This window comes from Schistosoma haematobium, chromosome 1 (assembly GCF_000699445.3).
Source record: "Schistosoma haematobium chromosome 1, whole genome shotgun sequence".
NCBI classification, from domain to species: domain Eukaryota; kingdom Metazoa; phylum Platyhelminthes; class Trematoda; order Strigeidida; family Schistosomatidae; genus Schistosoma; species Schistosoma haematobium.
Genome location: NC_067196.1, coordinates 85,183,973 through 85,305,868, shown reverse-complemented (window position 1 = coordinate 85,305,868; position 121,896 = coordinate 85,183,973). Strand labels below are relative to the sequence as shown.

The window sequence follows — 121,896 nt, the reverse complement described above, 5'->3', positions numbered from 1 at the left end:
AGTCTACACCTACCAACATGACTCAGACCACTTGTCAGTGACTTCATGGACTTGTGCCATGTTTTGGTTTGGCCGCCCCTAGCTTTCTTCCAACCTACTCCTATACCACTGAACATCGCACGTCGCCTTTTTAATTAAGTTGTTCATTAAAAATAATAAAAAAAGAAAAAGGAAACAAAATACAAAACTAAGAGGGAAAGATATGCATTCAAGGTCACTTGTATAAAACATGATTTATGGAAATTCTAATTATTTATTATTGCTAAAATTATTTGACTTCTAAAATACAATCGGTTATTTTGTGGTGTGTTCTAATTAAATCGACATAAGTAGTATATGATATTAGTCAGGAACAGAATGTCTGGCAGCAAAGAGACAAGAGGATCGAACATTAAAGAATGGGACATAGAATGTAATTTGTATGAAAATGCAAGGACAATGAAGTTTGAGCCATTTGAAGACAATTGATGGACATTTTGCGAATTAAGCATTTACTATATGATTCTCAGATTTTATCGAGATGTTCTATAATTCTGTGCTCTGTACCCACTGGTGTTCTGTTTACTACAATTTGATTATGATTTACTTTTTTTTCTTTCCTACGTCTAACAGATCATTATAAGAAATTATTTTTCTATAAACTATGCTACGTAATTCACTGTCATCTTTTTCATATTTCGCTAATCATTCATGTACACTGTTTTCTATGCTGAAGTAAATTCAAAATGAATATATACGATGACTACTGAAAAGAAGTTTTGAACCTATGTTTTATACTAGTCGGTAGTTATTACGATGATGTATCTGTAGCATAAAGAGACTGTTTTCCACAGAATTAGCAGCCATGTCATATACGTATATATATTCACATAATAATCTAGATAAGCGTACAAACCTTGTTCAAGAGGGCTAGGACACACTGCAACACAATTACAGCAAGAAAAAATGATGAAAAATACTTGAAGACCATCCTTTGAAAGAACGGCTACCCAATCAACTTCATCAAAAAATAACCAGCCGCACGCATTATCAGAATCGAAGTCAAGCACAGAAATCAGCAAAAGGATCGCCCTACCATACATAAAAGACATATCAGAAACGACAGCAAAACTGCTGAAAACCTTCGAAATGAGTGTTGCGCACAAACTATCAGTAGCCCTACAATCAATCCTATGCAAACCAAAGGATGAAATGAAAAAAGAAGACAAACCAAACATCAACTAGAAAATAAATTATGCGAACTGCGAAAAACACTACATCGAACAAAGTGGACGCCCTCTTCATCTTCGCCTTCATGAAGATCAATTAGCAGTCAAATACCATGACATGTCCCCACTTATATCATTGCATATGGACAACTGAGGACACACATTGACTAGAAAAATGTGGAAATCTTGGATAGACAAAATTCCAAAAACACCAAAGAATTTTTAGAAGCTTGACACTCACGTCAATCAGCAATAAACAAGCACATTGAAACCGATCCAACAATCAGGAAAATTGTGCACAAATATAAGAACAAAAATCAAACCAATGGGAGATACAACGAAAACAAAGAAGTTAACAATGATAGGTTTAAGGTCAACAAGAACCAACCAACATCGGGGCGTAAAGGACAAGCTGTGAACCACATGTGGAGCAATTCGAACACTTCACTTCTACCAGAAGTTTGTGCTGATGATGTCATTCAGAAGAACGATGAAAGCTCCATCACTAAACTATCCATCTCAGAGAACGAAACTCCATCAAAATCATCCACCTGAGCTACAAATCTTCTCCACCATCTCAAGATAAGCTGATCGTATTTGAATTATGGTAATACATTTAGTATGAAAATGTATAAGCTATATACTTATTTAGCATTTGATACTAATACGTTTTCAAAATATAATCCACCTAATTCATTCTTCGATTGCAACAATCTCATAGTTTTAAAATTTGTTATCACGGAGATATTAAGTTTTGAATGATTTATTTACGAGTTAAAATTACATTACCATACATAAATACTCTTTGTTTATGAGTTTTGTTTAAGTGTTTACATGATAAACAGATTGAATTATTAATATTCTATGTTGATTAAGCCGATTTAATGCTTGAATACGTTTATACTATTGAGTATATAGAATTATTTGGAATTAATGGTTGTAAAGTTATATATATACCATTTTGTAAAACGAAAAACGTATATTGATAATAAAGAGAATTCAGCGAAGAGAATTTTCCTTTCAACGGAATCATTTACTTAAGCTATACATTTGTATTTTTAGTTGTATGATAAATATGTAGTAAACGAGAACACAAGTGGAAATAATCGTATGTAACTGAACATAAAATTATAGAATCTCTTAGTAAGATATGATAACTATACAGTAAATACTTCATTTGCGAGATTCCCATCAATTGTCTCAAACTTCATTATTCTTTCGTTTTCACACCAATCTCTCTCTGTGTTCTCGTTCTCTTTTCTTCAATATTCTTAATCTTCTGCCTCCTTGCATTACACTTTCAATCGATGATAAATACTACTTATATCTGTCAACATCACAATATATGTCTATAAAATAATAGAAAAGATTGAATCCTAAAATGATCCGAGACTTTAAATATCAAGTGAGGTTAGGTAATAATCAAGGAGTAAGTGGAGAATAGAAGGATGAAAATAATTTACGTATCAGAATCATGAAAGATAATTGTTCGCTTGACAGATATGAAGAAAAATCAAAAACATAAAAGTCATGATAATAAAAACTTGTTTAAGGGCAATAATAACTGATCACGGTTTAAAATTACAAAACACTAGTTTAAAAAAAGCCAAGACCAAGGGAATTAGCGCCAAAGAAAAGTGAGAGGATCGACGTATCGTTTTTGTACGCAGAGTCCGGGTCTGCATTGGTGGATTATCAATAGCCCAGAAGTGCATGAATGATTGCTATTCTCAGCGTCTGAATTCATAAATGTAAATGGGATGTAAATGTAAGACATATGCGTCTGGCGAGAATATAATTTGTGGATGACCTTTGAGCGACGCTAAAATGACCTTGAGAATGTCTACCTACTTACTAGAGTTAAATGAAGATTATAAACCTGTGTAAAGAATAGAGATTATGATTTACAGTTGATGAATAAGGTTAGGAAGTAGATTGAAGGTTTTCATCACCAACTGACATCAGCTGAACTGCCAAAACTATATTAAGCCAAATGGATGAAGGAATTTCGCGTCAAAATGTAAGACCTATTATCATAAACCTAATTGGTTCGTCTATAAAGTAAAATCTCGCCGTACATCTTTCAAAAATATTCCAGTATATGAATTTAGGATTGATTGTATGATAAAATTAAACTGTTATTGTTGATCTTTCATCTTCTGTTATCTAATAATTTCTCTAATTATTAATTTCTTAGTTTCAATTGATGCATGAATATAATACAGATAAATCTAGATTCTGATTGAGATCATGAATCGATCGTTGTCAGACTATTATTGAAAACCTGGAAGCACTGTGTGGCAGTCTCGCTCTAGTATGGGACTCCTCAGCGGTGCACATCCATGATCTCGCACTCGAGATCCGGACCCGAAATCTTCGGTCTCGCTCGTGAATGTCGAACTTCAATCAATTCACGCCGGTTCTTCAGTGCTTCTAAGATTTTAATGGTGGTCTAACATTGATCGATTCAATCAAAACTCAACAATCTCCACAACCCTATACTGATAAATCGAAATCCATGTAATATAATTGTAAACGATAATTTTTCTTTTACATTTAAATCATTCAATTGCATTGATAGTTGTTGAATGTGATGAGAATTTATTGAAAAGAATATTCTTCTTATAGTCTATGTACAGTTGTTTAAAATAAGCCATCTTTCTTTTAATTAATTTGTTTTGTAATAACAAATAATTTTGGCAAGTCTATTAATTGAGGTGATTTGCATAGATGTTATGTTGTTCTTCTAAATTCCTCAACAGCATAGATAACCGCCTCCCTGAGGAACAAAAATATGAAGGGAAATATCTTTGAAAAAGCCTGGACCAAATTGCCAGGCGAAACGTTAGATTTACTTCAAGTTCTTTCGCTGAGATTTCACACATACATAGTTCCTGTTTAATGTCTCACATCAACTCGGCGCCCAAATACTATGAAGCTATTCGATCAAAAGTATGAAAGTTTGGTGGAAAAGTTCCAAATTTTTCGGTAAAATCTTGCGACTGAGTTTTAAAAATGCAGAAATCATTAATGACGTTAAATGATTTATATCAGAAAGGGTATATGTGGATATTATATTAATTTTAATAGTTGAGATCATGAGTCAAAGGAAGCTAGACCACTATGGAAAACCTCGAAGCAATGAACAACCGCTTCACCCTATTGTAGGACTCCTCAACAGTGTTCATCCACAGTCCCGCCTCGCGAGATTCGAACCCAGGAACTATTGGTGTCGCAAGCGATTGCTTAACCTCTAGATCACTGAGCTGGCTGGCATCCAACGTTTTTTTACATTATTTATTGCATTAAATGAGGTAGGAAAGGTGAATCATTGAACTTTGATTAAATCATATAAGTGTGATATATTGATTTTGATTTGATATCTAGTAGTGAATGTTTACTGTTGATGAATTCAAACCATAAATCAAATATAAAGCACTTATGTCATAAATATGAAATTATTTATGACTTCATAGATCATGAATATTTCACAGTTAAATGTGTAACAGAAGACAATAAACTAAGCAGATAAAGATGTTTTATACACTATACAAATTGTTATTAATAGTTGCTATGGTTTGAATAGACATAAGATCATATTTATTTTAGTACACAGAATTTAGACTGATATCAAAGAATTGTTAAAGGCTTTTGTTGTTTAGACGCTTTGACTTTGTACTCTCTTTGAATTAATTCTTTTGAATTTCTTGGTACTTTGGAAACAAATAATTCAGGTAGAGTAATATATTCTGAATTGATGAGATATTTTCCAGAATTGGGTTATTGATTGATTTGTATATAACTCATTATTTCAGATTATGCTAATTCATATTCATCAGGTGAACAATTATATCAATGATTTACTTATTAATTCATCTACCAACTATCTTTAACCTACATCCATTTTTTTTAGATTTATTACGTAATGTCTTTTTCAATACGCAGTATTTACAAAGTGTTTATCATCCAATTTGTTTTATTTTAAAGGAGACTACCAAGTAGTGATTTTGTCGGTTTGTGTACCACACCTATCCCGAAGGTTTTTAGAAGTTTCGATACGATTGCATAAAATCGATCAGTGTTGTCCATGAAAAAAACACATGATTGTTTCGCTTAATTATCATTGTTCTATCACATATTGAAGATACTAAATAATATACCATGAATAAATTTCCTCGGGGTATCGACTCTCATGAGAATTATTGATGTTTGGAACTGTTCACATCTTTAAATCAATCGTATTGGACATGTGTTCAAAGACAAGATCACTTCATTTAAGTTCATATTATTTTCTTTATTACAGAATTTATTTTAAAATACACATGATTGACAATAGATTAACTACTGCGTAGTGATCAATGATATATATTTCAAGTCATTCTTAGTGCTGATTGAATATTATCGATCAATTTACAATATAACCTTTAGTCTAAGTAACTGTGTGCACTTAATGTTGAAATGTTGCCACCTGGTTCGATTTAGTCGACAGTGATAAGGTTTTTGACTGTAAATCTGAATGAGACGGGATTAAATCCATCAGAGACTTCAATTCTATATAGCACAAAACTCAGGTCCAGCATTTCCTATAAACTACTTCCAAACACTATCTTAAGAATATACATGGGTATAAAAACTAAAGAGTCCAATAAAATACCATATACATCTATTTAAATGTATATAGTGCCTTTGGTTAAGCGCTCGCGCGCAAGACCGTTAGGTCCCGGGTTCGAATATCAGGAGGTGGGATCGTGGATGCGCACTACTGAGGAGTCCCACAATAGGGTGAAGCGGCCGTCCATTGCTTCGAGCTTTCCTATAGTGGTCTAGCTTCAATTGATGCATGGTCCCAAGTACTGAAATATCAATTTGTTTTAGGGAATAAAACCAAGGCAAATCAAGTAAATATTTTAAAAAATTAAAGAAAGAACTAGTTAATTCTAAACTGTCTCAATAAATTTTTCATTATTTATTCATTATAATACCAATGATAATAATTTCTATATACCTTGAAATACTCAAATATAACTAGTCGACTGAAAATCATACTTGTCATTTATCATTTCCTGAATAAATATATATTTTATGATTTATGGATCTAACTTATTTTAAACTAAAGAAAATCCTTTAGCTCCTTTTAACATAATTAACTCTTTTGTTTGACAAAAATATCTGCCATTTATATTTCAGTGTGTTTAGTAGCTCATTCACCTGTGCTATTGTAACACCACCAAGAAGCTTGTTCAATTCTTTATCGTTGTGGACAATTAACTGTAAATATTCTGGAACGATGTAAGTCTTGTTATCACTAATGGCATTACCAGTTAATTCCAATACTTCTGAAGCCAAATATTTGAGAATTGCAGCTAGATAGACTGGAACACCTGCACCAACTCTCTCAGCCTAATTGTCCTTATTTTGAATATAATGTACATGACCATTTACTGAACAAATATTGAAAAAAAAACAGTAAATTAACTTCTTAAAGAATGATAAGTTTAAAATTAATCCCATTAAGATTTGATTTATTTTACTAATCATCGTATTTGGATTCAATCAATAAACATAGTGTGAAGCATTGTAATTTACTTCTTGGTTTGATGCGAGGTGTTGGACAACTGTCCCATCATAGTGTGAGACTACTAGTCATAGCCTTACTCTGACTTGGTACCCAGACAAAGAAGATTACTACCATCATCCACCAGTGTAACCGGAATACTCGTAGGGTTATATATATTAACTAGTAGGTAACAAAATACCACTAATCGGCAATCGTAGTTATACAAAATAAGGTCACAGGTGTTAGAGAAAATAACAACAGGTGAACAACTAATCTTTAAAGATTTCGACATAATTAATCACCGGTCCTTACGGACAAATCCTTATTTTATGAAGTCAGAAACTCCATGATTACGTGGTTAATTCTGTTCCCGTTAACAGAAACTTACTTACTTACTTAGTCCTGCTACTCCTCGTGGAGAAGAATAGGACACCCATCAGCATTCTCCATCCAACCCTGTCCTAAGCAATCCTTTCCAGTTCTTTCCGCTTGTTATTCATCCTTTTCATATCTGATTCTATTTCCCGACAAAACGTGTTGTTTAACATTCCTCTTTTCTGCTTCCCTTCACCATTCCATAATTTATGTTCTGAAAATAATAATTACAGAATTCACGCCAATTTACAGGCATGATCAATTTGATATAAATAATAACATTAGACGTGCAGAACAAACATGTGATAGAAGAAAGTTTTAAGTATACTAGTTCAGTAGTTGTTTAAGTAGTACATATATTACAGCGATCCAATGCATCAGCCGGGAATTTTTAATATTTCTTAAATGGACAGCCTGTTGATTTGTGAACGGTGTAATTAAGGTCAATTCGTGTGCCAGATCAAATTGATGATAATTATCCACAACTAGAGAAAGTAAAACAAAAATAGAGAGCACAGAACAACAAAGCAGTAATTACCAAAATATATCAATCAGGTCTATTATAACACGCGTATCATGTGACACGGTGATATACTGTTGATGTTAGATATTATTCAAATTAGTTAAGATTGCTAGGGAGAGTGTTAACGTAAAGTGACATCAGGCAGGTGGTTTTACTTAGGGGATTCACTAATAAAGATGGCTAAACATTTAAAGTTCCTAAAATATCACTTGTGGAATGAAATACACTTCCAGGTGCTAGAACATTCAATGCATTTTCGGAGGAGCAGTATGCATCGATGCAGCGAACAAATAAAGGGAGTGATTTTATCGTGCGGATAGATTGTAGTAAATTGTTCCACAGTCTAGAAAATTCACAGGTGAAGTAATTCATATAAAGAGATGATTTAGAATGAGTTTTTTTCACTAGTGATAAGGAATTACGGATGTCATGATAAGAAGTTTCTGCATATTGAATCACGTGATTGGATGTAAAGGATAGTTTATTAAGTAGTTTGAAGAAAAAGATGAGATTCAGTTTGAGTCTCCTCCTCCATAAAGGGTCCAGCCCAAGTTTATTACATCTAGAATTATAAGTTAAGATACAATCAGCTCCAAGAATACGAAGTGTAAATCGTCTCTGTACTGATTCCAGCCTTAATTTATCCTTTATGCGCGCACTGCTAAGAATAAACGTGCAATATTCTAGAAGAGTTCGAGCACAAACTTTGTACATTAGAATACGTGACTCAGTGCTGTAAAGCTTTCGAGTTATGTACCCTATTAGACGTTAACACTTGGAGGTCTATTTCAATATCTGTTTTGTAAACAAGTCGTAGGAGTACCTAAGTCCCAAGTCTACTACTGTATGTAACCTAGATAACACTTCTCCATTTATGGTAATGTCTAGGTTGAGTGTTGTATCGCCGAAGCATATGCATCCACATTTAGCCGTATCAAGCAGCAGTTGCCATTTTAAGCACCACTGTGCTACCTTGTTAAGCTCCATGCTGATGCAATTTTGCATGTCGTGTCAATTGTATTCGTCTTTTACTAGTTTCATCTTCATCTCGAAGCTGATTTGTTCTCTACCACAGAAGGCTGTTAATGATGGTATCGACCAATGGATGTTGAGCATGTTGCGTAGACAACCATTTATAAATACTTGTACATTCTCGATGGTGGTTGTAGTAGTTCTCCAAGTTTCAGCTCCGTACAGTAGAACTGACTACCTTGACGTCCGTATTGAAGATTGTGACTTTGATATTGGTTGAAAGTTGTTTTGAGTTGCATATGTTCGTCAAATGTAGGAATGCGACCGTTACTTTGCCAATCCTCTCATTCACATCTTCTGCATCCGATCCTTGTTGTTCATCGATGATGCTTCCCAGTCACGTGAAGTATTCCACATCTTCCAGAGTTTCTCCATCAAATGTGATTGAGATAGTTGGTGTTTTCTGTGTTGTATTTGAAGATCTTGCTTTTTCGTTTGTGTATATTGAGGCCTACTGGTGCAGAGGTTGTTTCTGCTACACTGGCTATCGTTATCTGCATTTTTTCGTATGCATACGATAGGTAGGCTAGGTCAACTGCGACGTCCAAATCATCTAATTGGTTTTGAGCTGTCCATTTTATATCGTTTTTTCCCTCAGATGTCGAAGTCTTCATGATCCAGTTGACCACCAGAACGTTAACAGATATCAAGTAATGAAAAGAAACAACCCTCCCTATTGTAATCGCATCCGGTCACAAATTGTATAGTACAAGATAGTTTCTCATGACCTGTGAACTTCATAGTCTATATAAATTATAACTGCAATTGATTCAGCATGTGTAAGTCTTTCCATATGATGATGAGCTTCAGGTAGAATATTCACCTTCTCCCAAAGAGATTAACTACAGGAAAAATCACATCACTACAGAGCTTAGAGAGCTTATTTTACAGTGCTCTCGATGAAGCTTGAAAGGAAACGGTGACAAATGTTTGTGGATTTGCTTTCACGATACTCATCTCAATTTGAACTCCACTTCAGATGGTAAGAAGCAACCAACAGTTTCTTCACAGGTTAATCAAAGACTAAGATGGTTAAGCAAAATGCACTTCGCAGAGAGGCTATCAATTTATGCATTTAGGTTACATCAGCAATACTTTGTATATTACTTAACCTCAACAACAAAACACAAGTATTCTTTTGTACATAGAATTTCTGACAAATTCTAGAATACTGTAGTCATATTCTCAGCAGTGTTCACATGAAACACGAACGTATAATACAATCTAACAATCGTTGAATTTCACTTCGTATGCTCTACAGTAATTGCAATTTAGACTCAAAATTCAGACGTATTAGTCTAGCAATTGATTATTTATGGGAGCAGTGACATATACTAAATATAATATTTCCTTCAAGAAACAGACAACTCATTTTTGATACTCAATATTGCAACCGAGTGTGAAGGATCACAAAGAAATGTACTCAACATAATATCGAAAATCAAGATATTTCATTCCAACTCCACTCTCAATTCCGATTATCGACAAAACATATTTTCGAATAGTTATTCCGAAACAGTCTCCCACAATGAATCTGTGAAACGTGATCATCATGACTGCTTGTGTGATACGTCGATTACCTGTTCTCTTCTAATACTGCTGCGAAAATGTCAACACCAACGGTTCCATATCATTCCACTAATGAAGTGATAGAGATTTTGAATGTGGGAATATTATTATCGCTGAGAGTGATTATCCAACTTGTCTTCATGTTGACACTGTATGCGTTTATTTGTTCACAAACAGACATTATGATTTCGTGACACTATACATGATTAAATCCAGAACACATTGTTATTCATTATTTGTAGATTCCATGAAACAGTTGATCAGTTTGTATAGAATTGTCTTTAGTCATGTCAGTACATGAGGAGTGTGTGAAGCAGAAGTGAGATGGGAGATTTGTCAGATTATGTTGTTGTCGTTGTTGCTTTATGTGTTTGTTTTTTCCTTGTAGTTGCAGATGATTTGAAGAGCCGACTATGTGGAATAGATTTGACCAACAATAAATCATTTATTCTTAATGATAACATCTGAATTCATTTTAGTGGAAATATATTGGTTCGTTACTGGTGCATTTTTGTTGACATCTGATATTCCATAAAGTTAATGATGTGATATTTGTCAATCTATCAGTGTAGGTGAGCCTCTTTCCACATTGCTTACTAATTATAACTCCATACGTATATGAGTATTGACTGTTACGTTGTATACGTTGACATCGATTCTGTACATCATAATTTTCTAACTTAATTCTTTACATTTAGCTTGTATCAGCAAGTTGAAACCAAATAATCTTAGGCAAACTAAAAAATTAGAATTTGAGAAAATAAGTGCCAAACATCATCTGTCCCAACCTCACGAAACATTTGAATAGGAAATGTTGGTGATATTTATATCTTCTTCTGTTTGAACATCAACTAGTTGTCGAGCTCCATGATGTAGCTTCACTCACATCAATCCACGTGGACTATTGTGAACACATGTATAACAGGGAAAACGTGTAAATCCTTGATAGATGTAATACCACGAACAGCAGATTATTCATAAAGGCTTATCACTTAAATCAATCAGCAATCAACAAAGACATATTGAAATCTATCCAATTTACAAACTAAAAAAAGATACCCCAACCATAAACGTGATCAAGAACCAAGTCATTACTGTGCTCTGAAATCATATGACCCCCAATTATCCATAAAACTTGAGTCATACACTTCATATTACTGTGATCTATGTGACTATTGTTCTTCTTAAAGAAAAAAAACAACTTAAGAATAACTCCTTCCAAATAATGTATCTTTATATTCTTTTTCTAGTATTGACTCCAACCTTTATCAAACCAATCATGACTATACACCAGCGTATATTCTATAATTATCTCCATAATAATTATGTAATACAACTCTATGTTGAAATGCATCATTATCACTCAATATGCAAATGATCATATGACTTTTGAAAGAAGAAAAAAAAGGTAACGTATAAAATAGTAGGAATGAAAAAATAAAAGAGAAAGTCATTTATCTTTCTTCCGACTATCAGATCCAAGTTCTTTCAATAAGTCGAATGCTTTATCTACAATAACTTCTATGCATTATGACGTATATTAATTGACGTATAATTTCAATAAAATGAATAGCCATTAAATTGTAAGAGTAATAGATACAATGGTATATTATAAGTTATAAAACTATGTAGTTTTTATGAATTAAAGTATTACATAATATTGAAGAAGAAGAGGAGGACGAATAGAAAGAAGCAGAAACTAGTTTATCATTATGCATTTATGTTGATAATTTTGATCGAATGTATAAATAATATAAGTATTCAGTATAAAATGAATTTAATGTGAGGTTTATGTGAATATTATGGTAATTATAATGGTTGGATTTATAAGTCAGTTGAAGCAAGATCACTATAGAAAACCTGAATGTACGGAGATAGCCGTTTAGTCCTAGGAAACACCAATGATCCAATCCATACACATGAACAAATGTAGATGAAGAGAACTAGTGTAGCAGCAACAGCCCCTGAATCAGTAGGCCTCAATATACACAAACGAAAAAGCAAGATCTTCAAATACAACACAGAAAACACCAACTATCTCAATCACATTTGATGGAGAAACTCTGGAAGATGTGGAATACTTCACGTGACTGGGAAGCATCATCGATGAACAACAAGGATCGGATGCAGAAGATGTGAATGAGAGGATTGGCAAAGTAACGGTCGCATTCCTACATTTGACGAACATATGCAACTCAAAACAACTTTCAACCAATATCAAAGTCACAATCTTCAATACGGACGTCAAGGTAGTCAGTTCTACTGTACGGAGCTGAAACTTGGAGAACTACTACAACCACCATCGAGAATGTACAAGTATTTATAAATGGTTGTCTACGCAATATACTCAACATGAATTGACCGGATACCATCATCAACAGCCTTCTGTGGTAGAGAACAAATCAGCTTCGAGATGAAGATGAAATTAGTAAAAGACGATGGCAATTGACAGCACATACATTGCACAAATCATCAAACTGCATCTTGAGGCAGGTACTAACTTGGAATCGTGAAAGGAAGCGGAAACGTGGAATGTCAAACCATACATTTCATCGGGGAAATAGAATTAGATATGAAAAGGATGAATAACAAATGGTAAAACCTGGAAAGGTTTGCTTATGACAGTGTCGGATGGAGAATGCTGATGGTTCTCCTATTCTCCTTCACGAGGAGTAACATGAGTAAGTAAGTAATTAATGACAACGATATTGATTATGTTATATATATATATATATATACTGATATATTTGACAGTTAATTACAAATATAGTAATATTCATTCAGAATATTTTGAAAATAAATGAATAAACAACAACAGTAAAACAAAAGTCGAACTATTTGAATTTTCATACACATAGTTCCGTTTATCATTTTGAAAAGAGCAAGAACAAAGATTTTAGCAGAATAGCATGAATTCATTTTTATTTCGTTGGTTCTCGTCAGCTGCTCACATAATTACATAATGGGTTTTAATTGCTTACATGAAAGAGTTTGATTGGAAGTTATATTAAAGACATATTCATATAGTATAGCAAGGGTGTAAATTAATTTAATAGACTGAATATTGTGAATATATACCTTATGTGATGAAAGACCATTGTGACAACAGTTCAAACGGCTAGAAACAAGTAGACATTGATAAGAATGTAATGAGTAGAGTTCAGTCGATAGAATAAGATTATTAATTTGGAAGATAGTTGGAATAAAACTCAATGATGTGATAAGTGCAAGGAAGAGTTTAAAGAAAAAGAAAAAAACATATTAAGATATAGCGAAGGAATATTATTCACCAAGGTAAGGAAAGATTAATAACCATCTCCTTTATGAACACATAAATCAGGATTTCGGCGTCTGATAGCAACTGCTTCAGCAAACTTCAGAAGACTGGAGTTTGGCTGCTTACTAATCACCCTGAATGATTGTAAGGTATCGACATGATGTCCTGTATCAAGGAGATGTTTAGTGATTGTACTATTTAGATTCTTTCTTTCTCTTGTTGTGAGGCTTTTTGGAACATGTTCAAAAAATCTGAGATATGCCCTCATTTCTGTTCGGCCAATGTAGCAGGCACACGTAAATTTATGAATACAATTGGCGGTAACATGAAAAGGATGCTTATCAACCTTTGATTGAGTTATTGAACATGTTATTTTATACAGAATTAGAAGTTTGGTCACCGGATAAGTTCTGGCTAGCACAGTATTCAGAATTTCAAATATTATGTAATAATATCAGTTGGATTATTTTCTGAAATAGGAATCTAATTGATTTTTATTTTATTCTAGATTTAAAATGTTTTATGATTTAATTTGTAATCAACATTTATTCAACTTTTACCAGTAACGTCCCCCATACAGTAGGTTTTCCTAATTTGTTTACTTTGAATAATTATATGTTTCAAATATTAAGAGTACCTTTACGGTTACGAGGATAAGTGAATTAGTTACATGTTTCATTAGCTTTGAGTAATTTAAGTTCGAAGTAATACAGATTAAAATTATGGTACGGAATCTCTTATTTCAGCACATTTCAACATCATCTTATCCTTAAAGAGAATAAGAACGATTTTGATGAAGTTTTGTTCTCTGAGCTTGACAATTATGGACACTTATTTGACTGGAAAAATGTGGAAATCTTGGATAGAGGGATTTCCAAAAACATCAGAGAATTTTTAGAAGCTTGGCACACACATCAGTCAGCAATAAACAAGCACATTGAAATCGATCCAATTTATCAACCTAACATAGGAACAAAAATCAAACCAATGGGAGATACAACGAAAACGAAGAAGTTAACAATGATAGGTTTAAGGTCAACAAGAACCAATCAACATCGGGGCGTACAGGACAAGCTGTGAACCACATGTGGAGCAATTCGAACACTTCACTTCTACCAGAAGTTTGTGCTGATGATGTCATTCAGAAGAACGATGAAAGCTCCATCACTAAACCATCCATCTCAGAGAACGAAACTCCATCAAAATCATCCACTTGAGCTACAAATCTTCTCCACCATTTCAAAAATAGCAAGAACAAAGATTGATGCCGAATAATATGAATTCATTTTATTCCCTTAGATTCTCATTAACGGCTTACAACCTAGAATATTTGAAAATCAACGTTATCACAGATATTGACATACTTATACATACGAGGGCGATGAAAGATGAATATATGTATTATGATTTAGCGAAGATTTCAAGAGTTAATAAAGTCATAAAAATTTCGTTTCGTGTAAATGAAGTTTGGGAGGGAAAGTTCCAAAATATTGAAATAGAAGTTAGAACTAATTGAGTTAACAAACATTAAATGATTGTGTGATTAAGCAACCGGAAATAGATTAATGGTAATAAAGAAAGATATGAATTGGGATCAGTCAGTTATGAATTAAAAATGACAATGATGTAATTTAAACTTCAGAAAGAGTTGAAATAGTGAATGACATAATAAATGCAAATAAAAAATAAAAAAGGGGGTGTAATGTTACCAGAGCAAAGAAAGATTTATTACTGTCTCTTTTTGCACACAGAGATCTGGTTTTAGACGTTTAATTGCTATTGCTTCGGCAAATTTCAAAAGGTTGGAATTTGATTGTTTGTTAATCATCTTGAAGGACTGTAGTGTATCGATTTCATATCGTGTGTCAAGGAGATGTCTTGCAATGTCACTGCTAAATGCTTCTAATCCATTTGATCTTAAACTTTTCGGAATATGTTCTTTGAATCGGACGTAAACTCTTCTTTCTGTTCTACCACTGTAGCTGCTTTGGCAGATAAAGGGAACTATGTGTATGAAAAATTATCTTATTCATTGAAGTAATGCTAAATGTAAGATTTAAAGAACTTTGTAATCTCATATCGAATCTATTTTGTGTTAAATTTAAGATGATTTTTTTGAGTCGGTTTTTCCAAATGCTACAGAATTTGCAGTTTACATCATTTATTCAGTGTTAACTTTAAGTTCAAATAGGCTCTAAAAAGGGAGTATGTATGATAACTTTGACGAGGTAAAAGAAAATCTACAATTACACAACACTTGAATCTAGATTAACAAGTGACTTTGAATTATCAAGTGATTTTTCATACACATAGTTCCGTTTATCATTTTGAAGAGAGTAAGAACAGAGATTTTAGCAGAATACCATGAATACATATTATTTCGTTTGGTTCTCATTAGATTTCTTCAACCTGTGATATTTAAAAACGTAATTACAAAATGGGTTTAAATTACTTATATCAAGGAGTTCAGTCAGATGGTATTTTAAAAACACATCAATATAGATCTCAATCAAAAACCTAATAATCTCCACAACCCTTATACTAGTAATCAACATGTGCTCACTAGTGATTAGCTTCGTGAGGGAATTCTCGGGGTTCTAGTGAGAAGCCGTGATCAGTGGAGCTAATCCATGTCGGGTAGAGACAGGTATCTACCTCAGTACAATGGAAGTTGGTCGCGGAATTTCGTGGATTGGTTGATGTTAGACACTATCACCATTGGATGCCGGCTCAGAGGTCCAGTTGGTTAAGCGTTCACGCGCGAGACCGAAGGCCCTGGGTTCGAATCCCGCGAGCGGGATCGTGGATGCGCACTGCTGAGCAGCCCCACAATAGGACAAAACGGCCGTCCAGTGTTTCCAGGTTTCCAAAGGTGGTGGTCTAACATCAATCGTTTCATGATCTCAATCAAAAACTTAATAATCTCCACAACCCCTGTACTAGTAAGGGTGTAAATACATTTAATAGACTGAATATTATAAATATATGCCTTATGTAAAGAACTTTCTACAACATATGATCATATATCAGTAAGTATTTCCTTTATATTAATTAAATCCCTTAATATATTAAATTTTAAATTCACTTGATGTTGTTTTACTTATATCTTCCCATTGTTATTGGCATATGTGCGTCTTGTGCGTTCTGCCTCGATATTGCTTCAGGTTATAAGCTTTATAAGCAAAGATAGAATTCAAAATGAATTCAAGACTCTTGTTTCATCTTATTTAGAACCCATCGGTTATGATTACCAAGGACTGAGTAATTCAAGTTCTTCTCGCTAATGATATAACGAATTATTTTTCTCTAAACCAGTTGTCTAGAAGAAGAAGATTACAATTTCAGCAAACCGTTTTTGAACTCACATTATATTTTCCTCCTAGATGATTTCTATTTCCTACTAATTCTTAATTTTAATATGTCACACACACACACATAAGCGAATAATATTGGCTTCAGTTAGATCATTATCAAGCTTTAATATAATGTTTAAGCACATCTACAAAGGTATATGAAAATATCAAACCAATTTATTATACTTGAATATCGTAGGGGGGGGGTGAAAATAATCGTCACTCAACAGGACAAGTTACAAACTCATACAGTCTTTTTAACTTCATCCGTACAGTTGGTATTATGAATTATGGGTATGAAATGGGCATCCCTTGTAAATGATCGATGCATCAATAATATATGATCCCGCCTGATATATGGTAATTCAGGCAATCACTATTGTTATCACTATTTGTACTGTTTATAACTATTTAATAATGATTTATTTCATAACGTTCTACAAATGTTTACGGAAATCTGGATACAAATGTTCTTTCTTATGTTAATGTGACGTTTTTCCCTGGTTAACTAGCTGAACGAGAATTAAGGATAAGGAATAAGTTTCTGGTTGAATTTTGTGACATATTGACATAAATTATAGTTCCATTTAAATTTATAAAGTCCTAGAGATCTGTTTAATCTAAGTATCGACTCGTTCATAATTCTACACATAAAGCTCATCAACCACTGATTCTTAGATCAAGTGTTCAAATGTAAAACCATTTATGTTAAAATCCACATGACGTTTAGCAATTCGTTAATTCACAGTTGACTTGAATAAAAGTTGTATTCGTAGGACGTGATAGCTTTCCAGTTGTAGTGAGCGAGAACACAAGTGAGGACAAACGAATGTCCCTGAACACGAGATTACAGAATCGCTTAGTAAAATCTGAGAACTATACAGTAAATACTTTATTTGCCAAATGTCAATCAATTGTCTCAAACTTGATTGTTCCTTCGTTTCCATACCAATCTCTCTCTGTTCTTGTTCTCTTTTCTTCAATGTTCTTAACCTTCTACCACCAAGCATTTGACTTAATTGATGATACATACTACTTATATCAACATTAGTAGTACACATCACACAGTGATTCCTGGTTTTTAAATCATACTTCAACTTAGATTAATCTGTAAAGACTGTCCTTTCCAAATTAAGGAATCTTCTGAATCTACTGGAAATTATTTAAAAGATCTTTCAGCATTTAATCTTTCAGTTTTGTCTTAGTTCATAGTGTTTTTTTCCAAATAACCCAACTGAATTCAAACTTACATCTTGATTACCATTTTCTTGTATTCAATTCTTTAAATTAATCTAAGTTATAACATTTTATTCAACTTATTTTTTACGCCTTACTTAATTCATAACTACATTATGTTGAAGCGTATTCATATTAATGATTTTATTATTACATTAGTAAATATTATCTTTTTAATACTTTTGACTGTTGGCAACTATTGACAGTGTACTGAAAGTACTATATTATCCTGCCAATCAAATCAATGAGCTTGTCTTTTTTTTTCTTTCAAATTTATAAAGAAATAACATACGTTCATTATGATTTTAAGTATTCTGCATTGAACTGTTACTAATAAAAACTTCATTTATACTACTTACTCGACATTAGACAGTAATATGCTATGACAAATAAATGAATGAATCGTTTTTTTTCAGTAAAAAAAAACAATACTCTTTACCACGCACATATATAAGAGACATATATTATCTGAATTGTACACAATGAATTATAATTATCATTAATCCTACAATAGTATTTATCTACTCAGACATTAATCAAAGAATATTGTATACATTGGATTAAATATTCTTATTTCGAATAGGTGAACAAATCGAATGAATACATTTAATCAACAACAAAAACAAATAGTAGAAAAACTAAATGAAAGTTTCTTCCTAGAACATTTTGTTCTCTTCTTTTTTTTTACAATTTCTCACTTATTTTTAACCAATGAAAAATGATGATTTCATGAAAGTAAGAAGAATAAAAAATTTAATAAATATTAATTGAGTCAAAAGAACATTGGAAGAAATGAGAATTATTCAATAACAAATCAGAAAACAAAGAAGAGAACAACACAACGACAACGACGACAACAACAACAACAACGGTAGAATAGTTCTTTTACTGTTATCATTTTTGTTGTTGTTCATATATTTATATATGAAATAAGATAGTGTTTTGTATCATAGTCACTACGTTAACTCATTGGTACCCATAATATTAATAATAATAATAAGTATTACTATTCTTTTTGAAATATTCAAATATACTTGGAGTATTAGTGTATTGAATTTAGTTGTGAATAACAAACACTTGGAAATAAAAATTACAAATATATATATATATATATATATATGAACATATTGCGTGGGTGTGTATTTGTTATTTTTCTATATTAACTATAACGAGATAATAATATAAATAATACAATTTAATTGTTGTGTAATTGAATTCATTGAATTTTAATTATTTCTATATACACGGTAAGATTTTCAATTTAATTATTCTTTTAATTATGATGATATAATTATTTTATTGTTTACAAAAGAATTTGGTTTACTATGTAAATGAATTATTTTCAATTAAATTATATTATGTTAAGTATCATTATTAAGGTTTAACTTGATAATTCTGAATAAATTGTGCATTGAGTAGATTGTTTTAAATTAATTAATATATTCGTAATACCCTGGTATGGTCGAAAGTGGGGAGAGTCAGCTTGCCCTCTTGAAATGTTCTTATATCGCTACGTATATAACAGCCACTGAAAGGGAAGTCTTAATCACCGCCTTCTTCCGCGGCGTAGGTGTTGTTTATGAAACCAAGAGGACGAAAAGCGAGTATCCGACACTTTAACCTGGTTGGTGGACACGGAGAGTCAACCAAAGGGGATTCGAGAACCCTTATTCCAAATCCTGAAAGAAAAAATGGTGTAAAGACCAATTGTTGGTCACCGGCTACCATGATTCTGCATTTTCTAACGTTGCTTCACTGCCTTGTGGATCAAACCTTCAAGTGGAAGGCTCCAGGTGTGACCCCCTAATTAAACTGTCTGCTTCGGTTTGGGCACATGAGCAGTATCCCATCCATCACACAAACTGAATGATTTGTGTGGCACATATCTATTTGGTGCCTCCCTGTATCAATGTTTATGTATTTAAATAAATAGATAAATAAATAAATATCCTAGTGAGTGGTTATTTACTTATTCTCTCAAGAAGTGGCTTAGATTGAGTCACTAAACACTAAAAAATTTAATTTTTCTACTCATTAAGTTATTACAAATAGAATAATTTATTTTGTATTATGTTAGTTAATTAAGTTTCAGTTGTTTTGTTTTACTGTAGTGTTTTATATAATTAATTTTTTATATTATCATTGATAATCTAGAAATACGATATATGTCTGTGAATTTGTAGCGCATCAATTTTTTGTTTTATTATCCAATATCTGTGAGAAAACAAGGTTTTTCAGATGTTTTTTTAGTTTATTTAATAAATCCACTCTTGTGTATGTAAGCTTAATATTCACTGAAGATTTTATTTCATGCTTTGACTTTCATTTTATTTGTTGTTGTTGTTGTGTTTTTTTTATCCGGCAATTTGAGATACGTTGCATTGGTGTATTCTTAGAAGATATATGTGTTTGATAGCTTTGAATGATTAAAAGGGTCTCCTGAGAAAATTATGTTCTTCTATGAAACTTTTTTTTGCTATCACATAAACCCAAAACATTTTTAGGTGAACCGAATTTGTTGAACACCGAAAACATTTTGATTAGTCTTACATAGAATCTGTAAAATAGTTTAACATTTCCTTAGTAGTGTTATAAATAACAAAACAAGAATAATATTATGTATATGTTAGTTTTTTGTATGAAGGGGTATTTATGACATAATAAAGAATAATTAAAGAGAAAAAAAGACGAAGGTAAAGTGATTATAATGTTATTTCCATGTGATATTCCTCCTATAAGAAGTTATTCCCCCTTTGTAAAAAATTTGACTTATATAACAAAAGTATAGACAATCATTACATGAAAAACTAGAAAAAAAATAATGTAAATATAACCAAGAAAAGAAGATGAAGAGAAGATAACAAAGTCTTTGTCAAAAAGATCAATTAAATTTCCTTGAATGTACTCAGCTGAGAAGTAACACTTCATTGTTCCTGATAAATTTACTTGAAACGGTAATTATCAATCATTTTATATTAAATCTGAATGGATATTTTCTTTAATGGGATTATTAAGAGTATTATATATAAATTGAACTATTTTATAAATGAACATAAGCCTGTTGGTATATGAAAACATAATATATGAACTAATAAATACTAATTATCTGCTAGCGTTCAGTTTTAGCGTGATTTATATTGACCTAACTATATATTAAGGAGAATATTTTTCTCAATCTAAACAATATCTTAATGAATGTATCATTATCAAGGTTTGACTTGATAATTTCGGATAAATTGAGTAATGGGTAGATTATTCCAAATAAATTAATCTATATGTAATATTCCTATAAGTAGAAAAATTAGATTTTCTGACATTTCGTGACTATGTTTAAGCCACTTCTTCAGAGAATAAATAACCATATCAAAATTAATCTATGTACTTGGATTAATACTTAATACTTGTATTAATTTTGATTTGTTTATTTATTCCCTGAATAAGTATCTTAGATTGAGTCATGAAACGTCAGAAAATCTCATTTTTCTACTCATTTGGGATGTTTTACATATACTAATTCAGTTAATATCTTGATGAGTTCTAATATACAATCCAATAATTTACGGCTTGAATTATATTAGTGCATTTTCTTCTTATTTCTGTTAGTGCTAATGATAGAGTTTTAAAAAAATATATGAAAATTGTCAAAATTCACTTCAGTAAACTAATTTTCATTTCATAAGCAAAGATGGATAGTGGATGGCAGTGGAATCCAGGACGCGCGTTTCATTCTACTTGGGACTCGTCAGCTGGATGTACCTGTGTTTCAGGGTTGATATTCACTCGGGGACTCCAACCCGGTACCGTGCACTTCAAGCGCCATCTCATTATCCACTTAGCTACTGAGTCCTGATAGCCATTTATTTGTGCAATGAGGCGAAGTTTAAATTCACTTGGTGTCGTTTACTTGAATCTTCCCATTAATTTTTAGGACTGCGATTGATCAGTCTCTTATTGACATATGTGCATTCTGTGTGTTCTGCCTCGATATTGCCTTAGATCATAAGCTTTATAAATGGAAAACACCAAATGATATTAAAATATTCATTTCTTTTAAAAGATTGACAATAATAATAAATTTGCATGAAAATTATGAAAGTCGCATAATTGTCTTTAATTGTTCTATTATGATATTCAATCAGCTAAAGTACTTATAAATGTACTTATACGATAACCTGAAATAAACGTTTATCTTTTTTAAACAAATACGAAAACGGATCTTAATTTTGTTTGTGTAACTCATTTATCAACTGATCAGTATGTAGGTCTTTGCAATCTAAATCTCGTCTAAGTTGACACTTGTTATTAGCTACATGTACTTACAATGTGATATCAAAACTCATATTATGCAGCATCATAGTCTGAGATGAAAACATTGAGCTATTTATGCCTTTATTGACTTTCTGTAGAAATGAGTTTTAGGTAGGTGACTTTTAGCGAATATTAAAATAAAAAGCTTATAATTTAAACATAAAAATTATTAATTTTTATTTAATAGTTGAGATCATAAGTCAATTGGAGCCGAACCATCATGGAAAACGCAAATGCACTGGAAGGCCATTTCATCCTATTGTAAGACTATTTAGCAGTAAGCATCCACGATCCCACTCTGTGGGTTTCAAACCCAGGACCCATCGGTCTTGCGCACGAATACCTAACCTCTACATCACTGAGCCAGCATCCAACGGTGTTAATGTCTAACTTCAATTTTTCCATGGTGATCTAGCTTCAATTGACTTATGATCTCAGTTATTAAATCACTATAATATCCACAAAAACCCCTTTCTGATATCAATTGTTAGTTAAATCCTTTCAACATTACTCTACTATTCATCTTCTACTGTAAACCTTTCTATTTAATGTTTATTATATTTTCCTAAATCATATTTATTTTTAAAAAATGTTAACAAATATCAGTTACTGAGAATATGATGTTAAACTAACGAATAAATCATACTGTTATCAGAAAGTGACTTAATTACCTATTATATCCCTCTTCCCCGATTTAAATGTTGCCATGATTTAAAATAGAATAATTATGTTAACATGACTAAAATGTTATTAACAATATGAAGCATTACGAAAAAACAGTTGGTCATCCTATTACTATTATAAATAATATTTCGAAACAAATATGCATTTTCTATGTACAATACACTGAGTTGTTTTAGTACAGGCCTTATGTATATATACATATATGTAATTGATTTGAAAAGTACGATACCATAATGTGAAAAACAAACTCTAACCAGTATAATGCTAAACATTGTATTTTTGTATTTTTGTTACTACCATGATGCATTAAAAAAAGGTTATTTTATGGAGTTTTGTTGTCTAAGCTGGATGGTTTGGTCGTGGAGCTATCATCGTTCTTCTGAACGACATCATCAGCACAAACTTCAGAAGTGTTCGAATTTCTGTACACCATGACGTTGATTGGTTCTTGTTGACCTTAAATTTGTCATTGTTTCCTTTTTTGTTTTGGTTGTGTCTCCCATTGGTTTGATTTTCGTTCCTATATTTGTGAATAATTTTCCTGATTAGCTGATAAATTGGATCGATTTCAATGTGCCTGTTTATTGCTGATTGACCTGAGTGTCAAGTTTCTAAAAATTCTCTGGTGTTTTTAGAAATCCCTCTGTCCAAGATTTCCATATTTTTCCAACTGAATGAGTTTGTGCTGATGTCGTTCAGAAGAACGATGATAAGCTCCATTGCTAAACCATCCAGCTCAGAGAACAAAACCCCACCAAAATCATCCACCTGAGCTACAAATTTTCTCCACCATCTCAAAAAGTTATTTGATTTACAGAATGAAATAAAGATCTACATTGAATAAGTGAATATCCCATATACAAGAAATAATATGAATTAATATCTGGTGAAATTGTTGTCTTTTACATTTGAAACTTTATGAGTATCTATGATAATTTGTTGAGTTTATGAAGAATAATCCTCAACTTTAAGTTTTCTTGTCCAAGTCACCTATTTATAGAAATGTTTGCATGTCATAGTAAAAAGTAATAAAAAAAAATCGGATTGAACTGTTGGTGAATAAATTTACTGAGTAAGAATTGAATGATCGCTGATTAGTCATCAATGTCATGTATATAGTCCTTTAGTACTGATCAAATACTGTTGATCAATTCGAAATATCCTCGGTAGTCTAAGTGATTGAAAATTGGATGTACTATACTGAGATGTACTTCAAAGTAGTCAATTCGGTTTTAACATATCAGATCGTGAAGCTTAGTGACACAGGTTGAAATTCCATAATATATATCGGGTTAATCTCTTCCGTGAGTAGATCTTGCCAGCAATAAATGACTAGTATGAAGTCTACGTTATACAGTATCTTTTGCAACGACTTCTAACTACTTAAGAAGTTAGGGATTGTTATTAAGGTATTTGTTAAAGATGACCATACATGACGCAACTTATTTCCGAATTAATCCTGGTGCACTTTGTTAGTCTATTGAATGTTTAGAGTAATTAACACAAAGCGGTTGGCCTAGGCATCGTGTCAATCGATGCTTGAAAATATCAGTGATAACACTGCTAACTGTGACAGTGACACAAGTTAGAATCATATGAAGAAACTTAGTTCCGTTAAAGTTAGAGATGTGTTTCATTAATAAGTGATAATCATTTTAAAACATAATCACAGAGAATCTAGCAGATTGTTGATAATCCGATTATATCTCACAATAAAGTACGTTAAATAATGAAACGTTGCATTTAATCTCCTACGTATTTTACTGAATAAGGTGGTTATCAAACAATAGCATGATAGGTAAACGATCAAAATTGATGAAAGCTTACGATGCTCTACTTCAGTGAATATATATACGTACATACACACATCCATATAACCTACTCTGAAGTCTAAACAAATAAAATGCGTTCAAACAAAAAAGCACTGCAATAACTGCGAAAATACTCGACATACGAGTAAGAATATATTTGACACCAAACATTCTATTGTTACATCGACTGTAAATATGCAAATATTTTATCATGAATCTGATACCTTTCATAGAAATAAGTCAAGCGTTGTTTTAAAAAAAAAGCTACAAATAAAGCAAAACCATATAAACAGTTTAACTAGTATCTTAGAAGCGTAAATCTATTAAATATATACATTCCTTGGTGTGTCAAATCATATCATCGTGTGGGAGATGGATCATGATGGTTATTTTATGTTAGCTAACATAATTTAATGACTACTTGATAATAATGGAGAACTAATGCTACTTATTTAAGACTTCGCACCATTACATGTTTACATCCAGGGAAGTAATTCATTTAAATATTTAATAAGTAAATCGGAAACGTGAACTCCCCCCCCCTATATCAATTGTGTATTCATATCAGTCGCACATTAAAATGAACACAATTTTATATCAAGGAAAGATAGAGCAAACAATGGTACTTGAAATCATTTATAATAAATGTTTGACGTAATTCATACTTTTAATATCAAAAAAATTAATTTAATTGTCTATGATTAGGATTAGTTAAAGTCAGTCTTCGTCTGATGTTAATTATATCAGATGAATTCGTCTACATGTACAAAGGTTCAAGGTTCAGGTCCACTTCTTATGCTTTGTATTCTAGGATGATAATATATATATATTACGAAAACATTAATATATTTGTAATGAAATTATTAGCTAAGCATTTATAACCTAGGAAGTCATTATGCTTGAAAGGATTTGATTATGCACTGATAATATAGAATAATATTCCTAATTTATATTCAATTAACTGATTTCGGAACTATAATTCATTAGATTATAAGTCATTGGTTAAATGATGTTACACTAATCGTTAAACTTTTACATGGTTTCAAGTGTTCTAAACGAAAGAATCTCAAGCTAAATCATAACAGTTTTTTTTATTTATTCCATAACGCAAAGTATTTTCAAACTTTAAAAAAAAATTGAATTCGTGAGTCCATCTAAAACCTGAAAGCATTGGACGGTCGTTCAGTCATAGTATGGGACTGCTTAGCAGTACACAACCACGATCCCATATACGAAACTCAAACTTAGGACCTCCAATTTTGCGCGCTAGCTTTTCGCCTCTAAACCATTAAGTCAGCATCAAACAGTGTTAATGTCTAACTTTAATCGATCCATGATCTTGCATAACACTTCATTCATTGCCTGTGGTAATTAACTGTCTCATACCCGACGCAGCTTCTCATTAGGACTCGAAAAATATCCATCTTAAATCTAGTCACTAGTAAACAATTAAGTTTTATTATTATACATTATTAAAGTAAATTTATGGTTGAATTAATGTCATTATAAAGCATTTATAAGACTTAACCAACTTTTTTTATACTACATATCGCTATTATTGAATAAATCATAGATTACTAAACATCTAATGATATTTGTACAAAATAACAGTTTGTCAAAATGTTTTGTTATTCCTAAAAAAGAAAAAAGTAGGGAAAAAAACTTTTTTATCTATCGATGAACAAAAGTGATTTGTTAATAATAATGGTGATAGTAACAATAGTAATAATAATAATAATAGTAGTAATAGTAAGAGTAATGGTCGTAATAGTAATAATAATAGTGGTGATAGTAACAATAGTAATAATAATAATAATAATACTAGTAATAGTAAGAGTAATGGTCGTAATAGTAATAATAATAGTGGTGATAGTAACAATAGTAATAATAATAATAATAATAGTAATAGTAAGAGTAATGGTCGTAATAGTAATAATAATAGTGGTGCTAGTAACAATAGTAATAATAATAATAATAGTAGTAATAATAAGAGTAATAATCATAATAGTAATAATAATAGTGATGATTAAAAACTGGACACTTGATATCTAATTTCTTTTCGTAATTTATCAGTACAATATGATCTATTAATTGAATTCTAGTCTGTTTTATTTGTTGTTTTGTTTTGTTTGTTTGTTTTTTCAAAAAAGACAATGAACGAAAACTTCAGTAATTTTTATTATTGATAATACAAAACAAACAAACAAACAAACAAAGATCTAATAAACAGTTATTAAACATAACCACTACCTAAATATGATAATATCTAGTCTCTGAGCTCAGAGAATAAAACTTCATCAAAATCATCCACCTAAGCTACAAATCTTCTCCACCATCTCAAATATCTAGTCTACTATGAAATATGTAAAAATGTCATTTTGTCAACAAGAGTTGTTAGTGTATAAAGTATTTTGTATATATATATATATATATATATATATATATATATATATATATATATATATATATATATATATATAGTATATACGTAAATGGTTAGTTAAAGGAGTTATTACCTTAGTTGTTTAAATATAGTAATAATTGCCCTATAGTTAAATATTTTTTTCAATAAATTGGTACTTTTTTTTACTTGAAAGTAAGAGTATGAAAGAAGAAAATATCAATGATATTGTAAACAAGTGAAAATCAATAGTTATAGACATGATATTCCAAATATAAGATGACACTTACTTTGTATATAGTTTCACGATATTATTAAGGATAAGTATATAAAAACCTTTGACATATCTTGTGAGAACAAGAAAAACACAGAGTGGCTTGTTATATGAAAGACGGTGTTCAACATACATACATACATTACATAGGCTCGAAGTAGAAGAAATAAACAAATATTCTTGTAATGTATAACGATACCTGTAAGCGAACAATATTGTTTTCAATTAAATCTTTACCAAACTTTTCATGATAGCGAATATTTTGATATTAATATGTGTCAGCTGACATAAGAGTTAACAAACAAATGGTAAAACACTAGTCGATCAATCAACTGAATGTTGTTCCCACTTACATCAGATGATCGTTTAACATTATTTAGGGTTAACTAAAGAACTATTGAAAACTAGAAACTTTAGATATATGATAAGTCTTAATTTGAAACTTCTCAGTAAGGTGATCTTACGATCACATGTGAACTTGAATTCGAAACATTTGGAACATGATAGCTTTAGATTACTGTGAGGTGCATACTTTTTATCCACTTTAATTAAAATTGTATTCTAATGAAATAGGATGGTTTTATTTATCTGATTAAATTTCTTTAATTGCAGTGTATGTTGTATTGTATTTCAATTATGGTTAGTAGTACAATCGAGAGCTTAAATTTCTCCCAATTCATGACTCATTGGCTATGTATACCTGCGATGATAGAGAATATTTTTAGTTTACAGTGAGGATTTTATAAGTAGTGTGTTCCTTGAATTATGTAGTTCAATCTCATCTAGAGAAAACAACAGCTTCCAAAAAAGACATACCTATATCCCTCTATCAATGCCTAAATCAAGTATATTTGCTTAAAACTCCAACAATTCACAAAAATGTTTGTTAGTTTGTCAGTTATAAATTGCTAGGACCATCCATCACCGGGCATAATTTACTTCAATTAATTTATGGCATAAATTATTGACAAGAACACATATAAGCGAACAATATTGTTTGCAGTTAGATCATCAGCAGGATTTACTCTAATATTCATAAATATTTGCATGAAAATACTAAACCATTCAAGACAATTTATGATTCAATGTGCACAACGAAATAGATTACATAACTACGTATAACATGCAAAAAATACAAATTAATAGTCAGAAGATTGATATACAAATAGTGATAAGAATAGTAAAATAATAGATATTCTAGTTTATAGTTCTAAATAGGAAGTCGATCAAACTTGAATATACACATTTGAATGTTCATGTATATTAGAATAAAACCTGATGAAGATCTAACTAAAAACATTACTATTAGCTTATATGTACTTACCTACTTGCTTACGCCTGTTACCCCTCGTTGAAGGGCATAGACTGACCACCAACATTCTCTATCCAACTATATCCTGAACAGAGCAAGAACAAAGGTTGGTGTAGAATAATATGAATTCATTTTATTTCGTTAGGTTCTCATCAGCTGCTTACAACCTAAAATATCTGAAATTCAACGTTATTATAGATATTGACATACTTATACATCAGAGGGTGATGAAAGATGAATATATGTAACATGATGTAGCAAAGATTTCGTTAGAGTTAATGAGGTCAAGAAATTTTTGTTTCGAATATATAGAGTTTGGGAGGGAAATTTCCAGAACATTGAAGTAGTGATTAGAAATCATGGAATTAAAACAAATCATATTATTATGCAATGAAATAGCTGAAAATAGATTAATGATAATAAAGAGAGATATGAATTGAAATTGGTCAGTTATGAATGATGTAATTATAAAATTCAGAAAGAGTTGGAATGACGTAATAAATAAAAGGGGGGGGTAATGTTACCAGGGCAAAGAAAGATTTATTACTATTTCTTTTTGTATACAAAGATCTGGTTTTAAACGTTTGATTGCTATCGCTTTGGCAAATTTCAAAAGGTTTGAATTTGATTGTTTGTTGATCACCTTGAAGGACTTCAATATATCGATTTCGTGTTCTGTGTCAGGGTGATGCCTTGCGATAGCGCTGCTGAATGCTTTTAGTCCGTTTGATCTCAAACCTTTCGGAATATATTCTTTGAATCGAACAGTCATTCGATAAAATGTTATATAGTTTAACGTTAAATTATTCAGATTCAAATTGAAACAGATAAATGTCTGAAATATATTCTTACATAATTGGATCTTAAAGGAAATCCATTCATAGTTGAAAATTATTTATTTTACTGAACTATCAGAATAAAAATCCATTTGATATGTTGGACATTCGATACTTTGCGATGAAAATTGTTCATTCAATGATTTTAACATAACATAAAATGTACACAAGAGTTATCAATCATTTAAACTATGAAATTATGAAATTATATTTTATCCAAATAAAATATTTTCTTTTATAAAATACCAACTTCATTCAATGACCTGGAAATCATGAATGATTTACATAGCATTGATGCTTCTTAATAATTTGATGTAAATCCATACATACAACCAGTGTAATTATAATCTAAACTAATTCACTTTTTACTTTATTCAGTGATAATAGTCGTAGATCAGTATCTCAACACGTTTATATTCATAGATTTGTTAGCGATCATAAAAAATAGATTGAAATGAAATAGTTTACTGTTTATAGTCTGCATTATTTGTTGTTGATTATGACCAACATAATGGACGGCAACGGAATCCAGGAAGCGCGCTTCGCCCTATTTGGGACTCATCATCTGGATGTACCTGCATCTCGAGGTTGATGTTCAATCTGGAACTCGAATCCAGTACTATTGGCTTCAAACGCCATCGCGTTATTCACTTGGCTACTGAGTCCTGATAGTCACTTGTTTGAGCAATGGCTGTCGGGTGTGAGACAGCTATACACTGAAGATAATGGAAGATGGATGCGCAATATCGTGGATTGGTTGAACGTAGACATAAATACTACTGAATGCGGGCTCAGTGGTCTAGTGGTTAAGCATTCACATGACATTCAAGGTCCTAATTTAGTGTCACACGTGTGAGTTCGCGGATTTGCACTGCCGAGGAGTCCTATATCACGACTAAACGACTGTCTACTGCTTGCAGATTTTCAATGGTGGTCTAACATTGATCGGTTCATGATCTCAATTGAAATCCAACTTGGGAAAGCAACTACAATACTTGACACATTCATGTTTTAGTCAAATTTCATCATATTACAACAACTACTGTATATCCTAGACGAGTAAACGTTATATAAATCTCAACTTCTCATTAAATCTTCATCTGGGAGAAAGCGGTCAATAAGCATCAGTTTATTAAGTTAGACTATTTTGATTTCAGTCCTATCTTAGATCATATAATTACATTCCCGAGAAATGAAGAACTACGATGAAATGGTTTTATGAATCTCATAAACTTTAATCGTTCTTCAGCTGACTGATTTGTGATAATATGTAAAACTTTATTTTTTTAAACCGTTACTTTTAAATGGAATAAATCTTTGCATTGTGTGATTAATTCAAATCAGTCAACGTAAGGCAGTAGCAATAACAAAAAAAATCAAAATTGATTTATGTATTCAGAAAGAGAGAGGGTGAGATATCCGCCAAATTAGTCTTTAGTTAATGTACACCAAAATCATCCCTTGATTCATCTTTTTTCATTCGCTTCATTCTCTAAACTTATGTAAACTCTTCAAATCCATGTTTAGTAGTATAAATGAGTGAATTTTACGTTTAAAAGTGAAATAATCGATCAGTTTCCAAATTGGTGATCATACTAAATGATGACCAATTAGGAACATTATTGTTTCATCATATACATTTGTATATAAACATATTTTACTCTATCATATGTAATATTGATTTCAATATTATGAAGCTACCAGATTCTAAAGTACATTATTGGACATAGTTTCCATAACATTAATATTCTGTCATACATTTGACAACAATCCATCATCTCAAAATATTTTTTCCTCACATAATTGATTTTTTATACTATGGAACATTTACATTGTTATTCAGAATAGAATTATTTCTATTGTAGATCTACAATTTCATAGTCCTTTTTTTATTTTTAATAAATTCCTATTCACGTAATCATTTAAGATTAATTTATTCAACATGAATGATCAACCTTTAGTTATGTGTTCAATATGAGGCATAACATATTCCTTATTATGTACACAATTATAAGAACAGATTGTTTTCTGGTCATTAGTTTTCAGAAACTATTTATATGATGATAATAATAATAATGATAATAAGCGACAAGCGAATAAGGAAATCTAATGGTAATATTGACTTATTATCCAGAGTGATTAGGTTTGGAAATGTGTTCATATTATTATTATTACTCTTATCATTATCCTTATCTTCTCTTACCTCGTTTCCAGTCTAGTCAGTCAGTCAGTAACAACGTAGAACTTCGTACGTACGTACATCAGTTCGAGTTGCCATACCACATTAGCACAGAGATGCAGTAGTCGATTCAAATCCCATAGGGGTAGAGGTAGTAAGAGTATAAACAGCAATCGGGAAGATTAGGGTTTGGAGATGTTATTTAGAGAGTATAATCCAGTGAAATAAATTTGGGAAGAGAAAAAAGAGACAAGGAGGAATCAGGAGATTAAAATTTGGGGAAACACAAAGAGTGTATGCACCTACGCCATTGCAAACGATTTTGAGCCATGTCATTCAGGGTCTCTAATCATCGGTTGCTGTCATCTCGCGGTCCCCAACCAGGTAGTCTACACCTACCAACATGACTAGTCTACTTGACCTGTTATTTTTATATATAAATGCTCTTAACAAGTATATGTGTGATCAGATTGTTCGAAATGTATTGCGCTAATATATCGTATAGTTCTGATAATCTTCGTCTTCTTATTACATTATCGTAATGTGTAATTCTTTCTGAAACGAGATGTACAATTATGACGACACTTTTATATTGTGTGTGTGTGCGTAAATAGTCAAATTATTGTTTCAATTCCACCAGTCATTCCGATGAAAGACTATATCATTTATTAAAACTGTATATAATCACTCTAACCTAAAGAAATTACTTTTATTTCTTCTTAATAAACTATTCTTCAGAACTTTAATCACTGATTATCCTAATTATTTAACACGAATAGAAAATTATGTTAAATTGCATGTTTTACATTTAATCTCCTTTTGTTATATTCTCATTTCTATGAATTACATTGATCGTTATCATTTCCTAGATAATGATTGAATTTATAATAATAAATCATTTGATTATCATGACATGATACTTAAGATAGAAAAGTACTGGACAGTGTTTAAATAAATAGCTTACAATAAATTTTGTATTCATTACTTATTAATATTAGAATATGACTGTATTATTTGGTTGGAAAGCTTCAATACTACATTAGTGATTACGAAGTTGATAAACAATCCAGTAAAAGTTTTGTAATCAATTTTACCTGGCTATTATATTGATTCTGTATGTAATATTCAGTGTTTAATGTTATAGTGTTCACGTCTAGCAAGAAATTAGGGAAGTGTTCATAGTAGCGTAGATGAGAAGAGTTGGAAAAGAGAACAATAAAAGAACATTTAATAGATTTAGTTGCCTTTTTTGTCTTGAATAAAACAAGAACAAAGAATTGAGCAGAATGATATGAATTCATTTCATTTTGCAAGGTTCTCATCAACTGCTTACAACTTATTTAATAAAATAGAAAACATTATTGTAAAGTTTGCATACTTATAACAGTAAAAATGGATATGTATATCATCATGGTGAAGTAATTAGTTTAAAGACGTATAAAAATAATGGAGATTTTCAGAGATTGTAGTAATTGTAACAGCTGAATTCATGAGTCGATATAAGCATGACCACCATTGAAAACCTGGAAGCATTAGACTAGTATGGGACTCCTAATATTTAAAGTTTTGTAAATAAATATTATATATGAGACAAAACTCTGGATCATCTGCCATAGTAACAAGAGATGATAGAAATAAATAACTGATTATATGATAAAGCAGTTGGATGTAAATTACTATTAATTGCTATTAATTAATCGGCTATTATTACTTAAATTATAGATGTTAACTGGTGAGATATTACATACTTAGGTTAAACAGTTAGTCAGTACATTCTGTTTCTTATATGTTGTCTATATGTAGTCAGTTCATGCTATGAACTATAAACGCTACCTATTATTCTATTTATACTCATTTTGATAGTTGACAAACCCATCAATAACAAAATTTGTGTTAATTAGTCTATGTAAATCTCATAAAATTGTAAAATGTTGTAATTCCATGAAAAACTTAAATAGTTTTAATTATTCTATTGCCAAATAAACTGTGCTACCTTCACAATATCCAAACATTTTGACATATATAACAAGCTTAATAGAGTATTAATGGAATGGGGGTTTGTGGAGATTGCAGTGATTTTGATAGTTGAATTCATGAGTCTGTGTAAGCTGGACCATCATTGATTGAAGTTAGACATAAACAGTGTTGAATACTGATTCAAAGGTCTAGAGTTTGAGAGTTTGCGCGCGAAACCGAAGTCCTTGGGTTTGCGTCCCGCATGCAGGATTGTGGATGAGCACTACCGAGGAGTCTCATACTAAAGCAAAAAGGCCATCCAGTGCCTCCAGGTTTTCGATTGTGGTTTAGCTTTCATGGACTCATCAATTCAACTATTAATATATCATATTAATCCACGATAAGAGGTATCAAATAACTTCAAGTTATTATTAAACCAAGAATCATCCTCCTGTTAGGAAAAAATAAATTAATTTGTGTATTCTGAGAATTATTGTTATTTTCAATTGATATTAGTTAGAGAAATCTCGAAAGATAGGTTGTAATCAACAACTACTTTACTATGGTATGAAGTTCTCAACGACCATGATCCTATCAGGAATTGAATATAAAGCTTTCTTTGCTTGTCGACAGGTGTTTGATTTGATAATTCTACTATTACAAAGATCTTCAAGTAACCTTTACTCATTTACTTATATTTCTTAATATTACAATTGTTTGATCAATAAGGTTTTCCTGGAAACGTATGCGACAGTTTCTTTAGTATTTATTTACTTTAAAATAATTTTGTTTCAGATTTGCAAAAAAAACAGGATCATTTCATGTTAAAAAAATCTTCGCAAACTTAGATTACACAGATAAACATCGTATGTTTTTTTCAAGTCACGTTTTTATTTGCCCGCTGATTTATCAGTACAGGTCTACTAATGGGAATAAATTGAATATTAACTTGTTAAAAAAGCTCACCAAATCATTCATTACAAAAGGACAGCCTTTATTTAATTATGATATTATTAAGCATTTAACCGACTATCTCAGTTTTATATTTAACAGTTTGACATTAAATAAGACGCCTAGATGAGAAAATATAATTTCAGTTGTTATTTAATTATGTATGCTACTTATATTGACAGATATAAGTAGTATGTGACATCAGTCGAATTTGGATTGCATGATAGCAGAGAGCTGAGAAGATTGAATTGAAGAAAACAGGAATGCAAACAGATAGTAACTGTAATATCATTGAAAGAACGATGAAGCTTATAAGATACAACTGATGGAAGATTTGCAAATGAAGTATTTCATGTGAGGTTTTCACACTTTACCAAAGAATTTTGATTATCCCATCCAAAATTAACAGTTTAAGATATAAATTAAGTTTAGCATTGCGTAATTAGTATAAATATAATCCAACAAGTGACTCTTAAGCAAGTGATAATTTAAAACATGTGTAACATTTAGATTACGACATGTTCCTTTTTCAATAATTAATTTATTGACAATTGGTTGTCCTATCATTGCTTCAAATCGTTTACATTCATGGTAATGTTGCATAACTAGTACACAGTTCATATTAATCGTTAATATAATAGTTTTGAGATTCCATTCATAGAATAAATGATGTAGTTTCATTCTGTTGCTTCATACTGTTAACATTTTAGTCAAAAGACATTATCATCATTTGTAGTTTGATGGTAGTATCGACTAGGGTAAGAACCATTGCAACATGACATATCACACAATCTCAAACGCTCTAAATATCAAAAGTTTTCCGTCTACATCAACCAATAAATATTTTATAGTTAATTGATATATATTATCTTTAAAACATCTGAAGTACTATTGGGGTGAATCCTAGTTGTACGATTGCTTGTAAGTAGTATAAAGTGGTCCGTGACCTCGAAGCTTTCACAATCATCAGGCAGAAAGATTGGTTTCAGTATATCAAAAGCACAGTATAGAAAGAACATTTAAAGATTGGACTAAAAGTCAGTTTAAATTGCAGAACACACAACAAGATGCAAACCAATAATCAAAGGCTATGTACACTCATTATGTAAGCACTGTAATCTCACAATAAACGTATGTTCCATATACTAAATGTACTCTTAGAAGTAGACATATTACACTGAAATTTTTATGAAAAGATAATGAACGAAATTAAATAGTATTTTAATTAAACAACAGGATAAGTGTTTTCGAAACCTTGGTACTCAAAAATTATTTTTAGCAGTTTAAATTTGATTGTTTTTAGTTGGCTTACAAGGAGTCATTAAGGGAGTTTGACTCAGGTATTTATAAATACTTAATTCTGATTAATAAGAATAAATACTTTGAATAGTAAGATTATATCATTTATCATCTGACTATAATTTTTTATGTATCATCTCTTACTCCGCGAATTATACCCTAACTTAACCAAGTCATTAATCATGCAATAATATCAAATAATCCATTAGACATAAGATACTAATGAGTAACATGCTAAAATATTGTTATTTAAACTAACCAAGTTAACTATTACTGACGGCAGTACTAAGTTTTTTGAAGATAAAAGCAGTAGAATTAGAAGAAAGGGTTTTCTTTTTCTTGTGACTTTTTTTCTTCATAATATTAATGACCTATAAATGATTCCAATGTAACTTCGGTCCTATAACATTTTTCATCATGGATCTAATCCAGAACATGAAAACCTCCATTCATACATATGCTTTGTTTCACGAAATGGATAGATTAATGAACTTTAAAACAGTTGTTTGTTTTAATTCATTTTGTATTGTTGTTGTATTGCACAAGTTGGTAGCTATCAGGACTCAGTAGTTAAGTGGATAACGCGGTGGTGTTTGGGGCGAAAGGTACTGGGTTCGAATCCCGAGGCGAACATCAACTCGGGTGCAGGTATATCCAACTGATGAATCCTAAATAGGACGAAACGCGCTTCCTGCATTCTTTTGTTAGACAACATTCATCCTTGCTTATAATTGTTTGTTTTAATTTTAATCTGTAATGTGTATATATTTTAGAACTGACTACTTCTTACGAGAAAAACACTCCAAAGTGGTTATAAAAAATGAGTTGTGAACTGAAAAACGAGTAGAATATAGGGTTAAACTCGTTATTTTATTCTATTAATAATTAATGACAAAATTATTTACTTGCCTATAATAGTATAATAACAAAATTAACATTTCTACATTTAATCAGGCAGGAAGTAATAACAGTGTTGTCTATATATAGTGTTGTTTACTTGTCTTGATTTACGCATGATCACATTCTTCTATGCTGTATGCTTATATATATATTTCACAAGTTTAGAAATTATATAAATTTATATGAAATATCTATCGTGTTTTGTTAGAGACAATTGACATGAAGTCCTGTTTGATCAAGATTTTGTGCTGATTGGTGCCAGCCAGCAAAATGAATTCCCAGGATTAAGAGAATTTATACGCTACTGAAGTTTCAGCCAACGTTATCTTTAAAATTTTCCGACGTTTGTAGAACTAAGATATTTGAACTGAATTATCACTGAGTAGTAACCGCTGTTGTAATTTCTGAGGTCTTACTGTTCATAGAATTCTTTAGGAACTGTAATTCATGGATTTTCGGTGGTTAGCGTCCATCCTTTTCACAACATCATCAACAGTAATATCCGTTACTCACAAATAATTAAAGGAAAAACACTATGAAAAAAAATTAATTACCTCGTCCATTAACAAGATAAGCAGTTTTTGGAATTCTGTTAATGCGTTACTAAATGTAAGGAAAATTATATGCAACCTGTATCCGTGTCTCAATGTATTAGAATTATATACACAGCAGCTCGATAAGTCGCAGACTGTTACAAAATAACCGTCAAATGATCATTGGTTAGTATTTGTTTTTCAGATGAAGTCTGAAAATTACTATCCGTGAAAGCATAGTCTTTTGAGTTATTGACAATGTGATAATATAATCACTAATTGTTGAACTTCATGATTTCTCAGTTGAAGGACAGTATAAATCTAGTCAGTATTAGTAAATTTTCTATCTATTGATACTGAATGAAAATGATAATGCCAGAAATCCTCAGATTTTTCTAACCTATATGAGATTTGAATATACGTAGTCAGATATTGTATTTACTAAGATGTTTTTCAAACTAAAACGATATTTCACAGGTTGAAATCATGAGTCAATTGAAGCTAGATCACCATGGAGAACCTGGAAGCACTGGACGGCCTTTTCGTCCTAGTATGGGACTAGGCAGTGCGCATCCACGATCCCGTACCCCGCGGGATTCAAACCCAGGATCTACTGGTTTTTCGCGCGAGCACGATATATCTATTTCTTAGTCCTCCAGTTTTTAACGGTTTGTTAATTGACAAATTTACATTCAGATAATACGACCTACTGACAAAAAAATAAGAATATCCTTGAATACATCAATAAGCATATGATCTTTACAGAACCAAAATTTATGATTGAATAAAATTCGATCGGTTATTTATTTGTTTGCTTTTTTTGCTTTATAGGTCATTATTGCTAAATCAATTAAAAATTGTTTACATAACAACAACAACAAAAATCATAATCTAGAAAAAAAACTAGGCTATAAAGGCTATAAAAATATAGTAGTTGTCAATGATTATTTCTTTTTCCTGATAAAAAAAGAAAGTTTATTCCACCATTTTGAGATTCCATAATGCTTGTGCCATTAGAGACTCTTCGATAAACACAGTGTCGAAAGTCAATTATATTGGCGTCACCTTTTCCTCTGATCTCTCTTGGTCTTCTCACGTTTTATTGTTATCGAAGAAAGTTTTCCGTCTGACTTACTACATAAAGAAGTTGCATGCTCTTGGGATTACTCGTCATTTGCTCTTACAACTTGCAAATTCTTGCATATTACCTATTATTTTTCACTGTTCTCCATTATTCTTTCCCGGGCTTTTGAGAAAACACTTTGCTGTATTGCGGAGAGTGCTGAAGGCAGTTAGCAAAGTGTGTGGTGAATCTTTCAAGGTCATAACTAATGTGGTTGTTGATAGATGTCTAAAGTCATGCAAACTCCTGGCAGGTGATATTTTATCAGATGCTAACCATCCCCTTCACTCTTATCTTTCTCCTTGTATATCTTCTGGTAGAACGAGACGTAATTACATTAAAATCCATGCACGCAAGCAAAAGTATAGGAGTTTTATAATACCTTACTTACTTTATTTTACTTACGCCCGTTACTCCTCGTAAAGGAGCATAGGCCACTCACCAGCATTCTTGATCCAACCCTGTCCTGGGCAATCATTTCTAGCTCCTTTCAGTTGTTATTCACACTTTTCATATCTGATTCTATTTCCCGACGTAATGTGTTCTTTGGCCTTCCTCTTTTCCGCTTCCTTCAGGGTTCCAAGTTAGGGCTTGCGTCGTGATGCAGTTTGATGATTTGTGTAATGTACGTCCTATCCATTTCCATCGTCTTTTCCTAATTTCTCCAGCGGGAAGTTGGTTTGTTCTCTCCCGGAGAAGGCTGTTGATGATTGTATCGGCCAATGGATGTTGAGTATCTTTTGTGGACAACTATTTATAAATACTTGTACCTTCTTGATGGTGGCTGTAGTAGTTCTTCAAGTCTCAGCTCCGTACAGTAGAACTGGTATTGAAGATCCTCACTTTGATATTGGATAATACCTTACCTAGAAAATATACTCTGTGACGAACAGGTTGTTAGAGTTAACCTAGTCAATAACTTGCATTCTTAACATGTCTCTAATTTGAAAAGTTGTACAGTTCTTCAGATTTTTTTAAAATCTTTTTTGTCTTTGTTTCTGTTTTTTTTGTGTAAGAAACTTGTTGAAATACCCTGTGCTGAGAATTTCTATATTGTGCCAAAATATCATATTGAATAAAGCCATTAATTAATAACTATTATTTTTATTTTTACTCCGTTATAGATTTCTATCAGAACCCAACGATGTTCAGAATAAATAAATCGGTGACTTTCACATGTATTGCACTGCTCATTTGTCTTAGTAAGTTATCCATATATATATATATATATATATATATAATGCTAAAGTGTAGATTTTTCTGTTCTATATTCTTTGTGTATTTCTATATTCTATATTTGTAACATATATTGAGTGGAAGGGGGAAACAATCAACAACAACAACAACAACAAAAAAGAAAACCAGTAAAAAGGAAAATAATCACTATACTCTCATATTTTTATTGTGATTATAATTTACTTTTAAGCTAAACGAATAAATTAGTTTAATTAATTTTTTTTTCTTTTCAAGAAATTAAATGTAAAATTTAGTTTAGTTGTATCATATCAATGTATATCTACCACAAATAAAGGAGTAGTACATTAAGGATTAATATTTATTAGGATTCATTAAAGAGAAAACTAAAATGTCCCTATATATGTATGCATGTACTCTAAGGTTATTATGTTAGTAGTTAGTAAACGGTTTAAACTTAAAGAACTACTTCGTAAATTTTTTTTCTTATTAGAGATATTTCAATAAATTCTATTCACTATCTTACATAGGATTCAATCACAAATATTCACACTCCATATAGAGTATCACAGATACGAGTTATTAGGTTGGAACATCGATTTTTTTGTTATTTCAGACAGTTTGCGGTATGCATATATATATATATATATATATATATATATATATACATATATATATATATATATATATATATATGAAGGTAATACTGATACTTATTCTTCATGATCTAAGTAGAAAATGGTTGGTATTTTGACAAAACTGTAGTACCAATCAATAAACATTATATCAACCTTATTTACGTACTCCTGTTACCCCTTATGGAGTCTGTTTACTGAAATATGACAACGTTTAATAAAAAATAAATTTGCACAGTTTTGCAAGCGCTTAACACCGCGTATTCGAGAGATGAGCAAATCGGTAAATAATTAAACTTGTTTGTTGTTCAATAGTCATTGGTAATAGGCATTAGGATTGGTCCGTAATTAGTCAGTGTGGAACATAGTACATTCACCGTACAGCTATGAAATATATACATAAGTTTATATATGAGGTTCCGTTGAAATTTATTTACTTAGTAAACTACTTAAATCCATTTAAGTAATGTCTTGAAACGTATTTGTTATTTTAATGGATAATCTTAGTAAAAAACTACCTATTCTGTATAGTATTTAATGAAAAGTTAATAAGCACCATGCGCAACTGAAATAGAGGAAACTTCAAGTTGGGTTTTTCCTTGAACTACTACAAAACGAATGCCACATGTTATATTGAATGAATGTGACTGCAGATTAACATAAATGTATAGTATACGGAAGATCAAATTGAAAACGAAACGAAAGATGAATCCGAGATGATGAAGAAGATTTGTAACTCAAGTGCATGATTTTGGTGGAGTTTTGTTCTCTGAGTTGGGTGGTTTGGTCGTGGAGCTTTCATCGTTCTTTTGAACAACATCAACAGCAAAAACTTTAGGTAGACTTCTACCTACTCCACCAAAGATGAATCCACTTAAAATCTAATTTGAGTTATATCTCCTCCTCATTTCCAAAATGAACGTGTTTGCTTCAAATCGACCATTTATTTCCAATCTTTGATTTGAATTAATATCTGAAGCTTTACAATATGTTTATTGAATATAATTTTCACATAAAATAAACGTTTAGCAATAGTAACCAATATCATTTTGTTTAATACTAAGAATTTGCTAAATCCCATCTAGTTAATAGTATAAATAATTCAATATTACGGCGTACTTATTGGAAGTTAAATAACTTGAATAAGTCTGATGATATTCAGTCCCTGTTTGCCCTACAAGCAAGTATTATTAAACATGAAAGCATAGTGTTGTGAGCGCGAATACAAATAGACACAATCAAATGTATATGAGTACAAAATTACATAATCATTTGTAAAAAATATGAATAACATATGTTCATTACTTCATTTACATAATGTTCATCAATTATCTGAGACTTGATTGCTTCTTCGTTTTCATACCAATCACTTTCTGTTTCCATTCTCTTCTATTTGAACTTCTTAACCTTCTACTGCTAGAGATTCCACTTTCGATTAGTGTTACGTACTACTTATCTCTGTCGACATAGGTTGCACACACCACAAAAGACCTTAGAGTTCCATAATACTATTTGCTTCCAATTATCAACCATTCCTTTCTAAAATAATAATAATGTAACTTCAAACCTATTTTCAAGAATTTAAAACATATTTCTTTATTACCATTTTCAGAATGTTTTTTCTCCCTACGGTTACTTGTGAATGTAATTTTTGCAAGAAAAAGAAAATAATAAACAAATTTTTTGTTAAAAAAAATTATTACAAAAGTTCCTGATTTTCTCTTGTTTCCCCCCCCCTCCGCCCTCTGTTCCTACATCACTAAAGAAGTAAATAAATGTACAACACACAAAAAAAAAACACATTCAAGTTTATTTTGATAGAAATGATGTTGAAACCTTTTAAATTATTATTAGTTTCAATGATTGACAAATCATACAATGATTTTTGTCAATGTTATATGTCGGAAATTGAAAAACTGAAACATATATATATATATATATCATGTTTACTAAACACTATTATTTGTAATTGCCATAACCGGTAACCACAGTTATTCTCGTAAGAGAATGGAAATGCCTAATCTACTACAACAACAATATTATTATTATTACTGTTATATTTCCGAATTTTATTATTTTTTTTAAAGACCAGTTAACTGTATTGTATATTTTCATTTTACAAAAGAAACTTATAAAATAGACTCAATTTAAGAGATTACTATTGTGATTTTACATTGAAATGAAATGAAAATTATTTACCATTGTGAAGTAATTATAAAAAGACTAATGTAACAAGACAAATTTAGATTAATTATGAACAATTCATTGTCATTTAGATTTATATTATTTTTTTCACTATAACATCGAACTAGTAGTAGGTAACAGCATTAAACTGAAAGAATTATTAAAACGATAAGATTTAATTAAATAAACTAACTAATATTATGAGTAAAGATGGATGACGGCTAGTAATGGGACCCAGTTTTACGCGCGATTCGTCTTACTTGGAAATTTGTCAGCTGACTTAAGGCAGTATTGCGGCAATACGCACGAGATGTATATATGCCAATAAAAGACTGATCAATTACAGTTGTAAACATCAACAGAAAGATTTTTTCAGAAAGAAAACAATACAAAATGAGAAAAGTGTTAAATCTAACTCACATTTGTGTATAACACTCAAGAAAGCATATTTCACATTTGTACAATAAAACGAACTGAACATGATAAATAGTAAAATGTTTGATGTAATACTAACAACTTAATCACATTAGAGCTTTTTATACTGACAATATTTCTCAAACAAAGAGTAAATATAACGACTTAGAAGAAACAGAAAACAATTTCAATAAAGTAAGAATAACGGTGTTTGAAGAACAAAATGCATTTATTCTTTTTCACTGTTTCTCATCAACTGCATACAAGCAAAAATTATACTTATTATTCTAACTGCTAACAAATCTTTCAATGGCTGAGATCATGAGTCAATTGAAACTGGACCATCATGGAAAACCTGGAAGCACTGAATGGTCGTTTCGTTTCATTGTGGGACTCCTCAGCAGTGAGCATCCACGATCCCACCTGGTCCTGGGCTCGAATCCCGATGGGCGGGATCGCGGATATGACTGTCGAGGAGTCACATACTAGAACAAAACGGCCATCCAGTGCTTCTAGATTTTTAATGGTTGTCTAGTTTAGAGTGACTAATGAATTCAACTGTTTACATTTTTGTTTTTTTTTATCATGTTGAGTGACTACCCAATCACATAATAACTTCACCACCACTTCATAACCTTTTTTATTTTGATTACTATTTTCTAAGCTTAATTCGACTTTAGCAGATAATTCTGCATGGACTGTATTTGCGGATGTATAACATATTACAACCTCAGTTAGTTAGTATATATCCTTGTACAATGAACTTAAGTTGTTTAAGAAATAAATTATGTGTCATCTAAACATTGACGTAATATTTTATATTCGATTTTACAAAGTTAATGTAGATCCCGATGATTTTATGAAATATTTTTCAATGGCCCATTTCTTCCGAATACAATCATATGGACATCACTTATAAGTGCAGATTAACATAAGTGTATAACTAAGACAAAGCATTTAGAAGCAAAATATCATCTCTAAAAGTCAATAGATAGACGACTTAATAATAAAAGAATATGTTGATTCGATGTCTGTTTCTATTCATTATATCAAGCTTAGTAAATGAATATTATAAACCAAATTAATATTTACAAAGTATTAAGTTTTGAGAATATGATTTATAAAACATGAATTACATATCTTTAGTTTCCAACAAAAGTCGATTTGTAACTGTTATTCAAATAATATCACATTTTCATAACCGATCTATTTCTTAATAGTAACAGGCTTACCTTGTAGATGACTGTGAGCGCAGAATCTGTCTTGATTGAGTGATCTGTGTTCACAAGGTGTTTGATTATTGAAGTCTTCCAAAGACAATTAGGTTGCATCTTTTTAGAATTGCCGAAGCGATAGCCGTACATCTAGAAAAACCAGAATTGTGTATCCAAAAGAGATTGGTCTAACCTCTTCTTCTATCACGATCTTAATGTCTCATTATTATTTTTCTTCATACTCTGCTTCCCCTTTCATCTCCTCCATACATTTTCTATCCCCAACTGGTTTATTTAGAATTCTACGATCCTGTTGATTACATTTAATCACAGTTTCAACATTTTATCTGATCATGCTGAGCCACCATCTCCCAATGATAATTTCTCTTTCTATCTGTCTAGTGGTTAAGTGCTCGCGCGCGAAGCCAGTAGGTCCTGGGTTCGAGCCCCGCGTGGTGCGGGATCGTGGATGCGCACTGCTGAGGAGTCCCATACTAGGACGAAACGGCCGTCCAATGGTCCCAGGTTTTCCATGGTGATCTAGCTTCAATCGACTCATGATTTCAACCTGTGAAATATTTAAACCATTAACAATCAATTGATTATTAGTTTCCCAGTTTAAAAAAATTTAATACCTTTGTTTCTTCTACCTCACTGTCATCATGTCTAACAGAAGTTTATTATCATTATTATTGTAATTATTATCATCTTGAAAATATCAGTAAATGTATTTGCGATTGTACAGCTTTGAAAATGGATTCGCCAAAAAGAGAACACTTCGCTGAATCAATCCTTCTTATTTAATGTCTTAAAGGGGGGGGTTGTTTACTGAAATAACTATTGACAAGAACAAATCGTTACGACTTGTTAATGATCATGATATTCGATCTATAATTTAATAAATAAACTTTTTCTGGATTTTATTTTGTATAACATGTAAATACATAATGTGCTCTTTAAATTTAATAGTTTCCATACACAATAAATCAATAACAAGTTATTTTTCTATAATTATTTTCTAGTTTTACTAGTAAACAGTACACTGAGTATGCGCACAAACAATGAAATAATGGAACTACCTGACAGTTATTCACCAGAATATGAACGTTTATGGTCAAGTCGACCAAGATTCTTATATCCCAGTGCATATTTACGACCATACAGAGCACCGTTTTATCAAGATACTATTGAGAAAAAAAATCGTAAAATTGATCAATCATTTTATTCTTATTATGGTTAAAGTAAGTTTATAAAAAAAATTATACTGATAAATGATGTTTCACAGATTAAAGATTTAATTTACCGAGATCATAGAAAATACTTATAGTTTAGGACGATGATTTTGGAGGTGTTGTATTCTCTAAGCTGGATGGTTTAATTGTAAGGCTTTTAATGTCCCTAGATAAATCATCATCAGCACATACTTTAAAGCTTCACAGATAAACCGTCTTGCTACGAAAACACAAAACCCTTGAGATTTAATTTGTTTAATGTGAGAATCCAGATTGTGTTTACCGTTCAAATTGATCTTTCTGATAATATTATTTTTTCAATTTGAAATGACATGTACGACAGGAAACTCTTAAAGTGATCAGTCACTTGTATAAACTTCTAAATTGTAACGAGAAAATCGATTCGATCTGAGAATGTGGTATATTTGTGCCATAAATATTTCGACTAACAAAGTATTTGCATGGAAAATAAAAGAAATGATTTCTCCTTTAATAATATTATAGGTGACTACTTCGAAAAGCAGTAAGCCATTATACTTTTTACAGATATGATTAAACTCATGTTTTGTCGATAGAGAAATCAGTTGATTGTTGCTAATGATTACACTGTCATCGTATTCATTTGTTGTCTAAATGATATATTCTCTGATCTTGTCATTTTTCCGATTATTTGATGGATTGAATCTATTTCAGTATATTTATTGATTTATAAATGATTATAATTTAAGGCTTCTATAGATCATAACTTGTTTCAGAAGCCTCATGCTCAGATCAATCAATTCTTGATTTAGACTAAGTGATTTATAGTTAACTACTTAGAAACTGAATGGTTATGTCGATCAAATTTGCTAATGGTTTATTTCGATAGAACAATGAGAAGATGGAGTTGATCTGAAAAATGTGATGTGTTTGTGCTATACATTTCGAACAATTTGATCACACATATACTTGTCAGAGCATTTTATATGATTCTTCGAAATGTACATCACATTTTTCAGATCAACCTCGTCTTCTCATTGTTCCATCGAAATTGATGAAAGGGACCAATCGCTTTAATGGTTTATTATCGTAATAAGATATTTAGACCAAAGAATATTAAACACACTTTTGGTATTCTTAAATTTCTTGAGTTTTCACTATCATTTTAGATAATATCATCACTACTAACTTCATGTAGGCTTTCGACAACAATAAAATTACTCATTTAAACTACAAAATTAGAACAAACATTTCTTCAATGTCTCTGAATTTATTGTTGCTTAGTTCAATTTCATTATTTCTTGCTTTATTTCTTCTTCTTCTTTACTCCAGGATTTTATATTTGATCAAATGTGTACGATGGGTTATAATCATCAAATTACTTGAAATATTAAAAAAAATAATGGATTGTCGACATTTCAAACTTGTTTATATTTTCCATGGAAATATAAAATTTCATCAATAATCACAATAAAAAAATTTTATTGTCCTAAAAAATAAAAAAAACTGTTCTCTTTTTTTTCCACTAAAATTCTTTACAATAAGTTCTGCTTGTTATAATGTTTTGAAATAGAAACATGACGATTGTAAAAGGTTTCTTTGTTTATGTAAATAGATCAAAATTAATTCAATCATTACCACTTGAATGAGAAGAAACGTACTCAAGAACAAATATATGTGTCTGAAAAGGTATAGAAAGTATATCCTAAAAGAATTCTAATGAGTATTGTATTATCCTGTTTGGAAAATACAAAATTAGAGAACGAATAATAAGAAAATACAATCTTTAGTGTATAACTGACATTTGTTAAAAATTTATTATTTTTTCAAGGATCTTTTACCAGATAGGGTTCATTTAGTTATGCAAAATAGATTTGTATGCTAAGCTCTAAGTAACATTTCATTACAATTAAAAGTTGAGTATTTTTACCATGGAAACACTACTCCATTTAATGAATACAGATCAAAATCATTTAGTGAGCTTGGGGAGCAACGGAATATTAGTAAAACTGCTCAATTAAATAAGCTGATGTAATTGGGGCTGAAACTTAACAAGATTAAAAGGTCAAACAGTTCTTACGATTTTTAATAGTAATTTAAGTTTGTGAATCATGTTGATTTGCATACGACTTTTATTCTATGAAAAACAATGCAAGAACTTGTGTTTATGTTATAAAGCAATGAGTCCATAATGTACATGTTGGTTAAATCATTTGAATCTTAAATAAAGAAAAAGTGAATATCTTAACAGAGTCACATGAACTCATTCTTCTCAACTGTTTGAAATCCAAAAAAATATAATTATATTCGGAAAGGGGTTTTGTGGAGATTATAGTAATTTAGTAGTTGAATTCATGAGTCGATTAAAGTTATAATAATACGGAAGAATTAACATTGTTAAAACGTTTGCTTATTTAGAGATTAAATATATGAATATTCTAGAAAAGTATGGATACAAGATTTTTAAAACAGAAGACAGTTTATGTAAGATAGTCTAGAGGTTGAGTGTTAAGCAGTTAAGCGTTCGTACACGAGACTGAAAGTTCTGAGTTCGAGTCCCGCATGTGGAATCGTGGATGCACACTGATAAGGAGACTTGCACTAAGATGAAACGGCCGTCTAATACTTCCAATTTTTCAATGGTGGTTTAATATTGATCGGTTTATGATTTCGATCACAACCGAACGATTCCTGGGACCCTATACTGATAATACAGACCATTTGAATAATGCCCAGAAGCAAGAAATATGTTATTCGAAATTTTAATCAAAGTTTATGGAAAAATATCTTGCCGAATGATTTCACAAAAATGAAGTCACTAGGGTAAAACAAGATTTAGAACTGTTTCTTGTTGGATGCATGAATCAGATTAAAAATTGTATTACAACCGCTTCCTCAAAGCGTAGTAATTTCGAATTCCCTTTGGTTATTGATTATTTGAAATACGTCCAACCTCAACATCATGACCACTGTCAAGCAAATGATAAGCAATTGCACTGTTGAAAATCTTATGTTCGTCAAGCCTCAACATTCGTGAAATAGTTTCGGAGATGTGGACACAAACCCAACTTTCTGTTCTTTCGACGTATGTACTATGGCATGTACATGTAAACTTGTATACAAATTGAGAAGAATTCACGAAATGAATAAATTCATGTTATTCTGTTAACACATTCGTTTTTTTCTTTATTCAATATTCAAGTGGTTTAACCAACATGCTTTACATCATGAAATCGTAATTTTATAAATACCGATTTCTGCACTGTTTTTCACAAAACTAAACTCTAATTCGTATGTCTCAACAAACACAAAGGGAAAAACAAGATTCTCCTATACAACACAACACAACACGCACCAATTAAATCACACTTGACGGAAAAGATTTGGAAGATGTAAACATTTTTACATATCTGCGCAACATCATTGATGAACACGGTGGATATGATGCAGATGTGAAGACGCGGACCGGCAAAGTAAGAACAGCATATCTAAAACTGAAGAACATTCGGAACTCAAAAAAACTCTAAACCAACATCAAGGTCAGAATGTTTAATGCAACTGTCAATACAGTTCTACTGTATGGAAACTTGGACAACTATGAAAGCCATCATCATCCAGAAGATACAAGTGTTTATTAACAGTTGTTGACGCAAAATACTTCGGATCCGTTGGCCAGACACTAATAGCAACAACGTACTGTGGGAAAAAACAAATCAGATCCCAGTGGAAGAATGAATGAGGAAGAAGATCTGGAAGTGGATAGTACACACATTGAGGAAAGCACTCAACTGCGTCACAATGCAAGCCCTCATATGGAATCCTCGAGGCCAAAGGAGGAGAAGAGGAAAACCAAAGAACACATTACGCCGAATAATAGAGACAGACATGATAAGAATGAACAAGAATTGAATGGAACTAGAAAGGAAGGCCCAGAACAGAGTAGGTCAGCATCCTGTGCTCCATTAGGAGTAACAGGCGTAATAAAATTCGAATTCATAATCAAATCAAATTATTAATTTAAAGTACATAATAATAAGTAACCTAAGAATATTATTTATCTTCATAAATATTTATGAACAATTATATCCTATCATTGGAATCCAGGACGCGTGTTTCGTCCTATCTGGGACTCGTCAGCTGGATGTACCTGCATCTCAGAGAGTTGATGTTCACTCTGGGACTCGAGCCCAGTACCATTCGCTTGAAGCGCCATCGTGTTATCCACTCAGCTTACAAATAGCATGTGAATTAACGTAATATCGAGGCATACGCACAGTATACACATATGCCAATAACAGACTGATCAATTGCAGTCTTAAATCTCAATGGAAAGATACAAGCCAAACAATACCAAGTGAATTATATCCTATTACATTATTATGGTTAAATTCAAAGCGATTAAAGGTATAAATGAAAGTGTATCATTAAACAATCAAATTTTTAAAGTCTAAATGAATTATTTCTAACAATAAATTATTAATTTCATAATTTAATAATTAAAAACTAGATTCATTCATTAATCGGTTAACATGTACAATCCTTTCTCTTTTAAATGATACGATATTAACTTGCAGATATAATTGACTGATAATATCTTGTAATGACTGTTTATCGTTGTAAAACTAAACCCTTTATTTTACCCGAACCGATCCTTTTTTTTAAAAAGAAGTAATAATGCTAATTAATTTGAATGCATATTATTTTTTTAAAAAAAAAGGCTTAATCTATCATCTATACTAATCTACATTATTAATTTTGTAAAGAATCAAACTAGATACCGCTTTATATCCATCTGAGCAACAAATCTTCTCCACCATCTTAATATCGCTTTAGAAATTTTAGGAAAATCCAAATTCATACTGATCCTCAGTAACAAAACAACTTAAAAATCTGGAAAAAAAAGACAACCCCCCCAGAAAATTAGTTTTAGGTATAGTTAGAGTTGTACATTAGGCATGTATTTAGCTGATTGGCGAATTGAACATTCAATGTGTTTTGTATATTTTGTGATTCTGTAGTTTACCTTGCATAAAACGTTTTCATTTGATTTAGTTATGTTTTAAACAATCGATGAATTGATGAATAAGCATTAGGGGAAAATTGTCTTTTTCTATCGAGTAACCGTGATTAACTAACTGAAGCTATAGACTGACTAAGTAAAAAATACTTTTATGGTCTAAACTCTTTTTGTGTGAACCATCATTAGATTTATTACCAGTAAACTGTATCTATAGTTTATTTGAAGTCACAAATACAACCAATAGAATAGGTAGACTGAAAGCTTGTGAAATAATGGAAAATCGTCATCTCTAATCAAGATTGATCCAAATAATGTTATCCATTACAACAATCACGACTTTCGAATAAAATCATCCTGCTAGAAGAATGGAACATCACCAGAAGCAATAAGTTAAACTACTAATTTCTCCTACCATAATCAGAGTATTTTATTCAGTTAATAAACAATTATATTTGTAAGGATCTAAATAATTGAAATATGCTTATTTCAATATTTCACCTCGTTAAGTTCCTCGAAAGTTTCTTGTTTCAATCTTGTTACATTTTTTCAAGTAACTAATTTATGTTCTAATCCATGCAGAATAGACATTTTATGTTCACTTATCTGTTTAACTGTTTTGTCAACACTGACCTAATATCTCATTGCATTACTATTTCTAGCATTTACCTAAATTAATGATTGCTCTGGGCATCAGCCTCGTGACTTCTAAGGAACTTGGCTTTCATGATGAGATGTCATAACTTTTCTAAATGAAGACTTTGAAACTCATAGGGAAGAGTTTAAACGGTTTGAATTATTTTTTCTGATTAGCGTTTTTTAGCGAGTTAGTTATCTACGGGATAAGGTCGCTAGCCCGATGCTCAACCCACCTGCTTTATCCGGGCTTGGAACCGCCAGTAATCCCAAAGTGGCTCCTGACCCACTTACCATGTTGTGGTTAGATAAATGTTACCTGTATAAGAGCGAACTTTAAGGCAGGTATATACGCAAGCAATACTGCTCATGTAGGTATGTATTTGAGCTTATAAGCAGGAATTCTATCATAATCCTTGCTAACTGAATAACTATAATTTTATCTAATTCATTTTTATATTGGTTGTTTGAATCCTTTTATTGATGTTTAGGACTGAAATTGATCAGTCCTTTTTGGCATACATGCATCTTATGAGGATTGCCCCTGTATTCCCATGAGGTACATTCAACTGATGAGTCCCGAATAAAATGAAACGCGCGTTCTGGATCCTACTACTAACCACCGTCTATCTCAGTTTATAATTCTGTTTGCCTAATCTGAAAGATTAACATAAATATAAAATAGTTGTGCTGCATAGATAGATAAATAAAGACTTAAAACTCACTGATGCTTATTAAAACGATCAAGTCAGTTTAAAAGAGAAACACTGAAGTGAAAAGGTTTATTCCTGGTAATAAAACTAGATATTAAATTATTGTCTAATCCATTCGAACGTATTTAAGACGTATGTAAAATAATTTGTATTTTACGCTGCTACTAATAATACGACTACTACCACTGCTATCTGTAATGGTATAAGCCAGTTTTTTTCGAATAAACATAATAAATCCGTGACTCCCTTTCGCTATCAGTAACGTAATGGAGACAAATCCTAGCACATGTAATCTTTACGCTCATGTTAATACCTAATCACGAACAATATCGATATTTAAATAATATAGAATTAGATCTACACGGACTCGATATGCAGCAGAACTGATACATTATACTTACACAATAATCCTTATTTTGATTGATGAAGAAAGTCAAGTACTCAGAAAAAAAATTAACATTCAATAAGTGTAAATTTATACTAGAACAACTCTGCATTTATAGACATAGCGAAAAACATAAGCATGGAGCACAACAAAACTAGCAAAGTAAAGGTGAAGCTACTAGTGAAGGGGATAAGTGAATTAGGAATCAATCATTTCGATTATCTCTAAACTGATGAACTAACATTTATGAATAGTTAATGTAAATTTATTGCAATAAAATAAGCAAATATCAGCAGTAAGTCGTCACATTAGTTTCTGATAAAGGTTATTACTTATTATATACATAGAATAGTTAGTAAATGACAAGGAGATCTCTTCTTTTCGATGTTAAGTCTAGTTGGTTAAAGAACAATTTCAAGGTTAGACCTTGAACTTCAAGCCAATCAAATCCTACGCAATAATCAAATAACTTGTCATTTTGGTACTTCAATATGTAAAACCGATGAATCAGATTACGTAGATGAAAACACAAAGACGAAAGACGAAGATTTACTTGACATTCAAAACAAACCAAAATGGTATCTGAATATGATTTATTTACACTGATTGACAACCAGGTATTATAATAACTGAACTAAGTGGTACTTAGAAGTAATTAATTAATAACTTGTTGTGTAGATACATATTTATTACTCGTATTCCAACTTATAAAATGCTTTCCTATTATTACTTACTTATTAACGCTTGTTACTTCTCACGGAGAATAGTGGACCTCCCACCAGCATTCTCCATCCAACTTTGTCCTGAACATTCCTTTCCAGTTCTTGCCAGTTGTTATTCATCCTTTTCATGTCTGCTTCCGTTTCCCGATGTAGTGTGTTCTTCATGTGTTTAGAAGTAAAAATTCAGAGTAGAACATGTTCGATCGTATTTGCACCGTTTTTAATATTTTTCTTTTTCTGATATTTACCTCTTACATAATCTTATTGATGTTCACATATTTTCAGAGCTGAAACCACTGACTGATCTAACCTAGACCATCATTGAATACCTGGAAGCACTAGACGGACGTTCAGTCATAGGATGTGACTCCTCAACAGTGCGTATTTACGATCCCGTGCGTACATTTGTTTGTTTTTCTCATGCTGAACAATTACATTGTAACGAATTTTAAAAATATTATTCACTAAATTTCTACAAGGCCTTAAGTTTGACCCCTGTTAAAGTCATGAGTGCATAACTCTCTGTTCTCCCCTGATTTCCAATGGCTCTCAAGTGATTGTAGTTCAGAATGAAAAGTTTAAACCATTTTAACTAACTAATCCATCTACTTTCTTTTAACTGGAATGATAGCTCTACATTCAGGACATTATACAATTACATTACACTTAACTAAATTCTTGGCATAGTAAACTAAGTGTAAACCCAAAAAACTCATTGAAATCCAATTTATTCACTAAATTCGATTACATTTGGGTACTTCATTTATTAATAAGTAAATTTTAGCACTTAACAAGTTAGGTGATAAAAATTTAAAGCAATTAATCCATTTTATAAATTTCGATAGAGCAATGAGAAGACGGAGTTGATCTAAAAACATTTTTTTCAGATCAACAATGTCTTCTCATTGCTCTATCGAAAGATGAAAATCTAATTTAATTAAATACTACAAGTAGTGAACTGAACAAAGAAGTAAAATGTAATGAGATAACTCATTTTGAATTATTCGTAAATGACTTAAGTCCTCTTGGAATAATTCGACTATCCACTCAAAACATTTACTACAAAATCCTAAGAACAGATTCATTTCTGTATCCTTTGATGATGTATAAGTTAATAATCTATTACATAAACATTATGAATATATGTTTTTGTATATAAAAGATTCATTACACTCAGCAATTTAGATTTTTATCGTGTTCATGAAAGTCGAGCGATAAACCTAGTTATTTAATAGGTTAATTTACCAATGAATAGAACGAAGTAAAATAGAAGTCACTAATTATTAGTATAGGGTTGTGGTGATTGTCGAATTTCACAAAATTCTTGAACCGATCAACGTGAAATTACCATTGGAAACCGGGATAACCGTTTCAACACTGCATGGGACTCCTCAACAGTGCGCATTCACAACCCTGCACGCGGATATCGGACACAGGACCATTAGTCTTGCTCGTCAACGCCTAATTTCTGGACCACTGGCGCAGTATCTGATGGTCTAATGTTTAATTTCAATCAACCCGCGATATTTTGCGACCGTCTTTCATTTTCTTCGGAGGGTAACTAACTCGTGTTCAACACGTTCGAAATTCGAGAAGACTTTACTGTGACCAAACGGCCATCCAATGCTTCCAGGTCTTCAGTGGTGATCTAACATTAATTGGTTCATGATTTCAGTAAAATGTCAACAATGCTATGTGGTTAAATATGGCCTGAAAAGAAACCGGTTTAACCTGATCTCGTTCTAGCTGACACTCATCACCAATACGTACCAGGGATATTTAAACCACAACAACTTAGTCTCAATGTCTAAGACATTGCCAGTGGTCCGTTCAGCTCACGATTAATCACAAGCAGGAGCGGCATATTTCCATTGACTAGTCACTACTTGGTGATCAGTCACTATAAATACAACGAAAGAGACCTATTTTGTCATCGGAGAAGAAAGAAGGCAATTCAGCAAAGAAAATTTTATTTTCGACGATTTCATGTACGTACTTGGAAGCAGACATAAAAAAACAGATGAATAGCGACTGGAAAGAACTGGAAAGAATTGTTCAGGAATGAATTGGATGGAGAATGCTGGTAAGCGGCCTATGCTACTCAACGAGGGGTAACAGGCGTAAGTGGGTATAAATACGATTGTACAACTTAAGTCAATGAAATCGTCGAAGATGACATCTTCTTTGTTGAATTATCTTTTTACTTGTTATACATATCACCAATGATATGAAATGATAGTTGCTATGTGTAAAAAATCAACTAGAGTTGGATATATGGGAGATTATATACTTACTTAATAGTTTTAAAATATGTCACTAACCACAAGACTATGAGGTTTTGATATAGATCTCTAACAGAATGATAAATTTATACTCATGAAGAGTTATAGAATATGAAGAAATACAAGAAGAAACAGAAATGTCAATTTCTGAATTCGGCACATGTCGCAAATTAGGTAAATATATACCAACACACTGTTATTATGTTTAAAACGGTGTGAAAGAAGAGTTCTAACATTCCATGTAGATCAATAATTTGACTTGTCTCTAAACACTAACAAATCTTTAAATTCACTTGATATCGTTTTACTTGGATCTTCCCATCGATGTTTAGGACTGCGATTGGTCCGTCTCTTATTAGCTTATGTGCATACTGTGCATATTGCCTCGATATTGTCTTGATTCACAAGCATTCTAAGTAATGATGGATAGTGGTTAGCAATGGAATCTAGAACATGCGTTTCATCCTATTTGGGACTCGTCAGCTAGATGTATCTGTATCTCAGAGTTGATGTTCACTCTGCGTTTGAAATGGGATGAAACGCGTATCCCGGAATCCACTACTAGCTACTATCCATCTATGTTTGCCAAAAAATCACATTTCAATGTTTCGTTGGGAAGTAATACAACAAGATACCTTAAAACATTGAATATCCTATAATGAACATTCAATTTTATTGAATATTCTTATTAAAACATTATTTGAAGGGGTTTTGCGGATATTATACTAATTTTAATAGTTGAGATTATGAGTCACTTGAAGCTAGACCACCAGGGAGAAAACCTGGAAGCATTGGACAGTTGTTTCCTCTTACTGTGGGACGCCTCAACAGTGCTCATCCACGATCCCATCTCATGATATTCGAACCCAGAATTTATCAGTCTCTCACGCGAATGCTTTAACTCTAGACCACTGAACCAGCATCCAATAGTGTTAATGTCTACCTTCAACTAATCCACGAAATTGATCGACATATCCATCATTGTTTTCAGTGAGTTACTATCTCACAACAAATCCAGATTTATCAGTTTAGGGGTTGTGGAGATTGTTAAGTTTTCGACTGAAATCATGAGTCAATTGAAGCTAGTTCACCATGGAAAACCTGGAAGCATTGGACAGCCATTTCATCCTAGTATGGGACTCCTCAGCAGTGCGTATCCACGATCCCACACCATGCGTGATTCAAATCCAAGACCTATCAGTCCAGATTTTCCAATGATAGTCTAACATCATCAATCGGTTCATGATCCCAATCAAAAACATTTAATCTATTCTAAAAATTAGCATTTTATATCATAACTTAACTATAGAATTCATATTTCATTTAATCAATTCGTTTATTGAAATGATATTTCAAATATGGAGTTCATTTTAAAACAAAAAACAAAAAAAAAAGAATCAATCAATTTTTTATCGAATATGAATTACATTTCAAATCTAATATTTAATGTTATCATATTCTTTTTGTAGTTTTATTTTAAATCATTTAAATTTTAAATTGCCGCTATGATCTATAAATAATTATCTAAATGAATCAATTTACCTAATGATTAGTCATTAAATTACTGATTTGTACTCATGTATATTGATGTATATAGATATATGTACATTGTATGTATGTATGTGTGCATGTATGTACGTGTGCATGTGTGTGTGTAGACATAAGTGTGTATGTATGTATGTATGTATGTATGTAGGTAGGTAGGTAGGTAGGTAGGTATGTGTTAATATAAACTCAGTTTAAAAAAAGATTTTAACCGTTATCATCAATATCAATTTGATCTCAGTTCAATTAAATATTGTACATTTAATTTTGAACCAATAAACTTTTAAGATAATAGTAAATATCTTCTTTAAATAAAGAAAGAGAAACTAACTAGAACATTCATTACATCATTATAATAGATTGACAATGGAAATTTAATAATAGATTCGTAAATTATCGATAATATTCAAATCTAACATGAAACTAATATTTTTCATATCTCATATATTAATCAGTTCTATATGGATCTATTCAGGTATGAAAGTATTCAATAGAATTTAGTTGTTGTTGTTGTTCTGGTTGATGTATAAATGCTTCATATCAGTTCAATGTTTTAATAATTGTGTAAATAAATAGATTTGTGATTTTCATGTGAAATTTGATTTAACATTTTGTTTGAATTACTCAACTTCTGAATAAAATTGACAAGATGAATTGAAATTTAACTATTTCTTTTTCAAATGTGACTTTATTATTGTATTGTTGATAAAAAAAATTGCTCTCAACAAGAGGAGCTATCAAATTGATCACTGGTTTTGAAGTCTTTTTTTATAGAAAAAAACATATTGAAATCATGAGTCAGTTGAAGCTAGACCACCATGGAAAACCTGGAAACACTGGACGGCCGTTTTGTCCTAGTATGGGACTACTCAGCAGTGCGCATCAATGATCCCGCACCCCGCCGGCTCAGTGGTCTAGTTGGTTAGGCGCTTGGGGCGAGACTGATAGGTTTTGAGTTTGAATCTCGCGGGCTGCGGGATCGTGGATGCGCACTGCTGAGGAGCCCCATACTAGGATGAAACGGCCGTCTAGTGCTTCCAAGTTTTCCATGGTGATCTAGCTTCAATTGACTCATGATTTAAATCAGTGAAATTTCTAAAATCTCAACAAACCCCTTCTGATGAAAAAAAACATATGTTTACGATCTTTTAAAACGTTTGATACATGTACAACACTGAAATTCAGGATATGAATTTCATCCTCTGTGGAACTAATCAATTGGATACTTAATTATCCTAATATTGATGACTAAATTGAGAATGGAACATTGTAGTTATCATTCTGAACCTGAATTCCAACCTTTACTCATAACTTTGTGAATTGAGAACAGGTTGATAACTGTGTGGACTAAACATATTATTGGATATTGTGTGGATGTCTGATGTGATAATGAAAAGATTACAGTTTTAACCGGAAATTTAACATTGGTTAGGAAGAACACCCAGACGCCAGGTTCGGGCTACGATGGAATGTGCGCGCTGGACTCCAATAGCAACGAAAACACAAGTATAATGAAATTTGTAACCGAAAGATTGTGTCAAGATAGTTCATTCAAGATCCATCACATATCGGCAGAGACCTATTAACTGCAATTCTGAATACCGGCAACAAAAATTACAAAATCTTACAGATCTGTCTACTATTTTCTAGATACTTGAAGCTGTAAATAGTTACATACAAGTATCAAAATAATGTCATTACTCTCAGTCTCTTTCTTTGTTCATTACTTGTCCAAAATATATGAAGAAAAGTAAACTACCTGACCAGTGATATCATTTAAATCCAATGTCAGCAGAGTTGTTCCATTGGATTTAGCAATTAATTGATGGCTTAACCTCACCTCTGCAGTACCTCTAAAGATATTAATCGTTTGAACGGAACATTTTATTCCCATTATAATCCAGTACAGGCATTAAACAGTACAACATGCCGTCGAACTATGAGTTTGTAGCTTGGAGTTCTCTAACCGATGTGCCAACCAATGAGCCAACATAACTGCTAGAGTATTAAGAACTATGTATAGTATTTTCTGGTTTTCGTTTGATTTCTCAGCTGATATCAGATCAAAAAGAAAACTACGTCTCTAAGGTGACAAAAACTAAACAGACATTCTTGTTAATATTTCATGTGATCCCAACATAAACTATAAAACTTAAATACTTAAATAAAAGTTGCTATACATTCATAAAATTGTTGAAATTACAGCTGTGCAAAAGATGAATTTAATTAATTTCAGAATTATAAACATTAATACATACCTAATAATTAGATTGAATTCAGACATGTACATTACTAAATACCGACTCAGTGTTCTAGAGGTTAGGGGTTCGTGGATGGAACCTAGGGTCTTTGGTTCGACCCCCAGTGGTGGAGTAGTGAATGGTCACTTCTGAGGAGTTCCATACTAAGACAAAATAGATGTCCAAAGTTTTCTGGTTATCAATGATAGTCTATATAAGAACAGTTCATGATTTGAACTGTGAAAATTCTACAATTTCATTAAAACATTAACTGGTAATTTTTTCCTTAAGAGTTTAAATAATTGTTCTATTTGTTCTGTTCGATAATTAAGTGTAATCCTTAAAGTAATTCGTAACTATAGCGAACACTTTTCAAATAATTTTAAAAATACTACTTAATTTAAGTATGTACATTTTTTTAAATGCTTGATTATGACAGTTGAATGTTGAGATATTATGATGGTTCAAAGTAATAAGTACGACTCTTGTCTAATTAACGTTCATTACTGTCATCCAGTGCCATAATCAGAGACCTAGAATTCATTCTGTACAGAGTTCCAATCTTCTAAAGAACTAACCACTTGGTGATATTATTACACTGGATAATCCATGTAGAAACCTTTAAATAAGAATCTGTTCTATAAAGATTCCCTACACTCCTTATTGGTCAATGTGTACCAGCATATGATGCTGATCTGGGGCTTCTATCTGATTACTATCAAATAGAGTGCAATATACGCCATACTGACCACAATGAAACCTTGATTTTTAGATTCTAATCAACACTAAACTCTAGATAATATGATTTTTGCCTTTTACTTACCAGCCAATTAATGGATTTTACAAATGATAAATAACTATATTCAAGTTAGTATTTTTCAACATGAATTTGACTGTAATTTCAAAATCATTTCAAATAAAGAAGCATTGACTATAAACTACTGATTTGATTGCATTTACAGTTTCTACGGCTTTAGCTAACCATTACTCACAAACGATTTCAAATGAACGACAACGTAGAGTAAGCAGTACCGTGACAATTTTTACTTAAAATGAATAAAAATATTTCAAATAATAGAAAGAGTACCATGAATAACAGAGTTGACCAAAGCAAGAGTAAAACCGAATGTTCATATATAATACTGTATTCTACTTTCCCTAGTCTATGGATTAATGATAAATATTTGAGAACTTAGATGCATTTCATCTCACTTGTTAAATGGTTACGCATTTATCTATTATCTAGTGTTTATAATAAACCTGTGCCAAACGCATGGTTAATAATGCTAAATCTAATTATGTTAAAATATTTGTCCCTGAAATCTAATGGTTTCTGGTGTTGTCATCAATTTATAAAAGTCAATTTCAATGAAATAAACATATGAACTAGATACCTAGTGATTTGTAAACACTTGGTAAATACCTCAAAAGCATTCAAAATAATCGACAAACAACAAACATGAATTTTGTTTCATTTTGCAAAAATCATAGCTAACAGGTATTGTTCAATGCACAATCACAGAGGGATTTAGTAAAATATGAAAAGTATACATCAAACACATCATTTACACATTTTTTTTAAAAATTATCTTTGACAAACTTCATTGTTCCTTCATTTCTGTTGTTACCTTAATTGCTTTCAATTTCCTTCTCTCTTCGCTTCATTTCAATCTTCTCAACCTTCTATTAGCAGACATTTCACTTCCGACTAGTGTTACATTCTACTTATATCTGCAAACATAAGTAGTATAAATCACAATAATATACATGGCTTATGTTCGTTATCTATATGAGTTCACCTTCAACTAGTATATTTAATATTGTATTTTATGTCTACTACCTATTCTTACAATTTTCTATCCCTATTTCCAAAATCAATCTCGATTTTATTAATTCAAGTATGTTAATATTATGTTAACATTATCATACTATTCACTACACTACCCACCAGAAATCCAACACAAGATATTCAGACCTTATTTAGAACATTAAACTTTCTGGCACAAATTACTTTGCATATATAACCTCCGTCGACTCATTACGTTGCGCAATCACTAGCCATTATAATGGGCGATATCTATCTCATTCTAGGTATAGTTGAACTCCACTTGTCACGGCTCCTTACTAGAACTTCTGGAATTACCTTACGAAGAAACAAGAATTCATATTGCAGAGTGGTCATATACGTATTCAGAGTTACACTTAAACCTAAATGACTCAGCATAATAATAAACTCGAAAAAATAAATTCTTAAGTTATCTTAATCCGTCATCACTAGTTACTTGTTACTAAACAGCGATATCCAACCTAAGGCCTCTTCGTGGTGCTACTGGATAGTAAGGGTAACCTTGCTAGCCAACTTAAGCGGTCGATAGAGATTGTACTAATCACCCACTTAGTTGCTTCCTTGATTAACTCGGGTTCCAACTCGGGGCTCACTTAACCTCATCGTGCCACTCGTTGGGTATGTTTCTGTATAAGAGTTAGAGAAGTCCTCAGGCCCATATAATTCATATATGTAGGCATATGCAAAAGGTGTGTGTGTGGTGTCGTACAATAGAGACGTTAGTTGAAATAGTGTCTGCCCTATGTCTAATAAAATCATCGGCCTAATTTATCAGGTCGATTTATTTATCTCAAATAGATATATGCCACATAAATCAATCGATTTGTGTGAGGAATGAGATACTGCTCATGTGCCCAAACCGAAGTACGTGGTTTCATTAAAGAGCCGTATCTCGAGCCTTTGACCTAAAGGTCTGATCCACAGGGCTGTGGAGCAACTTTAGGAGATGCAGTCCCATGGCAGCCGGTGACCAACAATAGGTTCATACGCTATTTGTTTCTTTAGAATCCTGGAGCCCATGTATAGCGTTGGTTTAGAATCATGGTTTTCCAACTGCCCTTGGTGGACTCTCCGTGTTCACCAACTCGGTTAAAGCACTGGACATTCGCTTTTAGTCCTCCTGGTTTCGTAAACAACACCCCTGGCTCGAGAAGGCATTGAGTAGGACTTCCCTATCAATGATCGTATGCATGTGGTCATGTGAAAGCACTTCAAGAGGGAGAGCTGACTCTCCCCACTCTCGGCCGTACCAGGGCATAATATTAAGATATGATAGCAAGTACGAGGGAGAGGCGACAAACAACCCTCCTGAGAGAATACTTGTGGTTATATGTGTGTCAGAAAGTACTGAGGCGGTATCTATGGGCTGAATGTTAAGCATATAATGTGTAAGAGAAAGTCTGTTGTAGCGAATACATTTCTGAGGAAGCGGTGAACTTCTACCCTCCCATATGAGTGAATATACCTATGTTTATGCTATAGAATGCATGGGATAAAACCTGTGTGTTACCGGTGTGCATGTAACGTATATTTGCTCACATGGCAGGTATATCTGTATTTATGCTAAGGAATACTCGGATCAAAACCCGTGTGTTACCTAGTATGCATGTAGGCTATATCTATCCAGGGTAAGTAAAATCTTCAAAAACCCTTCTACCTGCTCTTCTTACGATACCAAGATGCACACAAAAACCTGCGGGGCAGCGGTTCCCACGAAACGACAGCCACGCGGTAGGTTTGTGAGCCTTTAAAATACAGAATCCATTCCAGAAGTTCCTATGTAGGCCTTCCCAGAAAAAGCCTTTACCAACCAATTTGTCTGAAACACTGTACCACCACTTGTTACTAGACACATGTTTTTACAATTCTGAAACATATTCAGTTAAATAACCAGTTCATAAGTGATATAATTTTTTTTATCTAATAAACAATTCATTATCATATTCATAATACTAATACAAAATATATATACGAAAATATATCAGCTACAATTATAAAACTTTCTATTCACAATGATCTAACTGATTTATATTTTTAAAACAATGGAGATAACAATAACTGAAAACATTGAACAATAATGGTAATAATAATGATAATAATGTTAAGTAATAGAGACCAATCTATAGTCTATTATGATATTTCACTTGGTTGATAATAACATAAATGAGAAATAAACATAATAATCATTGTATGTATACATAACTATTGATTACAGTTTATTAATAGATAGATTATAGATTGCATAATCTACAAATTAGGTAAGCGAATTAAATTACTAATTTAGTTGGTGAAACTTCAAAAAAACGTCTCAGGTAATTTCTATGTAAATTAAATACTTCTATGATGGTCATAAATACTAAAAATGAACTGTAAGTTCAAAGTTATTGGTAATCTCTTAAGTTGATAGTGAACATGTTGAATATATGAAGTTTCATGGAGATTCCGATTACTAATCCAGACAATGTTCGGAAAGTCTTTGCCATATACAATTCTGGTCAAACGTTCATGGTCAATGGAACTGTATAAAAAAGGCCGACTGCTGAAAACTTCTAGCAACATTTCGAACAATTGGAGTGGATGGTTCGTATGTTAATTGCTCCAAGTGGAAATTAGTTAAGAAGATAAAAGTCTGACATCAACTGAACGTTCGTAAAACGACGTTGATATGGGCTCAGTTTGCATATTCATAGGACAGACTAGGTGTTATAACGATGGATTTTGTTAATTCAAATTTTTAGTTTAAAGCTAAACTAATGGATATAGCTCACAAGTTTCATTCTGCTGAACCAAAGCAGAATAACATATTAACTTCTTAGCATTTCAACTCATTAAAAGAATTACGATATAATGCTGATATTATTATAGTTAAACTTGATAAAGGATCTGGTTTCGTTACTATGAATAACTCTGATTACAAAAGTAAAATGGAATCCATTCTCAGTGGCAAAAGCAAATTTATGTCTGATGTTGACTCTGATAGATTACGTAAATTAGAAAAGAAAGTAAACTCAAATCTAATGAAATTGTTAAACATGAATGCTATTAACAAAGATGAGTTTAAATTATTAAAACTTATGAGTTCGGTGTATCTTAATTTATATGAACTACAGAAAATTCATAAGCCCAGTACCCCCTAACATCCAATTCTTTCAATGTGTCGGTCACTTATTTAATAAACATTAATATAAAAACAAAAACAATGTGATCCTTTGATGTGAACACTTTATTTACAAATGTACCTCTAAGGAAAACTAATAATATTTTATGTGACTTTATCTCATTGAATGACCTTCCGTTGCTATTTCTTGTTAAAACTCTTAAAGATTTATTATAATTATGTACTGACAATGTAAAATTCACTTTTAAGGGTGAGCACGTTCGACAAAGTCTCGGCGTAGCTGTGGGTAGCCATTTAGGACCGTTGCTGGCTGATGTGTTTATGGGATACGTTGAAAATCTAGCTGAAGACTCAATTCAAAAGATATATCTGTAAAAACGGTATGTTGACGACATCATAATCATAGCGTATAAACGTGAAGATATGAACCACTAGTTAAAAGAACTCAACACAAGTCAAAAGCATATTTCACTTACTAAATTCTTATTCTAGACATACTGATTAGTAGGAGAGATGATGGTTCCATCAAACGTTCTGTATAAAGAAAGGCAATTTCTTAATCTCCATAGTCATTACCCAATTCATCATAAGCGAGGATTAATAAAGGGATTATTCAATGGAATCAATCATATTTGCACTGGTGATACTATTGAAATAAAGAGGAAGCTCTCAACTGGAACATTGATGAATAACAGTTATTCATTAAAGTTTATAAACCGATGTAAGGGTTGCAATACGATTAGATCTATGACGCTTCTGTCACCTAAAAAGCATGTTTGCACCACGTTACCATTAAGAGGCGACCAAAATAATCCCATGTTGAAATGGAGATCTATATTAGCAATCAACAGGACATTTTATGCAGCCCAACTTGGCAGTATTGAAAAGAGAAGGTCTATGCTTCATCAAAAACCCAAACAACACGTAGGCGATTGTCACAACCCATTGTATCTATCAATTTATATGTATGTGCGGTCACATGTACATAGAGAGGGGCAATCGTGATCTGCAAATAAAGGTGGAGGAATGAATACCCGAATGGCTGCAGAAACAAATGACTTCCAATGGTCAAATAAGATCACAGGATAGACAGACATCATCCTCCATTGCGAAACATTTGGTTGAGATTGGTCGTAAGCTTGATATCAATTCAGCATTTGCAATGTAAAAAAGCTTTCAAGGGCGCATACTAAGGTTTATTGAAGCCTTGACTGTACGGAAACTGAAACCTCTTTTATGTGTTCAAAAACAGTTTGTTCATACCCTTAACCTACCCTGGTAATACTGATTTATTATCCAGAGTGGTTATCATATTGTTTTTGTGTACTTTAAGTTTTCTTTGTTGCGACTTACCTTTAATCTGTCTAGTTGACTATTTAGTTCTCATGTAAAAATGTCTTAACAAGTATATTGTTAAGTTTGTCTTACATTGTTCCTACTCTCTCCCTTTCCACTCCTTTGTATATTGTTTTATACTACTTATTTAGATTGAGTAAGCAAATGTATTCCCAACAATTTTTAAGCTTGTTGTAACGCAAGTTGTACTGTAATATTCTGAAATGTTCACATACACTTATAACGTTTATTGTACTTATAATTTTATTTGTTATTATAATTACTTTATGTTAATCACTGTAGCGGTTATCCACAATTTTGTGCATTTGTTTAAACGCAACAGTTTCCATATTGTTTTGCTCTTGGTTCGGGTTTCGGCTGTTTGTAAACTCTTATCAAATTTAGACACTGCTATCAGCTGTCTTTTGTACTATCGTATGTTATAATTATTCTTTATGTCACTGTTACAGGAAGCCTTTTTATTTTCATACTTAAAGGACGCATTTAAACGCCCCAGACACTTAACAAGTTGAGGTTTGTAACTAAATTTTGTGTATTATTCAATAAAGAACCGCTATTGTAGACAAATCGTTGTTTTGGAAACTTCGGTTTTGCACGTATCTCAATCGGGTGACTTGGACGCTTCGATAGATTTAACATATATGCGTAATCAGATTGTTCGAAATGTATTGAGCAAATATATTACATAATACTGATAACCTTCATCTTCTCATTGCATTATCATAATTGATCAAATGGACTAATGGTTTTCAATACATGATATTATATTATTCATATATAATAAAATCAGTAGTCATTTACAGATATACTATGAATTTATCAAGAACAATTAATCTTACGTAATAGCATTTTTTTAATTACTTTCATAATTTCTTTTTATTTTCTAGTTGAATCCATCAAATGTTATACATGTGATCAGTGTTCACTTCCTTTAGAAATAGAACATTTAGAAGTAGCGGATGGTTGTAAATTTTGTAAAGTAAGTTTAAGAGAAAGACAAAAAAATACACCAAACAAAAGGTAGTAATTTATTGAATCCATTACTTCTTATTATAATAATGAATTTTCAATGGTCTTGTTTTATTATGTTAATAGATAATAAATCAAATGGAAATTTATTATCAGAAAGGATTTGTGGAGATTTTGGTTGAAGTTAGACATTAACACCGTTGGATGCCGGCTCAGTGGTCTAGTGGTTAAGTGCCCACGCGCGGGACCAGTAGGTTCTGGGCTCGAATCCCGCTGGGTGTGGGATCGTGGATGCGCACTGCTGAGGAGTCCCATACTAGGACAAAGCGGTCTTCCATTGCTTTCAGATTTTCCATGGTGGTCTAGTTTCAATTGAATCATGATTTCATTCTGTGAAATCTATTATTTAACTTTATTGAAACGGTAAAAAAACTGAATGTACTTGAATTGTAAGAAATTTAAATGTATTTTTTTGTGTGTATGGATTAAAATCATTTGCTCAAATGAAATGAATACTTATGATAAAAAAAAGAAAGATAACATGCTTCCTATGTCTAAATCCGAAATACACTAATCCGATCACATAAAGTAAAAAAGAAAAGATAACCGTTTAATTGAAATGTTCTTAAATAGTCTATTTGCCTTTGATTCGTATGAGGATGTTTTAGAAATATTTCTTGTATCTGCTGAGATCACCAGATAAGTAATAGTGAGGTTAGACTCAAGTTATTGAGGAATGATGGTAAATCAGTTGACGAGGTTGTGAATATTCATCGACTGAGATGGTTGGTCCACGTGTTACGTATGCCTGAACATCGACTACCACAATGCGCAATGGTGACTAGTGTTGGAGACGGCTGGAAGAGAGTTAGGGGCGACCAGACCAAAATGTGGCATCAGTCCTTAAAGTCACTAACTCCTAGTCTTTGCCATGTTGGTAGATTCAGACTACTTGGTTGGGGTCCGCGTGACTATCGTAACCAATTGTTGGAAACTCTGTGTAACATGGCTCAGAACCGATCACAATGGCGTAGGTGTATACCCTATTTATCTTCTCCTAAACCGTGAGATTAGAATTCCTTCATACCTTCCTTTTTACGAACTAATTCTTTATTCCTGTACTATATCTTTATACGCAATTTTTCTTTTACATTTTACTACCATTGAAGTAACTACTTCTATAAATTTGGTGCTCATCTTGTTGTGCTAATGAAGTATGACAACTTGGACCAATGCATATATGTGCCTGGTCCTACGTTGTAGCTGACTGATTGATTGACTGGTTTAAGGATTTAAAAATGAAATGTAAAAGTGATACAGGACGTCTGCTATTTAAACCATGTAGATGTTTACTGAAATTTTAAATGGATGGACTAGGAAAACCTTTATTAAAAACTAGTGGTTTACATGAATTCACGGATCCTAAGAAAAATAGGTATCTGAATTAAAATTTACGTAGAACAACATCCAGGCTCGGAACAAGTAATTTATACAAAAATCTTTCTTGAATCAAAGCAAACATCCATGATGGTACATATATTTATATCCTGAAATTTTATAATGAAAGTAGACGATTTCATTCACATTAGTTAATATTATACATATTTCATGAATGCAAACTTGATTGATGAGTTTAGACATAGTTTTAATACAGTTTTGTATTACAGCAACTTGAGGAATTAAACATTTATACTCGAAGTCTAATGTAGCCTAACCTAATGATATTGATAGCTAGCTTCCATTAAATTTTACGTTGATATTTGGTGTATATCGAACGAATTGCTGTTAAAGAAATATAAAATACTGATATTAGGGATATAACATGTTGTTTGAGTGTCGAATAGAACAACAGTTCCCGCGGTATACTACCAAAATGATATGGATGTTTGACCCTACATATTAATATCGATAAAGTCATTGAAACTAACACATTCAATATTAAAAATTAGACAAATAATAAACAATTTATATACAACCATTACTTGTCAGTAAACCAAGAATTTTATTAAATTCTAAAACTTTGTTCTGTTTTATTTTCTGTACAAAAAAAAATTACAAAAATCTTTATAGACCATAGAACATTCACGTTATTTCTTAGGAGGTATAGCAACAAGACAATGTGTACAACATTGTAAACCATTATCAAATTGGCTTTATTGGAGTTATAAATCAGTACAATTTACAGTAAATTGTTGTAATCAAGATTTGTGTAATACATCTAATTTTAAATCAATTAATATGTATCTACTATTAATTTGTCCTTTATTATGGCAATATTTTATTGATTTTCTTTGAACTTTAGCGCTTTTATCGCTTATATACCCTGAAATACTTGACCTCATAGTAATCATTTTAAAAAATTTACAGTAATTTTTCTCGTATATGCTATTGATACTGGTCTGTTTTTTTTAGAAAACATTTTTATACTACTGATTAGTAAACAAATTAAATATTCGCAATATTGTTCCGTTCTTCACGTTTGATTGTCGTTGATTCAATTTTTAAAAAAATGTTAGCAGATATATCACTATGACAGTTGAGTTGCTGAAAAGTAAAACAACTTATCAATTACCTTTTATTTATTAGCTCTGGATGTTTACATTAAGATTGAATTTTATTCACAGCCACTTATCAAATAGTTTAAGATGATATCAAATGTCTTGAAGTTCCATGCATTTTATTTTGATATTATGCGGTTGAAGTCAATCAATAGGTATGTATTATTGATCCAAGCCTCGTATTAGTTAGCATTCATCAATCCTAAGAGAATTTCAACCTTCTGTGAGATTTCAACCCACGTTATTGAATATTACAGTGGGAGATATTACAACTAGGCTATTCAGATAACGATTGACCTCCTTTAGGATTGAGATCTTTGCACTGATTTCTTAGGGAATCAATAGAAATTGACCAACAATTAATTTGTCACTGATTTTGTATTTAATAAAAGTTCATTTGAAATATATTAGGAATCAGTGAGAAATATGTTCGATGACATATGATTCATTTGTAAATTTATTGCATTATTCTTTATTTAACATAATAAAATCATTATGTAAGCATGAAAGGAAGCCATACAAAAGAAAATGTTTCATTGATATGCAGAACATAGCTAATATATAAATAGTTAGTGATGAAAGTAACAATAAAATGGGAATAAACTGGTAATTATCTTTACTTACGTATCCTTTTTAGATCTTTTATTTACTCGCTAGATAAACTACGCTGTATCTTAACACAAACAGCAATACAACTAATCATATTTCCGTTGTTTAACTGAACAACTTTGTTCATTAGAGAACGCCATAGAATTTGGTAATATACCACCGGAGAGTTGATGAAATAAATATTATTTTACCCATTTTAGCGGTATCACTGATAAATACGTCTATGAATTTCGATAGAAACTGAGCAAAAATATAATTCAGCTATAAACCACTCAGAACCAATAATGTGATTCCCTCATTTTTGCAAGAAATAGAATGGTCTAAATTGCTTTTTTCCTGGTTAGTATTTTTTATCATGGTTGTTTCCTACGGGATGAGATTGCAGATTGTATGCCCAACCCTGCTCCTTTACTTGGACTTAGGGTAAGCCCTAACCCCAGAAGCGGTGCAGGTGAAGGAAAGGGAAGACCAAGGAACACACTGTAGAGAAGTGGAGGCAGACATGATATGAATAGATATCAACTGGAAAGGATTTCCCAGGATAGAGTTCGGTGGAGAATCTAGGTGGGTTGCCTATGTTCCTCGAAGAGTAAAAGAAACCGAAGCATTGAGACGAGGAGTAAAATTACCTTTGTGTACCGCTCAAAACAGTCAAAATGAGAGCGAAAAATTATATTTTACTGCCGTAGAGTGAAAGTGGTTGTGCTCAGCGTTTCAAATAATTAATTGTATCTGTAGATTGTATATAATATGTAGATTGACTCTATATCTAACACTAAACTTTTAATCCTGAAAAAAGTTCAGACCTGGTTGAACTACCTCACTAGATACCCCATATACTTTTGTGTAAAATCTATTCTTCCGCATGACTGTGCAGCAACTTATATTACAACTGATGCCAGTTTGTGAATAAACACACCAACCCTAAACCTTTACTCTAACTAGGGACAATGTAGGGACTCAAAAAGCTGTTTGGATACTTATAGGAATTCGGAAAGATGAACAAACTATGTCCATTAGGACGATTTTGTCGTTGATCCTTTGACTTAAAGGCACAATAACCAAAACAAAATCAAAAGATCCATTAATTACATAACGTCGGTGACAACATTATTTAAATTTCCACAAGCTTTTCATTCATAATAACTGTCTTTTGATTGGCTAAAAATAGGTGAGAAACTCATTAAAGTCGTCTTTGATGGGGTTTTGTTCTCTGAGCTGGATGGTTTAGTCGTGGAGCTTTCATCGTTCTTCTGAACGACATCATCAGCACAACCTTCAGGAAGAAGTGGTGTTTGAATTTCTCCATATGCGTTTCACAGCTTGTTCTGTACACCTCGACGTTGATTAGTTCTTATTGACCTTAAATTTGTCATTGTTTTGGTTGTCTCCCATTGGTTTGGTTTTTGTTCCCATATGTGTAGAATTTTCCTGATTGATTGATAAATTGGATCGATTTCAATGTGCTTATCGATTGCTAATTGACCTGGGTGTCAGGCTTCTAAAGATTCCCTGCTGTTTTTGGAATTTCCTCTGTCCAAGATTTCCACATTTTTCTAATCGAACGAGTGTCCGCAGCTGTCCACGTGTATTGATATAAGTGAGGAAGTATAATGGCGTTTGACTGCTAATTAATCATGTAGGCGAAGTTGGAGGGGACGTCCGTTTTGTCCGATGTAGTGTTATTCGTAGTTGGCACAATTTATTTTGTAGATGATGTTTGATTTGTCTTCCTTTGTTATTTCATCCTTTGGTTTGCATAGGATTGATTGTAGTGACTTTGTCGTTGTTGTTCCCTAATGTATACTTTTACATAAAACTGATGACTATATTTCAAAACTTGGCTCAGAACCGAGGTAATGAAATTAATTGGCATGGGGAAAATTAGGTACCATTGATTTAGATTATTTTCAAGCTAACATGTACATATGTTTCGTGCACTGTATCAATCGTTTATAAGTCTAATTCAAAGCGTAATGAATTATTACGAAAGTAAGTAGCGAATAATAAGTCATCTATTTTGTTACGTCACGCGTTTTTTCAATATATGATCGAAACAGAATAGTAATATTAGGTTTCATGTGAACATGAGGCGGTTGAAATCGTTATTCGAAAATTTAAAATCTACTTGGTTCGGCTGAAGAATAGGAACTTTGCTGTTTTTTTCAAGGAACATTATACACAACTACGTACACCATGCATTTTATACAATCGAAATCCAAATTAATTTTCAGAAAAACTGCCAGAATCCCTTGGTTGCATTGCTATTTAATGACAAACAATTTAAAAGTTCGTATATCTAGAGAATAATATATGTGGGTAAAAAAACCATTTTTTTCAAACGAAATCACTCTTTGTGCCGCAGTTGTAATAATTGGCTTCATTTCCTTAATGAGATTTATCTTTTTGGAAAATCAAAATTTGTCATTATTTTTCTTTCACAATAAGAAAAATGTCATCTTTTAATATGAACAAATAGACAATATCAGAAGGGGTTTTGTGGAGATTGTAGTAATTTCAACAGTTGAGATCACGAGTCAACTGAAGCTAGACCACCGTGGAAAACCTCAAAGAACTGGACGGCCGTTTCGTCCTATTATGAGACTCCTCGGCAATGCGGATCCACGACCCCGCCTCGCGGGATTTGAGCCCAGGACCTCTCAGTCTCGCGCCAGACATTAACATCGGTAGATGCCGGCTCAATATTCTAGAGGTTCAGCGTTCATGCGCGAGACTGAAGGCCCTGTATTTGAATCCAGAGAGCAGGATCGTGGATCCACACTCCTGAGGAGTCTCACAATAGGATGAAACGGCCATCCAGTGCTTCCAGGTTTACAATGGTGGTCAAACACCAATCGGTTTATGATCTCAATCAGAGAAAAAAAGTAACCATCCTCTGGATTCATATATATGATGAAGATAAAAACTAAAGAACACATATATACGGCTTAATGAATTTATTTTTTAATTATTAGGTGGAAATATAAAACTAACGTACACGAAAGACAACAAATATACATTTTTTTCAGTATACAAATATAATGCTCAACTCATTATGATTTACACATGATTTCAACGATATAGGATAGAATCCCCTTGACAACAGAACAAAACAAAGCACAAACACATACAAATGAGTATAATTCTTCCATCAATATACATGATATTTATATATTAGACTACAATGAGTAGAATTGACGATTATTTTAAGGGGAAAATGATTTACTACTATCCTTCTTGTTGTATTCCTGTATGATGGATAAATCATACACACTAAGAAATGATGTAAATTTGTAACAAACAAAAGAAAAATAATTAAAGCAAAAAATTAAACTAAAAAATAATAAGCAATTAAACAAATGAAAATGTTCAAATAGAAAATATAACTAACTAAACATTATTGATGATTACACTCTCTGATATTAACAAGTACAGTCAAGAAGTTCAGTTTTTTTTTCTTAGGGATGTCTTACATGGAGTGATAGTTACAGTAGGTTAAGGTGTTAAATTTTCAATACCTAGGTCACGGGGTTTAAATCCCATTTCACTTACACTTCGATTTAAACAGTTGAGTAGTAGTATATCACTAGCTCTTACAATTATAGAGCCTTTCGAAATCAAATATACGAAATCGTATACCTGGTAAATGAGTTAATCATTTACTTTCTCTGTCTTTATGTAAGCACTACTACTACTACTACTGTTACAATACTAATACTCAGCTATTAACAATTGAAAAAAAAGGATTATAAACCTATGTAGATCCGTGTAATAAAACTTCTTTTTTTAAAAAAAAAAAAAGAACGAAATGAAGAGTAAAATGCTTTGGCACCAAAGTGAGTTAGAAATTCAACTGTGAATAAACATACAAGACAGTGTGGTGACAAAGTGACAAAACAATAAAATTATATTCATTTAACTCATTATTATATCTGAGAACAAAATAAAATCCAAAATAGAATTAGAAAATAATGAATGGTGTTTTAATGATTACAATTTGTAATTGTTACAAGCTTCAAATTAAAAGTGTTCATTAAACATAGTAATTAATTAATGAACATTGAAACATCTTTGCATAACGATCATGTCATTGAAAGTATATATTATTATGCATCGAAAATGTGATGTAACTTTTTTTTTATGATTCTTCAACCGAAAATCTAACCTCTAGAAATAAATTGAAGTTAACAATCCAATGAATATACTAATAAATATTCAAAATTGACGACTTCCATCATTGGTAATTGGATAATTTTGTCGAAACCAAAATTGATAAACAAACCATGCAGTCGTTTGTACAACTAAATTAGAAACCCATAATGCTGGTCGAAGTGAAATAATTAAACAATAACGTAATAAATGAAATAATTTCCATTCATCTTTCACATTAATATTCACATCAAATGGACGCCAACGACTACCTAATGCACCAATTACAAGAACTGGATAACCTATTGCAAGAATTACACCACCCCAACCAATAAAATGTGGGAATACAATAGATGCACAACCAAGTGGTAGACCGTATCCGAGGAAATACGTCCAATTATCAACAATTCTTCCTAAAAATCCTTCAAAGGTAGTGCCTAATGAAGGTTTAGAACAAGAAATAATGAAGACCGATTAAAAAATTAACATACAAAAGGTATTATTCAATGACAATTTCTTCTTTCAATACATATAATTTTATCTCTGTAATAATGTGTTATACAATGTTACTTACCGCGTAAGTCATCCTCAATGTAGAATAAAGACAGGAGAATGCATCAGTCCACACTAGTACACTTCACATCATTACAACAAGAGGAGAGAGAGTAACAAGATGAGTACTAAAGTAGAGAAACTAATTTTGACTACAATAAGATAGTATTATCCCACTTACCAACTACAGACCTGTGTGGTTGGTCAAAAGTCGTACTTTTCGTGTGAAGGATAGTGATACTATCAGATTGTTCAGACTGGAGTAGCTGGAATAGGGTTCGAACCATGGATATAGGACTAAAAGTTAAAAACCCTAACCACAGAGCCACCGATCTAAATTCACAACTATAACCATAAGTTTAAAAAAAGTAGCTTCAAATTAATTTTGAAGCAAACTACACACTACCAACGCTTTTTACAAACTAAACAGCACAACTTAATCACGTGACCCAACTAAAAATGCATCAAAAAACCTAGTTGACCATGAGATAGTTTAAAAGGAACAAATCAGATCAAACAGTGAAGAGTGTGGAATGACATTACACTTAAAATATGAAGATGGAGAATAAATGAAACTGTACAATTGAGACCAGTTTTGCGTCATGCCATCACATAACCTTTCTGACTGCTGATTAGGCCCAAAATCAGGAAGTCTACACCTACCAACATGACTCAAGCCAACAACCTCTTACTCGATAAACTTTTTATCCAACTTACAATGACGATGTCAGCCAGCGTATCATATAGCAATATAAGCTGGAAAATAGCTGAGGACAGAGGCAGAAACAAGGTCTTGATAGATCAGTCAATTCATAACAGTTCGTATGTACGAAGATAACAACCTCAAGAAAACTAAAACGTTTAAATTACCGGCAACTTGTCGCCAACGATATTCAAATGCATAACATGCATACAAGAAAGCAACAGAGAAAGCGTTGATCACGTGACCAATCCAGTAATTTGCTGACAATGTAGCCAATAAACTCCACTAGAAAACGTAAAAACAAATCAACGACAATCACAAAAACAAATTAATAATACAGTTAGAAATCGATGTTCAAGAGTGGAAAATTTGGAGGCGATATAAGCAGTTGAATATGGGATCAACAACTCTCAAATTCGCTTGCAATGGAGCAGGTGAATCCATTGTTTGTTTTCCCCCAAATTCTAACCTTCATAATCCCTCAAAATTTCTTTTTTATTCCACTAATACTGTTACCACCGATTTCGTCTCTGTGCTAATGGGGTATAGCAACTTGAACCAATATACGCACGCACCCGGTTTTGTGTTGTGACTGACTGGAAAAATGAGATATCTTAATCGTATTCAAAATTATCACATTGAATATGATGAATTTTATCAGCAAGATTGACAAGTTAAATTTTGGTGCAATAATGTTAATAATTGTAGTATTAAAACTATACAATCTTATATCATCGTTGCGCATAAACTCCGTTATGTAGTTAGAAGAACTGGATTTATTAGGACAGAACATCCACAACGCAGATGTTATCTACTGCCTCCCTACCCCGCCCTACTCCACCATCTAACTATTCATTAACCTAGATTCCAATAATTGAGAAAATAAGGAAAGTTTAGCAAACCAACTTCGCAGCTCTAACAGACTAACAGGCTTCTAGTCGAGAACAACTGTATTTTATCCACGAGTGCCTTCGACAGACGATACTGGTATTAACAGAAAAAATCTTGAAGTGTTTTTGTGAGTCAGCCATTAACAATGTGAGTTTGAGTCAAACTATTTCTAAATGATGGAAATGTTGGAAAATATCGCATTTTCCGACCGTTTCACATTTCATAGAAGATAACGAAATACAAGGTACACTTACATAAACGCACTGTAAACACAGAAACCGTAATCTCTATATAAAATTTTGTATTGGCATATTTATTGAGGTGATTGTGTTAGGACCTTAGAAACAATTTTCATCGAGAAGTGACACAAGATAGAGGATAACTGAAAAAAGAAATGAGTACTGAATGTCTTTTTCATTTGGATTCTGGATTTTTCTGCAATATGTATCCATCATTACATGTGATTGAACTGAGGACATTCAAATACCGCAGCATGTAAAATATCAGTTAACTAATACTGAGTTGAAATAAAGGTATGTGGACAAAAAATATGCTCTTCAACAGATTTTCATAAGGTTCTTTAGTCGCAAATCCAAAAACTAGTCATTAGTGATGCGATTTTGCGGAGATTTTAGACGGTTACATGCCCATATTTAATTTGCATAACTATTATTGATCAGTTTTCCAAACTCAACACAAGAATTCTCGCAATAAATCGAGCATTAGTCTAACAATCCTCTTTAAAAACAAAAAAATATTTATTATGACCCACGGTGTCCGAGACTGATACTGATACACAAACTCTATCCCCAACCTTCCAACCGGCTACTGAGTGAGAAGATGGAGAATGAAAGAGGAAATTTATTGGGCTAAATCACATGCAAAAGTAATCATTTATAAATATGTATCTACTCATTAGAAAATAGAACCATTTCTTGGACTTGTTATATTAGGTTTTTGATCGGCACAATGTGGACTTTTCATTTGGTGACTTTTTAATGGTCCAGTGTATTAGTATAGTATTCACTTCAATAATTTTAATCTGAGAAATCAGTCAGATACAGGTTTATGAAACTGGTTCTGAGTTACACTAGTTGTGTGTGAGTATGCATAAGCGATATGAATACCACTCAGCTGCTTTTATTGAAGTAGATTGAGTTGAATTCAAATCTGCCTATTAATGACTAGAAGTCAAGCTATTTAACTAGAATTTGATCGTGAACAGGATAATTTCGAATTCTTTAAGAGGTATGTGGTCAGTTGTTACTTCCTGGTCACCAACACCATGAAATGATGATTCGTTTTCTTTAGGTACTCGAAAGATAAACTGAACTAACAGTGATCTCGACCAAAACGTCCAAAGGACAAATGTTCGAGGCTGGTCACACATAGCATTTTGCAAGTGGTTCTTAGTTTATCATAGCTACATACTTTTCAGGTTCTACAGCCGGTAACAGAAATCCGTAGGATATAATGAAGTGTACTATTTTTAGCCACTCAGCTAAAATACCGTATATAGTAATCATTAGTCAGAAGAGACTAACGCCATCAGTCACATATTAATAACGAGTTAACAGCCAATAAAAACAGTGACATCAAAAAGATACACACAAAGGAACTAATAAAAAAACACTGAAATCTGGAATATCCGACCTACTTGTAATTGAAATATCATAAAAAAGATTAGTGTATATAAACGATCCATGATTGTACCACCGATTGCAGAGTTTAAGAAAACATTTGAACGATCATTAGCAGAAAATTTTGACAAACCAGTAAAAAGTATACAACATCGTGTAGTAGTTCTTTGAATATACCGATATTCTTTAGTCATGGATAACAAGGTTATACGATCGCATATTTTCTGTGTACAATAAAAAGAAATTTTATGTCAAAATTATTTTAAAAAATTTGTATCCCAAGATCAGAATTTCAAAAGATTTGTGGTTTTTGAGCTGGATAGTTGCATCATGAAGCCTTTATTATTATTATCAACAACATCACTAGCACATACATTAAAATGAAGCGCAATTTACCTTTGAACACGGTCATGTTTTCGTTAAATTCCTGTATTCCAAGGGGAAACTGGTTGTAGCAGCTTCTGTGTTATTACACGTGATTTATTTTAACTTCTGGACAGAATTTAACAACTCGGATGGCATATGACTACTGAGCTATTTTTACTTTCTTTTCATAGGAAGTTGTAACCTTCGGTAAACGTACCCCCCCCGCCAAATATCTTTGTCTTTGTGTGTGTTTATGCGTCTGACGCTTATCTAGTTGTCGCACTATGAATTATTTACTTTGAGTTACATTAATGTTTGTAATGAGTAGTATTTTAAGTAGGTATATCTGTTTTCTTTGCTTCTCAGCTATTTTTCTGTTTGCCGAAATGAATTTATGAAACATAAATATCCGAAACACTCGTATTCGACTTTTTATATTTATGTTGTTATTAACGGGATTTGTCGACAGAACATATACGAAGTAGGATCTATATTTACCCCACATCATTAACGATTAGATCATATTCGAGTTAAGCAATAGGCACAAAAAGTGATTCATAGTGGTACCCAATATATTGATAAGGGAAGTTAGGAATGCTTCAACGTACATTCAATCTGTATCCGATTGGTATACTAAACTCAAAAATGTAATTTGGTTAATTTACTATGGTTCCAATTATGACGATACATTTTCGGAATAAGAGAATGATAAAACTTAACTATACTTACTTTCAAGTACAAAAGATTGACTAACTCCATAAATAAAAGCAATGCTATGTGTACACTGCATGAGAATAATCGATGGACGAAGTGACAGAAACGTGAAGACTCGAACCATGATACTGACAGAGAGAGAAGAAAATAGTGAATTCAAGAGTAATTGACAAAGAACAATAAGAAAAGTGGGTTAAAAATGGGTTTATCATGCTCCGATTTATCCACACACCTACAGATATATGAACTTTGACAGAAAAATACTAAATTGAGATTTGTGTTTGATATAAATTTATGGAAACAGCCAACCTCCACAGAGAGATAAAAACAACTTGATACATCGAACAATGACATAAACATTCAAAATACCATAGCTTAAAAAGAGTGAGCATAAACAATAACGGAAATATAGAAGAGAATTAGTAACAATAATAATACGAAAAGGGATCAAAACAGGTTCCAAAAAAGCAAGATATATTTAGTAACTTTATGATTAACACTGCGCGTTGACTTGAGTTGAACAGTCATTGGAACTAGAAAGCACTGAACGGTTGGGATTGTTCATTTGCTCCCATTTACGACCTAATTAAAAATCAAACTCAGAACCCTCATGTTTCGCAGCCAGAGCTTAGTCTTAAGACCAATAAGTCCGTATTCAATATTTGTCTAAATAAAATCAGTTTGTGGTGTAAACTATGAAATCAAATTTCCACAAAACCGGGATAATAATAGATGTAATGATGTTATATCACATAACGTTTGTCACCTACGAAAAATTGGACGTTTGGTGCATCCACTTCATACACACTGATTTCAGTTAGGATGAACTAGTGTCTTCGACTAATGATTATGTGTCTCCTAGAACCAATTAGAAATATAGCACGAAAAAACAAAGCGTGGATACATATGAATAACGTATTGTATATAACAGAAGTTAGCGCTCAAACCCAAATCAAAGTAAATTTATTTTTCATTAACTCATTCACTGGGTATAAGTCACACTCTAATTGTCTGGGCTAACGACACTACACGGCTGTGTAAATCTAAGTTGGTGGAATAAGGTTCGAACCTGTAACTTAGTGGTTAGAAGTCGAGGATTCATATTTGCTCAACTCTAAAAGAGCACAGAAATTTATCGTCAAAAATAAATAAAAGTGCAAAATAATAGTCGCATAAAACATGCATGCCGTAATGTGATTTTCATGATATGTGAAAAAAGAAACAATAAGTGTATATAAAGCATTGTGTTATGTACTAAACAACTATGACGAAGCTCAATGAACATAACTTAAGATTTATGCTGGATCCTAATTATCAACAATTGTGAGAATAAATTTTAACGGAGAAGAGTTTATTTGTTGTCAGTACTGATGGTGATGATTTAATCGAAAACGGTTTGGAATTGATCATTTACATAGTATGAACTTGAGCATCAATCGTTAAGAATAAAATTTTTCGAGTTGAAGGAATTTGAACATATTTCCAGGATAAAAAGTGATAGATAAATAAGCGTTTTTTGACAGATCCCGGTAGCACTTCTAAAACACGAGGCTTTTTTTTTCAACACAACACATTAGGATTTAATTATCTTCGGAGTGTGGTCTAATAATCATCAAACACATATTCTTACGTCACTCGAACCAAGACCAAACCCCAAGTAATTCTCCTACAAAGGTATTCGTATTACCGAAACATCGAATGAAAAAATATAGAACTTGAAACACTATACACTATGTTCAAAATCACATTTATCAGTGAATAATTAGAAGGATCATTTCCATCAAACCGATTAACCTAATTAATCAGAAACACAAAAGTGTAAAGTAAGACAGTCATAATAAGACTGCACATTAAATTTGCATCTATTTGACACAACATAAAGCCAAGGAAAGAGATACAAATAACGTTTACCGTACAGAATAACTTTAATTTCATTACTTGACTTATTTAACAAAACATATTTTGTGAAAATCATCGGTAAGAGGAAGATAAACGCAACGTATTTAGTGGTTGAAACATTCGAAAATTTTCACCATTCCGTATTCAGTTTAAGCTCCGTTCTACTCAGTTCAATGTTTGCCAATCTGACAACCAGTTAGCCATAGGCAACGATAGAACCCAACAAATATATGCATCGGATCAAGTTGCTACATCACATATATTAGTACAGAGAGAATGCCAATCAGACAGCATATACAATCTCACCTCATACATATTGTATAAGACTCAAACTGAAGCCCACAAATCTGTATTCGATTTCTCTACGTTATATTACATAATTCTTTTTTTTATTTTCGAAGTAAACATCATAATTACTTACCAAGTGATGGGGTTAGTGGAATTAGGGAAAATAAATACGAGATTATGGCTAACACCTAAAATTCAGTATAACAAAAGAAAGAAACAATATAAGAAGGAAAGACTAAGAAAATTATTTAATTACATCTTGTTCATCATATGACGAAAAATATCTAAACAATGCAGTGAACATTATATCCTACATAATCGTGATCGTGTGATGTCATGAGTATTAAATCGAAAGAAAATTAAGTGAATGTAGCATCACTCAAAAGTATTGATCATATAAGAAATTCCTATTTCTCAAAACAAAATTTCTTTACCTTATTCGTAATTTCCCTTATTTCATGTATTATTTTTCAATGAGATGTAATCAATCAGCCAATGTAAACCCAAGGAGCGGTCAAACAAAAATGTAACATTAGTACAATGATATTATTGACTACTCGACCGATCAGTGTTGTTAGGTCCAATCTACCTGGTTAGGGTTCGAGAGATAATTGTGACCAATTACTAGAGACATTGGATGATTTTGTTCAGAATAGTGTAGATATATTCACTCGTTATTTTCCCTTGAATTCTACGATAAAAACCATCTCATATTTTTTATTCCTCAAATTATTTCTTTCTCAAACCATATTGTCTATAACTAATCTTTCCTACCATGATTGTAGTATCAAAGCTTCTACTACTCTGACATGTCTTGACAATTTCGTATCACTATGCTGATCTGGTGTGGGGACTCAAATCGATGTATACATGTGTCAGGCTCTATATAGCCTATGACTGACTGATACAGCATATGCTCATATTGAGTAATTATATATAAGTGCAAGATTATGGATTGATTGGATTTATAGATTAACACCATTGGATGGTGGCTTACTAATCTAAAGATTAAGCATTCGTGTGCGAGACAGAAGGTCCTGGGTTCGATGCCCAAGTGCGGGGTTGTGGATAAGCACCTTTGAGGAGTCCCATACTAGGTTGAAACGATCATCCAGCGCTTCCAGATTTCAACTGTGAAAATACGACAATATCCAAAATCCTTTATACTTCTTACTAGTTATTAGGTCTAGAAGTATATTATATATATGCAGCTTACCAATATCAGTCCTACATTTATCAACCACATTCTTGCCAATGGTTCCAATAAACCCTGTGAATCTGATGATGAACGTTTTATTTGAGATGTTGATGTTGTTGACAATGACGACGGTGATGATGATGAAGAAGATGGAGATAAATTCGGAAGTGAAATAGGTGAATCAACATTGGACTTGGCTAACTTCTCAACATTTGAACCAGGCAGTTCAATATGTGATGCAATACTTGTTAATCTATCTGAACTTGGAATTCGAATTTGTAAACGTTTTTGTCGTTCACGTTGATGCTCATGAATTTTGGTATTTTGTGCATTACTAGATGTGAGCTGTGTTAAATGATAATGCATTCTCCATAAACGACTAGGTGTTGTAAGAAATTCTTGAAATCCTAAGATAAAGCATTTAAGTGAACCCATCTACACAATAGGTACAAATGCTATTAACCTGAAAAAAAAGCAAATTGTAAGAGGATTAATTGACACAATATAAATACAAGAAAGATTGATTCACAGTCGATATCTCTGCCAATAATATATCTAAGAACATGATTAAATTCATAGTATTTAATGTTAAATATAGAATACTAATGAATATAACAATATTCCAACCCAGTATTATCGCAAACACTGTACTCACATCCAGACCTAAATTATCTGATTTCGATATAATGTAAGGCTATCGTAGTAATGCACCAGTGAAAAATGAGCGACGGAAACAAGTATACTGTCCAATCCTATTTGATTTTTAATGGTTGCTTTCGGACTGTTATCATTTTATCATGGTACACACACTCGAAAATTATTGCTTCACTATGTTGTTAATTTAATTACAGCCAAGCTGTTGATGCTTTTATATTTCTGGTAGTTATTTTATCCATTAAAAGCTGTTATGAATGACGTAAATACTGACGTTAAAAACTACAATTACAAAAGGAGCGAAATGACAAGATTTTTTGCTTTCCATTTCTTTGGTGTAGACATGGAATGCCAACAAGATTAATTCATCTATCTGACCATTGATCCCAGTTTTATTTTTAAGCTTTAACTAATAAGATTCAATTTGTAACTAATTTAGGACTATGATGTACTGTACTATTGGTATTATTTTTAGTTTAATTCACAGATAATCATTGAATATCAGACACATATGTCAATATTTGAATGTCAACTTTGTTAATATACTGCAAACGTGTATTAGGCCATTGGAATGATCCTTGAACGGGTTGTTCTAGTACTTCTGGAGTGAAACATATGTTTAGTACTCTCTTGTTTCTAATTTATGTCTAGCTATAGTCAATTCGTGATGCAAAATGAAAACAATATTATCCCCTCAACTCCCCTATACTAACATTATTCATTAACCTAGCTTCCGAGTTGTCACATATTTACTAGGCTGTGTATTACCACTAAATTCTAAAATGTCAAACCAAACAAGAAATATGCTTCTTACAGTGATTCTCCTTACATTTTTTCATCTAGAAATCCAATTATTGGTTGAAATCAGTCAATTTTGAGATATACAGTTCTGAATACAATATGCATTTGGAGTTACATAATTTATGAACATTGAAACTACCAAATTAATGGGGTCCGTTGCTTTGTCTTAAATTTTATACCTATTGGGAATAAAATGATATTGTAGACTTGGTAGAACAGTGAAACGCCGAAAACAAGGAATCGATAGACGTCTGTTTCAGCCTATCTCGAAAATCTTCAGTAAGTCATATTCTCGAGTCTATAAGAAAATTAATCCAGAAACGTCATATCTTGCAGAAAGCGGAGTAATATAATCCACAGTCCGAATCTAGTTGTTTAAAAGGTTAAAAAGGATCAAGTCATCCTACCAGTACACGCTGACTTAATGAAGAGGCTTATGAAAATTGAATTCATATGGTCGTAATTTTTACGACGGATTGACATATTTGACTGAAAACTCAATCACTGAAGTATATGTGTGAAAAGATAGAATTACGATTATTTTGAGAATAAATATGAGGTTTGAAAGATAGTTTTGCATCAGAGACCTTTTACTTTCTTGACATGAATTCGGGAATACTTTCACCCGTAACGACACAAATCTGATATAAAAGATAGACCAATCAGAATGCTTAGAATTAGTCCTGTTTCAATAATGCACTGATCAAGGTTCTATCCTGCTAACACTTAAACACTGATATCACACTGAACCTAGTTTTCGAAGTTAATTGAGTAGGACACATTCACCAGATACTGAAAACCATAGTCTAACACACAATATATCAAAACCGAAAGTGTTCGCAATAAACATAGTTTACTTTGTACAATATTCATATGAAACAAAGTTAAATGCATGACCAAGACTACATTGAATATATATCTATCAATCACTTTTCCATACAGACATCGTTATGCCCAAGATTCAATCTGTATGCGATTTTCTGTTTCCATTTGATCTAATAATATTTCAGCACCACTGGAATCCGTGTGATTCGCATTGACAATGGCATACACTAACGCTTCACGTACTTCATCAGGCATTGTTTTTTGATTGCCCACAATAAATACATGGCTTTGTGGAGATTTCAGTATAGACCAAACTATTTCTGGATAATTTTTCAATTGGTCTTGTACATACTGACGTCGTGACGGCGACACGGTAGATGTAGTTTCGCGGGAAAATGCTGGGATGATCCTTACCCAACCCTTTTGTTCTAACATTTTAAAATCTGAAGCAAAATAATAATCTTTTGTGGAGTAACGGCAACCGAAAAAGAGAACGTTTGTTGGAAGCATATCATGATTCAAATGAGACATAAGAGAATTATATTGATGTAACAAAAAGCTGTGGAACGGTGCAATACCAGTGCCGGTAGCAATCAATAGACAAGAAGGAGGTGAAAGTGTCAAAAGTCTATCGAAGTTGAAACCACCAGATATAGCACCAAACCATCCACTAAGACAATCTCCAGGGTTAAGAGAAGCTAAGTAATTTGAAGCTGTTCCAATACGTGGTGTTGATAAACGTGTACGATAATTTACCACAGCAACAAGTAACTCAATTTTCGGTGGAGGAGACGCCACTGAATAGGGTCGCGCAAGAATCGGCCCAGGAAGTATGTCAAGTATATACTGTGATGTTAAGAGACTTGATGTAACCGGGAAATCTGCAAGTACTTCAACTACACGTCGACAAGGACGGAAAACATAATCATATAAATCATCGATATCATCGGAATTTTCAGCTGAAGCTAGATCAGTTAACCGATCAACTTCTAATTTTAAACGATCTTTGTCTATGTGTTGTGCTCTATCCGGGCTTTTTGAAAGTTTCAAACAATTGACAGCAAAAGCACAGTAATTAACAAAGAAACATTGTTGTGGAGTTGCATTCAAATCAAAATAATATGTAGCAAGCCAAGCGATAGACACATCGCAGTAATTTTCTTCCAATGCACTGAGTAGATGAGGTACAGGAAAATTCGGATGGCATTGAGTAATTTTTACACGTTCAGTTGGATTCAAACGAGTTATTTGAAAAAAAGATAAAATATCTTCTTTACGATTTGTAGGCTGGACATAAAGCACAGAACCAAGTCGAAATTCATCCGATTTTAAATCGATATCAGACTATACTAGGTATATTAAAAGAGATAGGAAAAAATAACATAACTTACAATGATTTTAATATCTAAGAAAATCAATAAATGTTATTAACTACCGAACATAGTTGTATAAACCATGAAAATGAAGAATAACGAGATCGACTATTACAGAAAAGTTTTAAATAACTAATAATAACTATTATAACGACTACGGCGTTAGAGGACAGATGAATATGATGAAATAGCCATCCTTAGTCAAATAATGCAGTGAGTCACATTTTTAAAGGACGTACTTGTTCATATGTATATATACGAATAAGAATATGAGATTGAATGGGAAAAACTGCAGACAGTTGCTTGAAGTCTAAGAAGACTAATCACCGTGTCACATATAAAACTCAAATTTCCTCAACCAAACAAGAAGACGGTACACTTGAACACATTTTACTTACTTCCTTACGCCTGAACCCCTCATGCCGCCCACCAGCATTCTTCATTCAACAATGTCCTGGACAATCCTTTGCAATTGCTATTCACCTTTTTGACATCTGTTTCCAGTTCCCGACGTGGTGTTTTCATTGGTCTTTCTATTTTCCTTTTTTCTTCAGGATTCCAAGTTAGGACTTGCCTCGTGATGCAGTTTGATGACTCCCACAATATATGTCCTACCCACCTCTAGCGTCATTTCCTAATTTCATATTTAGCTGGAAGTTGGTTTGTTTTCTGTCACAGTAGGTTCTTACTGGTGGTATTTGACCAACGGATATGGAGTATCTTGCGTAGACAATTGTTCAAAAACATTTGTACATTTTGATGATTATTGTAGTAGTTCTCGAAGTTTCAGTTCCATACAGTAGAACTGTCTTGATATTCGTATTGATATTGGTTGACAGTTGTTTTGAGTTCCATATGTTCTTCAACTGTAGGAATGCTGCTCTTACTTTGTTAATCTTGATCTTCACGTCTGCATCAGATCTTCTCTGTTTATCGACGATGCTGCTCATGTATGTATGTATAGGCTTCCATCTCCAGAATTCCTCCATCAAGTGTGATTGGATTGGTTTTCTCCGTGTTGTATTTGATGACCTTACTTTTCCCCTTGTGAATGTTGAGTCGTACTGCTGCAGAGGCTAGTGCTACACTAACTGTATTCACCTGGATTTGTTGGTGTGTATAAGATCGAAGAGCTAGGTCATGTGCAAAGTCTGGATCGTCCAGTTGCATCTAAACTGTTCACTGTATTCCGTGCTTCCCCTGAGATGTGGAGGTCTTCATAATCCAGTCAACCATCAGAAGAGAGAGGGAAAGATTAATCAGCCTTGTTTAATACTATTCCTCACTTGTAATGCATCTGTCAGCTGTCCTCTATGTACCACTTTGCAGTGTAGTCCATCGTATGAATTCTGGAAGATTTTGACGATTTTCTGAGCTACTCTCACTCCATAGTATCGAAGAAGGTTCCAGAAGGTTATCCTACCCACACTGCCAGACGACTTTTAATAATAGTCAAGGAGATTTAAGTACAGTGACGAGTTCCATTCAACTGATTGTCTAATGATGATCCGTAGTGTCGCGATTTGGTCTGTGTACGACTGAACCTTACGGGATCCAGTCTGTTAATCTCGAAGTTGGGTGTCTACTGAATTTTTATCTGGTTCAGCAGCAATCTGCTGAAAACCTTTCCTGGCGCCGATAGTAGTGTGATGCCTCTGTAGTTCTCCCATTTGCGAAGATCTCCTTTCTGTGGTATCTTGATGAGGTGCCCCCTCTTTCCAGTCTGTCAGTGGTACTTGTTTTTCCCCGCAAATCTTCCTGAATAGGACGTGGAGCATGTTTGCAATTGCTCCTACATCTGACTTCATTGCTCCAGCTGCTATATTGTCAGATCGAACTGCTTTCCCACTCTTGATTTGTCTGATGACCATCCTGATTTCTTCGATCATTGGTGGAGTGACAGCTATAGGAAGATGTGTGTGCCACTTCGATGTCCGGTGGATTCAGTGAAGCTGGTCTGTTCAAGAGTTCCTCTAAGTATTCCACCCATTTGTTCCTCTGTCCTTGAATTTCAGTGATTGGCTCACATTCTTTGTTCCTGACCGACCTCTCTGATTTACTATATTTCTCTATCGGTTTCTTCGTTGTGTCATATAGTTGTTTAATATTTCCTTCTGTTACAGCTTTTCCGGCTGTCGTTGTTAGGTCTTCCACGTATTTCCGTTTGCCAACTCTAATACTCTTCTTCACTCGTTTGTTTGCTTCTATGTATCCAACTTATGCCTTGACTTTCCCTGCTCTTGTTCGGCTGTTGTTAATTGTTGTCTTTGTATTCTTCCTTTCTTGAATCTTGTCCAGGGTTTCCATAGAGACCCATTCCTTATGATGATGCTACTTGTGACCCAGAACCTCGTGATACGTTGAAGTTAGTGCTTCCTTGATCCCTTTCCAATTGTCCCCCATAGTAGATTTTCTTCTTCTTTAAAATCTTGTAATGCTTAGAACCTGATGTTGATAGTTATCTTGAATTGGTTAAGTTTGTCCAGTTGTCCAGTGCTTCTTTAGCTTCAGTTTCTTCTTGGCAATTATCAGGTGGTGATCTGAAGCTATGTCAGCTCCTCTTTTGGTCCTCATGTCTTCTATTGACCTGATTTTTTTACGGATACAAATACGATCTATCTCGTACTCCGTGTAGTCCAGTGAGACCCATGTAGCTTTGTATATGCGTTTGTGGGGAATATTTTGCCGCCTATACCCAATTTTTTAATGCATAGAGATTTGTAAATCTTTCACTATTCTTCTTCCTTCCTCCAGTCAGTGCACGGCGTCTCATGATATCTTCATATCCGGGGTTGTCCACTCCGACTTTGGTGTTTAGGTCTCCCACCTGGATGGTCAGGTCGTTTGCTGAGCACTTCATAATGATCGATTGCAGCCCCTCGTGAAGTTGGTCTTTATCGTCGTTATTGCTATCATTAGTGGGCGCATAACATTGGATAACATCGATTGTGATTCCCTGGTTCTTTGTTTTAAACCATGGTTTGATGATTCTGGAGCGGTGATTCCCATCCACTAAGTGCTCGTTGGGCTTTTTTGGACAGCACCAGAGCAACCTCATGAATGCGTGGAGCATTTCTTCTCTTTGTGACCGGAGTATGTTAGCATCTCTCTCGTATCTAACCTTTGCTGTTTAGCTTGGGTTCAATGGGTTTCGCTGATTCCGAGTACTGCCAATTGGTATCTCCTCATTTCCGTGACCATTTGTCTGGTCCACCCGGTCTCCCACACTGTCCGGACATTGCATGTACTTATAGTAATTGTTGCTCTGGTTGTTAGAAGAGGCATCGGTCTCTTGACTTCCGAAGAATCTCGGCTTTCACCATGAGGTGTCATAATTCTTCTGGATAAAGATAGTTCAACTCGGAGGATAGAGTTTGAATAGTTTAGATTGTTTACTATGGTTAGCAATTTTTAGGAAGGTTGTTTTCTACGGGATGGGTTTATTTACCCCATGCCCAACCCTCCTCATTTACCCGGGCTTGGGACCGGAAGTAACTCTAGAAGAGCTACAAGCGGACTTCAGGAATTGGAAGCAGATATCAAAAGGATGAATGGCAACTGGAAAGGATTGTCCAGAACAGAGTATGATGAAGAACCATGGTGGTCAGCTAACGCTCCTCCACGAGGTGTAACAGGCGTAAGTAAGTACATCGGTATACTTACTTACTTACTTACACCTGTTACTCCTCGTGAAGGAGCATAGGCCGCTCACCAGCATTCTCCATCCAACCCTGTCCTTGGCAATCCTTTCTAGCTCCGTCCAGTTGTAATTCATCCTTTTCATATCTGCTTCTATTATCCGACGCAATGTGTTCTTTGGCCTTCCTCTTTTTCGCTTCCCTTCAGGATTCCAAGTTAGGGCTTGTCTCGTGATGCAGTTTGACGATTTGCGCAATGTATGTCCTATCCATTTCCATCGTCTTTTCCTAATTTCTTCTTCAGCTGTAAGTTGGTTTGTTCTCTCCCACAGAAGGCTATTGCTGATGGTATCCGGCCAATGGATGTTGAGTATCTTGCGTAGACAGCTATTTATAAATACTTGTACTTTCTTGATTGTGGTTGTTGTAGTTCTCCAAGTTTCAGCTCCATACAGTAGAACTGCCTTGACGTTCGTATTGAAGATTCTCACTTTGATATTGGTTGAAAGTTGTTTTGAGTTCCATATGTTCTTCAATTGTAGGAATGCGACCTTTGCTTTTCCAACCCTTGCCTGTACATCTGCATCAGGTCGTCCTTGTTCATCGATGATGCTTCCCAGGTATGTGAAGGACTCTACATCTTCCAGAGTTTCGCCATCAAGTGTGATTGGATTGCTGTTCTCCGCTTTGAATTTGAGGACCTTAGTTTTCCCTTTGTGTATGCTGAGGCCTACTGATGCAGAGACTGCTGCTACACCGGCTGTCTTCATCTGCATCTGTTCGTGTGTACGTGATAGGAGGGCTAGGTCATCTGCGAAGTCCAAATCGTCTAATTGGTTCTGAGCTGTCCATTGTATTCCGTGTTTTCCTTCAGATGTCGAGGTCTTCATAATCCAGTCGACCACCAGAAGAAAGAGGAAGGGAGAGAGTAAACAGCCTTGTCTGACTCCGGTCCTTACTTGGAATGCATCTGTCAGCTGTCCTCCATGCAATACTTTGCACTGTAGTCCGTCGTATGAGTTCCGGATAATATTGACAATCTTCTCAGGAACTCCGTAGTGTCGAAGAAGTTTCCATAATGTCCTCCTATCTACACTGTCGAATGCCTTTTCATAATCAATGAAGTTGATGTATAGTGATGAGTTCCACTCAACTGATTGTTCGACGATGATCCGTAGTGTTGCAATTTGGTCTGTGCACGACCGATCCTTACGGAATCCAGCTTGTTGATCTCGAAGTTGGGCGTCTACTGCATCCTTCATCCGGTTCAGTAACAATCTGTTGAAGACTTTCCCTGGTATTGACAGTAGTGTAATGCCTCTGTAGTTTTCACATTTGCTCAGATCTCCTTTCTTTGGAATCTTGACGAGGTGTCCTAAGTACATCGGTATACCACAAAGATAATAAATACATAACAAATCTTGATAAACCACATACATCGCCGATATAATGAAAACAACATAAGTATAGTGATGTCAGCAACCATACTGGTGTACATAAACTCTGTCACAAGAATACCCTGAATTGTCAGACATTGATTGGCTGAAGAATCTTCAATCCACAAGTCGGATTGATCTTAAGTATTGTTATACCAAGATCCGAATTCTTATCAAAATTTTTACATTACTTGTTAACTTAGAATAACACATAAGCAAACGATGATGTTTTCACTTTGGTCATCATCAGGCTTTGATATGCAATGATATTTATATCAACATATGAAAAATAGTAAACTGATCAAGGCAGTTTATGAGTCAATAACAAAAAATTAAATACATTATATCACTGAACATAATAAGTAAAGGTAAGTATTGATAGCAAGACGATAGGTGCACTAGTAGTGATGAATAAACATAATACAAGTTTTAATCAACGTTCTAATATACACTAAACATTATTTATTATGGAAAAATTGATGAAGGGGTTATCGACTCGTTTAACAGATGCATAGGGAAAGTCCCTCCGTGTATCACTGCAGTTCATTCCCTTCTACTTTACGGATGCTAAACGTGGCCATTAAGAGTAGAAGATATTCGTAAGTTACTAGAATTTGACCACAGATGTCTTAGAAATATTGCTCGCATCTGCTGGGATCACCAGATAAGTAATAGTGAGGTTAGGCTCAAGTTATTGGGGAATGATGGTAAATCAGTTGACGAGGTTGTGAATATTCATCGACTGAGATGGTTGGTCCACGTGTTACGTATGCCTGAACATCGATTACCACAATGCGCAATGGTGACTAGTGTTGGAGACGGCTGGAAGAAAGTTAGGGGCGACCAGACCAAAATGTGGCATCAGTCCTTAAAGTCACTAACTCCTAGTCTTAGCCATGTTGGTAGATTCAGACTGCTTGGTTGGGGTCCGTGTGACTATCGTAACCAGTGGTTGAAGACTCGGGTTGACATGACTCAAAATCGATCACAATGGCGTAGGTGTATACACTCTCTGTCTTCCCTTAAACTAAGAGATTAAAATTGTTTCATATCTTTCTTTCTACCAATTAATTCTTTCTTCCTGTGCTATATCCTTATATGCAATATTTCTTTTGTATATTGCCACCATCGAAGTAACTACTTCTGTGAATTTAGTGGTCATCTTGTTATGCTAATGAGGTGTGGCAACTTGGACCGACGTATATATGTGCTCGGTTCTACGTTGTAGCCGACTGACTGACTCAGACTTCATTAATGTTGAACCAGGAAAATTCAATAGCACTATAATGATTGATATCATGGTTACATTGACCAGGTAAGAAGTAACTGGGTATCCATAAGGAACTCTTTAAGTACATAATGACGGGATATTTTCATTTATATCTGTTTTCTTTTCAAATACACTCTCTTGAGAATCTAGAGTGCTTGTTATAGGTTATCACATGAATCATCGTCATCAATTGCCACTTAAGTTTGCATTTAATAATGTACCTAGCTGCATATAACATTTTCCCATGAAACATTTCCAACAAGTGGATGTTGGTCAATCTGACGCAACAGATATTGCTACAAAACTAAAATAATTAAGTAAAACTCACTTTATAAGACAATTCCAATAGTCGCGTATCCTGGAAATGGTCCGCACTAGTAACACGTTTACAACGTACCACCTGAAACCATTGAGCATTAGTTGGGATTGGATTAGACATGAACGAATGCGCATTGTCAAGTTCGACTTGCTTGACAAGCTGATATAGCAAATTACTTTCACTTGTGGATTGTAAACTGGGATTGTGCACTAAGCTGGAACAAACGACATCGTATTTAGGCCATAAACTAAACACAAAATCAGGATTTTTCAAGTTGTCCCAACTAATAAATTGTGATAATCGTTCTGAAGTCGGAACGCCAAAGAACTTTATAACGCTGTCCCAAAGAGCTGGAATCCAACAGCGCAAAACCTCATTTATACCTAACTCGGACTGTTCATCAGCTAACCCAAGACTTGAATTTTCACTTTCTTCATATTCTTGGTCACGTCTAATTTCTGTGCAAAGTGGAGTGGCGCCAAGTTGAAGCAAACGACGATAAAGCTTCTTAGCGACAAAGTTGAACATAGGATAAGAAGAATCACCAAGTCCAAGGACAGCAAAATGTAAATCTGGTGGGAGCGAACGACCTGGAATCAAAGCTCGATTCATTATTTTTTTCCAAAATAGTGACATATTATCTGGAGGAACACCATGACCTGTAGTGGAACAAACGAATATCACCACACCTTTTTCCTTCGCAAGTCGTGATACAGGTGTGTAGTCATCCATTGATAGTAGATGAATAATAGGGAGACGTTCTAAATTAGATTTGACACATTCCTGATCGAAAATTCGATATGATTGGAGAGCGAGCAACTCAGCTAACGACTGAGCGTTGCCCGTTTGACTACCATAAAGAATTGTGATTGAGTTATTGGTAGTTGTAGGGTATGATATGGAATTATTCGTCTGAGAAAGCATGTGCTGAAATATAAGTAAAACTTCATTGTAGGTAAGAGTACCTACGAAGAAAGTAGTAACATTAAATTACTCACACATTCCTGGTAAATTACATTAAGTCATTTACACTTAAAATGTTTTGTAAGTCTTCAAGGACGGTTTATACCCATAACATATTTATAAATTTAGATTATCCTAGGGTTATCAGAGAATAAATACTATCCTTCTTTACGACCGTGAAAATGGTTTCTTTTTTATTCTAACACCAACATAAGTGATATGACTGTCCTACAAAAAAAGACGATTCCTCATTATACTACAGTATAACTATTATCTTGACAGTACTTTTAAACACATGACGAGTCGCAGACAAGTGAATAACAACCGAAATGGACAAAGTGAGTTGATTTAGGTTTAAAGTAGCTTCATCAGATCCACGGTGATGTTCAGGAGAGATAAACTAGATATAAGTATATAGCTGAAGTAACAATTCAAAAAAGAAAAAACAGACGGAGTTTACTGGTCGTCCACCCATTGAAGTTTGTGAGACTTCCATGATAAGTGAAGCGATCAACCCTACCAAGTAAATCACTACCAATGGATAAAGCAGACAATCGATGGGTATTTTTTCACATACAACAGTTTTATTTGACGTTGATCAAAAGAAATAATAAATCTTATTCATTTGGAATAAGTACTTCTGTTATTATTACTCGTCATTTACTGTTTAATTTCTGTCCAAGTGTTTGGAAAGGACTGGTAATCATGAATACGCCATTATTTGAGCTCATCACCATTTATTCAGTCAGTCAGTTAAAAACATTGCAAAAACTAATCCAAATCTCCATACTGCTACGATTCACAACAGTTAACGGAAATTATCAGTCAAACAGAATAAATGGGACCGAGTAAAAGAAGACACAAACAAACTAGACTTGACTTTTAGATCAATAAAAAAACGTATATGTACCTCTTCAGCCGATTTTAAGTCAAGTCAACTAATAATTACAACTATCTCGAGCCCTAAGCAGAAAGTGTTTAACTTTAAATGCAGTTCAACAAACTAAATAGATTTGAATAAAGCACTACCACGAAACTTAGTTATACTAATGACGATGAATAGTTATCGCCTGTTTTTATAGCTAATGATTAAAGCAAAAGAAACCATAGATTTAGCAACGTATTATGACATATTCGGCTAAACTAGGATAAACCATTTAAGAACCAATATCATGAAAGAACTGTAGACATAGATGTTCAAAACACTATTTGGGGGGGGGGGTTCCGCTTGTGTGTAGCAATGGCACGAAAAACCTAGGACTAAATGAACTCATGGTCATGGAACAAATAACATTATACTAGGGTTACAAGACGCAGAAAATTGCAAACCACACTTTTCGAGAAAGTCAGTACTGGGAAATATTATGTTTAAAAGAATCAACTTAATTTGGCTGTGATGGTCATGTCTTTCGGTTGGTTTAGTACTACTATGACCTATCTTATGAAGACAGATTGAGACGACTTAACTTATTTCCATTATCTTACCGTAGAATAATAGGTGATCTAATATTAGCTTATCGTATGCTGAACGACGACCTTTGTATTAATATGTCTCATCTTTTCCTTCTGTCTAGGACTGATCATTTGAGGGGACAAAGTTCAAAAACCGAGATCAAATCGTCTACGTCTGGAGTTCTGTTTATCGCACAGAGTAGTGAATTACTGGAACTACATACCAGAACACGTAATATTAGCACCTTCTGTCGATATATTCAAAACGAGATCGGGCCTCCACAGTGTTACAAACTGCAAGGATTAATGTAGGTCGATAGACTTCCTATCCTTGTTACTGAAGACTGAAAAGCATTTGAAAGCACCCCAAACTGTGAATCTTAAATGCAATTTTTTATAAAAGTAAATTATGATGCTACAAAGTCGTAAACAACTATGACGAATTATACACAACAAGCACAAAACAAGAAGCAACATGCAAGTGTAACGCATACACCAAAAACCGAGGTCTTCAGTCTTCAGTGTTAAGGATAGTAGGTTGGTGGACCTGTGTTAATCCTAATAGTGTGCCTTCCAGTAAAGGTCCAGCTTCCCCTTAAAAATGTTCAATGATGGGGCTGATGCCACTTGTTCGGGTTAGACGTTTCAGACATTGACCACTCGGTCTCATAAGGACCTAGGGGTGACAGTGAGCAATGATCTTAAGACGACGGCCCATTGCCGGGAGGTCGCAGTTAAGGGGTTTCGAACCCTCTGGGCTTTAAAAAGGACATTCACTAAGCTTGATACTACCATGTTCACCACATTATACACATCCTTAGTGAGAACTAAGTTAGAGAACTGTGTTCAGGCTGCAAGCCCCTGTTTAAAAGGTGACTCAGACATACTAGAAAAGATACAGAGGGCAGCTACGCGTGCAATTCCGGAACTCCGGGGTTTATCATATAAAGAGCGGCTTGAAAAACTGAACCTCTTTACTCTGTCCTATCACTGACTAAGGGGAGATCTAATTTTGATGTACAGAATACTGATAAATGATTTCGGACCTAACTTATTCTCTCTCTTCCCATTAGATCGGGACACCTTAGAGGACATAGCAGGCGAGTAGAAAAGCCAAGAACGAACAAAATACCCGTGGAATACAGGTTTTTACACCGCGTCATCAATACTTGGAACCTGCTGCCTGAAGCAGTGGTGTCCGCACCTTCAATTGACTCTTTCAAGAGAAGACTGGACACTCACAGAAGCATACTAGAAAAGGAATAACATAGGCCGTAGGCCTTCTGTCCTTACTACACAAATCTGAAATCTGATGATAAAAACAGGACCCCACTTTAAGTTTATTAGATCGCGGTTTGTGAACCTTCTTCTTATAACCTCGGAGAAAATTATTTCTGGATGGAGCGAAAAGATAGGACATTTTAACACCCAAGTCGTAATTAAAGATGCGAAATGTCAGTACAAGGTCACCTGGCGTCCTATGATAAAACGAGGGGAAAAGTTTAGGCGTCTTAAGTGCTCATCGTAAGAGAGTTTAGAAAGACCCTTCACTAATTTTGTTCTCACACGCTGAACACGCTGAAGTGAGTTGGTATCCTTTATCAGACATGGGCTAGCTCCTTGGATACAGTACTCTAAGTGTGGTCTTACATAGGTGGAATAAAAAATTTGAAACATCTCGTCAAAGCACTTGGATGCTCGGCGAAGTGACCATACTGCACGACTACCCCTGGCAGTAGTTGCGTTGCAATCCGTAGTTGTTTTCGAGTGGCGACTTATTATTACTCCTAAGTCCTTGTAGTCCTGAATGCGTGGAAGAGATGCATCATCAATAGTATAGTGGTAACTATTACCGTGACCGATGTGCATGAGCAATCTCTTCCTAGCACTAAACCCCGACCTCGAGCTTATCTAACTAATCCGTCTAAGTCAGCTTGAAGATTAAAATAATCAGCCTCACTTTTTTGTTCTCCAGATTTTAAATCGTCCGCAAACAATAATGTCAACGACTTAGGCAATAGCTGTAGTTCATTAGTGTAGAGAAGAAAGAGTAAAGGACCTGGGATGGACCCTTGAGGTACACCACTTTTGATCGGCTTCCATTCGGATGGCATTCAATTGACCCTCACTTTCTGTCTGGGGTCATATAAGAAGTTTCCTATACATTCCTGTACAGTGCCTGTTATTCCGAGACTCGAGAGCTTCTGAATAAGACCTAAGTGTGAAACCTTGTTAAATGCTTCATAAATATGCTGACAGACAGATTGTTATCTAGGGCTGCTGTCTAATCCTCTCTCGCAAAAGTAAGTTAGTCAGGCATGAACGCATGTTATGGAACACATGTTGCTCAGAAGTTAACAGACTGTGTGAATCCATGTGACTTAGTCACTCGACCGAATTGTCTTTTCAAGTAACCTAACGACTGCCCTGGTTAGACTGACAGGCCCGTAGTTAGAAACGATCTGTCTCTAACCATCCTTAAATATAGGACTGATTATAGCGTCTTTCCAATCTTTAGGGGGTTGGGCAAGTGAAAGGGACATGTTGAAGTGGTTTGCGAGTGGTCTTGAAATAATGTCCTCAAGAGATGACAGCGGTCGTGGATGTATACCATCAGGGCCTATATCTTACAAAGTTTGAGGTTAATGATCAATGGAAGAACAGTTTCCGCAGTCACATGCACAGATTCTATGGTTGATATTTCGTTGTGATTGGGACAAGTATTTGTAATAGTACACGTAGGGTAGAATTCGTTGACATAGTTTGAAAAAGTCTCAGCGTTTGCCAGACCTGACTCCGTCAGTAAATCTGAATTTCCGTACAACACCGACAAAAGAATACCATCACTACGTTTTCTTCGTCGTTTAACGTACGAAGACAATCGTTTCGGAAAAATATAGCTATCACACGACAACTATCTTTCGAAAATTGTACGGCATCTAGTTATGGCCTTTTAACATACATTCTGGAGTTTTTGGTATTCACACTGAAATGGTTCGTGTCCTGTTGACAAGAATAAGTCCCAGAAATGTTTCCTACGGTTCAACAACCTTCGGGTTTCCTTACTAATCCATGGAGGGCAATGTGGTAGCCTACATGTTGACCATGGAATAAACGGCGATGTTACGAACTCGAATACAGCCTTAAACTTATTCCATTCGTCTTTGACCGATCCATCCACATCGACCGACCAGTCAGTCGAGACAGCACAGTCTCTGATGGCCGGGATTTTAGCTCTCCAGATATCGGGATGGGTGAAGCTGGTACAAATTGCATACCATGTGCCTGAAAATTAAAATAAAGCACAGCGTGACCATTATTCGCTAGTGTGTGTGGATAAGGTCCGACAATGAGGGATAATGTTCCAAGTCAATATGCGTCGGTTTCGCGATACATTGTACAAGTGCACACTGAATAATGGTTGATGGAAGGTCGCTACCGAAACCCTGTCCGAAGCTGTAAGCTCTATCCAGCTGAAATGCGGTGCATTGAAGTTTCCGATGATGAGACATCATTGTACCTTAATTCAAGAACAGATGTTTCTTAAGATACATTCGTCAGCAAGACAGCACGGACTACGGTATATTCCTCTTATAGTCACTAACCTGTGTCTAGGCTTAATTGTACAACATGCTACCATAGGCGTACCACCAAAATGGGCCTCCGATATGATTGATTGCATACGATAATGGTCCGTAGTATATAATATTATGCCTCCAATTTTGCCACTTATCACTTTATAACTCCCTGTACAGATGATAGGAGAACAGTCTTTATCTACGGTTAGCTAAGTTCCTGTGTCAACAATCATATCCGGGACTTCATTAATCCACCGCCAAACTCACCTTGGACACTTTATTTCGACGACAACGGGAGTTCGTGTAGCACACACTTAAGGTGTTTTGGAAATCAATCGTTCTACCCATACAGGCCTCAGAAGCATTGGCTTCCAAGACCTGACCACCCGAAAACCCTTAATTGTAAGGTTTGTTTCGCCATTTAGCTTTCGAGTTTTAACTCCGTAAGAGCAATCTTCTGCTTGATTCGATCCTCAGGCGGCCAATCAGAAGGATAAGAATACTTAAACCACGAGTTTTGTATGAGTTATTCAATATAACGTTTCTTTCACCGAAATCCCCGAGTACCAACTTCAAGAACCTTTAAAAAATTTCATGCAAATAAATCTAAATTCAAGACCCTTCTTGGCTGGGTCTCTCCTCCAACCCATTTACCGAGTCTTATTACTTTCGTGAGATGTACTCCTGAAACCTATTCAGGCAGTACACTTCTAATGACAGATTCCACTAACTCCAGGTCGTGTCCATACGTTTTAGCAGCATCATTGTCTTTAGATTCCTCTAGATTCCATATAATTAAACTAGGAACTGATGTAACTTCTTTTATAGTCATGTTCACGGCTGTGATGTCAGATCCTGAATGTTAGATGTTGGCAGCTTACCGTTAGTTGTATTTTTGTAACAGGGTCGTGGGAATCGAGCGAATGACTCACGACAATGTTTGATGAGGACAAAAATTCACAATCTACGATAGGGTTAAATATGATCTTACTTCGGAATTTTGGAGAAGTAACCTGCGACGCAGAATATGAGGCTATCGAGGACATTTCAACTAAAAAGGTGCTGTTTTTGGATATCCTTCCTATTCTATGTTTTCGCGTCATCCATTTCCCATCAGTCGCAGCGTCTATGTTAGAACTACTTAAGACGATAATGGTTTCGTCCAGGTCATTAGTCACTGCTGCAGCAACTTGGCGTATCTCTCAATAATCGTTTCGAGATAGAAAGCCCTATTGCGTGTTGCACTGTCGGGTGTCTGTCATGTGCAGTGGCAGTACGTACGACACTGACGCATTCTTCGCCATCAATGTTTAGATTTATTATTCACTATTTATGTGTGGCAGAAGTGAGTAGACCAAAAATTTTTTGAATATCATCCCCTAATTAAAATGAGGTCTTTGACAATTCCCGACGTGTTGAGTATTACAGTTTTTCTTATATTGCTGAATTGATCTCATGTGTCGATAGGAAGTTGGAGTTTCGTAAACTAGTGACTTTTCTGAATTGCAGCAGAGCTAATAGAACCACATAATAATGTATCAAGTATGAAAATTATGGCAACAAGTCACAGGGATCCACAAGACCCAGAGAATTTAAGTGACATGTCGGTGATATCCAGAGGAAGATACCAGACGGCCTGTAATAGCAACGACTATTTCTGGACACAAAAATGGCTGTCTTCTCATTCGGGATAACATCTCTGATATAGAACTTCTCGTTGACGCTGGCGTGGATGTTAGCACGTTCCCTCTAACATTATCAAAAAAACGCTACAATAACCAGTAACATCATTATAGAAGTGGCAAAAGATTCTCACTTCCCTACTACGGTGAACAATCTACTATACAAGACTTCGGTTTGCGTCGTCGTCTATCACGGAGCTTCATTGAAGCTCAGACAAAACCATCTCGTTAGAAAGCACTTATCCTAATTTTCCATAAATTGCTTGTTTACATAAACGAAGAAGAGTTTATAGGTCCGTGCACCCGAATTCAGATTGGTGGCGTAGTTGATGACAATGCGATATGTCGTATTTACTTAGCGAAATCGACGATCAGCACCTTCAACGAGGTTTGATTTGAGTACTACAGAAGTGTGAGAACCGGAAGGTGATGTGGTACTTGTGGTTAATGACGCAACCACTCGTAGTTCATGGCCAGGAGGATGGGTTGATAAGTGCGAGTATGAAAATGGCTTCGTACGCTACATGAAAGAACGTAGTCTGAACCGAATAAACAATGGTTCGTTAGTTCTGTTTTTGTTGTAACTTGTGCATTGAATGTTGAATGTCTTGGCTCTTTTAGTGCTACTTTTTATATGTGGACGTCACTGATTGTTGTGTCGGAAACGCTTATAGAATTATGGTCTACTGTGATATAAGTACTGCGTTAATAATAGACCTAATCCTAAAATTGTAGATTTGTCATGATAGAACTGCCTAATATATAAGATCTTAGGTAGAAGTCATAGCATCGTCTACACCAACTCATCGTATCGTAACAATCACCAATACATGATGTAGAACAAGCTTAGGCTAGAGACAGAACAATATATTTAATTCGAATAAAATATACAAGGAAACATTCAACAAGGACCACGCCTGCAAGGCCGAGCCATGCCATACGATCAACTCCAATTAATCTAACTCCTTGTTCCCGCCTTCTCCATCGCTGGGTATTTCTCCGCGTTAAATATTGAATATCTATTTTCCGAGTAGTCTCGTGTTCAGCTTTGAGGATTGTGTGGTTACGGTCCGATGCCGCTACACGCTTATCACTTATACTCGGAACGAGGGACCTCCGCAACTTCCACAACGCGAAGTAAGAACACAAGACTGGTATAAAAGAAGATTTATTCACCCCAAAACACGATTACAAAGATAACAAAAATGCACTCGTTTACGGATTGATTGTACACACAATTTGATTAATAATTAGGATGAAATCACATATATAAAAAATACATAGAGCTATAACAAGTCACATGCTGAGCATAGTTCATTTCAATGGAATATTCTCCCCGAGAGTGGGGAGAGTCCGCTCTCTCTCTCTCTCTCTCGAAATGCTTTTACATGGCCACGCGTATATAGCCTCTGCCAAGGAAGTTCTACTCACTGCCTTCTCGTGGCGGGGGTGTTTTTCACGAAATTGAGAGGACGAAAAACGAATGTTTGGCGCTTTATTCGGGTTGGTGGACATGGAGAGTCCACATGGAGTTGGAAAACCTTTATTCCAAACCAATGGTGCACATGGGCTCCAGGATCCTGCGGGAACAAATGGCGTACGAACCAATTGTTGGTCACCGGCTACCATGGAACTACATCTCCTTACGATGCTCCACTGCCTTGTGGATCAGACCTTCTGGTCGAAGGCGCCGGCCGTGGCCCCCTAAGGTAACCACCTGCTTCGGTTTAGGCACCTGGGCAGTATCACAGCCCTCACACATATCGAATGAGATTTGTGTGGCGCATATGTATTTGGTGCCTCCTTGTACCAATATCGATGCGTTAAAATAATGATAACACAGAACAAAATATTATACGAGAAAAGAAAACAAAGACTACACTGAATGATCATCACATTGAATTAGAACGGAAGTAATGTTGAACAAAACTCGTAATTAACAGATCAACCGAATTTTGTCTTCTTACTACCATATCAGCTTTCAAGCCGAATATTAGCATTTCGGTTTTTACAGTGGTATCGACTGTAGTTGCTGCATAGTTTGTAGTAAACTGCTTGTAATAGTTATTGCATCTCCTTGTAGTTTGCTGCAGTGGCTAATAAGTTGTTCACGTAGCTCTAAAATTGTTCCGTACATTATTTCAACGGATGTGCATCATATGTCCTTTCTTACCACTGATTGTATCTCTAGGGGAATGAGGAAAATGGCATCACCATGTTTGGCTTTATTAGCCAGAGACGTAAGCGAGCTTGGAGACGTCTAGACAGGTCGGAAAATTTGTCAGGCTGTTAGAAATTCGTGCGGTGTACTATTGTATCAAGAAATATTGCTACACTATAGCTTTACATATCAAGGTGAAATCACTGCTAGATCATGTGTTTTTGAAATAAACTTGGACTCACTTGAGGTTGATTGACAGTATACTAAATCTACATTCTCAATCACTGAATAACATGTCTGTAAATACAGAAAGCTCCGACGATAAAGATGACACGAAAAATCAAATCAAGGTCCTCCAAACTGTTTAAAGGTGTGAGCTGCTGAGCAAGAACTCTAGCTGCTTCCCAATCAAATCCAAACAGCATAACTGTTTTTTACGAAACAGCCAGTACATTATGTTGCATTTCAAAAACTGATAGAGAAATGAGGCACTCTGGAGTTATCTCTCTTGTGATGTACTCTGCTTGGAAGACACTAACAGTGATGATCGAGCAAGAAACTCATGACATTAGTATATATGCTGACATTTCAACTGATCTAAATGCCTCTCTGGAACACCACCATCTGCAACCTGTAATTAAAGACGTGCATGATAAGTTGATGAAAAATATTTTGCGAAATTAAATATCAGCGATGCATATATACCGGTGGAGGTTTGATTGTAAAACCACAAACGTCTCACCACCAACACATAGAAAGGGTTATTCGAATGTAACTTATCGCATTTTGGAGTTAAAATTGCCCAGTTATCTTTCAACAGATAATGGGTGCTGCGATACGAAACACCAATGTGGCTGCATTATACCTAGATGTTATAATCATTATGCGAGGTCTGAATACTGAACTTAGATAAAGAAGTCCAAGAGTTTTTAAGTATATTGGGAAATGGGGTTCGACTGTACCCAGAAAGATTCTTACTTCCTTAAGTTCAATTACGTATTTATCACTAGTGCCACTGCGATCGAGAAAATGTCAAAAGTAATCAAAAAGCGCCTACATAGTACTTCAGTTGCATACTACTACCCTTTTGCAAAGGCCGTTTTCATCACAAATAGTGAGTCTTACATCGGCAGTACTAAGAGTTTATAACATCACTTACCGAGGGACCGATGGTCCTTGTCATGAGAAAAAAAAACGTGCTGGGGTATCCAGAAAAATATCCCAAAAATTATTCTGTTAAGTCTAATGCTATCCTTGGACTTGAGATGGTATCATTTTCCTATTGGTCGATATTTATTTCACGCGTCATTTTCCTACTGGTCAATAAATATTTCATGTGTCATTTTCCTGTTGGCCATATATTGTACAAATGTTATTTTCCACCTAGCCTAGCTAGGTGGAAAGCAGGGCCAATCAGTACTCTAGACTGCTCGCATGTGTTTACGCGTCGTTGTTCCGATCGATAAGTCACTGCCCTTTAATCGGCGGTCATAAGTTATAATAAAAAGATTTAATGAAGAGTTTGGTTGATTAACGAGTATACTAAAACTTCACAAACTTATAACCGGTTTCTCAATGAGAACATGGAAATTTTTGCAAAGATTTTACTATAACGAAGTCTAAAGGTTAATAGGCAAATGGATTTACAACAAAACCAAAGCTTCATTTGTATAACGGGATATTAACAAATTGCAGTCTATAATTTTCAGATGATAGTAAATACCGGTGAGAATTCTCGATTACAGTTAACCATAATAAATGTACGAATGGTGAGATGGATATTGCTATAAAAACCTCTTAAGTTAGTCTATTTAATACTAAACAAACTCTTTTAGATAAGTAAAATTCGAACTTTGTTTAGTTGATGAAATGGATATTATTTTTAAATAAAAAAAAGAATAAAAACCTGACAACAGTAATGATTCTCTATTGCTTCCTTCACTCATTTACATAAAAACAGAGAAGAACAAACTCAGTTATAAACATTTAGAATAAAATAAATTACTACACATGTATACTTGTTAAACATACAAGAGAGTAAAGAGAATAAAACTAACAGTACAATTTATGATAGAATATTAAGTAACAAGTATAACTAATCTGGTACATATTCATCACCTAAAAAAAGAAGATCAGTCAAAAACTAACACCAATAGAGCATATAGACATAACTATGGAACATAAATGACGATATGAAGAGAAAATGAAAAGAAGCATACAATAGAGAAAAAAGTACAAACAAACAAACAAATGAAATAATCAAACAAACAGTAGAATCCATCAAAATTCATTCTATTCAAAGTCTATAAAGAATACAATTTATAAAAAAGTGTAAGTCACTAAGGTTTAATGAAACAATGATACACATATAAAATTCATCAGTTACCTCAATACACATAAACGCATTAGTTTATTCATCATTATATAAATATGCAGTGAATTTGACAATGAACATATTGAGCATAATTTGACACGTAAACATTAGTTTACATTTATAGTAAATTAATTATAGAGATAATAAAAAAAAATGAGTAAATTTAACAAAAAACAAACAAACAGATAAAGCCAACATTTAAAACAAACAATCAGGATTATCAAACATAACAATACTACTACTCTGTGTCCTTAATTTCCAGACCATAGAAATGCATAAGCAGAACACACACACAAAAAGACAACTTGACAACAAGAACAAAGTATCATTGAAAGGAATGGAAAACAGTAAACAGTAACACATTTAAACAAATATTTTTGAAAAGAAAAATAATACGAAATATCAAGTATTTAATTTCATTTACAATTAGATTGGCAGCAGACAAACGTTGAAATGCAACAACAATGATAATAATAATAATAATAATAACAAGCAAATAGGTGTAATAACCATTAGAAATTACGAAAACAATTGTGGAAATGTAACATTAGAATAGAAATACATTATTATTATTATTATTTTCATTATTATGTGTAATGCAAAAGATTATTGATAACTGCAAGTTCCATTAATATCCATGCTGATTGCATGAATAGAAGATAAATGTTTTTCTATATAAAAAAAAATAAAACAAACATTTTTAAAAAGTAAGACAAATTAAATGATTGAGATATACTATTTATTTGGAAATTTTAAGTAGTATTAGATTCTCCTAGTGGTTGTTGTGAGATTATGAAAACCTCCATATTTAAGAGGAATACAATGGACGATTTGAACTTCTCAGATGATCTAGCTCTTACAATACATACATACCAACAAATGCAGATGGATACAGCTAATGTAGTACTAGCCTCTGCAGCAGTACGACTCAACATTCACAAGGGGAAAAGTAAGGTCCTCAAATACAAAACGGAGAACACCAATCCAATCACACTTGATGTAGAAATTCTGGAGGTGGAAACCTATACATACATACACACATGAGCAGCATCGTCGATAAACAGAGAAGATCTGATGCAGACGTGAAGATCAAGATTAACAAAGTAAGAGCAGCATTCCTACAGTTGAAGAACATATGGAACTCAAAACAACTGTCAACCAATATCAATACGAATATCAAGACAGTTCTACTGTATGGAACTGAAACTTCGAGAACTACTACAATAATCATCAAAATGTACAAATGTTTTTGAACAATTGTCTACGCAAGATACTCCATATCCGTTGGTCAAATACCACCAGTAAGAACCTACTGTGACAGAAAACAAACCAACTTCCAGCTAAATATGAAATTAGGAAATGACGCTAGAGGTGGGTAGGACATATATTGTGGGAGTCATCAAACTGCATCACGAGGCAAGTCCTAATTTGGAATCCTGAAGAGAAAAGGAAAATAGGAACACCAAGGAATAGATTGCTTTTTGAATTGGAAGTAACTGGAAAGGATTACCCAGAACAGAGTTCGATAGGGAATTTTGCTGAGTGGTTGATGCTACTCTTTAAAAAGTGGACGTTGATTATGTTGTCCAGAACGACAACAAGAGCTATACAATTAACCCAGATAACTATCACCAAAAGTATATTTGCACACATGATTTCAATCTTAATCTTGACCCTACATAAATAACTTATTCTTATTATAACACAGAGCAATGACAAATTTATCACAACAGCTCAATAAATGGAAGCCAATTACTTAATTTGAAAAGCCTTTAAATCCATCATATTCCACATATCAATAAACAATGACCTACTGCGATGATTAGAAAACGTGTTCTGAATGCAACAGATTTTTATTGAATTCTCATCATTATTATTGTTATTACAATAATTTGACTGTTATGCTATTTTATTTGAAGAGCGAGAGCACAATGGAATTTGTAAGAAAACGCATGTGCAATGGAATGGGAGACAATGGATTAGTGTTTGCAACGGAAACAGTCCAGTTTGATATGATGCATTGATATTTTGCAAATTGACGATAGACTTTATGGTATTCAGATTTTATTGAGATAGTCTGTAATTTTTGTGCTAAATACATTCGATTGTCCCCACCCGTGTTCTTGTTCACTACACTATGATCTACGTTTGATTATGATTAATGCAATTGACATAAATGACTAATAATGTTTGAGTTTGTCATACTTGAAACATTGTCAAATAAAATTCTTAATAATTTGGTCATCACATATAAACAAGCATAGACATTCAATACAACCTTTCCCATTTATAAACTTGATTTTAGAAAGAATAAACATTGTAGCCAAATAACATGAATTCATCTATTTCATCCATTCTCCTCAGATGTTTATGATCTAAAATCATAATATTAATCATTAAAACAAATGTACATATTTTATATCAACCGTGTAATCGCTAATCATTCGCTCGACAATAGATATGATGCTAAAATTGTGAAGAAGCTGTTCGAATAAAAATATTTCAGTTCAATTCATGTATCTAACAAGTAACAGTACTAAATCTTGTTTTATCCTATTGACCTTAATTTTGTGAGATTATTATGCAAGGACATTTTTCCACAAACTTTAATTGAAATTTCCAATACCATAATTTGAGCATTACTCAACTAGTCTATACTGTATAAACTATCTTTGGTTTCAAAAAAATTCTGTCTCCATGCTTCCTTTTCTAGAATATTTATATATTTAGTCTGTAAATAAGCAAACGTTTGTACGCTGTTAATTCTTCTGTATTATTGTCTCTAAATATGATCCACATATTAACTTAATTTATTCTAGACGCTTCTAATATAAAGCGTATACACTTATTTCATTTTAATGGTTTATCCTATAGTTTTAAGTTGTAAACAACTAAAGAGGATTGATGAAATAAACGAATTCATGTTATTCTGTCATGATATTTGTTCTGTCTTTATTCAAATATACTGATAGACAGTTAAATTTAATTTAAATAGTTGAGATCATGAATCCATTGAAACTCGATCACCATGGAAAACCTGGACGGCCGTCTTGTTCTATTGTGGGACTACTCCTCTCAAAACAGTGTACATCTACGATCCCTTAAGTTGTATTATATCGAGGTAAATATTAATTTCTTTTTTATTAATACATTTTATCAATTGATTCTTATTCGAAGGAGTGTATTATTATTTCTTCTCATTTTCGCACTAAATCATTATATTAACACAGTACAAAACACAATCATTGTGACACAATAAAAAAAGAATAAATTTCTCTTCATATTACTAATATGAATCAAATGACGCAAACTACATAAATGAAGTATTCTCTGTATATTAAACATAAATCTAGTGAAAATTGTAAAACACAATACGTAAACAATATTGATGTATACATATAAATAGTATCAAGAGAATTTCCTTTGAGTGAGCTAAATAAAAATACACCTTGAGTAGGAATATAAATGAATATACTGCATTAAATCAGAATATCGTTACCATAATTTATCATAAAATAATTGAAAGATTAAGGTTTTGCAAATTTATAAATACTTTCGAGAAATATGAATAGCATTGTGGTGTGTGCTACCGATGTCGACAGATATAAGTAGTATGAATCACTAATCGAAAGTGGAATGTTTGGCGTCAGAAGGTTGAGAAAATCGAAGAGGAAAGAATAAGAACAGAGAGTGATTAGTATGGAAACGAATGAACAACAAAGTCTGAGACAACTGATGGATATTTTGCAAACGAATTGTCTATTGTATGGTTCACAGATTTTACCAAGATAATCTGTAATATTGTATTAAAATACATTTGGTTGTCCCCTCTTGTGTTCTCGTCCACTACAGTATCAGCATATGATTTATGTTTATTTAGTAAATTACAATGAAAGTATGCAAATAATTAGATACAACAGTCCTGATAGATAAGTGAATAGTTATATTGAAATACTGTGATTATTAACTACTTCTGTTGTCTAACATATACACTAGTAAAAAAATCTCATATTATACAAGCAGCTTATTGTATGATTTATAACATTTTGAACTTTAAAACAATGACAATGATGTAAACTTAACTTGAGCTCAAGAATTAACAGTTAATTTATGATGTTTATCCGAATACAAATGGAATAACGAGAAGCTCATTTTGGATGTAATGAAAAAGTTTCGACAGTGTTGAATGTAATAATTTACGATTGTAGCTACTACCTTGACATGGTTATTGAGCATGTATATCGTAATGACTAAATTAATTTATATTGTTTCCAACACTCGTTATATGAGGTCCTATAGTGCCAGGCACGTTGGATGAAAACAGTAAACGCATGGCATGCAAGGATGAGTCTTAATTCTGACTATGCAGAGGTATGACAGAGTAGTAAACGAGGACTTGAAGGAGATAACCAATTTACTGTTTAACGCAAAATCACACAATGGTTTAGTAAAATATGAAAATTATACATTAAATGCCTCATTTGCATATCTTCATTGCGTTGTACTTTACACACTCCATCATTGCTCTAATTCTGTTATTTCGATTGCGCCCAGATATTCTTCCTATTCTCTTCATTACAATCTTCTACTGCCAGGCATTTTACTTCTGATTGGTGATATATATTTCTTATGTCTATCAGCATAAGTGGCATACACCGCAACAGTAGAAAAATGTCTTTTTAACCAATCAGCATTCTCTCAACGAAAAGAAGAGGTTAGGATTTCCATCAACAATGGTAAGGAATTGTAAGTACGTGGAGAGCTCATCACAAGAAATCTGCATGCAACTGTTATTAAGCAGTTGTTTCATGAGCACTGGGATCACATCCCAAGGTAAAGACATAAAACCGAAAACGCAAATAATTTCAGTAGAAAAGAAAAATTTATACATCAACATCGAATTCAAGGGTGACAGAGTCACATACATTTTAAAAAGGAGAATTTCTGATTATTTAAAAAGAACATTCTTCACAGCAAGATTGAGAATAATATTCACCAGCCGACCATTGTTCACCAATAATCTTAAAGATAAATTATCGCATCTGACCAACTCAATATGTATTTACCAATTTACCTGCTCATGTGGAGCTAGGTATATAGGTCGCCCGATGCGTACTTTATCTAAAAGAATTCAAGAACATTGTCCGGCGTGGCTAAAAAGAGGAGGCAACGGCTCAATAAGAAGTTCAACAATCGAACACTTTGTGAACACAGGTCACTCAATCAAGACAGACTGGGTTCAAAGTCATCTATAAGGTAAGCAGAAGTCTTCGAAAGACAATCAGACTGCATATTCTTTGCATTACCGAAGCATTAACCATACATCTAGAAAAACCAGGATTGTGTGTGCAAAAGCGACTGGTACAACCTCTTCTTCTACCGTGGTCTCATAGTTTTTTTTCTCTTTCCCCATACTCTTCTTCCTTTACAGACGTCTGCTTCACCTTCCACCTTACCCCTTAATTTTCTATCCCCAACTGGTTCATTTTGTTTCCACGACCATCCTGATTATATTTTATCTTATCATGCTGAGCCGTCCTTTCCCAATGATAATTTCCCTTTTTATCTTTTGATGAATACTTAAGCCATTAACAACCAAACGATTATTAAACATTCCTTGCTTTAAATTTTTTTTTAATACCTTTGTTTATTTAGCATCACTGTCACCATATCTAACAGAAGTTTATTATCAGTATTATTATCATCCTGTAAAATAAGTATATATATCTGCGATTGTACAGCTTTGAAAATGAATTCGCCGAAAAGAGAACTGTTCGCTGAACTAATCTTTCTTATTTAAAGTCTTAATGAGTGTATTCCGTTTACTTGAATGCAACTGCGCCATTGCGAACGATTCTGAGCGATGTCAACCAGACTCTGTAACCATAGGTTACGATAATCGCACAGACAACCCCCACAACCAGGTAGCCTGCATTTACCTATGTGGCTCAGTTCGACAGTTAGATGAAAAATATATTCAATAACATACAATGTACTGAATTCCAATTACTATAAAAGGAATCAAATTTATTGTGTGAAAGTTAGCCGTTCACTCATAAGGTAGAGCAAATGCAACATGGTAATTCGAACAACACAATATTAACAAACTTAATTGATTAAAACTTCACTTACCCAAAATCAAAATACTCACACAACAGTAACCACAAGTAATTAACTTCTAACTCAGTAATTGAGTAGTGCTAGAATCAGATGGCATTCCATTTGGATTACTGTTCAAAGTATCTGACGAGTTAGTTGAATGTGGGACTGTATTATTACACACTGCACCGTTTGTGTTAATCTTCTCATTGTCACTATAAATGCCTACAGCGACATCACCAGTGATGGACTCAAGTTTTTGTACAGTTGTTGCACTTGAAGTAGAGTCCGTAGACATACTCGATGTCGCCGTATCCATGGCAGCACCATCAGGAACCTCAGAAATATTACCACAATTTGATGATTGAGAACTTGAAATACCATTTTTCTTCAACGCAGTGAAAGACTTCGTATGATCTGATGTTTGATGACTAAGATCTGGAGTTTCCTCAACATGAAGAGATTCTTCTACAGAAGAGATTATATTTGAAGGACTTCCACTATACTCTGTATCAATGATATCTTCATTAAAAAATCGATCTAAACGAGATGCATATTCAGAAAATAATTCGATATCATTATGACCTGCTCCTTCAATCCAAGCTGGTTCAAGAGGATTAGTAAGACGAGAATACAATTCTCTCCCATGATCTATGCCAATGATCTCATCATCAGTTCCATGGATAATTAATGTTGGTGAAAGAATCCGAGATACTTTATCAATGCTAAACAATACACAAAAAATGAACAAGTAGTAAGTTGTTATGTAATAAAAACCCACAAACAAAAACTTGAAGACCACTTATAAAAAAAATTATATATTGACAAAAATATAATCTAGTCTTAATTATGAGTAACAATGAATATGGAACGATTGTCGTATTTGTTTACAAATTACAAAAAAACAGGAACTCGTATCGTACGGAATACAGAGAAATATGCTCATAAAAGTGCAATGCATAAAAAATATTAAAAATTAGAAAAGTACATTACACCAGTTTATGTATATTTTAAAATGTAGACATTTCAATGAAACTATGAAATAGTAATTTGTACTCCTTATTAATGAAATATGGATTGATAAGACTAATTTAATGAAGAATCTAATTTACTGAAAATTGGTCAGTAGTTTAATTAAGGTCATTTTATAATTTACTTCAATATCATTTCAATTCACATCATCTCTTTACTACTATTTGTTATGAAGTAAGATTTTATGAACAGGAGTTTGGATCGCTAAGTAAATATATAGGGATTCTAATCGATAGATGGTATGGGATGATACAATGTAAGCGGGAATGGCTGTTTATCAGACCAAATTATTGAACTCATACCCGAAAAGATAGCTTAACAGTGGAAGAGGGTTTTACTTCTAACCAAACAATATGCTTATATTGCAAAATATTGAACACAAGAATAAATATGAATAGAAACCATAAATAAAGTGTTCAGGGATATAGAAACTACAGACACCTACAAAATTAGATACAACTGTTTGCAGAAAATTGGGCTTTGGTTCAATAATATTCATTATTATTAAAAACTTGAAGATTTTCTGTTTTATGTGATTGAAAAAGTACCCCAAGATCATGGGTTCTAATAATCGTCACTCTGAACGGATTATCCACATAAGATGAAAAGGGGAAGAGTACACAACAAATGCAACATCAGACACCACAACCAACCTTGTTCATATAAAAGACAATATACTGAAGAATTCACAAGTTAATTTTATCTACTATGAGCTGGGTGGTTTGGCCGTGGACCTTTCTTCGTTCTTCTGAACATCGGCATTGGGTAGAAGAGAAGTATTCAAATTTCTTCACGTATGACTCTTAGCTTGTCCTGTCGACCTCGATCTTGATTGATTGTTGTTGATCTTTAACCTGTCATCGTCTACCTGTTTATTTTGATTGTATCCCCTTTGATCTGATTCTTGGGTATATATTTGCCAATGGCTTTTCTGATTGACTGGTAGATTGGATCGATTTCAATGTGTTAGTTGGTTGCTCAGTGTCGAGCTTCTAAAAGTCCCATCTGTCCTTAGCAATCCCACTATCCAAGATCCTAACATTTCCCCAGTTGAATATGTATCCGCAGTTGTTCACATGAATTGGTAAAAGTGAAGATATTTCATGGCGTTTGACCGCTAATTGATGTTCATGAAGGCGAAGATAAAAGAAGCGTTCACTTTGTCTGCCATAGTTTTTCGCAATTGGAACAGTTTATTTTGTAGATGATGTTCGGTTTTTCTTTTATTTGTCAACAGCTCAACCTGCTCAACTACCGAGAAATCCAACAGAGCTTGAAAAACGTGGAATATCTCCAGCCATAGGTTTACACACTATAATATCATGCCATAAGACTGACTTTGATGATATTGAGATTATTCAGAAAAAATTTAAAAATAATCTTTTTAAAACACATTTCATAGCAGAAGCAGCTCACACAAAATGGAACCCAAATTTCGATAGAACAGTGAGAAGACGGAGTTGATCTGAAAAATGTGATGTACTTGAGCTATAAATTTCGAACAATCTGGTCACACATATACTTGTCAGGGCATTTTATAGGAAAATTAATAAAGGTCAATTAAATGAAGGTTCAAGTGAAAAAGCAACAAAGGGGAGAGAAACAATTTTACATCGTATAGAAAGAATAAGAAATTGTCGCGTTATCCTAGGCCATAGAATGACTTAAGGATCACCAGGGTAAATTCAAGATTACGACAAATTGTTTTTGTACACATAAGGGGGGTTTAAATTTACGAATAGCTAAGGCTACAATAAACCTGAGAATTCGTCCTTGACAATTTCTATACAACGTCTTAAAAGCTGTACTAATGTCAATTTTGTGCCCCGTTCAAATTATGTGATTCGCTATCGATGAACCTGGTTTTCTACCTCCCACGTTGATCGGATCATTTGACAAACAATGATTTTGAAGCCATCTAGGCACATGTTCACGGGCCCTTGATTGCATTGTTCGATTACTCTTCCCTATATATGTGTGTCCACACAAACATGGAAATTGGTAAATACAATGGGATGTGACGTAATCATTAGTGCGTTGTCTAGGTCTCTCTGGAATCATGGGCTTAGACTTTTCAATCACAACCAATTGAGCAGTATAATAGGTTTTCTCTATGGCTGCTTTCAGTCTCTGTCTTAAAACTATACTGTTGGATTCACCTCTATATGGTAGATGTCCATGTTGGTTTCCTATACACTGACTGTCTTATAGTGCCATCCTCCTTTCGACTTCAAAGTATGTCTAAAAAAGCCATTATTTTCTGCTTCATATGTCATTACAATATCGTTTTGAACCCCATTGATTTTATCTAATAACCTGTAAACATCAAAATCTTTATCACATATAATTAGAATATCATCCATGTATCTTCTGTATAAAGTTGCGGGATCGCGGATGCGCCCTGGTGAGAAATCCCAAACCAAGACGAAACAACTGCCCAGCGCTTCCAGATTTCCAATAGTTGTCTAACTTAGATCGGTTAGTGATCCCACAAGCCTATACCTATAAATCCCGAGGTTTTTCCATGTGTTTTATTACTATAGAGCTAACCAAAAATAGTGAAAATATCATTACTATTATTCATTGCCTGAACAAAGGAAAAGTATGTTAAATATGTAAAAGAAAAAAGTTCACTGTGCACAACTTATAAATACAACAATACACCAGTAACATAAAAAGTAAGAATCCACAATATGAATAACCAATCCCAACAGTTTTTATATTAGATTTAATAAATGTAATGCACATAGTGCATAAACACTCATTTGATACCAGAAATGTGTGAAAGTAGTTTATTTTCGGAAATTATTAATACCATGCATTTTTTCTACGAATAGATTTGATGTAAAGTAAATTACGAAACGATTGATTACAAACATTCACATAAGATTCTATTACATTTAGTGTTAAAGAAAAAATTACATATTGTATACTTTTTTTAAGAAGTAGGAGTAGATTCTATAGTTGATTCATTTCATAACATAATTAATACAACTCTAATACACATAGAGGTAACGTGTATTTAAGGTTCTCTGCATAAATGATAAATGGATCGATAAAGCTATGATCTTCCATCAAGTACGGCGGTTGCATTAAAATTGTTATGCATATTTGGCTAACGTATATTTTTAATAAACTGAATAAACGCTAGTTATAAATAAATTACGACATGGTATCAGTTCTATTTAAGCTGTATTGAAAGCTGAAGACTGGTTTTTGGTAGGAATATTTCTTTTTTGCAGTGATTGTACTATGGTATAGTCAAAAGCTATCAGTCAATCAGCTACAACGTAGGACTAGGCATATATATATAAGAAAAAAAAGCTATAGTTGGTATTAGCTTAAAATAGATTCCCAAGAAATAGATACTTTCATTATCTAAATCTTTTATTAAAACATACATTTTTATGCTTCTTTTTATTTAACTAAACTTCTAATTTTTAGTATATTTGGTAGTAGGTGGCCAGTAGTGTAATAATATTTTGAAGTAACGAAATGCTTTCATCAATTTCAGTCATGGTCTTGCAGTTAGATCATGTTTTTTAAAATTTATTTTTAACTCGGTTAGCTACCACCTTTTAGTAAATATGAATTATAGATAGTTATTAGTGGAATCCACGACACGCGTCTTAACCCCCATTTGAAACTCAGTGGCTGAATGTACATATAACCTAGTGCTAATAGTCTCACTGAGATTTGAACCTAGTATATTTCGCTTCAGATGCCCAACGCTAAGCTACTTTGTTCAGATAACTATTAACTTCTTCAATAGGTATGAAAGTATTATTAGGAGTTAATAATTTCCCATTGTTGATATTTAAGAATATACTTAATCGATCTCTGTTTCTAAATATGGCAAAACGATATATCACGCCAAACCACTGAGAACGATGAGTATATCCCAACAGAAACTGCTCAATTACAGTCCTAAATATCAACAATAAGAAATTACAAACCCCTTCAAAATTTAACATGTTTAGTCTTTTATTTCAAAAGTTGAAATCATGAGTCAATTGAAGCTAGACCACCATAGAAAACCTGGAAGCACTGGACGACCGTTCCGTCCTAATACGGGGCTCCTCAGCAGTGCACATCCACGATCCCACCCTCCGCGAGATTCGAACCCAGGACCTATCATTCTCGCGTGCACTGCTGAGGAGTCTCACACTAGGACGAAACGGCCGTCCAGTGCTTCCAGGTCTTCCATGGTGGTCTAGCTTCAATTGATTCATGATTTCAACTACTGAAATTTCTAAAATCTTCACAAAACCCCCTCTGATAATAATCTTTTATTATCTTATTGATATTATTATTGCAACCTAATTGCTTTTTCATCCTATGAATTTTATCTCTGTTAGTGTGTTGATATGTATGCAGAATGACAAGAACCAACATATCCCTTGTCATTCATATGTAAATTACTGAACTATTATAACATTACTAAACAAACATACATATTGTTTACTTTGATAACTGAATGAACAAATCGCAGATTAATAATAAAGAAGTAGAATTATGGACATTGTGGTATGCCAATGAGTGATTGCATGTTAGTTCGCTTATTAAAATGATAGGATACAGAAATATGATTGTTGGAAAACATTTCAGACATAAACATCAACGTTATTACACTAAGTACAAAAATATAGACAGTTACGTCAGTAACAAGAAATCATTATGTTAAATAAACAAATATTCTTTATATTCACTTGGTATTTTTTACTTGAATCTTCCCATTCATGTTTAGGACTGCAATTGATCAGTGTTTTATTGGTATATGTACATACTGTGCATATTGCCTCGATATTGCCTTAATTCACAAGCATTATAAGCAAAGATGGATAGTGGCTAGCAGTGGAATCCAGTTTGACGCGCGTTTCGTCCTATTTGAGACTTGTCAGCTGGATGCACCTGCATCCAAGAGTTGATGTTCAATACCAAGTGAAATTAAACTTTACCCTATTGCACAAGTGGCTATCAGGACTCAGTAGCTAAGCGGATAACGCGATGGCGTTTGAAGAGAATGGTACTGGGTTCGAGTCCCGGAGTGAACATCAACTCTGGAATGCAGATACATACAGCTGACAGGTCTCAAACAGGACGTAACGCGCGTCCTGGATTCTACTGCTAGCCACTATCCATCTTTGCTTATAATTATTTCTTATGACTACATGATTGTTTATACGCCATTTTGATAAGTATTACGTAACACACTTATTATTACACTTGAGGATAAATGAAAATTATTATCTGTATTATAGAAATCTAACAGAAGTCAACAGTACTAATCAATGTGAAGCTTGGAAAATATGTTCATCGGCCAACGTCACTACGCCACACCATGACATCAATTCAAAAATATTAGTAGCAAATAAAGCGAAATAAATAGGAAGACTAGGCAATGAGAATATGATTAAAAATAAACAGGGTGAAAATATATTTACAAAAGAATATGAGGTTAAGTTATAGTGAAGAAAAATTGTCAATACAAGGATAATCAATGAAAGTAGGGAACAAGGCAAATATGGTAAATACGCCGATGAGTTCGCAGGTTTTCATCGACTGAAGTGCCTAATGTATGTATAAGACGCATGCTTAACAACTACTTAACTAAACGTGAACTGCTAATCGATATTATTTATCTATTTATTTGAACATAAACATTAATACAACAGGGCACTAAAATAAATATGCACCCCACAATAAAAATAAAGTTGTGAAGAGATAGGGAAATGAAAGTGAGCACAATAAAAAAAGAACATCGGTAGAATAAAAAGTTTGAAAAAAAAGCAGAAAAAGATGTTGGGATACTCACTTCGTGAATGGATCAAAACAGAAACGTCTAGTTGTTCCAGGACAGACGACGCGCAGACCAGACATAAATGGTGAATGAAGAACTACACCAGCAACCTGAAGTTAATACATATTTTTATTAGAGATTTATGATAAATCGCATAAAATCAACGAAATCTAATTGCTTATTTCATATGCCAATTAAACGTCTAAATAAATTAAAAATATAAAATAATAAAAAGGATAAAATGCACCTCGCTTTGCTTTTCTTGACACACTCAGGCAGAAGTGTAACAAAAATACTTCAACAGATGTATACCATGAATATTCGTGATTTCAAGAGAGAAGCAAGTTTTATTTATTTAATATACATACATACCGGTACAATGGACATCAAAAAGGTATGTATCATACAAATAAGAGAAAAATATTGTGAAGAAATAAAAGAGGGAACAACTTTCATACTTATGGACGGGCTGGGATACTGTCAGGATATCCTTAGGATATTCTTAGTGGACCAATGTTCGAACCTTTAACCTGGAGCTGTAATCTATAAGACAGTGTAATAACATCAGGAAATGTAGACCTATAATAGCTGGCAACCAAACTACGTTTATAAGCCATTTGTCCCTTTAGGATTTTGAGGCTTTCGGGAAAAAGGACAGTGGACTCATCCCACCATTAGGTGTACCAAGACATTTAAATAACAGCCAAATGCTTTATCATCAACTTATATACACTATATGTAATTCACTGAAGTAACTGTTATCCAGTAATGATGACAAGGTGGGTAAAAATGAAGTCTGACAGTCAATGTCTTGATTTTAATGACAAGTGAGTATGACCTACAGTTGGTTATGTATTAAATGAAGCCTAATTCGTATTTATTTTACGCGTTTAACATTTTGTAATTTACGTGTCAATTGATTAGGAAGAAAAAAATTTGATTTGCTAGACGATTTCGTATTCTTTTTGTATATTGATATTAATTGAATTCGGTACTTGTGTTAATAATCCGGTCACGCGAATTATTATTATTAGGCAATAACTAATAATGAGTATTTTATAACAGTGATGGCAGAGACAGGATCGAATATTCGAAATATCAGTTGTTATGGATGAATGGTAATATCTATTCTTTCAATTGCCCCCAAATGCCCTGGTATGACCGAGAGTGGAGTGGGCCCGCCCTCACTCTCGAAATGCTCTCACACGGCCACGCGTATACAGCCTCTGCCAGGGCAATCCTACTCACTGCCTTCTCGTGGCGGGGGTGTTGTCTACGAAATTGAGAGAACGAAAAGCGAATGTCCGGCGCTTTAACCGGATCCCAAACCAATAGTGCACATGGGCTCTAGTATCCCGAGGAAACAAATAGCGTATGAACCAATCGTTGGTCACCGGCTACCATGAGACTGCATCTCCTCACGATGCTCCACTGCCTTGTGGGTTAGACCTTTAGGTGCAAGGCTCGGGGTGTGGCCTCCTAAGAAAACCACCTGCTTCGGTCTGGGCACTCGGGCGGTATCCCAGCCCTCACATAAATCGAATGATTCATGTGGCGCATATCTATTTGGTGCCTCCTTGTACCAATGTTTATGTGTTTAAATAAAATAAAAAATAAATACAACTGATTCAATCACAGTTAGAACCCATTTGAATATTGTATGAACATTTTCTCAATGAATGGAAATCCTAGTAATATACTAACGATTTATCATTTCAGGGTTTTAAGTGTGATTAAGACAAAATAGAAATCTTAGTTCATACAATAGTTTAATAGTTACAACTACAAAGTTGACGAAGTTTTCTAGTCACTGACAATCCAAAAATTAGGCGAATAATGGCCGTCAGAATTCTTTAAAAATTCTTTTATTTTAAATAGATGATTGTTATTTGTTTTATGAATATTCAGTTGATTGTTCACTAAATTAATTTAACTAGTTTCTAGAGTTTGTATATAAAACAAGCTCATATGACTGGCTAAGTTTTTAGCTGCAATAGAAACAAATACCACTTGAGTATACATATTAGTACAAATTTAATCGATGAAAGACTAAATAGGACGAAAAAAATGAAGGTACAACTGATCATAGAAATCAAGTGGGGAAGTGAAGTAACTGTTATAACGCTCAAATTCTAACCATTAAGTTTCAAGTTTACGTTATACAGGTCCTGTATTAAACCAACACCAAATTACATAAATATATATATTCGATATTAGTTAAACAATAGTTGCTGCTTGTTATGTAGAAATTATGATCGAAAGCAAAATAACATGTAGTTCTACTAAAATTCGGTATTCATTTCACCTGAAATTAATTTACTCCACAAGTGTGTTGGTATACATAAATTATTATGGAAAGTATATCACCCCACATAGTTGACGTATAAATATTTCTGTGATATGAATTTTTTTTGTTTGTCTACTGAACTACAACATTGAAATATAAAGGTAAACACATACATACACAAACACACACACACAGTGATTGACTAAAACGAAAAATGTCACAAACGAAATTACATAAAACCGGGTTTTATCAATAAAATTGAATACTCCTTTTTCTTCTCTCAACTGAATAAAAACTGTAAAAGTTAGAGACAAATTTATGAATGTCAGGTACAAAACAAATATATTTAAAAATTTTGAATGACTGACAAGAATAATAATGGCAATATGTTTAAACCAGATATAAACAAAGAATTGGAAATCTAGCAATCAATAAGAAACTTTTATAAATTTTGATGGAGTTTTGTTCTCTAAGCTGGATGATTTGGTCGTGGAGCTTTCATCGTTCTTCTGAATGACATCATCAGCACAAACTTTAGATAGAAATGAAGTGTTCGAATTTCTCCACATGTAGTTCACAACTTGTCCTGTAGACTTTGAGGTCTTGAAGTTTGTGCTGACAGTGTCGTTCAGAAGAACGATGAGAGCTCCACGATTAAACCATTCAGCTCAGAGAACAAAACCCCATCAAAATCATCCACCTGAGCTACAAATCTTCTTCACTATCCCACTTTCATAAATGTTTGGAAGAGAACAAAACAATGTTCCACTTGTACGATTAAACACATTAATTTAGAGCAATTAGTCCCTTTTATAAATTTCGATAGAACAATAAGAAGACGGAGTTGATCTGAAAAATGTGATGTATTTGCGCTATACATTTCGAACAATCTGGTCACACATATACTTGTCAAGGCATTTTTATATGAAAATTAATTGACCTTTATTAATTTTCATATAAAAATGCCTTGACAAGTATATGTGTGACCAGATTGTTCGAAATGTATAGCGCAAATACATCACATTTTTCAGATCAACTCCGTCTTCTTATTGTTCTATCGACATTAATTTAGGTTGAAATAATAAGTCGATTTAAATGATTTAGATATGTTACATATGCCTTTTAGCCACCAAATACCATGAACTACAAAGCTGGCGTAGGAATAGGTTGAAATGGAATCTAAAAGTGACCAAATGAAGAAATGTTCAGAATTTTCCGAAGTCTTCTTGATATCGATAACCGACCTAACTTAGCTATAATTAGAAATCAAGCACCGGATGGCTTTTTGGTTTTAGTATAGGACACGAAAACACTGAGCATCAACGAACCTTCTTTCTTTTTGGTTCCTAGCTCAATTTATTTAACGTTTCATCATCATCCGATTCAGGCGCAAATACATGCGCTTCCTATAAGCTTGGAAAAACTGTTAAAATAATGTCAACAAGATTGTGACTTCAATTTACTAATCACTCACACAGCGTTAATAGCGAAAAACCCCTCATACTTTCCAATTATGCACTTGTTTATATCTCAATTCATATCACCTATAGTATTATGTGAACATAATACGTAGGTTCATTGAAAGAGTATGTTACTCAGTGGATTATCAACGTTTTTATGTACAACAAATGGAAGAACATATGCACAACATTAAATTGCGAATTCAGCAATTCCATTTAATTTCACAGGTTGAAATCATGAGTCAATTGAAGGTAGACCAATATGGAAAACCTGGAAGCACTGGACGGCCGTTTCGTCCTAGCATGGGACTCCTCAGCAGTGCGCATCCGCGATCCCGCACCCTGCGGGGTTCGAAGCCAGGACCTACTGACCTCGCGCGCGAGCACTTAACCAATAGACCACTGAGCCGGCATCCAACGGTGTTAATGTCTAACTTCAACCAATTCCATTTAAAGTTGAAGATAATGCACTATTATTATGTTCACATGACATAATGAGTGATGTGGGTCGAGATACGTTTCCATGGTTGTTGCAGCGATTGAAGATGAATTATTTGTCACTATTTCAAAAAATTTCGGGTTGTTTGTTGACTACTTGGAGAAATACAGAAATTAGGTTACCAACGAGGATGTTTCTTGACCGGATAAAGATAAAACAAATTCATGTCGAGAAACATATTTTCATTTATAAATACCGTCTAAACTGATAACATTAAGAAAACGATTTGTCGAATTTGTTTGAATAGT

General features: G+C 33.4%; 4 protein-coding genes across 6 annotated transcripts in view; 2 read left to right on the top strand and 2 right to left on the bottom strand.

Moving 5' to 3' along the window:
* Positions 1-18,927: 18,927 nt before the first annotated feature.
* Positions 18,928-47,055, top strand: MS3_00010241 (uncharacterized protein; the record flags this gene model as incomplete). Of its 3 annotated transcripts, XM_051218600.1 has the most annotated exons (5): positions 19,341-19,377; positions 39,822-39,899; positions 45,361-45,579; positions 46,075-46,093; positions 46,882-47,055. In XM_051218600.1, coding segments are annotated over 3 exons (333 nt in total), but the record flags the coding sequence as incomplete, so codon positions are not given. The 3 variants fall into 3 exon arrangements, with proteins under 3 accessions (XP_051075380.1, XP_051075378.1, XP_051075379.1); XM_051218601.1 differs by lacking the exons at positions 19,341-19,377; positions 46,075-46,093 and adding an exon at positions 18,928-19,001; XM_051218599.1 differs by lacking the exon at positions 46,075-46,093.
* Positions 47,056-57,154: 10,099 nt separating this feature from the next.
* Positions 57,155-68,776, top strand: MS3_00002332 (uncharacterized protein). Its single transcript, XM_051209901.1, has 3 exons — positions 57,155-57,324; positions 66,297-66,388; positions 68,449-68,776. Exons 1-3 carry the CDS (start codon positions 57,267-57,269, stop codon positions 68,671-68,673), a joined length of 375 nt encoding a protein of 124 aa, XP_051075377.1. The 5' UTR covers positions 57,155-57,266; the 3' UTR covers positions 68,674-68,776.
* A 3,562-nt stretch (positions 68,777-72,338) lies between these two features.
* NDOR1 (NADPH-dependent diflavin oxidoreductase 1) lies at positions 72,339-95,228 on the bottom strand. The gene is made up of 4 exons (XM_051209900.1): positions 92,271-95,228; positions 83,429-85,569; positions 81,964-82,408; positions 72,339-80,935 (listed from the first exon to the last, which is right to left on the bottom strand). The coding sequence occupies exons 1-2, from the start codon at positions 93,183-93,185 to the stop codon at positions 84,349-84,351; spliced, it is 2,136 nt and encodes a 711-aa protein (XP_051075376.1). The 5' UTR covers positions 93,186-95,228; the 3' UTR covers positions 72,339-80,935; positions 81,964-82,408; positions 83,429-84,348.
* Positions 95,229-103,711: 8,483 nt separating this feature from the next.
* ABHD17B (Alpha/beta hydrolase domain-containing protein 17B) overlaps positions 103,712-121,896 on the bottom strand; it is a 25,858-nt gene continuing 7,673 nt past the window's right edge. The window contains exons 5-7 of the mRNA XM_012937131.3: positions 117,418-117,512; positions 110,604-111,295; positions 103,712-105,142 (exon numbers count right to left, since the gene is read on the bottom strand). Of these exons, the coding sequence (XP_012792585.2) occupies positions 110,650-111,295; positions 117,418-117,512 (741 nt within the window). The 3' untranslated portion in view covers positions 103,712-105,142; positions 110,604-110,649. The remainder of the gene's footprint in view (positions 105,143-110,603; positions 111,296-117,417; positions 117,513-121,896) is intronic.

What these genes read in the sequence shown, in the direction of transcription:
- NDOR1 (XM_051209900.1), bottom strand. Translation starts at nt 93,185, where the DNA reads ATGCTTTCTCAGACGAATAATTCCATATCATACCCTACAACTACCAAT. An exon ending in TATTGGAATTGTCTTATAAA is followed by an intron (nt 85,570 to 92,270) that starts GTGAGTTTTACT and finishes TACCTAGTATAG; the next exon opens with TCTGATATCGATTTAAAATC.
- MS3_00002332 (XM_051209901.1), top strand. Translation starts at nt 57,267, where the DNA reads ATGAAACTAATATTTTTCATATCTCATATATTAATCAGTTCTATATGG. An exon ending in TTCTATATGGATCTATTCAG is followed by an intron (nt 57,325 to 66,296) that starts GTATGAAAGTAT and finishes TTTATTTTCTAG; the next exon opens with TTGAATCCATCAAATGTTAT. An exon ending in ATGGTTGTAAATTTTGTAAA is followed by an intron (nt 66,389 to 68,448) that starts GTAAGTTTAAGA and finishes AAATCTTTATAG; the next exon opens with ACCATAGAACATTCACGTTA.